We start from the raw sequence: 144179 nt of genomic DNA, 5'->3' as shown, positions 1-144179 counted from the left end.
AACCATTGAGCTTCGCTTTTTGACTCGGCTGAGTCAAAGCGCAGAGGCGCTTTTGCTGGTTGGAGTCGTAACTCCCAGCCCGACCAGAGATACAGGGACTGCCAGCTGTAACGCACACCAGGAGGTGTTTGCCGCATTACAGACTCGGAAGTCCACAGGATCGATCGAGCGGCTGCTCTCGGTTCAGTCTTCTTTGCTTGTGATTGGGGTATCGGTGACGCATCACCAGGAGGTGACTCCGCGTCCCGGTGCAGTCTGAGGAAGAGGTTGAGCGGCTGCTCCCTTCAGGTAGAGACCCCAGCTGGGTGTTTCCCTGACTCCTCGATTCTCCCCAACACTCTTCGTGCCCCTCACAGCCTACCGATTGGCATTGTCGGCCATTTCATTTCTGCCCTCTGTTGGCATACGCCGGGATCGGCGTATATGCAGAGGACGGTTAGGACCATCCGTGCTGTGGGCTGGTAACGTACTTAGCCTGGAGGATTCCAGTGACTATAACCTTTGTTTATTCCTTGTATTATTTTTGCCTTCATTAAAATAACTAAACCTTCACAAGTGGTTGCGTTCTCATTATCGTGTCTGTTAAACGATCCTGAGACGTTCAGGGCGTTACATTGGGGGAGGTGCAGAGATGTGTGTTCAGAGGCAAGTCGCTACTTTGATGTAGCCAGCCAGGGACTGGCTGGTGAAAAAGGGGCTGCTCTCTCATTTTATTTATCAGCAGTAGCGATGGCAGCAAATTTCTTTCTGGACAGGGCACTAGTGGAGTAAGGGCCGGCTCTGTGTACGAAGATATTGAGAGGGGAAAAAGAGGGATGGTGGGTGGAAACCGAACTATAGCAGGTTCTGAAGTATTAAGCAGCATTGACAATGCCAATAGGTCTGATTTACGAATTCACTGTCAAGCCAGACCTAAAAATCCATGTCCATTAATTTCTGTCTTCCTCCCTTCTGTGCTGCTGCTAGAGAAAAACACCATAGATTATCTAGTTATCTAAGACATTTAAGTAGCATTACAATGGCATGTGTGTGCACCATCTCCGCTTTGTAGCTGACCTCTGCAGCCTACATTTATTATTCCCTGTCTGGGACACGGATTATCATCTCCGGTCTGTACAGCAATACAAGGCTCACTTGACCAGCCCACCCCGTTCTCTACCAATATCCCTCTGATGTAAGTCACAGCATAGAAAAATACACACATATATGTGACTTACACAGGGATTGCACCGCTTCTGCCTCTGCTGGTCAATGAGTTTCATGAAATGTAGGGAACGCCTACAAGGCAGAAGAGATATCTTAAGTTGTGTGCAGATTTAGATTCCGTATATAAGTTTCCCGATTTATGCCCTTATATAGGTACAATTCACATTGCCCTTATTTGGACATAGAAATCCGGCCCTTATTTAGACATTGTCCGTACAAGCCAAATACAGGCATGTCCACCTACATCTGTCCATCCACGTCACAACGAATTCTTGGAAAACCAGACCCTTAAGCCTTTAGGAATTTCCCTCAGCTTGAATATTGATTTCTCCAAGAACTCCTTAAGTATGTATGAACATCTATTCCTTAGGGGTTCATTCATGACGTTCCTCTGCCTGACTTTTACGTCAATACTGGCATTCCTAGACACCTTAAAGGTATAAATATACCAGCACTTGCCCTGGCAAATTGCGGTTCCCGGAGGATTCGATCCAACCCAGATTACGTGGTTTGCCACGGCAAGTTCGGAAGGAGATCGAGTTCCAGCCTGATGCACTGACCTGACGCTGCCATCCTCCTCGCAGAGAATCCAGCTCCAGTGCTCTCTGACTTCCCTTGCGGGGGGTTAGACTATCGAGTCCAGAAAAGAGATTCCAACCTCTCTCATTCTAAGGTGTGGAGCTGACTAGAACTTAGAGAAACTTTTGGCAACTCTTGACTAAACTAAAAATATAGTTAGCTATACTTTAGAAATGGCACCTACTTCAAACCTCGTACTGCACTTAGGTTAGGTACACTGGGGTAGAACAATTTAGAAGCATCAGATGAGTATCACATTTTATCTTATGTTATTTATGTATGTATTTTGATTAATATATGTCATAGCTACAAACCATGCTATTGCAGTATTATTTTATCTTACTGCTAATCTCGTACATATTGTACTTATTATATGTATTTCATTTACTGCCTTATCTGTTTTCTTAAGGCCAGTCTCAGGAGTATTCGCTTCCATCTTGGTTGGTATTAGGAAGGAAGGAGTGCAGCAAGAAAGGTGGTTATGCAGGTGGGCCCAGATGGCCCTAAGCCGTTGCTTGCACTGCCATTGCTGAACTTGTGGGAAGCAGTAAAGGCTCCTCCGCTAAGGCGGAGGAGCGTCGCCCCACTGAGAAGGTCAAAAAAATAAAATGATAATAACTCATTGTTCTTATCATTTTATTTTTACCTACTTGCTCAGCTGGGGTGGGCGGGGCTGCTCTGCTCACAGAGCAGGGCAGGGGAGGAGTTGGTTGCCCACTCCTAGTGCACATGATGCCTTGGCTAGCCCTCTCGGGCCGGTCAAACCGTCATGCGCACCTTGTATGTTGAACATGCCCAGCCTCCCATTTTCTGGCTGAGCACAGATTCACGGCACTAAGACCAATCGCAAACCCTGCAGTGCAGCGTTGTGTTTGACTATCATGGGGCTGGGAGCCGGGTGCTTCCTGCCCTGCGGGCGAAGAGGGCAGAGAGAAGGAGGAGGCGGCCGCTGATAGGTAAGTGTATTTTCATTTTCACTTCATCTCCCCTGTCCCCCTGCAAACCACCCCCCCACCACTGGTAAATATCAGCCGACACTGACCACTCCTACAGTCCTTTCTGGCAGGGAGTACAAAGAACGGAGGCTTTTGGCAAGAAGTTCTGTTCTGTGGGCAGTCATGCATACAAATTGCTCAGTGCAACCTGCCCCTTGGACGCTATATCATATGAAACATGCGCAGCATTGCGATATAAAACCGGCCAGAACATTTTCAGCCATGTTTTAAAGAACTGCTTAATGATGGCCAGGCTGCAGCACGACAAATTATCCAATTGTGATTGGATACCAGAGATTCTGGTACAAGAGCCATTGACACTTCGGTTGCTATATGCTGTTATGATTGGCTTTGCGCTTCTGTCTTCTCATCAGATGTTCAATCCACCCTGATAGGCTGTCCATTTGATGGATCCAAGCTATTTGGCAGTAAAGCTGTGTGAGCCCTTGAGAGACTCAAGGAACGTAGAGCAAGATAGAGGCCTCTTGGTTTACACCCTCCCTAGTGAAACAACAGACAGTTTCACAAATTTAGAGGACTTGCAAGAGGTTTTAATTTTTGTCAATGACAGGCTTCACAGGCTCAGCAACAACAGCCTCAACACCCTCTCTAAAGACAGTACCATGGCTATGGCAAAGGGATATCGCATCTGAGTCTGCTTTCCATCTCCTTTTCCTTCACCTCCCTTCAACTCATGGGAAGCAGTTCTGGTTGAAACTTGTTGAGCCATGGGGTCCCTGTGGGAGGCCAGGTGTCCTTCTTTCTACAGACCTGGAAGGCCCTTGCATTAGACTAGTGGACCATTCAAATTGTGGAAAGGGGGTACACCCTGCCCTTCCAGCAAACCCCACCCCACATTCTCCCTCACCAACCCTCCAGTCATGGAAGAACACATCCGCATCTTGCAACAAGAAGTGGATGCCCTAATGCTGGAAGGAGAAGTGTTGGTGCCAGAGCAGGAACTTGGTCAGAGGTGCTACACTTGGTGCTTCCTGGTTCCCAAAAAGGACAGTGGTCTTCACCCGATCCTAGACCTCAAGGTCTCTCATTTTTATATATGCAAGGAGAAATTCAAGATGCTGTCCCTAACTCAGGTAATTTTGGCACTGGAAGCTGAAGACTGGATGATGTCCCTGGACTTACAGGACCTCTATTTCCATATTCTGAGGCTACAGTAACTCAGGAAGTACCAGAAATTTGTTCTGGGCCCTACACACTATCAGTTTGCTGTCCTGCCATTTGTTTTTACAACAGCACTTTGAGTCCTTTCAAAGAGGATGGCAGTGGTTGCTGCTCATCGCAGGAGGTAGAGGATCTCAGTATTCCCTTACCTGGTTGGCTGGCTGCAGATTGCTGAGTCACTAGAGTTGTTGTCCCTCCACCTGGAGTCTGCATCACTGCTGTTTGGTCTGGGCTTTTCTATAAACATACACAAATCCCACCTGGAACCCGCCTAAGTCCTCCTGTTAATAGGAGCAGTCTTGGATACCACATTACTTTGAGCCTTTCACCCTACTCGGAGGGTCCAGGACATTCAATATATGATTCTAATGTTTCGAGCAGGTGCAGAGATGTGTGTTCAGAGGCAAGTTGCTGCTTTGATGTAGAATGCGAGGGACTGACACGTGAAAAGGTACTGCTGCCGCATTTTATTCACCAGCAGTGAGGGTGGCACATTTCTCTCCGCCCAAGGCGCTATTGGAGCACAAGCCTACTAAATGTTTGTTCAAACACAAAATGAGTGATGATGATCCAGACATTTAGTCAGTACTGTTCATAGTGCCCCCAGCTTCTGGGCATTTTTTGTGGTACATGGAAGTCCCCAATTATCAAGCGTGGGCCATATCAGAGACATTACCAATACCACTTGAATCAATAAGAATCAATGCCACAACCATATTATGTTTATCAAAATGTATTTCTTCCTCTAAAATTAAATTTACTGCACTAACCTGCAGCATACTTGCTAAGCAAAACCCTACTGTTTCCCAACACTGGACAGTTCACCTCTGTCTACTTCTTAGCAAGGGTGTTTACAAAGAACACTTTCTAGGCTGCTTAGGGCAGCCATATACTGTATTCAATTACATATCTGTCTTCAGAACAGGCATGCAGCTATCAAAAGTAATTGAAGAATTGTGACCAACATCTTACTTTGATGAACTATTACATGCTACAATAATAGAAGACAATTTCCACTTTCTAGCACCATGTTGGCTTTCTCTGATAAACATGTTGTGACAATAAGGCTACTGCCCAGACAGCCTCATGGTTGAACAAATCACACCAATTCTAGAGAGCCAATGTCGATTCAGAAACCCCTGACAACTACAGACCAGTCACCAACTTACCGTGGTTAGGCAAAGCCATGGAGAAATGCATAGCCTCCAACTAAACAAATACATTGATCATAACTCTATTATTTTACCTTCAAAATCAGGATTTACAGCAAGGCACAGTACAGAAATGGCCTCAGTAAAAGTCTTGCTTGATATCTGCTCAAATCTTGCAGTTGGCTGCTTTTGACACAATTGTGCACGAACCTCTATAAAAGAAAAGGGACTAAAACATGTAGGGCTCATTTTGTTCAAATCTTTTCTAACTGGCCAACCCAATCTAGTATAATTAGAAGAGTGCAAATCTGAAATACAAGAACCTGCTTGCAAGGTCCAGCAAGGATCTCTACCAGTCCTTTCTAACCACTATGCGGAACTGAATGGTCAACTTAAAAAAAGTGCCCCAATACCCAGATGACACGCAATTATATTTAAAAAGATCCACTTTAAAGGGCATCACAACTCTCAAAAGAGGTTTGGATTTTAAATTCAACTGGTTATTAGACCACCCAACCATTAAAAATCTGATTTCACACTAAAAACCTGCTAATTAAACGGCTCTTTTGCTGGTACTGCTGCTGGTCTGCCTTTCTCTGCCCAGCCTGCCTATTGCTGACTGCTGCTAGGCTGCTCCTGCCTTGGGAGCAAGCCTAGTCAGACAGACAGCTTCGGCCTTAATGTCTGCCCTAGGCCCCAGGGCAGCTACCCTAGATGCTGTTTTTTTCCACCTTCCATCACCCACTTCCCGTTACTCACTTCCCGCTGCCCACCTCCACAGCACCCCTCTCAGAACCTACTTAATGGAGGCCACACCCTATTTGCGCATGGACCACGCCCAGCACCAGGAACTCTGACCCTTTGACCATCCTTCCATAGTCCACTGCCGAGGTCCACGCCCTCGGCCCCAACTGCAACAGCATCTTGCCCCAATCTACGGAAGGACCCTTCTCCTACCACTGCTGCAGATTCACCTGTACTGGAGGACCGCCAGCCCACACAGAAACTCTCACCACGCCCACCCAGAAGGCCACAAACACTCCAGACTGATCCAGTGTATCCTGATCAACACCTGGTCCCTTTGCAAACACGCCACAGAACTTTGGGACCCCATCGCCACCCTCACCACAATGTGATCTTCATGACCGAGTCCTGGCTTAACGCCTCCTTAGCTCCCGACATCACCACCTCAATGCTCTACGGCTAAAAGATGATCCATCATGACCACACCAACAAACAGCGAAGATCCATCGCCATAATCCACAAGGATCTGATGCACCGCCACCGAAGACTACACAACACCATTCACGGAACATTTGAACTTCCAACTGTGAACCAACTCCAAAACCACCAGCAAAGGCATCCTCACCTACAGACCCCCTGGGCCACGACCAGCATTCTGTAACACCATCCCTGAATTCATCGCCCTGCTAGCCATTGACTCCGAACACTACGTACTACTGGGTGACCTCAACTTCCACCTCGACGATCCCAATGACACCAACTCCACCCATCTCCTAGAAAATATGAGCAACATCGGCCTCACCCCACTGTACAGTGACCCCACACACAGCGCAGGAGACACACTCGATCCAATGTTTACATCCAGCGACAGAATCAAATACAGCCACGTCTCCGAACTCACCTGGTCGACCACTCGATCGTCCATTTCACCATCACAGGCTCACAGGACACCACCACCAAGCCACCCTGCTTCTCGCACCACAGATGGAACAAATGAACCCAGTGGACACAGGCCCTCAACTCCTCCCAGCCTGATGTCGCGTCAAACCTGGAACAGGCTGTCCAGAACTTCTCCAACTGGATCACCAAATGCACTGACATAGTCGTCCACATGAAACCAGCCAAAACCTACAGAGACACCATAAAAGCAAAATGACTAGAGAAACAATGGCTCACCACCAAAGATCCCACCAACCAAACTACTTTCAAATCAGCCCATAACAGGTACCACCAACGCATCAAGGACATCAAAAGAGACAGCTTCGCAAACTGCATTGAAACAAGGGCCAATAGCATGAAGAACTCTGCAACATAGTCAGTGAGTTCTCCAACCCATCAACCACTGAGAACACACTCCACCTCTCATAAGAACTCTGATACACCCTCTTGGAGTACTTCCACAGCAAGATAGCTACCATCTACAAAAACCTCAACCCCCAACCCACCAACAACAATTTCAACAACCTCAGCCCACCCATGGAAACCACCTCTTCGCTCACCACATGGAGGCTGATCACCGCTCAGACCACCACAGCCCTCATGTCCTAAATCCACTCCAGAGCACCCACAGACCTGTGCCCTCACCATTTCTTCAACTTCAGAACCCCAGAAATTAGCACAGAACTCATCAACATCCTCAATGCCTACATTACAACAGCATCCTTCCCCTACAGATGAAAACACCCAGAAGTAAGAACCCTCTGCTGACCCCAGCAAACTCAAAATATTGCCCCATCTCACTGCTTCCATACCCCATCAGAGTTCTTGAGAAGGTCATCAACCACCAGCTCACCAGAAACCTAGAAGAAAACAACCTGCTCAACACTTCCCAATCCGGGAAGCCACAGGACCCAAACAGCCTTAATCGCCACCACCAAAGACATCAGATTCCTCCTCGACCACATGTGGTACGCAGCCCTGATCCGCTTCGATCTCTCAACTAAATTCGACACCGTATTCCATCACACTTACATCAACAGACTCAACCACATCAGCATCCAAGGAAATGCCCTCAAATGGATCTCATCCTTCCTCACAGGTCAAAGTCAGAGAATCGGCCTGCCTCCCTTTACCTCCAAACCCTATACCATTACTTGTGGCATCCCCCAAGGTTCGTCCCTTAGCCCCACCCTGTTCAACACCTACATGACACCCCACGCAGACATCATCAGATTTCACAGGCTCAACATCGTATCCTACGCCGATGACAAACAACTTATCCTCTCTCTCACCGACGACCCTTCCACCAGAAGAACAAACTTCTGCAGCACCATGGCAAGCGTCACCAACTGGATGAGGACCAACTGCCTGAAAATCAACATGGACAAGACGGAAGTGCTGATCTTTGGGAAGAACACCTCCCCATGGGACAGCAGCTGGTGGCCCTCTGAGCTCGGACCCACCCAGAGACCATGCCCGTAATGTTGGTATAATCCTCAAGACTGAACTCATCATGAAGCCCCAAATCAACGCAGTCACCTCCTCATTCTTCCACGTCCTTCAAATGTTCTGGAAAATCTTTAAATGGATTCCCGTCAACACCAGGAAAACAGTCACCCAAGCCTGCATCACCAACCGTCTCGACTAAGGGAAACACTCTCCACCCTGGAATCACCACCCAACTCCTCAAGAGGCTCCAGACCATACTGACTGCAGCAGCTAGACTCATCCTCAACCTTTTCAAATGTACCCACTTCACCCCCCACCTCAGGAACCTCCACTGGTTCCACGTCCAAAAAAGATGCCAGTTCAAGCTCCTAACACATGCCTACCAAGCTCTACATGACCAGGTACCAGCCTACATCAACCACCGCATGCACTTCCACCAACCCTCCAGACAACTGCGCTCCACCCCCGGCCCTCATGCGCAATCCCCTCATCCGCCACAGTGGAGGCTGTACTTCTCCTACCTCACCACAAAAGCCTGAAATGACCTGCCCTTCCACCTACAAACATCTCCATCTCTGGCAGATTTTAGAAGAGAACTCAAGGCCTGGCTTTTCTAATAAGCCAGCCCATACCTCAGCACCTGGATACCCTCAGGGTTGAGGAGCAGCGCTTAAGGACTATGGATGTGCATCTTCTCCCAGTACACAGGTCAGATCACCTGGTTTCATAATCCATAGCACCCTCTCTCCCAAGTATCACATCAGCAAGCTGACACAAACAGCAAACTTTCATGTGCACCAACTAAAAAGAATTATGCACTTAGTCTAAAAACCTCGGTTCAAGATCTTGTCATACCAAGGCTGGAAGAAGGCAAACCATTGTAACTGAACTTCCAACCAACACACTTCTACCTAATAAAGCAGTTGTGCATTCCACAGCGAGACTGATTGCCGACAAAAGAAAATATGACCACATTTGCCCAGTCTTGAAGAGTCTTCACTGGACCCTAGACACTAAAATTAAATTCAGACTCTGCTGTTCTCCAAACAAAGCACTCTACCTAGGCAGGATCATTTACCTTTCAGATATTTTGAAATTTCTGGTGGTGTAAGAGAATCTTGCAGCAAGGACTCCCTCACTCTGGAATCCCCTAAATTCCAAATGACACAAGCTCAAAGACAATCCTTCCCTGTATCTGCACCCACAATTTAATGTTCTAAAGTCCCTGATATCCTTTCCTTCTGCAAATAATGCAAGACCACAAGATACCCTAACTAAGAACTTTCACGATAAGTTACTTCACCTTAGGGAACCTAGATATCACAAGACTTTGTATATAAGTTACAACTCCCTAAATTGGTGGGCTTCAAAGGTGTAGTAGGCCGCACTGGCAGATGTTTTATTAGTAATTCTCTACAAAATGCCCTATTTCTACCTCCCGCCCAGCTCAGCTGTCCCTTCAGATCTCCCAAGCTGTTTGGTAGATTTTCGAATGTAGATGTCGTAAGCTTATCATGTATGAGCAGTTAATGTTGCATGTATACTGATCTAATATGAACTGGTGGAGTAGCAGTATAGAAAAACAATGTAAACATATAAATACAATTTAGTCTGTATTAAACACATTTGTCAAGAAGGATGATTAGTTTTATGTATGTCCTACAGAAACTAAGTTCCTTCTTTTTTTTAAAAACATCTTTATATTAAGGTTTTGTTGTGGGTTTAAACAAAGCAAAATACTACAGCAGGATAAATACTTAATGATACAAATATGCAATGATGGTGGTCACATGAAGTCTAAGCAAGAGAAGCATAGATTCGCGATGGAGCAAATTTAGGAAAGCATCCCCCAGCCCAGGCCAACCAGGCTATCCCCCGCAAGACCCTTGGGCCATGTACCCAGCAAAGCGGCGAAGAAAGGGCTAGGTGCACCACCCCAGGGGGATGAGGGGCGGCTGTATGAGGGGGCACTGCCAGAAAAGGTCACCAGGAGTACCCATATACATGAAGTGAGGAGGAGCGCCCCGATGGGGGGGCAGCAGTGATAAGCTATTGTTCTCGAGTGCATGGGGGCATGAGAGGCTGAGGGGGACTCCGACTGCGGGTTGAGTAATTTAGAGGCCAAGGCCTCCCAAACTGGGGCCAGCAGGCGCCAACGAGCGCCATATGCATCCTCTCTATGCAGCACCACAAACTCAGCTTTTGGTCCACTTGGTCTAAGCGCTCACCTCTGATTTACCCCCCTTGAGACTGGAGTGGGCAACCTCTGCGGAGTCTGTAAACTTCAAGGCGCCCACTTGGTTTGCATCCGCGACCCAAGTTTTTAGTCTACAAGCGGTCTCATGTTTTCCAGTCCTGCTGCCCGAATTTTGTAAAACTGTACATCCATACAGAGTGAATATCTTTGCCGCTACGCTCTCGGGACATCCAATGCCTCAGGAGGATTCCCTGGGCCCATGCATGACTTTCCCGCATCTAAGCGTTGACCCACGCTGTCCTGTGGTACACGGCTGTGACCCAACTAGAGTGACTAACCGTCCGTAAATTTCACGGACTGCCCGTTATTTGGGCCTCTTGTCCGTTGTCCGTAAGGAATTCTTTCACAAACGCCTTTTGTCTGTAATTTCAGATATTGGAGGGAGCTGGCCCCTGCAAGTAGCCTGTAACTCTCACTGCAGCGGCCAGCTCGCGCCCCTGCAGTGATCTTAAGGGCCTGCAGCAGCCCCTCCCCGACTTGGTACAGTCTGCTATCGGCCTATTATCATTCTGTATGTTGGCCTAACTATCACATCCAGAATGATAATGGGCCTCTCTGGCAGTGACAGCATTTGCTGGGCCTCCTCCTGCCAGAGCCAAGGGCATGACAAACTGCTTTTGTTTATGGGCTCCTGTCACCTCACTAGGGGCCAAGCTCTAGGGAGGTGGAGGTTTCATTTTGGCGCATGTTGCCAAGGTGCATCCAATGTAAGCCTCTTAAACTGTGACACAAGCAGTGATAATGGTAAAAATACAATTGCCCTTTATTATTTCTTTCTTTTTCTCCAATAGTGCAAAGTTTTGTCTTTTGCCCTGTTATTATTTTCATATTTACCCTGGCCCCCCCGTGTCGTGATTTGATCCTCGCGCCTACCTCGCCTACAATCCCCAGAATCCCCGGGGTGCGAGTAGGCGGAGCCTCGAGCATTCAAGACAGGGAAACGCACGCCGGACGCTGTGCGTAATTCAATATCGGCGTTTCCATCATCCGAAGGGGAGAGGTTCCCGTTGCGGCCGCTTAGACAGAGACGGGCCGTTTGCTACTGAATTACCTCCGCGGTTTGGTAGCGGTTTTGGTAGCGGAGGCATTGGCAATTGAGCTGAACACAGCGTGGACTGCGCTGTTTCCCGAAGTAAGAGAGCCTCGGGACGAGGCGAAACCGGAACATCCCAGACCGGTAAAGTCGGCTAAGTCATTTGGTCACAGGAGTCTGGGGGTGAACGGTGACCGCATTCCTGGCGAAGCGTTAAGTCTCATTCAAAGAACAGTCTCCATTCGCTGGGCGGAGAGCCCAGTATTTGCTTTTGCGACAGCAGTGCTCCGAGTGGTGAAGCAACCACGAGAGTCCTTGGAACTACAGGGTCGGACCCGTGAGTACATTGGTCAGCAAACCCTTAACCATATCCTGTGAAAGGAAGCTCATGATAAGTAACAGGCTCTTATCTGCAGGCTTGGTCAAATAGAGAACTAGACTAAGAGGGTCTGATAGAGAAGGCTCTAAGTTTCAGGACAAGCCGTAGGCTGTTCCCTATAGTGGTTGGATAGAAGTCCAGCATTACAGAGGGGGTGCCAGCCTCAGTGACTGATGAATATGAGATACGGTGGTGAGTGTATGAATTAATAGTGCTATCTGCCAAATTGCATTCATATGAAACCAGCTTCTGAAATACAGTGATTTGAGACCTCTAGCGAGAATTGATGAGTGTAGACTACATGTTTTTTCTGTATTGTTTGTCTGTTAACATTTCTTTACAGGTTCTACTCCCCGCTGTTCCCATCCTTCCCTTCCCTCGCTTGATTGCTCCAACCTTCCGTGCCATTAGTGCAGGAGTTGGAGACGTCGAGAGGTGGACCCCTTATAGCATCGCCGGAATCCTGAGGAGAGCCTGATCTGGGACGGAACCGTCACACCCGAGCCCTCTTAGCTTTTACACATCACATCCCCTTGAGATGATTGATCAGATACGTACCTTTTGTCCCAAATTTTTATCCTGAATTCTGACCTTTTGTCCTGAATTTGTACCATTTGTCCTGAATTTTTACACTCACTGTCCTGAATTTGCACCCATACCATTTGGCCACCCTAGACCCAACAGGACCTCCCGCCTGCTGCCACAAAACATTCCAGGCAGCCACGATCACGTAGCGGCATTCTTCTGTCTTTTTAAAGAAGCCTCAGTCCCACCTGAGTCTTGTGGGATTCCTGACGCATGGGCCCCTCTGTGTACATTGCAGGGGTCCCCTCAAACTTTCATTACGCCACTGATGTATGGTGTTCTTTTCCGCATTGTCCTGTGTAAGGCTGAAATGCGTCAACCCTCTATAGCCAGGATTTTCACTATACAAGAAATTCAAAGAAAGTGCAAACTACATTATAGACCATTGATGTATCTATTACAAATTAATTGGTGTATTTGACTAGCAAGTCTGTTGTACTGAGGCATTTTTACCTGGTGACAGAACCTTTCTTTTCTTGATGATGTGCTCCATCTCTTGCGTGTATATCATCCACCTAGCAACAAATTACATTTTTTGAACTTTTGCAAATTTACATTTTCTGTAACAAGGTGTTGATTATCCAACAGCTTAGATATATGAGGTTTTTTGTCATAAAATCAAGGTTGAAACATATGTTTTGTATAATTTGTGTTGCTAGTTCCCTTCTTGGCTGCACTACGATGCTTTGCCAGTAATTGTATACTAATTATTCTAATAATAATGATTCAAACCCTCAGTTCGATTCATTCAACATTGAGATGACTAATAAATTATCTGCATCAAATCTTACATGAATCAATCCCACTAGAGCCATCCTCTTGTTTGTTTTGCTCTTGGTGAATGGTGCCAGCCACTAAGCTGAGGTGGGAAGAGCGGGAGATTTCCAGTAGGATGTAATAGCTTATGGCCAAATGAAGTAAATGGGTAGCAGCCCTGCAGTTCCAGGGTCTGAAAAAGATGCCTAAGGCGCCCACCTCCCAGGAGGAAAGGTTCTGGATGCCTGTGTGGTGCTCAAGCTGTGTGAATACTGAGCCAATAGGCGTGTGTGTGCAATCCAGACAAAGTGCTGCCTGGCTATCACATCAAGGACAAAGATCAGAAGCACCAGGAAATATCCATGCAGTCTGTTGCGGGGAGAGATATGCATGATGGAGAATATAGAATTGGATGAGCTTAAGGTGGGCATTACAGACACACATCTTAGTTACGCAAGCGCCCTCTCATGTTCCCTATCCTGGAGTAGTCTATCAAACTTCCCCTGCCATGTCTCCCTCAAGGACTGCAGTGAAGCTTGTGTATGCAAAAGAAGAGCCCTAGTAAGCCAGGTAATTTATCAAAGGCCCCCACCCATAGTGTGCAGTGTTTTCAGGAGTTGCTGGGTTTCTGGTTCAGGGCACCAGCAATGAAGTGGGTGAGTGCAATGAATCATCAAATGGCATCAAAATGCTATTTAAGTTGGCATGGTTACCCATGCGGAATGTTTATGCCCTCTTTTTCTCCGTTGGTCAACCAGGTTGAACGGTGGGATCATCTCTTGATACCATAATGTCACAGGGAGGGGCAGGCCTTACATTGAGGGTATAAAATAGAAAGTGGTGCTGAGCTTTAGTGGTTGAAGCAAAGGTAGTGGACCTTATAGAAATTATTCACCCTTTCATTAGATTGTAGGTGAGTGGTGGAAATCAGGGAGGGTAGGTGGGAGTGGGGGTGACTGGGATGAATTGATCAGAGGTATTGGATATTTAGGTCTTAGTCCCCCTTTCTCTCTACTTAGGTGTAGCCAATCCAGAGGCCTATTTAGGGATACCATAAGAACCCTGAATCCAGCAAATAAGACAAGTGATAAACTACATGTTGACCGTGTATTGACGCCAAGTGGCTATGATGCAACAGTCACCCTGTACTTAGTGCTTGAGTAAACATTAAATAGATCATGCAGACAATGATTGCATGATCTGTGTGTTTTTCAGACGGTTGTAAGACAATGGAGTCAGAAGTGTGATCTGCCTGAAATGGCTGCCATGGAAGCACTATGACAGCGCTTGGAAGATGGTCAACAACAGTTCAGTGAAGCCATCCAACAGCAACAGCAACAGACTCAGACTTTCCAACAAGCACTGCAGTTGGAAGGCACACAAAAGGTGGCAGCCCACGAAAGGCATCATAATGCTATATTTCAGCTTTCATACTTCAGTGCCCCTTCCAATGTGCAGCCCCAGGTATGCTGCGCTGTACTACAAAAGTTCTACCCAGGAGATTTTCCAGACTTCGTCATTGTGGCCTTTGACCCAGGAGCTTGAAATCTGTTATTGCAAGAGGAACGGTGGCGCAGCAAATTAACCTCCTTACAGCAAACTGCCTGCCAGACCTTCAGTCCTGATGGAGTGACCCTTTATCCTGAAGTGAAGGCCATTCTTGAATGTCTTGGCTATGATGAAGAGGCCCACCTTTAACAGTTTTGGGCATCAAAGTTATCACAAAATGAATCTCCATACAGCTGTTTTTTCAGCTGAAAGACATAGCAGACATAAGGCTTCAGACTTCTGACAGCATTGAGGTACACGTGAGAACCAAAATAGCAAAGGAACAGGTTGTAGATGCTTTACCTAGTTTAATGTAAGATTGGTTTTACCAAGTCCACAGGCCTGGGATACATGGAACCATGCGTGTAGCTACCGGTTACCAGAGGGCCAATTATTTTCTGTCAGTAGGACCTTAGGCTAGAGCCATAGATGAACCTTCGACAGTGCGACACCTGGTCTTAATATAGGACTGGCATTGGGAAGAATGATCATAGTGTGGCTCCTACCACCATTTTATGGCTGTGGGCAACAGGGACACATTGCCCAACTGTGATTGAGGGGAAAATAGCAAGCCTATGTGAATAGGGCTGGAGGAGATACACCAAACCCTCATCTCTATACATGTTGATTCATTATTGGTGGACAGTAGCTGTCTCCAGACGGTAATAAATCCAGATGCACCGCTCACTACCATTGGTGACTATGGGTTTAACTACATAACCTGCATATATTGAGAATCTAGACCCAATTGTTTGCATTATGTCACAGCAAGGACTAAATGTCACACATATGAATGAAGAAGTATGTGTTTCCCGGATTGACGAATCCCTTGATATTAGTATGAGTACCCTTTCTGCAATTGTTTCATGGATCAAACCTTGCACTGTATAATAGTCAGTGGGTATCCTCTAATGTGTTAACCTACTTATGCCTTGATTCCAAGTTAACATAACATGTGGATTAATAAAGCGTACATTCATCCAAGGGTATCTTGGCGCTGAAAAACAGATGTTTATTGTTACCCAACTCAATTGTACTAATTTTATCAACCACAGAAGGATGAAAGGCTGAGTGGACCCGCCAAGTTTTGAACCTGTGACCATGAGGTCGAACACAGGCCCCTAAAGTGGACGCATTACTCCACTAAGCAACTGGATCCAGCTTTGTGGAAAAAGGTGGGGTATTTATCACACCCAGTAAATGCCATTACTCCAGAGTATGGTATTTACAGGGTATTGTTAATACTTCCTATTCCAAGTTTTTAACTCGGAAATGAGGTATAACATGCAGAACCAGTATTTAACCTATTGAGTTTTGCACGTTTTGCCAGGTTTTTTCCCCATTAGTTTTCAGCAGGACTGAACTGCAGAAATCTAACTGGAAAACTACAAGGATGAGATAGTTAAAACTCAGCTTATATTTCAAAGTCCTGTACCTCATTTAGACCATAAGTGTTTCAGGAGGACATAAGTGCTATGGGCATCAGATATAAAGACATCACATCATGTGTACAAATTACTGTTTGCAAAAAGATCAAAATATACCTTTCAACTAGTGATCAGGGCTCTATACAGAATACCTCACAGTAAAATGTACCCTCTGCAGCATATTGATATTATCCGAACTAGGACCCATGTGGTTCTGGGCAGACTCTTAAAGGGAACCAAATCATATGTGTGAAGGTGTTAAAGTGTGGTTAATGTTGAGTATGAGGTAATGTGCAGTGAGTGAGTGTATGCTGAGAAATAAAGAAGTGTTTGACTGCAGCTCCCATGTGGTGTATTTCATTCGCATGCTCAAGGATTGAGGAAGATGCTACATCTGGTGATGAGTAGGGGATACGTGCCCCAAAGAAAACAAGGCTGCTCTCCCTGAGAGTTTGCAATGGTACCGCAAACTGCTCACGTGTGCCACGTGTGCCTCAAATTGATGAGAAGCTGTCTGCGACTGGTACATGTGGAGTCAAAGCCCTGCTCCAGCCCATCAACTGCCAAAGAAGAAAGTGAAGGCCCTGAAAATGAGTACATTCAAAATGCCCACCGAAACCGCTGGTGAAGCGGTCAACGGAAACGCTGCCCTTCGCCCCAAATACGGAGCAATTACTCAAATAAAGCAGAAAGGTAACGGCAGCGACAACCAAGTACTAGAAACAGTTATTTTAGTCACTGTCAAAGACAAGTGAATCATTCTACGATCTCGGATCGGGCTGGTGACCCAAGTTCAAGCTCAGGGGTTGTGCTTGCAGAAGTTGCAGGGGCCGCTGGGTACAGCAAAAGCTGTCTGAACAACATATGCGCTCAATGGCAGAAAAAGGGAGCGCAAAATACAATGCAGTCATTTTCCTGAAGCCTCCTCCACCCTTTAACACTTCTAAGAAGCAGAACATTGGTGCGAGGTGGGTTGTGTGGATCGAAACATTTGATGACTTCATAGATGCACTAGAAGAAGAAGAGGAAAAGAAGATCATCAAAACTAAAAAAAAAGTGCTAAAGACTGATGCAAAATCATACCAGAAGGTAAAAGAAGCATTGGAGACAAAGTTAAACCCAATGGCGAATGGTGACAATGAAAGGTATATCTTCAACCAAGAATGACAACAGGTTAGTGAAACAATGAACAAATGTGTTGAAAGACTTGAAACACTCATTAAACATTGCAAGTTCTGTGATTTCACCTACAAAGAAGCAATGCAGTTCAGAGTAATTGACAGCTGCCTTTCAGATTCCTTTAGAAGGCACATGTTGAGAGAAACCCATAGCTTTGAGAAAATGCTGATGACTGCAAAAGCAGAAAAATGAGCAGACCGACAAGCTTCTGACATGGAAGCAGGAACAGCCCACACTGAATCGTCTTTGGCTGTGAAAAGCAAGCAAAAGCCAGATGAATGTAAATCAACATCTTTGAAGAAATCAAAGCTATGCTTCTGATGTGAATTTTCATTTCCCTATCAAGGTGAATGTCCGGTCATCGGTCAGGTCTCCAAAGGCTGTGGGGAAAAGAATAATTTCATAACTGTGTGCGGAGCTAAAGAAAAATCACGTGCGTAACGATGGAAAGAAAAGATGAACACAAAAATGTTCCAGAAGCACTCTTGCCACACCCACCAAAAAAAAAGCTACTTCAGGTATGACAAATGGCAAAGTCAATCAGCGTCAAGCTCACTCTACAAAGGCTCTTCAACATCACTATAAAGCACCAGTAAAGGAGAAGCAGTGTGCACTAATTATGTCTACTAAAGGACGGCGTGCACATGTGGGGTTGGCAGCCTGTAAAGTAGATCATGATTTAAAGATAACCCACCAAACAAAGCGACAAACTTCAGTTGCACATTGTAAGCTGGTGCTTGCACCACTTACTTAAGATATAGGTTCACTATATCTATCTAAATCACTACACTTAAATACCTATCAGTCACCCCTATGGCAGGCCTTATCAATCCTAAAGGCAGGGTCCTGGGTTTTATGTGAGAGGGTGCCCCTGCGTGAACAGAGCCCCTCTGCCGCATTCGGAGACCATTCTCAGGGGTTGTCTATGATGCAGCCAGACATATATGTTTAAGTGCATTATAACCGCATGGTAAATGCTAACTTTAAAATGGCTGCTTAGAAACATGTAGTGTTTGGTGTCAAACACCTTGGAATCATACCTCCCACACCAGTAACTGGTGTGGGAGGTCTGATTCCACCCTTCCAAAGGGACATATGTGGGTCACCGGTCTACCCGGTACCAGCTTTCTTGACCTGGCCAGCACAAAATGGACGCTGCCAGCCACAGACGCGGTCTGCTCTCCTGATGCTGAGCCAAGCTTGAGCAGAGGAAGGCATGACAATAGGCATCCTGCCACAGGAAGGTGTGACCACCTCCCAGACAGGGTTTAGTGTATTGGGGCTGGGTGGGTGCACTCTGAGAGTGCCAGAAAGTCTGCACTGGGGGCACATTTGGTGTCTCTGTGCATAGGCCAGCTCAAACCAGTTCTGGGAACAATTGGCTCCTGCTCTGGCGCGAAACTGGACAAAGGACATGGGTGTAGCCACCTCTCTGTCCTGCCCCTCCCCTAGGAGGGTCCACAGAATCTTTACACCCCTTCCCATGGGTAAACAGTGGGTTACCTGATTACAGGAATTTAGATTTTACCTGGACAAGATTGTGCTAAGAAGAAACCAAGTACTTTGACTGCCTGCACGATGCTGGACGACTGAAGAATCTCCCTTTGAGTAAAAGAGTTACTCCCCTGCAAAAGCAGGCACCTAAACGCATCTGACTGGTTTGCTTCTCCCAAGCTCCTGAGGACTCTGAAGATTTCAGCAACACAAGAGGTGGGTTCCCGGAGGTCGCTGAGGTTGATCTGCCCTCTCAGTGATTCAGAGACCAGTACCCCTCGTGGGAACCGTGCAACCCGACCCCCTGTGCACCGCATACATTTGCAGTTGCATATGCTTGTTGACAATTCCTGAGCTTGTGCATTGGACTCCGTGTAGTCCTGACCACGAGCAGTATTTGCACTGCAGATTTCCGGCCTCCACTCCTCGAGCGTTCTGTGGGCTGGTACTTTTCAAATTTGCTTGAGGTCTCCTCGCGATCCCTGGTCCGTTGGCCTGTGGGTCCTGGAGAGGGTCACCATGTCTGTTCTTAGGCTTACCTGGTTGCTCCAGACGTGCACTGACACTCCAATGCTTGGAGAGTCCCCTGGACCTTGCTGGTCCACACCGTAACCTGTTTCCTCTGACCGCGTGGGTTTCATTTGCCAAGGCTTGTTTGTGCCCCAGCCAGACATCGACCCCTCAGCTCTTGACATCCTTTGTGGGACAGCTCACCCCCAGATCCTGGTCATCCTCGACGCCTCCTGGTCCCCGTGGCTGCAGAGTCAAGCAACCCTTCTTCACTCCTGAAACACTCGACATCGGTGGGCATTCGACTACTGAGCCCCTGGTCACCTGAAGTGACCCAGACTCTGTCCCCTCTGCTTTCATGTTCCTCTCACCTCGAATCCAGGCTTGGATCCCACCGGACACTCTTCGCCCTCTTCGCAGCCGTACTTCTTTGCAACTCTCCATTGAAAACGACGAAGGTTTCCGACACCACTTGACCCCTATGCACCCGGCTCCTCTGGGATAGGTAACACAGGTACTTCGGTACTCACTGGTGTGTTGGCCTTAGAACCTCCTATGTTCCAAAGGGTTTGCTCAAAGTCCTCTTAGAAGTGTTCTTAACTTGTAACATTGCAACAGCGACTTTCCATAGAGTTGTACGGAGCACACATTCGTGTTTCCACACTGCACCCGTCCTCCGTGGGCTCTCTGTATCACTCCTTTGGGTGGTTCCTTGGGGTCTCAGTGATTCTACGTGCTCTAGGCCCTGTGTCTAGTCAAGTCGTTGTTGGTATATAATTTTTTTAAATATATGGTTCGGTCTCCCCCTGGAGCCCGCTGTGTAATTGGCAATTTACGAATGTTCTATCGATTCAGTATTGTGTACTTTGTGCCCTAGTCTCGTATAGAGACTAGTAGAGAGTTTTATATTAATAAATACATATTTTTTTACAACACTGTGTGGTTCTCCTTTCATTTAATCATTTAGGAGGTGATATTCTGGTAAATCAAGCTGCTTTACATTCCTTTAAGATTAAGCCTGAAGACTGCTCTCCACAGCTACCATTAGGATAGTTTTCTAAAGGTTATCTTTGACTTCAGACATCATAAGGGTCGTGTGGACTGGTACAGGGTGTCCACTTTAAATAATGGACAGCATATACCAGGCCACCTTCTCACAATCACTATTTTGTATTTAACAAAGGGGCAGATTTAGCATATTGATGTGATACGCACTAGGACACTCGTGCTTCTGGGGCAGACTCTGAACAGAAACTACGTCATATGTGGGGAGGTGTTAGGGTGAGGTTAATGTTGAGTATGAGATAATGCGCAGTGTGTGATTGTATCCTGAGGAATAAAGAAGTATTTGACTGCAATTCCTGTGTGGTGTATTTCTTTTGCATGCTCCAAGGCTGGGAAAGACGCTACAGCGTCCTGTGTCCTTAGGCATTATTGGTGTATAATTCATATTCTGATGGCTAAGTATTCTCCTACCTCAATGCTCTATAGATTATATAACTGTATTCATATGTGGAATATGATTTCTTGAATTATTTGTAGTGCGATTATAACAAAGAAAATCAATACAGGTAACTATACAAAAAGAGTATAGAGCCCACATACAGGCACGGGGATCCTCAAATGGTGTTGGTCCCACTACCCAGAGGTTCAATCTGATACGGCATACATTTAAAAAAAAGTGAAAACCATCTATAATGTTGACGCATACTTTATACACAGAGTCTACGAAATGCAATTGGGAAAGGCCAGATGCCTCAGTATGCTTCATCTAACAGAATACTGTTGACAGAGTTCACTGTTTGAAAATCCCAGCATCCTGTTCAACCTCAGGAGGGTTCTTCTATTTCAAAATGCTGACTCTCCTTCGGATCAAAGGAGCACCTGATATTTTTCAATGACTTATGGCTGACATATGGATCAAATCATCCAACTATACCAATTGGAATCCTCAGGTCAAAAAGTTGGTAAATAGACCAAGTGGCAGCTCTTGACGTCCTGAAACCACTAGGACAGATGTTCTCCACAGTATGTAGCGAGCCTCAAGCTAAAAAGAAGTCAGGGCCTTCCTTAGGTTTGTGGGTTATTACTAGTGGTTCATTCTAGACATTCCCTGACATCTCCTAACCCTTACTGCTTTTTTAAGGAACACAGTTTCCAATATGTTTCCTTCTGCAAGGCAAGGGCTCTCTAATCATGGAAATACATATTTCCACGTGGAGAAAAAATGAAGGTGCGTTTACACATTAACTCTAAACGTACACCATTAGATTTGTTTCTGGCCGATAACCCATTATTTTGGAGTGAAGTGCAATGTAAGGAAATTAACGTTTTTTGTACATTTTCGTGTACTACATATTTGAAGTTTCTGAATCCCAAAAAGCGGGTGGCATTTTGATTTGTTCTGCATTCCGTCCATCAATTGTGTGTCTTTTGCTTTCTCGCCCTAAGTGCGCCAGGTATGCTCAGACGTGAGCCCTGGGCTCACTGTGCCACTGGAATCAAGTTATCCTGGCTGAAGAGGGGTGAAACCCCGAAACCGGTCCTAGGATGCTTGTTTCCGATCCAGGGAGGACCTGGCTTGGCAGTTCGGGCTGGACTGTTCCCATGAGCACAGGGTCAAGACTGATTTGCATATAGCCAGGTCTAACCTGGGGTGGCATGGTGAGCAAAAGAATGATGGATTTAACCCAGATCTCTTGACTGGGGGTGAATGTTTTGATTTGTTCTGCATTCCGTCCATCAATTGTGTGTCTTTTGATCACAAAATTCGTAGACATAAGCTTACAGCTGATAAAGTTACTTTTTTGTGTGAAACCGGCTGATGCAGTTTAATGAGGCCTCCATTCAACAAATGCTAGATTTCTCCAGCCATGTATACACTGTGGTCCTCAGTCTCAAAGAAATGAGTAAATATGCATCTGGAGGTTTACAACTTATAGATTTACTTATTTAAAAATTCTCAAACTGTTCCATGTTGCATCTGGAAACCTGTGCCTTTCTCAGTCAGCTTTTCGAGGTTGATCGTGGAAGCCCTTTGCAAGTCTCGTTTTTCCAGGCAAGAATATACAGGTTTAAATGCACTTTCTGACCAGGGTCCAGATGTACTCAGATTTTTTACTGTTGTAAACACTCCATTTCATAGGTTACGCCAGTAAACTTTGCTCTTTCCTGTGTACTCATCCCATTGTAACAAACTCCTAAAACGGGATACTGAATGCTACTGATTCGGTATATGGAAGAGGGGTGTTGTAGGCGTCCCTTCCTAACACAGAACCAATATATATATTTTTTTTTTTGGAAACCTTTATTACAGCGTTCAAGAGATATACAAGTATGGGCCTACAACCTTCAGGCCGGCCGCTAGTAGACAGTGAGACCATGAAACATATTCATAAACACAAGCAGCAAGCAGTAAAAAGTCCCACAGATCAAAAATATAATTTGCGGCCACATTGCCCAAACATCCCAAATGGCGGTTTCATTTTAAATGAAAAACAAGAAACAAACCCACAAGGCGGCAAAAATCTAGGCAACAGTATGTGCTCCCCTCGGGAGGGCTCTACCAACCTACAAGAATAAGAGGGGGGGAAGGGCAGGGGCAGAAACAAAGTGGTTACGGTAACACAGAATCAAGAGAATGTGCAGACTAGGGAGACAGGGCCGCCGCCAAGTCGGGCGTCAGTGGCGGGGTACAGATCCCGCCGCGGTAGGAGTTCCAGGGGCCCCACACCTTTACCCATTTCCCAGGCTTACCTCTCGCCACATACACAACCTTTTCTCGGAACATACACCAATCCATATTTTCCTTCCATACCGAAATCGTGAGTGACCTCTGGGAGCCCCACAATTGTGCAATGTCACGCTTGGCCACCATATATCCCAATGTCACCCACCACGTTTGCGTCACCGTATAATCAGTCGGCTCCCACACATTCAGCAGACACCTCCTAGCCTCGGGGAGCAGCGCAACATGCGTGACCGCTTGCAACACCTCATGCACACCACGCCAGAATCCCATCCACCGCGTATCCCATACGCATCAGGCCCGGTCCCGTAACGTAAACCCTGTGGAGTATTTTGAGCTGGACGAAACGAAGGCGGGCCGGTATGGCCACCTCTTTCGGGGAGGCCACCGCAGATACCCAATCCTCGTCGTCCAGCTCCAATCCATCAGCGACCCATGCCTCACGGAGGGCTGCCAGCAGTCCCGAGCGATCGTTGATGAGCTTTTTATAGATCAATGAGATAGTGCCATCCGGTACATGCCCATCTAGCACTCTATCTTCCAAAGGGGAGCACTCCGGGATGGACGCGACCTCCGGGAACACGGAAGACAACGCGTGGCGAACCTGTACATACCGGAAGTACTCTCTGTCATGCAACTGGTATTCCGCTTTCAGCACATCAAACGTTTTAAATCCCCCCTTCATCCAAAGATCGCCCACCCTGCTAATGCCAATCGTGTCCCACTTCTCGAAGCCTTTCGTCGTCCACAAACAACCCAGTCGTTCAGAGGCATACAGTGGTGTCGCCCGAGTCAACCGATCTTTCCACCCCATCGCCGAGTTTGCCGCATGCCACACCCGTACCGGGAACCGTGTCGGACCAGTCAAACGTGCGTCGAGCGATCTAGAGTAGAGCACACGATTGTAGTCGCCACCCGGCAACAACAATTTGTCCATTTCAAAAGCCGGATTAAGGGCGGGCCCATAAAGCCCGTGGTTTATCGCAGCCAGCTGGGAGGCCCAGTAATAACGTTTGATGTCGGGGAGGGTGACCCCCCCATCGTACTACGGGAGCGTCAGCTTCGCGAGGGCGATCCGCGGCCTCCCATCCCAAAACAGTTGGCGTTGCAGACCCTCCACCTCCCGAAAGTAACTAGCCGGAACGACATCCATCGTGTTTTGCAAGGCATATAAAAACCGTGGCAACGATATCATCTTAAACAGCGCCGCCCGGCCGAGCGGCGAGAGCGGCAAGCGCCTCCAACGCGCCACATCCGCCTTCAAACGTTGGAGGGGGGGAGTAGGTTCTGTGTGTATCGGGCCGCAGAGTCCAGGGTAATAAAAATACCCAGATACTTAAATCCCTGTTGAGCAACCTGGATAGGACAGCCCCGCGGGAGGATAGGGGCCTCCCCTGAGAGGACATATACACAGGATTTAGCCCAGTTGATGACTAGGAACACAGAACCAATATGACATGTATCAATGTTTTATGGCTGAAATCCGGTCACAAAATATTGGAAATTTACCAACAATACAAAGTAGATGGTAGTGCATTTTCAAAAAGGAAAAGGTGAACTTGGGGCCCCTTCCCCTATGTAACTGTAAAAAACTTTTACTCAAGAGTTGGTAGTGTTCCACTCTTAAACAAACTTAAAAGAAACCTTTTTTTCAATGAAAGCCCCATTCTCTGCATTTAAAAATAAAAGTTTGCTTTATTTAAAAGCAATCACAGACCTGGTTGTCTCCTGGCCCGCATCTCTGATGTAGTGATTAGCAATTTGCAATCTTTCTCATTAACACTTATGATATAAGTAAGATTGTGACCCACTACAATTCGGATATGTAAGAACGAGCCAATCAGTATATAGGCAACTTCTTAAAAATCTTTACTGGTCGCAAAAATACTGGTCTCAATTTCCGACCAGTATTTTGCGACCGGATATTTGAACATCTGGCCCTCTATCCCTTTCCCAAATCTGCCATAATTTCTGTGGTGTTTCCATCCCACCGTGGTAATTGATTTACTCCTGCTCTTGAGAAGAGTAAATCTCTAGCCATTTCCACGATGGGTTTGGGACAGAATATGGTTTGTGAATACCCACAAATGTGTAAGTTTGTGGGTGTGCACATACCTCAAGGCATTCCCTAGAAAGCCCAAAGCCACTTTCCACCAACAGCAAGTGATTGAGCTACACAGAAATCTTGATGTGAGTAAATAATTTAGGAATACAGAACCAACTTTTCTGAATAAATGGTTTTGCACTCGTAAAGGAAGTTATCAACGCATGTGAGATTGGCACATGCCAATAGATTTACGAACAAGGCCTTTTGAGTGGAAGCAGACAGTTCAACACATTATGGATGGAAGGTGTCAGTCTGTAGCCTCTCAACACAGCCCCCAGGTTAGGATGACTTTGATCTCCTTGCGTTGCAGGTTGACAAAAATATGTATGGTGGTACAACACTGTACATTTTACATGATTTATAAAGAATTCAGATTGGCGTAATAACTCATAAACTGATATAACTAATTTCCCGAAGTCCTTTTTGTGCTCTTCGAATTAAAAACAAGTAACTAACAATAAGTTGCCTCATTTAGACCTTGGGGACAGAGGTCCTGTTGGCATCAGAATTCAAAACCGCTCTTGATAGCGCCCTTCAGAAATATTAAATGGCTGCCAGATTGGTACAATTATATATCAGCCACCTTGTTAGTGCAATTTCTGCCAGTTTGCAGCACATCTGAAATGGTAAACGTTGATTATTTTTTTTTATTGAAAGCATGAAATTGCTAGAGGCTGGGTCCTGCCTCGATTTACAAACCACAAGTTCATTTGAGATACAAGTATGCGGTGGATAGAACAAAAAAGCCCAAACTTCAGTCGTACCCACTGCAGTTCTGAAAACAATGCGGTTATCAGGCAACACTTTTATTAGGGCATTTTGAAGGGTTGTGGCCTCATAAATACCTTGTACATGAGTCACATTTCCAGTCATTTTGAAGGATGAAAGCACAACATGACGTAATCGAACGTCGAGCTTCTATTGATCCAAACCGCAAGCTGATTGGAGGCTGACTCACAGCGGCGCCTTTCCCAAAACAAAGGAATATCCCAGACAGGTAACTCAGAGCATCTCCCGGAATTGGAGCGAGGATTCAGAAGTGATCAGTGTACACCGGCAAAAGAGACGTGTTACGATGTACAACGATGCACAGGCGTGTCATTCTACGACAGATTGGCCAGCATCGAATTAGCAGGAGCAACGCCTTCAGGTTTGCAGTCGGCGTGCTTGAACAAAGACTGTTATGTACCATAAATCACTAAGCAGCAGAAATAACTTGTAGGCCGCATGACCCCGTAATCATAAAGACGCATATGCAAATTAATCTAGGTTTAGGTAAATTTAGGTAGTTTGCTGGTAGTGACTGACAGCCACGTTCTTTTGGATCATTTAACTGACTGTAAGAATCATTAGCATATTCGCTGGAATATTGAAAGTTGGACAGTTATGCGAGTCCTCGAAGTCATGTGAGCAACCCTACCACAGCCTTGTTGATTGCTCGGGGGTCAGTATGCACTGTATGCACTGGATTGACAAACAAATACACTCAGATTTACACCTATGTGAGGGTGCACATTTATTCTGGAATTCACCAACATTCCCAGGAAAACAAACGGAAAGCTGTGGCAGGCGCAGGTTCGTAAGGGCCTGGTTTAGAGTTTTGAGGTCACAAACATGGCAGATATCCCGTCCTCCGAATTACAAGTGCCATAGGATATAATGAGCTTGTAATATAGGGCACACGTTTGTGACGGAGTAACCCGCCCACCAAACTCTAAATCAGGACCTATGTGTATTTCTTGGAAGGTGAGGTGGCAGTCTCAGGTGGATTTCTTCCCATTGGTCATAGTTCTTCATAATGGAAAAACCCTGCTTTTTTTTCTCTGTGGGGAAATATTTTTCCCCGTGATACTAATCCTTCTCCTACTCCGCTACCAGATGCTCTTCTGTAAAGGGATTTACGTCAGCATTTAGCGGGAGTAAAATAAATCCTTTTTAGGGTGGAAATAGGAATGAGAGATTTTTGTGCATGCTCACCAACATATACGTTTATGGGTTTCCACAAACTTCCAAGGCTAGCCACAACTTGGAACATCTAGTTTTCCCACCCAAACATACCCTTACGACCGAATTTACCTATAGGGCCCTCTGTAATTGAGAAAATAAACTGAAAAGAAAAAGATTTTATCCTTTAACAATTATTTCTGTAGTCACAAAATATAAAACACAAAAAGTACAAAAGCTGTGAGGTTAAAAATCATTCAGTGATCTACCAACAGGCACAGCACCATAGTAGAGCATCCTAGGCAATAGATTCAAGAGGCGCTGAAGGGATCTGGAAGAGCAATTGGCACGTGACTGGTGTAGATCAAACTTGTTTACCTCCTTACCCCTCAGAAATGCCCAATCCACTGCTTCCCAGCTCCTCACTTGATTTATGGCTGGAAATAAAGAGTGCAATGGGAGGGTGGTCTTCCTAGAGACATTGAGGCCAGACACATTGTCAGGGCAAAAATGTATGTGTTATAATGTCAGTAACAAGTTGTATAAATATACAGAACAGTAGCATCATTGGTTTAGGTTCCTTTTAACTACCATCACAGCGAGTGTGCATAGATAGGTGTAGTGTTGCTGCAGGCCTTTGGGCAGGGATTGTTAGCTCAGCAGCAAATGGAACATTTTAAAATGTTTTGTTGAGAAAGCACATACTATATGTACCTGGGCTGGGACTGGATGAGTGACAGTGCCTGCAGGTTGTGATTGGATGTATACTTGCACCGGTGTCCGTTGTGTCTTATGTGAGAGAAGAGGGAATGTGTTCCCGAGGATAGTGTATAGTTCTTCTTGGAGAGAGAGCAGAGTGTTTGCAGGTGAGCTGCCAGAAGGGAAGACCTACTGGACTCTAGCTCTGTACCCTGGCACTGGGGCTGGAAGAGCAAGATGTCCAAGAGGTCCATGCATGCACATGTCAGTCAAGGAGGTGGAATAGTTGCCTCTGGAAGCCAAAGATGGTACTGGCCAGTACATGGCAAGTTCAAAGGCACTCTGGTTCCTAGACCATTTTTAGGAGGGAAAACGTGTAAAGAAGAAAGTGGAGCTGGGTTTGAGATTGGAGCCCAGACCCATGACTTTAAAGATAACTACGTAGCTGGTCTGCAGCAGATCTCCTCTGTCATGGCTACCAAACCCAAATGGGGAGCCAGGGCACCTGTTGGGACATACATACTGTCCATGCTTCATCTTCAGGCACTTATCAGCTACAGGTTTCCATGCCTGGGACCTAAAACACACTCACACTTTTAGTTGACCTTAAGGGAATGTGGAAATGTTAGGCCCTCACACTGGCTCATATTACCTTACTCTTGCCTCCCTGCTTTTTGTGTGAAATCCCAGAGAAAATGAAAGGGCGCACCCTGGAGGATAGAGATGCCAAAGTGCCTGGGTGAGCAGCAGGAACATAACAAGTAAGATTATTCATTGTCTAAGAGTGACAGCAGGCCACAAGGTCTTGAAAGAGTGAGTTATATTCTCTGTTTCCCTGGATTATTGTGATATGTGTCTTACCTGTGTTCTGGCTAATTTAATGTGGATTTATTTGTCATGTAGCCAGAAAGACGGCTTAAGATCTACCGCTGTGTCATGGATCATCAATTTGTTAAAAAAAAGCCAAAGTACTCCACTCACCAAGCAGAATATGAGCCTATATTCGTAAATGGTGTACATATGCTGGGGTGCTAGGCCTGAAAACTTATTTTGAAGGCATAGTTTATGTAATGATTTCTTATATGAGATGGGACTTTGAAATCTTTACCACGTCAACATGAGTGTAAGCTTTCAGTGCATATTCCTGTCTATGCTGAAAACTAGGACATGTGCCTGCTCCTGTATAGATTAGTGCCAATACCAACATACCGCAAAGTGGCGGGTTTCCCTAAAAAGGGAAGTCAAGGCTACAATGGGTTGAAAACATGTTTTATGGCCCAATTGCTACTATATTGTAGAGTCCGTCGGCTGCTGTGTAGAAGTTTTGCTGGGATTTGTCTTTTTTTCTCTTTGCTAAATCTCTTTAATTTGCTGCCATGTAGAGTTGGGTTTGTGACCACTGGTCCTGCAGTCTACACCATACCCCTATCTTGTAGGAGGAATTAGCACTGCTCTGATGTGGAGACTTTGGAAGGACATCTGATCAATATGCAGACCACCATCCCCATATCTCTCCCCTGAGTAGTCCAAATTAAACCTTATGTTTCCTCTAGTTTGCAAGTATTGTGTTTTGGCCAAGATGTATTAATATTTGTTTTAGTAAATTGTAATTTGCAAATGGAATCAAATAGCAAATTAGAAGTTTCAAAATCAAAGCTGCACTTGTTTGAATTAGTGATTTCTTAAGATTCGCTCCAGTGAAATAGCAAAGTGCAACTAGCAATTTGATCCGAATGTTGACCTCACAAGCAGAAAGTACACTATGCACATTGCATAGCTGTAGAGTTGACAGGAGAGGAGCTGGAGAGCAGTTATCCAGCTCCATCACCTAAAATGGCAAGCTAGCAGGGTGCTGGAAACCAGGTGCTTTGGCGCTGGAAACCAGGGTTCGAGCCTCAGGTCGCATCCACATCCTGTGATTCTGGGCAAATCACTTAATCTCCCCGTGCCTGAATGTGTAATGTAAATACGGTGCTTGTGTAAAGTGCTCCAATACCTTCGGGTTGAGTTTGCGCTATATAAATATGCAACAAAAAAATAAGGAAACATACATCCACAGACAAAGAAATAGAAATTCTTTTGGAAAAATATGTTGCAAACAACTTGTTTGGAAAAGAATCACTAACGGTTTTTGAAACAACAACAAACAAGCATTGGCCACGCACACGAGAACAAGCATCGCGGCACGGGCGCTTTACTTTGAACATTAAAAGTAAAGCGCGGGTGCCGCGATTATAGCAAAAGTAAAGAAATAGATGTTTTTTTCTATTTCTTTACTTTTGCGAAAGTGAAAGTCATCACGGTTCTAATGACCCGTGAAAGACTGCTGGCGGCCAGCTGCGCGCGTGCACGCTCGCGTGAACGCAAGTGCTAGGCCAGCCAGCAGCACTTTGAAAACTCGTCTACAAAATGTCTCTCCGAGCAGCCCATGCGCGCTGACTTAGCGAGACCTAAAAAGATATGGACCCAAAGTCAGGAAAGGATTACTGGTGTTGGAATGATCAGAAACATACAGGAAATTAAATAGCAGTGGTATGACTCTTCTCGAGGATAAAAGAGAAGCACACTGGTTGGAGAAAAGAAGCTGCTGGACCTGGAACCATTGCTCAACCTCAATGATGCTGATTTTCTATGGCTATTTTGCATATAAAAAGACTTAGAAGGCAAAGATGGGTGCCTAGGAGACCCCAGATTCACGTCTCACAGGATACGTCAGGAGAAACACTCTCTACACAGGAATACTTACCTACTGAACATTCAATGTTAGAAGTCCAAACAAAGTCATCTGCTGCTATCAAGGACATTGGTAGCGTGGGAGCAAAAACCTACTCCAATATTCAGGACACCCCAAAATTCAGAAAACCCCAAATCATACCTCAGATGGTTCTCCCACTGAAAGTAATTGCATGGAAAATGCATCCTCCCCAACATCAATTAGGAGAGTTCTAGATCAGAAAAAAGTTAAAAGGGTTTTATTACAAAAATCTCAAAATCAAGCAGTACAGAATAAATGACATGAAGGCTTCAAAATGCAAGTTATACAGAGTAGTCAAAAATCAGAAAACATAAGTCCCAAATGGGTGGCAAAATCTAAAGAAATTGGACAGTAGCCCTAGAAGAACAGGAAAGGCTCCTAAAAATCTTCTAAAATGTGGCTCACCCCCAGAATCAATGGATTCTTGTAAACAATTCTTGCATAACAAATCTGTAAAACTGCAGAATCTTCGTGGTGTGATTGAAAGTATCAACTCTTTTGGCAAAACAGAATTATGAACTTCATTACCTCAACACATAAGCACTATCCCATTTTAAGAAAACATTCAGCAGTTTCAATGCTACTGCCACCCGGAGATGCTCAAACAAAATATGAATCATTTAACAATATTGCTTCGAATGAATGATCAAGACCAGTCTACACAGCAGAAATACCGTGAAAGGTCCTTGGAAGTTGAAACATATATGGAACACAAAAAGTTACTTTAAAGCAAATTCATAACAATGGAAATAAACAATTACATCAGCTGACTTGGCTCTGCAGAGCTTGTGAGGAGAGAAGATGCACAGGCGGACAGGATGGGAGGGGGGGGGGGGAATGCAGGCGAGAAGGACAGAAACGGAACCCATTTTATCCAAAATGGCATTTCAACATAAATGTGGCATAACTAAATGACATTAATAATCACACTTCTATACATCATATTAAGATTTTTTTTTCAAACGCAATCATATTAGCTCACCATAAGGGTACTGGATTCAACATAAGAATAATCATTTTTTATCTAATGCACACATTTATTACCTTTACCATGTTAGCAAGGTGTATGGAGTTTTTATATCTGTCACCAATGGCATTGATATATTGACAGGGGCCATATCATCTTTACGAGGTGCAATCCATGAGGAAAGACTCAATCAAAATAAACAATATTGTCATGTTTGTATGCGCATGCAAAGTTGCAGCAAGAATGTTAACAAACTGGTTAGTGCTGCAGGGGTTCTCAGCGGAAGAACCATTAATATCCAGCAGGAGAAGGGCCACTGCGGCATGATTGTGGCCAAAGTATATGGTCAGGGTACTTCATCGCCTGTATTTTTCCAAACTATCCAGGGGCGTTCCAGTGATCAGTGAATATCTGGTCAGAAAAGCCTGGAGTCTTCTGGCCACAGTAGTGTGTATATCAGAGCATCAACACCGAGGGAGTACTGGGAGTCACGCATCTGAAATAAAAGGAGAGGTGTCAGACTCAGCCAAAGTTAGGCCTACATTTTCCAAAACAAGAAAAAGACACTTCAAAATTATACTTCTGAGCAGAAATAGTTCCTTTATTTGGGTACGCTTGTACAGAAAAAAATGTTTGATGACGGAAAAAATATACAGTTCTCATTTAATGATAGTTCATCCTGTTTCCTGTGAATAACCATTGAAATAGTTAAATATTCTGAAAAATGAGTTTATTTTTTTACAATTAACATAACATGTACTGAACTTAAAAATAGTTTCTTGTTATTGATATGCGACATTCCCTTCTTTCTGCAGCCTTTGTGGCATCTGAACAGGATTATGGTGTGATATGTCTTCTTTGTCATTTGAATTGTCATCCTCAGGCTGTACTGGAAGTCTATTTATTTTAGTTATGTTGTGCAGCATAGCACAGGTTGCAACAGTCTTACAAGCTATGTCTGGAATACTGAAGGGCAACACCACTCTTATGCAGCCACCTGAATCTGGATTTCAGAAGTCCACAGGTGCATTCTACTACTGCTCTTGTATATATATGAGCAACGTTATACCTCCTGTCGCTAGATGGTGCTAAATTGAGGTCTGGTGTCATCAATTCAAGGGCGCATAGTGTATGCACTGTCACCTACAAGAAAAATAAAGTTACTCAAAATAATATAAATATTTTAAATTAAGTTCTTTTAAATACATTAATGCGAGGATACCTACTAAGTAGGCCTCCCCAAAGTCACTGTTTGAAAGACGGTTGTATAAGCTACAAAGCCTAAAAATGCATTAATAAATGGCTACCTCCTAGAAATTTAGCTGCAAGATTGGTAATCAAGGAGCCTGAATTGCATACTATCTGGATGCTTGAATGTTTAAGGAATGCTGGCTTTTGTGATTCATAGAAAGATATTCTGTCGTACTTGGTCGACATACTAAGACATGCACACAATCCACACAACCTATAACCTATGGGAAGACTGTAACTCTTAAGTCTGATTGGGTTTGCTGCAGTTGATGAGGAATGTTTGGAAAGCAATGTGTGTGTGCATGATAAGTAACATTGTATTTAGAAAACTGTGAAAAAAAACTAGGAAGAGACCTCTATGAAACCGCTCTTGCGGTGGGTACTACACCCTGCTAACTGCCTGACGCCAGAAGGTGAAGACATCAAAGAACTTGCACATGTGTGTATAGACTGACCAGTGCTTAATTTGTAAAAGAATTAGTGCCGGGGCCCAAAGTTTCATTCAGAAGCCCATGACTTTGTCAAACGTCGGGCACCGAATACGAAGGCTGAGTAGTCCCGGTTCCACCTCATGCCTATTTAATCCACCACCAGACACTCATTGTCTCTTTATCTCACTATTGCACTTTCTTTTTCATCCCTGCTTTCTTTCCCTGTCACTGTTTTTCAGTTTTTCTATTCCTCATGTTTCCCCTTTTGTTTTTTTTTCTCTATGGATCAAAGTTTGTTGAGGAAAAGCAAGTGCTGTTTCCAAAAATGAGTGCTTGTGGGCCCCACCTACAACCACTGGTTCAAATTAAGCACTGATAGACTCATTCCAGTGTCTGCCCTCAAACAAGAATGGATCTAACTTACCAATGAGGTCCAAAATGGTATTACTGCTCAGACAATATTTGTCTTAAATCTCCTCAGTCTGTTGCTATAAAGTAACTCTAACTCAGAAAATTCTTTCCTGTCAGCTTCTTCCTTTCTGGTGTGGTGCAAACATCCTCACCCTCCTTTCCAAAGCACACAGAGCAGCCACAGTGAAAGAAAAACGTTTTCCCCTCCTTTTATACTAGCACCTGGTTACCACCTGCTCCCACTTAATTCTAATTTGCAATTACAAAATGGTCATTTTACGACTGTTAGCATTTTCCCAAAAAGCTGATGATACTAAAAGAGTGACAAAGGCGTAAGAAGGGTGATAACCGGGAGGGTGAGAAAGGAATTGTTGATGAATACCGATGGGATGCAACAGTATCGCAGTCAGACTCACAGTATATGTCAAATTCAGCTGGGGCAACACCGGTTTCACCAGGTTACCTGGGAGTAATATAATGAAAACATGATTTATAGAGCACATTCTTACTTGTAAGGTGTCCTGGCACTGGAACTAAGAAGTTCAGAGGAATAAGGACAGAAACAGCAAGTTGGAACAAACTGAATTGCAGATTGTTGCTGAACGTCAAATGATGATCAGCAGACGAGTCCTCATGGCAATTCAGAGCAAGGCTGGCAGCCTCATTTTGAATATGGTGAAGATAAACCAGAATTAATGCAGGAGATGCAAGGAACAAAGAATTACAGTAGTCCAAGCAACAACGTATGGTCGCTTTCCCAACAATGACTAGGTATAGTCAGGTAAGTAAGGTAGAATATTGTTAAGTGTTGGATCAAAATGCAGATTTTGAGGCAAAATTACCGAAAACGACAACAAAATTTAAATGTGCACCATTACACATGTGTAGAAAAACAATACAGAGAACGAGTTCAGTTGAACCACCCAGCACCGTAAAAGTGTGCTTGGTTAGTAAGAGAATGGTAGAGGCAATAAGCATAGTGATTTTGAGATGAATTTAATAACTGATTATTTATATTTCTAAAAAAGATGTGAAAATGAAACATGAAAATTTAGCATTTCTTAACAGAGTGACTTGACAACACAGTGCAAAACTCTCATGTTAACTGTTAAAGCTTTCAAATTTATAGTAAAGATGCCTAATATGTAGATTTTAGATTTATGAAAGCAATTTTGGTTAAATGCTTTTGTTCTTCCCATGATTCATGTAAGAAAATATCCTGGAGTGTCAATTTTTCCTGCTAAACAGAAGAGTGATCATATGGGATCACTCCACAGTGGACTGACAGCATTGGCATGATGACAAATATTTACTATAAATACCATTGGATTTAGGAGGAGTGGGCTGGGCTCCCCTGTTTCTTCTTCAATTTTTGGCTGCTTGAGGACTCTTTGGTGATGCTCTTGAGATCTGTGGATGTTGCCATCATTCCATCACTTCCTTGACTCTATTCTGCCTGCTGAACTATATTGTTTTCCCTATTGCCTTATGCTAATGAACCAATCTGCTGGACTATTTGGAGCTGTCTGGTGAGAATCCAGATCTGAGCCTTTGATTAATGCTCTTTTGCCTATACTCATGGACCTCCCCCAGCGGACTTTAACTTGAATCCTGTCTCCCTACTGAGAACATTTTATTGAACCATCCTTTACTTTGGAAGCCATTCTTTGCATCCTTTGATTTGATTGACTAAATGTTCAGTTTTTTGCTGCATACATTAGTATGCACAACCGAATTGCTAAAAAGTTTACTTACTTGTATTCATTTTGAATTTCTGATACAATACTCCATATATTTTAAAGATCTGGTGTGAGTCATTTATTTGAAATTTAATATTCTTTCTTTGAAACTGTTCTTGGGAGTTGGCTACCAATTAGTGATCCTCATTGGGTAGACCAGCAGTAGGTTATGCTAGACTCCGCCCCTTACTACGACGAAGATAGGTCCATCAGAGGACCAATGCCTCTGAGGGAAAGTATAGCAAGAAGATTGTGAAAATTCAGCACTCTTATGAGCCTGGTGCTGGATGACCGTGTCCTGTAAAATGGTGCTTCCGCTGCCTGCAGAAGCAATTACAGCAAGAAATAACAGATGAAGAGAGTGTATTGACCTGATAAACCAGGGAAAAGCCCTGATCCAAATTGAACCCAAGACTGCAGAGAGAGGAAATTGGAACAGATGCTGTTGGCCAAAACACCTGCAGGAAAGCCCTGGGAGAATTGCTCCAAGAAACCACTAGAAGTCTGTCTTACCTGAATTTAATTTAAAGAATTGCTGCAAAATCAATCCGCAAAGGCCAACATAAAAGTGGGGACTCATGCTCAAAATAATTGTTCAGTGGTATTGTCAGCATGGCAAATAAATTTCAAGCCAAAGGAACGAATCTACAGAGCCAGTGGAAAAACAAAAAGATTGAAAAAAGTAGGGCTCAAAGAGGAGCACTGTGGAACACCAGGGGACAGAGATTTGCATTCAGATTGAAAAGTGTCAAGATAAATAGCTTGGGCAACGTCAGAAAGCTAAGGCTTAATCCATGCCAAGGTTGCCTGAGGGCGACTCAGCAGACAGTCATGAGAGACCACATCAAAAACAAGCAATTAATCCAGCAGAACAAGGTAAAAGAACTGCCCTAGTGTGTAAGAAGTGGAAGGTCACTCGAGATCTAGAACAATGCAGTCTTCATGCCATGAGCACCCTAATTGAACCTCATTGGGAATCTTATTGCTTTCCAAGAAGGAAGACAGTTGTTTATTAATGGCCTTCTTCAGAATCTTGATAGACAAATGAAGCAAGGAAATAGTCAGGTAATTGGTCAAAACAACAAGCATTTGCAATGCAATAGGTCTCACATTTGCGAGAGTTTAAGCTATTGGCATTGTAAATGACAATGCCTTTTATTTATGTTTTAAAATCCAAAACATAAATAAAAGGCATTGTCATTTATAATGCAATGCGAATAGCTCAAACTCGCGTAAATACGAGACCTATTGCTTTGCAGATGCTTGTTAGAGGTGGGACAGAGTCGTGAGAGGCCCATGGCTCCTCCTGTCAAGATGAAAGAGCTATTGCTACAGATTCCAGATCCAGGCTGATGCCTGGGCAGAATCGCAAGATGAGTGATCTAGAGTTAGAAGTATTTATACGAAGAGTGTGTGTCCATTACACTCCGAGGTACATCTGTATTTGTAGGGAGACATTTTTAAAAGAAAAAATAAACTATTATAGGTCTACCTTCAAAGATACATGGTATAGCCCACCTGGCTAGTCATCCACAGGCGGTCTGGTAAATACTTAGAGGAAGAGTCTGAAACCTCTCTCTATCTTTTGATTACACCATGAGCTTGTGCACTCATGACAGTGTGCATAAATAGAGCTCTACTTTAACCCAATGAAAATGGAACAGCGAAATGTGTTGGGGAAAAGTTAATAACTGCACATCTTTTAAAACTAATCACTTACTATTCAACAGGAATGATTTCTGCAAAGCTTAAATGCAGGGTGTGGTTCTCCATAGGTATGATCCATAAAGGGAGCGATAAGCAGCCCGGGCTGGGGAAGGCAAAGCCTGACCCAGTTGGGGCCCGGGACAAACACCGCCCGGGCGCAAGCCTGGGAAAAAGGGGTGAACGCGATTGGTCACCCCAGGTTGGACTTGGCCTCCCCGAATCCGTGGGACAGGCCACAAGCCGCGGAGGGTGTTAAGAAGGGGGAGAGAGGCCCCCTTGAGCATACAACCCCTCCGGCGTAAGGAGAAAGGAATCCCACCCACCCATTCCAGAGAAATCAGAAAGGCGGGCATCGCAGCCGCAGGGGTTGAGGTGAAGCGGTAAAAAACCTAGAAGGATAGAAAAAGGAGAGAATTTGCTAGAAGTAGATGGAAGGCTCACGCAGTGTCCTTGGGATGCCTCACGGCAGGGGCACTGATGGAGCCAATAGTGGCCATTATCAACAGATAGAGTAGATGGGAGGCTCCCGCAGGTCCCTTGGGATGCCTGACGGCAGGTGTACCAAAGGAGCGAGAGGTTAGAACTCAGCCGCAGGCTGGATAGATGAAGTGCTCACATGGGGACCATGGGATGCCATACGATAGGGACCCGAAGGAGCAGAGAGGGGCCAAGATGGGTTTGAAGGCAAGCGGAACGGCACTTGTAGCCCGGGCGACACCCACCAAGTCAGTAGCAAGTTGAAGCCTAGCACCGTGCAACAGTGGCCTTGGTATTTTAGCCCCTCCACAGAAAGTGATCTGTCTGAGAGGAGATGACAAACAAGAACCGACTAAATGAAGCATGATGGCAAAATCGTTAAAGGAGTCAACAGAATGTTATATATGACCATAAAGAGACTAATGTTTGAATGTTTATGTGTTAATAAACTGCAAGCGTTTTGGCACCAAGCAAGTTGTCCCTGCTGTGTGTGAAGGGTCAATGGGCACAGTTTGGGAAATAGCTAAGGAAGGGGGAGGTGACTCCCCTCTTGGGAGGGGTTTGCAGTTCGTCCAATCCACACTCCCACTGGAAAATGCTATCTGATCCCGTAACAAAAGACTATTTTCTAGACAGGAGAGAACAAAACTGCAATTAAATACAAGTGCAGTGAAGGGGATAATAATTAAATGTTTCAAAAAACGACCCTATTCCTTCTTTTAAAACAGACATGCAGTGTTGAAACCCTACTGTAGATGAAACACTCCACCTCACAACACATTACAGAGAAAGGGCATGCAACGTGTTTCGCAAAGGTAGTTTTAGAAATATGCAGAACTTACATGAATCATGCACATTATTTACGATTGTAACACCAGTCTTGCTATGTACAAAAAGCAAGCTTTTACCCTCATAAAAAGATTTACTCACACCCACGTTCGTGCAAGGGACTGCCAGCAATGTCAGAACAATTAAAAATTTGCAAACATTCGTGACAAGAATTTTCAATTCTATTAAGGTCACGGAGGCGAGGATTATGCTTCTCATTTTCTTTACTGAAAATCTCAGCAGCCAATCACAAAGTAGAAAAAAACACAATAAGAACTACAATACCCATAAACCTAGTGGGTATCACGTCACAACCACAGAGTAGTCCCCTATAAATGGAGCACAAGAGAATACCACTTCCTCTTTCTTTGTGTGAAAAGTCAAAATATAGTCACAGTCTGGAATGCGAGGAAACTGGAAAAGTCCATTCAACCAAAGGAATCCGAAGGCCAAAGGCAGCAACGAAAACATGAGGACAACTTCAAAGGAACAGCATGGCCTGGAAGACAACGAAGATCCTTCCTTAAGATGAAAAGGCAGCAGCGCTCACTTGAGATCAGAACCTGGAATAGAAATATAAAGCCATAAAATCATACTCCCAAGAAGGGATATAGCAAAATAGGGGAGGGAAAAAACATGAGCATAAATATACATTTCATTAAGAAACAGTGCAAATCAAACAGTACAGTACAGAATATGGGTGGGATAATCCTCGCCTCCGTGTCCTTAATAGAATTGAAAATTCTTGTCACAAATGTTTGCGAATTTTTAATTCTATGTCAAGACCGGAGGCTCCGATTATGCCCGTTCAAAGCTGTGCCACCACAACAGATGCAACATTAACAATAGGTTTATAATAAAACGTTTTAAATGTAGATTCAGAGGACCAATCAGCAGTCTTCATAATGTCCACTAAAGTGACTCCCATAGAAAAGGCCTTGGATGCCATAGCACCACGAGCAGAATGAGCACCAAATTTGGAAACATCAATACCAGCTTCCTTCATGAGCCAACGCACCCAGCGTGCCAGTGTAGCTGGGGTCACTGGACGAAAAGGTTTCTGGAGAGCAATCAACAATTGACCTGTCAAATCTTGACGAAAACCTGCAGTACTTACCTCATAATCTCGGATACATTGTACCACACACAGTTTGGGATTGTCAGGAAACGCAGGATATGTGACAGAAGTGGTGTTACTTTTAGTGCGTCTGGTGACCAAAAACGTAACTCCCTCAGGGGAAAAACTACGACCCGCTAGATCGAGAGCGCGAATATCAGATATGCGTTTACATGATACCAAACAAAGTAACATCGCTAGTTTGGCAGAAAGCTGTTTGCGAGACAAACTCTGATTGACAGGCCAGGAATCCAAGAAACGTAGTATAATGGAGACATCCCAGAGCTCGGAATATTTAGACACGGAGGTTTTACCAACCGGATACCTCTAAGTAATTTACACACCAAAGGATGATCACCAATCGGTTTGCTCTGAAGGGCCACGTGACCTGCCGAGATGGCTGATCGAAAATTATTAACAGTACGATAAGCAAGACCTGAAGCGGCTAAGGACGCTAAGAAGTTCACTACCAAGGAGACATCTGCTGCAGAGGGATCCACATCCCGTGAAGAGCACCAATCACACCATCATTTCCATGCTGTAGCATAACGTTTGTGTGTGTTGGGCGACCAAGCCTCATTGATAAATCTGGTAGTGTCTCCCGAAAGGCCAGGGACTTTCAAACGATCCCCGAAATTCGCCAAGCGACCAGCCGTAGTTGACCTGATGTTATCAACGGATGTGGAGATTGGAGAGGGTCTAACAATAGATTCCAACGAAGGGAAAGAAGAACCGTAACTGCACATAACATTACCGGGAACCATGCTTGTGCCCTCCAAAGAGGAGTGATCAGAATCAGTTCTGAGCGATAACATTTGGTTCTGGCTAGTACCCTGGGAATCATTACAAACGGAGGGAACGCATAACACATCACTGGAGGCCAAATTTGCAGAAAAGCATCCGTGGCAAGAGCCTCCGGATCCAGACGCCAGCTGAAAAACTCCGGAATTTGTTTGTTGAGTCAGGAGGCAAACAGATCGATCCGGCAAGGGCCCCATAACCTATCCAACAATCGAAATATTCGAGGGTGAAGCCGCCATTCGCTGAAATCGCGGAGATGTCTGGAATTCCAATCCGCAACTTGGTTGCTGCACCCTGGAAGGTACTCCGCCACTACAAAGAGACTGTTCTGAAGGCAAAAGTGCCAAAAGTCCTTGGCAATTTCTGCCAGAAGACGGGACCGAGTCCCTCCCCAGCTTGTTGACATACCGAACCGCCGACACATTGTCCATGCGGAGAAGGATGCAACAATTTGTCTGGCGGGGAGAGAGACAACGAATCGCAAAGGAGCCCGCTAATAGCTCCAGACAATTGATGTGAAGGTTCAATTCTTCCGGAGACCAACGGCCGCCCGTCGACACTTGACCGCATCGGGCTCCCCAACCCCACCGACTGGCGTCGGATTCGATCACTACCTCCGGAGTGGTGCCGAATAGGGCTTGACCGTGCCAGGATTCCATATGTTCCAGCCACCACAACATCTCCCACCTCGCCTCCTCTGAAAGAGGAATCTGATCAGAATACTTGAGGCCTTTCTGGAGATGGCGGATTTTTAGGCGTTGAAGCGCTCGGTAATGAAGAGGACCCGGAAAAATCGCTTGTATAGAAGAAGCCAACAACCCTACGACCCGGGCTACTGACCTCAAGGACACAGTCTGCTTGTTCAAAATCAACCTCAACTCTCTCTTGATCGATCTGATCTTCTGTTGGGGTAAGAGGAGTTGACAAGATAGGGAGTTGACAAGGAAACCCAGAAACTCCACCGACTGAGAAGGAATCAACATTGACTTTTGAGGGTTGATCAAGAATCCTAGATTCTGCAAGAGATCCGTGGTCCAGGCAAGATGTCTTAAAACAAGACGAGGACATTGACCCATGATGAGGATGTCGTCTAGGTAAATAATGAGGCGAACGCCCCTGACCCGAAGAAACTCGACCACAGGCCTCAGAAGCTTTGTGAAGCACCAAGGTGCTGACGAGAGGCCGAAAGGAAGGACTTTGTACTCGTACCATAGACCCTGCCATTGGAATTGGAGAAAACGACGATGAGGTCCGAAGATGGGTACTGACAGATAAGCATCTTTCAGATCTAGATGGACCATCCAGTCCCCTTCCTGAAGAAGATCGCGAAGAAGATGAATCCCCTCCATCTTGAAGTGACGATATACGACCCATCCATTGAAGTCCTTGAGATTTAAAACAAGCCTGGATCCACCCCCCTACTTCTGAACTAGGAAGACGTTGCTGACAAAGCCCTGAGGGTGACGAACCGTCTGCTCAATGGCCCCTTTTTGGAGAAGCGAATCTATCTCGCTGGAAATGAAGACCCGATCTAGATGGGAAAAAACCATCGGACGTGGGGCAAGACTCTGAGAGGGAGAATGAAGAAATTCTATTCTGTATCCCTGCACCGTGTCCAGGATCCACGCATCCTGTGAGATCTTTGCCATTTGTGGAGAAAAAACTGGAGACCACCCCCCAATAGAACCTCTGAAAAGGGAATTAAGCTCACCTGAAACGTCCTTTTTTGCTGGAATTACGGGATCCCCGGGTGGGGTAGAAATTGGCGGATGAAGTGGACTCTTGGTGCTTTCCACGGTGAGCATCATAGCCTCGCTGGGTGCCTCTTTGGAAACCTCGGCCGAACGACCGCCCCCTGTATCGTCTGGCCCTTCCAAAAACAAGGCGGAAAGCCCGCTTTAAGGTGCCTTGTGCTTTATCCAGACCGCTGAAGGTCGCGACAAACTTAGTTAACTCTTTTAAAAAGGGTTGACCAAAAAGGAGACCCTGAGCCAAAGGGCCGGACTCCGAGGAAGACAACTCAGCTAGTTTGGGATCAAGTTTTAAAAGGATAGAGCGGCGGCGCTCACTGGACATTGCACAATTTGCATTGCCTAATAAACATATAGCCCATTGGGCCCAACCAATTAAATCATCTGGGTTGATAATTTGCCCTGAGGCTTTGGCAATATAACCCAAATCCAAAATCTTAGTGAGGGGGCCGGACAAATCTAGCAACTTATCTTGGCAGGATCTCCATGCCCGATCAAGACCTCTCTTCGGATCCTTTGTATATTTTTTAAGATATGTAAGCATGGAAGGATCGACATCAGGAGTATCCGCTACCTTGTCCGCTAGGTCTGGGCGTGGACAGTCAGAACGCAAACGCGCTCTAACATCCTTGTCAAAGGTTGACGTAAGTGGGAAAGGACGTAGGTCACAACTTCATCTGAGGGGAGCCATGAAAAAGAGTTCGGATGGACAATTGTAGAAGGCTCAAAGCTCAATAAAGAGGGATGCGAGGGGGCGTCCACAAAACGCTCCTTGCGTGATTTCTTTGCTGGAGGAGGAGAAGACTCGGACTCCGACGAAGTACCAGAGGAGGTATTACCATCATCTCCGGGAGGGGAGCTAGAAGGAGTAATTTTGGACGTAGATCCATAAGAATGGTCTGAAGCCATGGTTTTAGCGAGTTTCGCAAAGTCTGAAGAGTGAGGGTTCTTGCGTTTAACCCCAGAAGAAGTGCGGGGTGATGAGGCTGGAAGCCATCCCTGCTGTAAGGCATAGTTACATAAATGGCGCTTCAAGGGTTCAATAGCCCTGACCATCGCTTTATTAACGGAGTGCTGAACTCCCACATCAAGAGCTTCGACGAGCTCATACTCCAAAGACCCAGAGGGTTCCAATTCAAAATAGTCCGCCTCATCATAGTAGAATTCGGACATTGTAATCACTAAAAGTGATAAAATAAGCACTGTCAGAGGTATCAACTAGTAAAAATAATAATGACAGTGATAAATAAGGGGAGTGGCCAAACCCCAGGCAAGCCAAACAACATGGGAATGAGGAAATTCCAATGTGAAAATATGTAAATTTTTAAAATGTGGAGGGAGGGCTTGCCAAATAATGCCACTCTATGCAGAGCCTATGCAAATTATACAGCCCAAGCCCTCTGGTGGACTTGGACGTCACTGGGGAGAAACTGGCAAGTTTGTGGGTATAAGGCTGCCCCTGCGTTCAAAATACCGGTGCTGTAAGGAGAAAGTCGCCGGTTATGTAAATATGGCCGCTGCACATGCGCGGACGGCCAAAACAAGCCAGAAGAAGGACTGCGCTCTCAATGCGCGTGCGTCCTCACTCCCCCTGCTCCCACTCCACTATTAGGCTAAACGGGCGAGAAGCGCCCGTAAGCGGGAGGCGAAAAATGCGCTCCCAAGGCAACGGAATACAAAGCGTTTGCAAGAGGCAACAAAGCGGGAAGTTTCAACACTCCGCCCGAAGCGCGAAAGAGCGCGGGATAAGCAGGCGTTACCGCCGAAGCTACAACAAGAATAGACAGTAATACAAGCAGCGCGCCCCGCAACTACAAAGCCACAATCAGTAAGCAAGCAATTTGTAAACACTCAGAAGAGAAAAAAGGTGAAAGTACTTAACTGGCTGCGGAGCAGCAAAGAAAGAGGAAGTGGTATTCTCTTGTGCTCCATTTATAGGGGACTACTCTATGGTTGTGACATGACAACCACTAGGTTTATGGGTATTGTAGTTCTTATTGTGTTTTTTCTACTTTGTGATTGGCTGCTGAGATTTTCAGTAAAGAAAAGGAGAAGCATAATCGGAGCCTCCGGTCCTGACATAGAATCATTGGCAAGGTCAGCAAGTCATGCGGGCACCTGCTGAAATATTAAGCATGGCGCCCGTGTTGCTGCTAATGCTGAAAGTTCAGCGCGCACGGCGGGGGCAATGAGGAGCAAGCTTAAATTCTGGCCATAAAAAAGAAAAGAAGAGAAGGGGCGCGCGGCCGCTAAAATAAAGCGTGACTTGACTGTTAATAAATAAATAAATAAATACATAAAAGTTAAAAGGACAAAGTTGCAATAAAAATAAAGGCGCGCAACGGCAACATGGAGCAAGCTGCCGGGCTGCCTACCAAAAAATAAATAAACAAACGGAAAGAGCGCAGCCGCTAATGTTAAAGCGTGCTGTGCTTGAACAAAATAAATAAATAACACTAAACTGGCCACTCTCAAAGACTTACCACTTTCTCTCCGGTTGAAGGCGTCTCTCTCTCCACCAATGAGAAAGTGATTCTGTACCGAGCTCCTCCCGACGCAAGAGTGACGTTCTCATTGCCAAATAAACGCCTTTCTCTTCTAGCAATGCTCCCACCCACAGTCAGTTGTCGCAAGACGGCAGCATGTACCACTGCATCAAGATAATCGGGCGGCCATGATAGAACTGCTATTTTTAAATTGTAAAAATGTATGTCTATGTCTTCAAGAACATGTTTATGTTTTTGTAAACTAACTTTTACTACTTTTATGACATGCACACTTTCTATCTAAAATTCAAATGTACATTTAATGACTAAATATACTTAAAACGGTATGGCAAAAATGTTCTTACATTAATTTTTATCCTTTATTTAAAAACCCAAAGCAATCTGGTGCGTCGCCCTTTTTATAATGTGTGTAGATAAGCTGTGTATATTTTACGCTCCATTCGTTAAAAGCCACACATTTAGCTTCCATTTCAGTTCTTTGTTGTTACTGAAACCAAATAAAAAGTTCTCATGGAAATCCCCCAATCCCCCATAAAAGGAAGCCCAAGACAAACCAAACCAAATATACTACCAAAAATGAGTCCAACTGCTGTACACATCGAAAAGTGGAAAAAGGCTGTATAAATACGATCAACAGAGTGAAAAGAACAGAGAGAAAGGCAGTACTGACACAATTGTGGCATTAAGAGGAGATGGGAGGGAGGAATGATATATTTACATGTAAGCAGCTTTGCCACCAAAGCTAAACACAGGCAAACAGACCAGGAAACAAAACAAAAAAAGTCCCCCCAAGAACACATAAAGAGCCATAGCGGAATGATACAGTACTTAGTCCTTGCTGCGTGGGAGGAACAGAAGGGAAAAAGGAGGAACAAAGAGGCAGGGTTGACCACTAGCAAGCAAGGATTTCTAAAGGACACTGAAACAAGCAAATCAAAAGCAGGAGAAGGCTTTAAGCGAACATGAGAGATTACAACAGGTCTCGAATGCTCGACCTAAAAAGGGTCAGCATTTGGTTTTATTAACAAAGGTATAACCAAGTCTGCTTGCAAGCCTTTGGGACTCACTTGGAAATCATAGATTTGCTGTATAAGGCTACAGACCCTGTAGTAGTAGACCACTCCACACCACATGAGGATGGCAGGGATCTAGAGGAGAGCTTGAAGAGGCCACAGATAATACATCTGATTTGTCCTGAGGACAGCAAATTTAAATTACAGAGAGATTGCATAGCACTCTGTTCACAAGACACAAGAGGTCTAGAAACATCCATTATATCAACCTGATGAGGTAGAAAAACTTCACAGCTAGACTTAATCACATTCTCAAAGTAATCAGATAAGATGTCACACAGCAACTGTGAGGGTTATGGAGAATAGCCGGTCTACTTTGGAACAGCCAGGGCACATACTCACTTAAAAATGTCCATAGACACATTGTGTGCATTAGAATGTTAAGTAGTATAATAATTAAATGTAGTTGCTAGAACCAGATTTATGTCCCTTAAAGGCAGTTTTCAATATTGCTTTGGTTTCGGGATCACAACCCAACTGTGTTCTAATCTTTTACACTCCTCTTTGGCTTATTTCAAATTGGAATTGTGCCAAGCAGAGTTAGGGTGGGTCCTGGAAGAGAGACTAGCCGAAAACACCAATACAGAATCTACAGGGGAGATAATCTAATTGTTCAACTCAGCCAGGTCATCCTCTATAGTAGAGCAAAGGGATGGATACCCACATTCCAGTGGAGCATTAGAAAACTGATTCTGGCAGTAGCAGCAAGTTTCTCTTCATTGGAGTGCTTGCCATCAGAGTTCACCTAGAAGGCATTCAAAGTGTAAAGAGTTCTGTGAGATGAAACTGTAATCCTGCCAGGTAGTGGTCATTAAACGCCTGTGATTATGTATAAATGTGGCACTGATGAATACAAACAAGCATTGGCATAGCCAATAGGTTTCGCCTTTGGGACCTTATAAGTGTTTAGCCATGCAACACTTGATGTTGTTGCACCAAGGATATTGTACTGGATAACTAAACACTTATAAGGTCCCAAAGGGGAGACCTATTGGCTATGCCAATGCTTGTCGCTTTTTTAAAGGACAAGCCGTGCTATCAGGCTCCGGCTGCCACTTAATCCACCGCATCCCACGTAGACGCTGCAGCCATCTTTGAGAGAGGTAAAGAGAGGTAGAGAGGTAGAGAGGTAGAGAGGTGGAGAGAGGTGGAGAGGTAGGGAGAGAGAGGTAGAGAGAGAGGTAGAGAGGTAGAGAGAGATAGAGAGGTAGAGAGAGGTAGAGAGGTAAAGAGAGGTAGAGAGAGGTATAGAGAGGTAGAGAGGTAAAGAGAGGTAGAGAGAGGTAGAGAGAGGTAGAGAGAGAGAGGTAGAGAGGTTGAGAGAGGTAGAGAGAGGTAGAGAGATAGAGAGGTAGAGAGGTAGAGAGGTAGAGAGCGGTAGAGAGGTAGAGAGAGAGAGGTAGAGGTAGAGAGAGAGGTAGAGAGGTAGAGATGTAGAGAGAGGTAGAGAGGTAGAGAGAGGTAGAGTGGTAGAGTGAGAGAGGTAGAGAGAAAGAGGTAGAGAGAAGTAGAGAGGTAGAGAGAGGTAGAGAGAGATAGAGAGAGGTAGAGAGAGGTAGAGTGAGGTAGAGAGAGAGAGGTAGAAAGAGGTAGAGAGGTAGAGAGAGGTAGAGAGAGGTAGAGAGGTAGAGAGAGGAAGAGAGGTAGAGAGAGAGAGAGGTAGAGAGGTAGAGGTAGAGTGGAAGAGACAGTGAGGTAGACAGGTAGAGAGGTAGAGGTAGCGAGAGAGAGGTAGAACGAGGTAGAGAGAGAGAGAGGTAGGGAGGTAGAGAGAGGTAGAGAGAGGTAGAGAGGTAGAGAGGTAGAAAGGTAGAGAGAGAGAGGGAGGTAGAGAGAAAGAGGTAGAGAGGTAGAGTGAGGTAGAGAGATGTAGAGGTAGAGAGAGAGGTAGAGAGGTAGAGAGATAGAGGGAGAGGTAGAGAGGTAGAACAATTCATCAAAATGCTCAGGTGCCAGGATCAGTTTTTAGGCCACAAAGCTGCAAATTCATGCTTAATACTTTATTGGGTAATTAATTAAAGCACATACGATATACTCAGTAATGCAGGCAAGCTGACCCTTTCTATGTAAACAAGGAGGCACTGCTTGCTCCTGCAGACAAAACACAGTGGGATGAGAGAAATGCAGCTGAGGGGGGAGGGGTGGGGGGAGTGCGGCCGAGAGGTTTCCCTTGCGGGATGGAGCAGGGGCACCATCTGGTTGCAAGTTAATTACAAACAGATGGTTTCAAAGCTTGCTCCCGCAAGGGAATCGCCAAATGTGCACGCGCTGCCATTGAAAGCAATGCAAAGCATGCACGTTTTTGGCCCAAAAAGTTAATCGATTCCTAAAGGTCTCCTCCTACGCAGCGCATGCGCGCTGCGTAGACGAGACCTAAAAAGGGAGGGATATAATGCTTGAATTAATCTCAGTCACTCTCACTAGTTTGTCCCTAACTTGTGTTCCCTTAAATTTGCTCTGTTCCTCCTTGTCAATTTCCTCATGGGTTCCCTCCTCATTTTCCCATTTGCCTCTTTCGTCTCTCTCTAGTTGTTGGACTGTTTGTTTTACTATGTTGGCGCAGGAATAATGCTCTTTTGAGTCCAGTGGCTCAACGTTGGTATCCTGGTCGGAATCTAATATCAACATGGCCATCACTATTGTGGAGCAGAGTGCACTGACTACATTTCTGCTATCAGATTTTCCTATACGGAGTTTCAAACTTTCTAAAATTCTGGTATCTGCACTTTAATTAGCACACCCTGTATTCTCAATCTATCCATTGGTGTCGCCAGCATTCCTATCCAGAACCAACCCCACTCTGTGCTTTCCTAACACCACCCTGCTCCCTGAAGAGCTCCTGTCCCTTCCCTGTTTTCCTCTTGCTTTCTCTAATGTAGCCTGTAAGTACTTTGCCACCTCCAGAGTGACCCATAAAAGGCCAGGAGTCACAGTGGGCCCACGTCTTCGCCCACGGCTTGACTGTTTGATCTTATGATGGAACCACTGGAGAGTACACTTTGTCATAGTTTGACAGAATGGTACTGATACAGATCAGGGTATCAGAAATATGCCCGCTACCACAGATAGAGTAATTTCACAGTTACACGCACATACATTCATCATACGCTAGGGCCCATTTCACTAACATACACTCCAATACTCTACCAGCAGCAAACCTGTGGGAAGAAAACTCCTAGAGCACCCTGCATCTATATCTAGGCGATAGGACCAGTTTAGTGGTTATCTAACATAATATAAACAATCTATAAACAATGATCAAAAATACTCAATAATTGACAAGGAAAGAAATATTCAACACCATGTTTAAAAGTTATATTGCTTTATCTAAAATTAGTCAAGGGAAACCCAGAATAAATCATTTCTCATAGTTACCTATTCTAACTAGTGTCAGAACGGGTCAGGACCAGTCTCTCAGAAAAGTCTTTCAGGATTAGGTCCTCAGCATCAGTCCTCAGCAACGCAAGTTCACGCAGCAAGGCGACGAAAGAAAGTGTGGGGAGAGCCCTCCCTAAGCTAACATTTTATAATACAAAATACAATGAAAACCCACATGAATTCAACAAGTAAAATTGTAGCACTGAGCAGAACGAGAAGGAAGGGATGTAACTTTGCAACATCTTGAAATCTCCGCTCAGGAAAAGTCATAATACGCAAACCTCGGAACAGGAACCAAAGATTAGAAACTATTAAAGTATCCATCTTGTTCATTTCCCTCGGCAAACCGGCTTTAGCACAGAGTTCTTTCTGAGGCTCTTTGTTTACCAAGGACAAATCATTTCTTTTGGAGATCCTCCAAACTTGCTGATGTCCTCCCGGAAATTTCCATATAAGGACTACGGTCAGTTGTCTGTAACCGAAATCCAGCAGAGGTCTCCCTTGTCACATCACAGATTTCGCCTGCACCAGAGCTCAGCCAGGCTTCAAATTATTCTCAGTTATTTTCATGAAGGCCTCCATAGGCCACAATAGACCATCTTTAATTAAAGAGACAAAATAAAGATTACTACATCATAATGATTAGACAGTGTTAACCCCACTAACACCCTTATGTGTATGCATTTATCTAGCTTTGCGACATATAGAGCATTAATCCAGACAGCGTTTTGTGCTCAAAATAAATAGCACACAGCAACGTTTAAACATGAAAACTTGCACGTTATTGTGAATACATAAACAGCACACGCATGCTAACCCTCGTGTAACCTTCTCTTGTGTTAGGACAAACAGGTTGATTAATAGAATGCACTTGCACAAGACAAATAATTAGTTGTTAATTATTAATAAATTAATAAAACGCATAGACATGCCAGAGCTTCAAAAAGCCCCAGAATTTTCTAACAGAAAACTCTGCTCCAGCAATCCCCCCTTTGGTGATTTTATCACCAAATAAACCCAAAAAAAAAAAAAAAACAAATTTGTGAAAATTTAGTCCCATTTTAGGAGAAATCAGAAATGTCTTTTCCCCTTACACAACATTAAACACCAGTCACTCTTTCATCATCTCTCTTAGTCTCTAAATAAACACTCTCCCTTAATTCTTCTAATTCAATCTCTTCTGGTTCTCTTTTCGAATTTTTCGAATTCTTATTTTTCTTTTCATTTTTCAATTTCTCTTTCCCTCTCCTGTTTTTACAACACACACACACTAATCTCAGTATCAGCACAGCAACAATTATACAAGACAAAGGAAACAATATTCTACCTACGATAGTACTACCTATTTTTGCAATAAAATCCTTAACAGCTATCATCTTATTAGCTAGTTTAGTCCATAAACTCCCAGTTTCAAGTGGTACTAAATCTTCATGCAAATCAGTAATATTTTTGATATAGACCTTCAGGTCTTTACTTTCATCAGGAATGTAAGTGCAACAATGTTGAACTTTCAAAATTCCACAAACTCCACCCTCCTTGGCCAAAAGAATATCAAGGGCAAGTCGATTTTGCATTGACATGGCACGTACGGCACTTAACTCCGTATTTACCAAAAGAAATCCTCCTGCGGTATTTGTCGATAAACGATCAACCACTGTGGACAATTTCCGAATTCCATAAGCATTTAAAGAAATTCCCACTGCTGGAATCAAAACCCAAAAAATATCACCCACAATTTCAGACCAAGTTTCTCTCTTAAAACGTTTTAATAGGTTAATATCTTCTACATCACTTATTTTATCTGTATGAAAAATCTTAGGAAAAACCAAACCCACATAACATGTGCCATACCAATGGTCAGGCAATTTGTAATAAGCCTTGTTCCCACACACATAGTACACTCCTGGAAAAATAGTATCTTCTCCACCTCTGAAACCTCAACCAGTTGCAACGAAGTATGTATCATGGCACTCACTAGTCCCCACAAAATATGTATTATATTGGGATTTCCTTCTGGTAATGCATAGTTTACCCTTCTGCGGTGCATCTAGAGCCAAAGTTGGACTAGCCCCATTTCTCAACTCTTTTCCCATTTCAATGTCCCAAATTGTCTCACTCACTTCATATTTCCCTGCTTTCTCATGCATGTTCACTCTCCTTTCCTCTACCATATCCAGGAAAGCTTTCTCCTCTTCTTTCAAACTGCAAGTTAAATTATTCTTAAAAATGTAATCTAATGTTAGTCCTTTTTCTTCAATAAAAATCTCACCAAAAGTGTTAGCTTCTTTAACTGGATTCAGCTCTTTGTTCATTGGCAAATGCCCAAAAATACTATCTCTATTAGACATCTTATAATCTATTTTCCCTAACAAATAAAAAACACTACTTAAAATACTACAAGAAATACCATATGTAGCTGGTAAATGATGATAAGTAACACCTTCTGAAACAGATGCAGGCAATTGCATGCAGACATAGCAATCCCTCACTTCCATTGTCTTCACATATTCATATAACAGTTTAGAAAAAACATTACTAGAAAAATTGTTAATTGACCTGTCTTTGTGTATGTAACTACTACTTCTAATTGGAACTACTTTTTGTGAATTCTTCTCTATATTAGTCATATTTTCTGTGTCCATCCCAAATTCAACCTTAAAAGTAACTAATAAAACTAAAACACCCCATAGAAGCATTAATATTCCAGTACAACAGCAGCACATCTTGCACCATCTTTTAAAGAAGGCACATCTATTTTGATTATTCTCTATGTTAGCCATTCTGCTTTAACTTCTACTACTCCACTACTGTAATTAGATCTTTTCAATTCTTCAACGTTTATTCCAAACTCTTCAGCTTCTTCCAAGATCTTTCTGTTCACTCAGTCCAAGTGAATCCTTCTTTTACTCAGTTTGGATATTCATCATTTTTCACTCCAATTTCTTCAACATCAAATTGTATCAGATCTTCAACATTCAAATCCTCAGTATCTGACTCTTCTCCAATGTCAGTCAAGAGTACTTTCAGGATTTCACCAGTATCTTCCTCAACCACTTTTCTCAAGACCACTTCCGGATTATCTTGAGTCACTGTTTCTTCTTTTCTTTCTTCAGACAGTGTCACATAAGACCATTCCGGTGATCTGTACTTTTGGTTGGGTCTTTTAACTCTTTTTATTTCTACTGGTTCTTTTGTTCTCTTTGATTCTTCTTCTTCAGCCTTTGAAGTTTGACTGGATACCTCATTCACTTGTTCAGCTTCCGATGTATTTGCTTTTATTATCCTGTATCTCAGTCTTTTCACTCTGTTGTTAGGCCAACGATCTCCTTTCACAACCCTTTTCGGCTTTTCTTTAACACTCCTTTCTCCAATCGAAGTTCTCTTTCTCAGAACTCGACCTTCTGTTTGTTCATATTCATCATCCGATTCTGTTTCGATTGCCTCTTGCTTTCGTTTCTTAGCAGTTTTCTTTTCTTCCACAGATTCTTTCACCACTGTTTGAGACTTCCCTACTTCTATCCCTCCTCGGGTCTCCGACACGCAATCTTCTTGCTGTCTACTTATCCCTTCACCTAGCTCCTCATCAATGTTCCCTACACCTCCTCGGGGGTCTTCCGCAATCTGTCCCTCTCTATCTTCTTCTGACCCTGTTCCTTCAAGAATAATCTCAAGTGGTTCTTCAATTTCCTCCTCTTCCGATTCAGGAGTAGTCTCTGTGTGTTTTCTCTTTTCTTTTCTTTTTCCTCCACTGCTACCCGAAACTTCAGGCTCTTTTACAGAATCTGATCTTCCCTCTGATACTCGCAGTGAATCTCTTGAAGCTCTCTCTGCTTCTTTTCTCACTGATTCCGTATCTTCAGGATCTTCACCATCACTGGAATCTGATTCTTCATAATACTCTTCACCAGTTCCCTCTCTCGGGCTTGGAATTCTCAGAGTATGACTTGCATGTACCCAGTGTCTTACTCCAGCACACTTTACTGCAGTCGTTGTAGTCAGAATAACTTGTCTTGGCCTTCCCCACCTTGGAATCAAGCAATTTCTTCTTCTGTGCACCTTAATCCTCACCCAGTCACCTGGACTCAGATCATGGGCTTGCTTCTTCTCAAGTGTGGTAGCTTCTTCTCCAACCTGGTGAAACACAGAATGAACTGCGTCAGCCAGGCCTTTACAGTAATCCAAAATCATGTCATCAGTTATTGTCATCAATTTATTCACAGGCACGAATGCATGGCGCATTGCACGTCCCATAATGATTTCATGCGGACTCAATCCTGTAGTCCTGTCTGGAGTAGATCTCATAGTCATTAAGACTAGAGGCAGAACATCTGGCCATTTCATGCCAGTGGCTAAGCACATTTTTCCAATTCTGTTTTTGATTGTGCCATTAATCTGCTCAACCACACCAGAAGCCTCTGGTCGGTATGCACAATGTAGCTTCTGCTGTATTTTTAATGCTTCACAAATCAAACCAATGAGTTCATTTTGAAAGTGTCTACCTCTGTCAGATTCAACTGTAACTGGAAACCCAAACCTAGGAATCAACTCCCTCAACAGTAATTTTGCCACTGTTAATCCATCATTCCTCCTTGTCGGGTAAGCTTCCACCCACCTTGAAAACAAACAGACTACCACTAGAACATACCTCAGTCTGTTCACTTGGGGCATTTCAATGAAATCAATTTGCATCCTTGTGAAAGGACCTCCTTCTCTGCCAATTGTCCCTAAACTCACCACTGTCTTTTTCCCAGTGTTAAACTGCTGACAAATTAAACACCTTTGACAGATGCTTTCCGCAATTGTCCTAAACTTTGCATTGTACCAGGTCTGTTTAAAGGACCTAATCATCGCGTCCCTCCCCAGATGTCCCTGACCATGATACATCCTTGCCATTGACGACAAAATTGAGTTTGGCATCACTGGTCTGCCATCTCTGTAGACCCAAACATGGTCTGTTTCTCTTGGAGCACATCCTGCTTTAACCCAATCTCGTTTCTCTTCTTCTCCTGCCTCATCTTGTAACTGTTTCACTTCATCCCACGTTTCTAGGACATTAGTAAACATCACAGAAGGGAAAGACATTTCCTTTTTTTCTCTTTCCCTGTTAATTGATTGGTTTAGTTTCGCACAATACTGTGCCACATCGTTAGCATATCTATTGCCAACAGTGATAAAATCCTCTCCTGAAACATGTGCAGCACATTTCACACCTGCTAACTCCTTAGGCAGCTGTATCGCCTCAAGCAATTTTCCAATCAACTCAGCATTCTTTATCGGAGTTCCACCCGATGTCAAGAAACCTCTTTGTAGCCACAGTTGGCCAAAATCATGCACCACTCCAAACCCATACTGACTATCAGTCAACACAGTTGTTCTCAAATCTTTCCCAATCTCACAAGCTCTTGTCAATGCCACTAATTCAGCAACTTGCGCTGATTTTACTCCTTTCAATGGTGATGCTTCCATAACTTCTGAAACTTTGCACACTGCATATGCTGCACAAAGCACACCATTATCATTTCTCAGGCATGATCCATCCACAAACAACACATGATCATTCTCTGGCAAGGGAACATCCTTGATATCTGGTCTTGGTTTCGTACAGTACTCAAGCACATCCAAACAATCATGATCATCTTCCATCTTTATACCCACATTCTCAATATCCGGCAAAAGTGTCGCTGGATTCACATTCGTACATCTTTCAAGAGTCCCATTTGATGCTCCCAGAATCACCTTTTCATACTTAGTCAACCGACTGTTTGACATATGCTGAGTTCTGCTTCTTGTCAAAAGAATTGCCACATTGTGAGGTACGAATACCCTTACAGGATACCCCATTATGATCCCCTCACTCTGTTCTAGGCTTCTGCATGTTGCAGCCACAGATTTTAGACAACCTGGTAAACCCACAGCTACAGGGTCAAGTGTCGATGAGAAGTACGCAATAGGCCTTCTCAATTGTCCATGTTTCTGGATTAACACTGAAAGTGCACATCCATTTCTCTCACTGCAGTACAGTTCAAATTCTTTTTCATAGTCTGGCATACCCAGAGCTGGAGCTTCACACATTTTTGTTTTGAGCTCTTCAAATGCTGCCAATTGTTCTGCATCTAGATCCAATGGATCTGTCATGTCACTTTTTGTCAATTTAATCAATGGTTTTGCTATCAGGGAAAAATTAATTATCCACTGACGACAATATCCCACCATACCCAGGAACATTCTCACTTCTCTCTGAGTTTTTGGAGCTTTCATTTCTCTGATTATTTTGATCCTGTCAGTAGTCACTTTTCTCAGACCCTTCTCAATATTATGTCCAAGATAATGCACCTCTTTCTTGCAAAATTGTAATTTGGCTGGGGATACCTTTAACCCTCCATCTGCCAGATGATTCAGTAAAGCTATGGTATCCACTTCACAAGCTTCACGTGTCTTTGATGCCACCAGTAGGTCATCAATGTATTGTACTAGCACTGAGCTTTCAGGCATGATCAGACTTTCCAACGATCTTTTCAATAACTGATTGAATATCGAAGGACTCTCCGTATACCCCTGTGGGATACGACACCATGCTAAAATACGCTGGCCAAACCTAAATGCAAAAATCGGCTGGCTGTCATGATGCAATGGAATTGAAAAGAATGCATGACACAAATCAATCACTGTATACCACTCAGCATCATGTGGAATTTGATACAGAATCACTGATGGATTTGGCACGATGGAACAACATGCCACCACAATCTGATTAACCTTTCTCAGATCCTGCACGATCCTGAACTTACCATTAGGCTTTTTCAGTCCCATTATCGGTGAATTACACGGACTACTCAGTAGTTCTCTTAGGACTCCTTACTGAATCATTTTCTCAATTATAGGAGTTATCCCTTCAATTATCTCTGGTGTCATTTTGTACTGAGGAATGTTAGGATATGCAATTCCCTCTTTCACTGCAATTTTCACTGGATCTACATTATTCATCAATCCTACATCCTCTCCTGTAAAATCCCAAACTGCTCTTTTCACTGTGTCTCTCAGCACTTGAGGCAGATCCTCCGGATTAAACACTGGAAATGTACCAATTAATTCACTTTCTCTATTTTCTAAAGTCATCCGGTAGAAAACATCATCATCTGGTGTCTCAAAAGCTATTCCATCTGGTGTACAGAAAATTGTGCAGTTCATCTTGCATAATAAGTCCCTACCTAACAGGTTCACTGGACTCGTGTCACAGACAATAAATCTGTGCATGTCTGAAAATTTCCCTATCTGTACTTTCACTGGTTCAGTAAGACGTGTTCTGATTTGTGTATTGGCTACACCAACTACTTGGATTGCTTCATCCGAGAGAGGAAGATTTCTAACATCTGTTGACCTGACAGTTGATCTTGTCGCACCTGTGTCTACTAAAAAAGTAACACCCTCTTCATTAATTTTCCCATCCACAAATGGTCCTGCCTGGTCTATTTCTAGAGTTGCACCAAGTATGCACTCTTCTTCCTCTCCTCGGCACCGTCAATAATCACCTTCAGACTCACTCCCTTCACTCTTTAACAAGTACTGCTGTACTTTGTTAGTACGTCTCGGTTTGTTTACCTGCTCATCATTGAAGAATCCTGAATCCTGACTGTACTTTTGTACCCCTCTATTCTGCGGTAAAGGTGGTTTTGGCTCTTGATTCTGCTGCTGTCTCACAACTTTCTGCTGTTGTTGCTGTTGCTGCTGGTTATTCCCTTCATTTTGCACCTGTTGATTTAAGGATTTACCCTCATTTAATGGTGGATTAGGACATTCCGACCTCCAATGTCCCAGTTGGCCACAATTGTGACACGGGAACTTTTTCTTTGCTTCCTCAAGACTTCCCCTTCCTTTACCTGCAAATCTTGGTCTATTTCCTGTATTATTTCCTGGATTATTTGCCTGTTCCACTAACTGTGCTTCCTGTCTTTCTGCAACTTTCACCTGTGCCCACATTGCTTTTTCTTTCAGCTTTCTTTGTTTTGCTTCAATTTCATCACTGAAATATTTCGCATGTCTCAGAATCTCATCTACTTTCTTACTCTGCCAATCCACTGTGTGTTCACGAATTCTCTCACCAATTTCAGGTCTAAGGCCATATACAAATCTGTATACAAAATGACTCAAATCCTTGTCACCCAGGTGTTCATCTCCACTGAATTGTTTAAAAGCCAATATCAGCCTTTCGTAAAAAGCATGAACTGATTCTTTTGCTTCCTGTTGTGTCCGATCTATTTTAACCCAGTCTGTCTCTTTTGGAGGAACTTTACTCTTCAGGTATACCATCACCTGATCGTACTTCCTCATCACTTCTGGATCTGGTGCCCCTGTTCTCGGATCTCTTGGATATTCCTCACTAGGCCAACTCACAACTATTTTACACTCAGTCCACAAGTCTGCTGGAACAATTATATCAAACAGACTATTCAGGTCAACCCACAGCACTTTTGACAATTTCACAAACCTGTCTACCTGCCTATACCACTCAACGGGCTTTTCTCTCAATCGAGGGAAATCATTCGTAAATGATAAAATATCCTGTCTGGTCCATGGAACATGTACATATCCTCCTCCAGGTATTTCTCTCATGGGAAACTGCTCCACTGGTTTCTCTTTTTCTCTCACTGGAAATGCTGAGTAAGTTGTTCTATCTTCAGATTCATCCCTTTTCTTATACCACCTATCCTTCCACTTTTCCACATCACCCCATCTACGCAATAATGCCACCATTTCTTTAATCTGTCCTGTTCTACCAGAATTATTCAAATTCTCTATGTCCTTCTCTGTGAAATCCATCCTGTACGTTTTCTGTAAAGCCTTTACTTTATCAATGTCAACTCCTTGCTCATTTGCTATCGCTCTCAGTCTATCATGTGTATTTCTTGCCCTCCATGTTATGCTCTTGCACATGAACAATAATTCACCATCATGATGACTTTTCAGGATTTCTGTCGGAACTGTTCCTGTCACAAGCTCTTCTAATTCTATACGTAATTTAACCACATCAACAACTTGTGAATCTTTATCCTTTTTCTGAAGAACCTTCATCCAGTCATTTAGGTCGTCAACTGTTATTTCCGCAGTTTTTCTCGCTGAAACTATTTTTTTCTGCGGTTCTAAAATTGGCATCCCTGAACTACTAGAATCACTAACATCCATTAATTCACTACCTGTGTCATGTCTTGTTTGTCTCAGGTCATTTCTCCCTGTTCTTTTACCTGAATCTCCTGAAGGACCAGCTGAATTATTTGCAATATATGGAACTACCAGCCCATTTTCACCTGCTCTCTGTCCGTCAAACATAGGAATTACCGGACCTATAGTAACAGGCACTGTAACAGCTTCCATATTCATCGTTAATTCTCTAATTTTCTCAGTCAGTTCTGTTGTCGTCTTTGCTAATTGTCTGGCATTTCTGGCATTTTCCTCTCTGAAAGAACTATTATTTCTTGATTCAGGTGTCATTTTTTCTTTCTCAACTGTATCTCTTATCGGAGAAACAACTGGTGTACTCTCTTCCGATTCTGATCTATATGGAGGTGGTCTCTTGTACATCATATCATTCAATACCTCATCCTCATACTCTCCATATCTTCTCCTATCTGACTCAGAAACCCTTTCTTCTGAAGGAGCCGAAGCTTCAACTGTTCTCATAGGATATAATCCATCTGACATGGTAGCATCTCGCCATCTTTTCATTCGATCCTGATGTGTCTCACGATCATGTCTCCTCCCAAACATATACCTGTAGTACCCTCCAGACCTTTGCTTTTCTCGGTCATGAACTTCCTCTTCCCATTCCACTAAAGCCTCAAACTGTGTAGGTCTCGGCTTCGGATCTAAGCATAACATTTTTTCCCGTAAATTTCTCAACACGGCCAGATTAAATGAACCATGTTCTGGGAATGCTAAAACACCATCTTCTTTAGTATACCTGACCCAATTCTGCAACCATATACAGGTATGTAATCCATATTTCGCAACCATGAAGGATGCAGGTGTTTTCGCTGGAGGTAGCAATTCACCCTCTCTTGTCTTAACCTCTTTATCCTTACTAAACCACTTTTTAACTTTTCCAAAGAAGGTTTTCTTCTTTTTCTCTTCTTGGTAATACATCTTAGCTAATACTTATTAAACTCTCTACTTTTAAGTCGAAAACTCAATTCTCGTTAACGCACCAGTCCTGGAGCGTCTACGTCACTAAGCAGCTCTTCCAATCCCTGCGCGACTCACACTAACGCACCAATCCTAGCGCAAACCCTATTCTGAGTCACTATCCAATCAGTGCGCGAACCTTCTGACGTCAGTAACCGCTGCAGTCTCTGTCTCCTGTCTCTGTCACTCGTCTACCCCTCCTTTACAAAAACTCTTCAGTAGACTTCGTGTGTCATCATTTCTACAAAATCTATTAGTTACAACATGAAAACATCTCCATTGTCTGCTTCGCTAACCACAGAATAGTAAAAGAGTGTCTATTTCTCAAGAGTTAACAACTTTACATACATCTCATAACTGTTTCCTCTAGGACATATCCAAAAGAGTCTTACAATCAATAAATGTATATGCATTCACGCACATTCATACAAGGAAAAAATATAGTACATACACACAGAATCCTGCTTCTTGAGAACAGTGCACAATCTGCCTCTGTACAGAATTATAACTCACAACAACTAAGCAGCTTACCTCTGCCCAGTTCTGCAAACAAGCTCAGAGAATACCTATTACTCCTCCCGCAATAAGCTTTAACGGCAATCCTTACGGATCCCTGGGACTTAAGACCAGAGTTTCACAGATAACCTTCACTATAATTCACACTCCTTATATACCAGAAATGTCTAAATAGTAACATACAATGTCACTGATTCCGAACCCAGACAATGTGAACGCGCAACTTCAATTGTCACACGTAATTCCTTACAATCCCGTCTTTCCCGAGAGCAGCATACCTTCCTCTGCCCTACTACGGAACTGTTTCCAGCTTCCAAGTTCCAGAAGCACTACATATAACTCAACATTACGACTCCGACATATAGTATAGTACATATACCCAAAACATCAAAATAAATCAATAATCAATAAGCTAATTTACAAGCAATCTTATCTTATCAGATCAAGACAACCATCTAAACCATCCTCTGCTACCAGAGAAATTGATACAGATCAGGGTATCAGAAATATGCCCGCTACCACAGATAGAGTAATTTCACAGTTACACGCACATACATTCATCATACGCTAGGGCCCATTTCACTAACATACACTCCAATACTCTACCAGCAGCAAACCTGTGGGAAGAAAACTCCTAGAGCACCCTGCATCTATATCTAGGCGATAGGACCAGTTTAGTGGTTATCTAACATAATATAAACAATCTATAAACAATGATCAAAAATACTCAATAATTGACAAGGAAAGAAATATTCAACACCATGTTTAAAAGTTATATTGCTTTATCTAAAATTAGTCAAGGGAAACCCAGAATAAATCATTTCTCATAGTTACCTATTCTAACTAGTGTCAGAACGGGTCAGGACCAGTCTCTCAGAAAAGTCTTTCAGGATTAGGTCCTCAGCATCAGTCCTCAGCAACGCAAGTTCACGCAGCAAGGCGACGAAAGAAAGTGTGGGGAGAGCCCTCCCTAAGCTAACATTTTATAATACAAAATACAATGAAAACCCACATGAATTCAACAAGTAAAATTGTAGCACTGAGCAGAACGAGAAGGAAGGGATGTAACTTTGCAACATCTTGAAATCTCCGCTCAGGAAAAGTCATAATACGCAAACCTCGGAACAGGAACCAAAGATTAGAAACTATTAAAGTATCCATCTTGTTCATTTCCCTCGGCAAACCGGCTTTAGCACAGAGTTCTTTCTGAGGCTCTTTGTTTACCAAGGACAAATCATTTCTTTTGGAGATCCTCCAAACTTGCTGATGTCCTCCCGGAAATTTCCATATAAGGACTACGGTCAGTTGTCTGTAACCGAAATCCAGCAGAGGTCTCCCTTGTCACATCACAGATTTCGCCTGCACCAGAGCTCAGCCAGGCTTCAAATTATTCTCAGTTATTTTCATGAAGGCCTCCATAGGCCACAATAGACCATCTTTAATTAAAGAGACAAAATAAAGATTACTACATCATAATGATTAGACAGTGTTAACCCCACTAACACCCTTATGTGTATGCATTTATCTAGCTTTGCGACATATAGAGCATTAATCCAGACAGCGTTTTGTGCTCAAAATAAATAGCACACAGCAACGTTTAAACATGAAAACTTGCACGTTATTGTGAATACATAAACAGCACACGCATGCTAACCCTCGTGTAACCTTCTCTTGTGTTAGGACAAACAGGTTGATTAATAGAATGCACTTGCACAAGACAAATAATTAGTTGTTAATTATTAATAAATTAATAAAACGCATAGACATGCCAGAGCTTCAAAAAGCCCCAGAATTTTCTAACAGAAAACTCTGCTCCAGCAGTACATAAGTGAGTGAGCTAATACACTCCTTGTGTCAACTATACAGTTTGTGTCCACCGATATGAATTATACAATTATTGGACTAAGAAATTGAGCTGAATCAATATTACGACTCTCAGAAGAGTTAGATACTTTTGTTCAGGGTTTGTGGCTTCGATTGAATTGGACTAAATGAAAAATGTTCTCCAGTGAATCAGTGGGCAAGATAATTCATTAGCTGCCATAGAGGAGAAAAGATTTCAGGTAATTGGGAATCCAGATAACTCACACAGCTAGGGATCCTATATAAGTTATTATGAAAACAGTTATAGAGGACTAAGATGTTCTGGATTTGATTGCCACCATCAGTATGGGAATGGGTAGTACCTGCAACAATGTTGATGTTGCCCAGGTGCCTCTACGTTGTGTAGGGCTCTATGCTTCTCTTTCCAAAAAGCATATTCCGTAAACTGGATGAAGTCCTGTGTAACTCATTATCCAGTCCTGCAGAAAATTGATTTATGGGGATTATTGTTTTTAATAAATGCAAGATGACAGGATGGGCGGTAGAAGAATGGAGGGTCTTTTACCAAGAAGGTTTATACTTTGATTCACAAGTGCAGCACAGTTTATTTGAAACTGATTCTGCATTGAGGGAATAACTGTCCTTAATGGAAAGTGGGAGACTGATTACAGCACTTTGCAGAGGGTCAAGGATAGACAAGACCCACTTAGACGTAAGAGCGACATGGATGGTATACAGACTAAATGGTGCCTGACTGACCAAGTAATGCCCAATTTAAACTAATTGGGCCAGATGTACTGAGGTTCCCGTTTGCATTTCCTAAAAAGTGACTCCGTAGGAATAGCTATTTAAGAATCCGAAAATTATCCTGCACCTGTGACATTACTGCGGCGCTACACATAGATCCCCTGACTCCTGAAATTGTGTGGCGTGGGCGGAGTTAGACGCCGAATCTCTAGCAGCCCCCTGTGCGGAGAACGAGTCTCCATCGGCGCTGGGCGGTTCGGGCCCTGGACGCCGGGGCCGCACTGAGGTGGGCGCTGTGGGATCCCGCGGCGAGGCTGCCGATACAGTGGAGGCGGCGTCTAGATCCTACGGCCGGGCTGATTTTCGGGGCCAGCTGGCAGGGAGTCCGCCCGGCGAGATCCGGTGCCCGGCCATTGGTACTTCCACCGGCTGGGGCCTAGTGCTGCTGGTGCCCGCGGCGTACATGACCCGCTAGGGGCTGGGATCGACGGATTGGCGGACCCTGGCCTTCCGGAGTGAGATCGGAACCAGAGCAGCTGCGGTGAAGGAGGTGCCGCTGCGGAGCGAACAGCGCTTCGTGGACTTGGAAAAATTACGTCTTGGCAGCGCTCGGCGAGTGGAGGGGCGCCTGGAGCCTCTGAACCCAGGGGGTTTGGTGCTTCTCCCCGGCTGTGCACCTATGCGTGAGCTGCCCTTAGGGAGCTGGGCTGTTATCGGGCCGTCTGTGCCTCGTTTCCGCCTGGCACATTATCGCTCTACTGGAGGTCTGTGCTGGTCGGGGACGCTGCAAGTCACGCGACACGAGGACTGCCCCTTGCATCAGCCGACTTACTGGGCCTTACGACCCCCGATGGGTTGATCGGGAGGAGGCTGCTGTTTTGTGCTGGGGGAGGTGTGCGGCCTGCTCATTTTCCCCCCTTGCCATTGAAAGCGGACTGATTTGGCTTGCGCTGTGCCACCTTCTGTGACCCGCCTTGTTGCTGTGCTGCTGAGGGATGGAGGAGCCTCATGCCGTTGCTTGTACGTCCTGTGGAGTGCCTGCGGGGGCCCTGGTGAGTGGACTCTGGATCTAGCTGTGTGGTCCTGCCCCTTCCGCTTGCAGTGCCCTGATGATGTTGCGGCTGCCCCCCCTGGCAGTACAAGCTGATCTGTGCCCCAGCTGTACGGCCGGCCCCTGAGGCTGGCCTGTTCCTGTATACACGGGGAGTATCCGGTCTGAGCTCCCTGCTGTTGATGAGTAGCTGGCTTCTAGGGGTGAGGACTGTTGTTGCTGGTGACCCCTACCATTGAGTCGCTTCCCCGGAGTGCGTTGTTCTCCCCCGCGGTGCCCCAGGGGCTGTTAATACCGACTGGCTGTGAGATGCCACCTGTGCTGTGAGGTCCCCTTGCACCCTGGTCTCTGCTGCGTAGGGCGGACCCGCTGGAGGTAGCCCTTCACTCCTCTGTTTGGTTCGGTCGGTTGGCTTTATTATTGGAGGTGGTTGGTGCCAGGTCTCTTGCGACGCACACACTGCGGGACTTGCGAAGTGTTGGCATCCTGGGATAGTGACTGGATCGCAGCTGTGGTATGCCCAGGTCCAGGATGATACCGATGGCCTGCGGCTGGTGGTGAGGGGCCTGGCGGCTGTGACCAGATCGCTGCTTCCAACGTTTTGTTTTGGTTGGTACTCCTTAGGGTGCCGAGCCCTACATGAAGATACGATGGGACGCACGGATAAATCGCAATCTATATTGTCGTTTGACCCGAGGCGGCCCAAGTCTGGCGGATCCGCGGCTGAGGGGGATGTCGGAGACCAGGTCCAGAACCCGGACGAACAACACCAGGATATTCGCGGCCTCTTGCTCTCCATGGAAAAGAACCTCCAAGGTGGGATATCCTCTTTAGGTGCCAAGATGGACGCATTGACTTACAGAATGGACCGCATGGCCGAAAGATTGGACAAACATGCAGAGCGGATGGACAGCTCGGAGCGCAGGCTGACGGAGACCGAGGAGGCACAAACCGTCCTTGATACGGAACACAAACAGCTGGGCAGGGTGGTGCAGCTCCTCCAGGACAAGACAGAAGACTTGTTGGCCCGTTCTCGATGCTGCAATCTCCGCATTACGGGCTTGCCGGAGTCGGCACCCACAGGGAGCATGGAACTCTTCATAGAAAAGCTTCTGAAGACATTATTGGGTGATTCCTCCTTTTCAAATATGTTCGTGGTTAAAAAAAAGGGCGCATCGCTCTCTTGGCCCAGGGCCAGCGCCAGGCGCCTCTCCCAGGCCAATCATAGCTAAACTCCTAAACTATAGGGACCGAGATGTCGCACTTAAACTTGCCCGCGAGAAACAACCGCTTCAATTCGAGGGGTTGACGATCTCACTGTTCCCAGACTTTACTGTAAAAGTTCAGGAGGCGAGGCGCTTGTTTGCTCCCATGAAGAGGGAGCTTCGGGAGCTGGGTGCGGATTACGCCATGCTATACCCTGCTATGCTAAGAGTGAATCGGCAGGGCCACTCTCATATATTTACCGATCCAAAGGTCCTGCAAAAAGCTTTGAAGGAATGGACGAGGGAGAAGCGAGCACCGCCGGAGCGACTGCTCTTGGATGAAGCGACGGGGGGTCCCTTGGATGAGCAGGGCTAACCTGCTCCTGGCGTCAGGAACTGTTGACATTTATTGTTGAGTATTGCTCCTTTTTCTTCATGTTTGGGGGTTCAATGCAGGGGCACGCCCGGGCCGGCATGTCTGTTGCTTTGCAAATTGCTGGGTCCTTTTACTCCCATGGCTGTGAGGTGGGAGGTCATCGCCTTTGCGACTTGGGAGAGACACAGCAGCTTTTCTCATACACTAATTTGTTTCAGTCTTCCGGTGCCATATTATTGGGGGTCATGACTGTTCTGCTTTATATTTATTGCTATGTGTTCTTTGTGGGATTGGTATTAGATACACGACATGTTTATGTCGCTCCCCCTTTAGACCCCGGGGGAGATACGCTCTTCTGCATTTAATCACAGCTGCAAGTTTTCTTTATGGCGGGGTGTGGAGCATTGATCTTATTGATCACATACCTTTTTCTTTTGAGCGGGCTACATCCCCTCCTGCATGTATTACACCTGGGATGTTTCTGGATTTTTGGATTTGGGTGGGGTTTCTTTTCATTGGGTGGGTGGGATGGTTCCGCAGCCTAGTTGGGGTTGGGCAGGCGTGGGAGGGGGGCGGGGAGGGTCTGACTCGTGCATTGCTGAGAGGCTTGCTATTTTGGAATGTTGGCATGGGCTTCACCGTTCTAGGAGGGCTGATGCTTACTTTTGGACGCTGTATGTGTGATTGGGCACGATTGGGGGGTGGGTTTATGATGGGAATGTTTATGGTTGTATTTCCTTTGCATTTATATTCACTTTGTTGTTGTGGCAAGACACAGTCTGGATTGTACTCTCCTCGTCCTTTTCTTATTGTATTACCATACATGACTGACATACCTAAGTTTCATTGCGATAGCACCCTAGACTCGCTGGTTTTGCTTACCTGGAACGTCACGGCCTTAATGACTTTCGCAAGGTTCGTAAAATATTAAGCTACTTGAATAGGCACAGCGTGGATGTGGCCCTCCTGCAGGAGACCCACCTTCACCCGGATAGCCCCATACTACGCACCAAAGGGTTGATGGGTAATATACATACTGCGTGTTTCACTTCGCACGCAAGCCAGATTGGTAGAGACGTCCTTGATGAAGTTGGACATGTATGATGTATGGTGCCATAGACACACTCAGCAGGGTGGATACACGCACTATTCTGCACCCCACAATATACACACGAGAATAGACTACTGGTTTGCTTCACAACAATTGACTCAACAGATTCGGGCGTGAACGATCCTCCCCCGCACCTACTCCGATCATTCTCCATTGCTTCTTACGCTCGCCTCCCCTAAGAAACATATCCCTCCATGTGCATGGCGCTTTCCCTCATACTCCCTTCTTGATTCTCTTTTTAAGGAGGAGATCGCAACGTCCATTGAGACCTTTTTCGAGACAAACATAGGTTCAGTGGACTCCTTTCTGACTGTTTGAGAAGCTTTTAAGGCATATATTAGGGGGGTGACCATATCCAAGCATGCAGGAGTTCTAAAGTCGATACGCACTAGATTGACTGCTTTAGAGTGGAAACTGAAGGACCTTGAATCCTCTCGTGAAAAAGTACAAAGTGAGGAATTCAACCGGGACCTGGCGCAAACTCTACGAGAATACCATAAGGAAGCTGACGTAGAGATAAAACACCTCGGGAAATATGCCACTGCCCGTAACTATGGTGAGGGGGAGAGGCCTGGTAGGGTGCTGGCACAGATTCTGCAGCAGCGGAGGGCCAGAACCAAGATTCCAGATATTAGGTTACAGTATGGTGATCCTCCGCTTACGGAGGATCAGGTAGCGGAGCAATTTCGGAAATACTATGCTGAACTCTACTCTTCCCGCGGTCACTGCTCTGATGAACGTATAGAGGATTACCTGTCGCATATTAAACTCCCTTGGTTGTCCAACTGGCACCGCGAGTTCCTGATGAGGCCAATCGAACGTGAAGAGGTGCTACTTGCCCTCTCGAAGATGAGGGCTGGTAGTGCTCCGGGAAGTGACGGTCTCACAGTAGCCTTCTATAAGGCATTTCAGGATCTCCTACTTCCCCACTTACTCACACTGTTTGAGGATATATGCACCTCAGGAAGTATGCCTCCAACTATGCGAGAGGCGATACTGGTGGCCATACTTAAACCTGGGAAGCGACCAGAGGAGTGTGCTTCGTACCGACCGTTGTCCCTCATGAACGTGGATGCTAAGATCTTCGCGAAGATACTTGCCAATCGTCTTAGCCCACTGGTCACCACCCTGGTGGCACCTGAACAGGCTGGCTTTGTTCCTAGCCGTAACTTAACCTTTAACTTTCGAACTGTCTTCGCTGCTTTACAACATACCCGCTCGGAAGTCCCAGCGGTTGCGGTATTCTTGGACATGGAGAAGGCCTTCGACTCTGTTGAGTGGCCTTTTATGCGCCATGTCCTGGGCCGTATGGGAGTGGGGCCGGTTTTCCTGCAATTACTTGCGACACTCTACTCCTCCCCCACAGCGCGCATTCGGATTGGGTCTCTAGTCACTGATCCCATACATATTTATAGAGGCACGAGGCAGGGATGCCCTCTCTCACTAATATTGTATGCCCTGACGGCAGAACCCCTGGCTTGTGCACTCCGTGAATACCACGGCCACAAGGGCACACGATTCCCAAATTATCGCCTAATTGTATCAACGTATGCGGATGACACGCTTATCTATGTTAGGGAGCCCGAGACCCACCTTTCTTCGGTGTTAAGGGAGGTGGTCCTCTTTGGTTCTCTTTCAGGCATAGGGGTCAACTGGAACAAGTCCATTATGTTCCCTCTTACTCCGGCCACAGGCCGTTTTGAGCCGGAATATCCCCTTTTATGGTCCACAGAGGCGGTACGATACCTGGGTATCCGGTTACATACTGACTCGGAGGTTGTCCTGCGGGAAAATTATGGAGTTGCCATCTCCAAGCTGGAGGATGATGTGGACAGATGGATCGCCCTTCCACTCTCTTTGATGGGCAGAGTGGCACTCATGAAAATGATAGTTCTACCGCGTTTTCTCTTCCTATTTATGAACATTCCCATGGTTTTGTCCAAAGCATTCTTTAGTTGTCTTCACTCTCTATTGGTGCGCCTGGAGGATATTGACACTACCATATGCGATGGGAGGCCTTAGTGCTCCGGACTTGGAATTGTACTATAGACCCGCCCAATCCTCACATGCATATTATTGGATACACGGACCCTCTGACATAACACACTTGTTGATCGAGACTATCGTCGCTGATCCCAGGCCTTTGCCCGCCTTGTTGTTTTCGCCTCGAGACAGGCGTACGAGCATAATGGACTCTCTTAATTCGGTCGTGCACACTTGGCACCATATATTGGCCGCTCATGCCGGTAATATTCTGTATGCCCCATTAGCTCGATTGGACTGGTGCAGCTGGCTGGCGCCATGCAGGGACAGAGGTGTCCTTCTTGCGTTGCAGTCACTCAATATACATACCATGGGGGACCTCTTTGAGGACGGTACTGCCCGTTCCTTGGGGGATGTCGCTGAGGGGGACACAGCCTGGACTCCCCTCGCGTTATTTCAATTTCATAGAGTCAGACACGCCCTTAGGGAAATATTGGGAGAGGACATGGCGGAACCCCCAGAGATCCCGATACTGACCGCCATTATCAAAGCTCAGTCATCGGCTAAATTGATTTCTAGAATTTACCACTCCACGTTAACTGCTAGAGACGGTGCATATGCGAAACCACGTCTGGCATGGCAACGGGACCTACAGATAGACCTGACCGATGATAAGTGGCGATACTACTGCTTGAGTACCAAACGAATCTCACTTAACGGGCGCCATAGACTGGTCCACTTTAAATTCCTCAACAGGGTTTATCACACCCCGGAGCGATTACACCGCTTTGGTCTACGTGACAGCCCACAGTGTGTTAGATGCGGAGAGCCTACAGCTGATTTTCTGCATGTGGCCTGGACCTGCCCGGGGATTGCCCATTACTGGGGTGATATATTCTTGGAAATTAATCGCATTACGGATATGTCTCTGTCCCCTGACCTGCTCCTAGCCCTACTGGGCTATTCACAACCACTCCCTAAGAAACACAGACGCCTTGTTGATATGGCGCTGCTCCTCGCGAAGAGATGTGTGGCAGTCTGTTGGCTTCGTGGCCCGACACCGACCCTGTCTCAGTGGACTAGAGATATGCTTTACTGTTGTACTCAAACCGAAAATTACAGTGAGTTATTGCCACCCCGCAACAGACCTAAAAACTTCTGGGCCCTATATCTTTCCCGGAAACCTCCTCTTGCTACTTCTGAGCATGGAAGTGTCGCTTCCCCGTCGGGGGCTACTTCCAACTCTTAGGACCCTACAGGACTATGCTGCCTAAGTTATGAATTGTCCGCCCTTGCCCACTCTCTCTTTCTCCATTAGATGGAGATAAAACGGATAAAGTGCTTCGGCTCGTTTAGTTGGTGGGACCAATCTTTTGTTTTCATTCCGAATCCTCTCTACCTTCCTACTGCTTGATTTATTTGATAATATATGCTTTGTATGTATGTATATGATTTGCTACAGGAGGCTGTCAATGTTTGGACTGTGTCAATGCCTTGTTATTATTGTTTGTATTATTTGCACTGGTTCCTTTTTTTTTTTTTTTTGAAAATTCAAATAAACATATTAAAAAAAAAAAAAAAAATCTACAAAATTTGAGATTCCCTAATAGCGATTCCTACACATTAGGAATCGCTATTAGGGGATCCCAAATAGGAAATGGTTTGTATTTCCTAAATTGTGGTTTCCTAATAGGAAATTGCAATTTAAGAAATGCAAAGCCAAGGGTGGCTTTGGACTTGAGCCCCCCCTAGAGACACCCCAATTTCCTAGCGAACATATAAGTGCACATATTCACTGGGAACATATGTGCGCTTCATGTCACATAAAAAAAAAAATTAATGCATTATTTTATTTTGCCCATGGAAGTCGATGGCAATTGCATTTCCTAAATGCCCAATTCGCATTTAGGAAATGCTTTGTGCATGTGCTTTAGGAATTGCATATAGGTAATCTCTAATTGCGATTCCTAAGTCACTGTTGCAATTTGAAATTTCTACAGTGTAGAAATCGTAAATTGCTACCAGCTTTGGCCCTTTGTACATATGAAAAGGCCATTTAGCATTTCTTAACATGCCGAAATAGCTATTTAGACCGTTAAGGAATGCTAAATGGCTTCGTACATTTGGGCTATAAAGTTTAATTAATTGCATGAGCCTTATGTGAAACTGACTGTTCTTACTAAAATATATCTAGCCTGGCCAACAAATTGTACCAGTTATAACCAACAGGGTTAGCTTTCACATGGCTTGGCCTTGTCATTTGGTTTATTGTGGATTACTATATTTATTAATATTAATAGCAGGAGAAGGAGGAGGACTAATAATATTCACTCATTAATAATAATAACAAAACAACTTTTATTAGGATTGTTGTTGTTGTGTTGTTATATTCTCAATGTGCAGATTAGCCAATATGGGCCGAAAGCGTTATGTAGCCTTTGCAATAATGCGCAGATAGGGGCATTTGTTTCTTATCACTGGGAGTTTTATTGTGGTGTAATGTCTGAATTTATAATGCAGGATTAGGCTTGGGAAAAAATGTGGTAACTATCCAGCTATTATGCATTGTTAGGGCTAATATGTCACCTGAGGCTGCTCGATTGGGAAAACTTAAGTCTATCTCCTTCTGATGGAACAATGTGGTTTCAGAGAGGGTTGTTCTACAGTAGATTATATTTTAGCCTTATTAATGATTTTAGAATATTATGTAAAGGCAAGAATATCAAAGATTTATGTGGCATTTGTTCATTTTAGCAATGCCGTTGACAACGTTGATCGGCATTTGCTGTGGCAAAACTGAGTCAATTGGGCATGCCGAGTTTGGAATTGAGTCCACTGATTAAGCCAATTCTTTTTTTTTTTTTTTTTTGAAAACCTTTATTGAGATATAGTAAATGGACATATCATACCGCCGTAGACACCTATTACAATGGGTTGCTCCCGCGAGCTCATCTGAACCGATCCAGTGTCTCTCACACAGCCATTTAGCCGACATCCCAGAGGACCGGCGGCATTGCAATAATAACATGACATCAAGCAGTCCAGACTGAATCATTACAGAGGAGTGAAAGACGTATTTGCCCCCAGCCTGCACAGTAGTCTAACATGCCCGCATGACCAACACACCGTTGTCCATCCTCTACCGCAAGTCTGGTCAAGCTCCTAAGATTTTGTAAACCATATCTCAACGCCCAACCCCCCACCCCACCCGCCACCATTCCACTGTCTCCTCCTTCGTTGCTTCTGCATGTACACGCTTTCGCAAGCCCAGACGCCAAAATCTGACCAGCCACTGCGCCCATCGCTTTCAGGCCATTCCAACCCTGCAACTCTCGTTCACGTCTCGCTTGCACACTGCTAAGAAGCGCAAGCCACGGTCGGAGGGCACCCCAACTCCCTTCCCACAGACCAGCATCCATCCCAGTCGGTGCACTGACATCATAGCACATCACACCACAATAGAGTCCTATTCTTGTGTCGCGCCCCCCACCGTCCCTCCGTGCGCACCTGGGGCTTCATTTTGTGTCTCCCCCTGACCGTCTTCCGCGGGGTCTCCGGCAGTCAGGTATGTTCTATACAGCGCCCAGAAGTTCTTGGGGCGACTCTTAGGGGGTAACAGTTCGCTATACGTTTCCGCCTGCGTGCTGCAATACAGCATATCTCTAACCCATCGTTTCTTAGTAGGAAGCGGCCCTCTCATCCAGCAGGCCGCCACGACGCGTCGCGCGATCAATAACGCCATGTCCGTCAGACGCCGCAGCGCCAGCGGGAGAGGCCTGGAGTAGCCCAGCAGCGCCAAAGCCGGATTAGGGGGGATCTCCTTTTCCAAAATCTGGCTCAATTCCCGAAACACCGCCGTCCAGAACCGGGCCACACCTGGGCAAAGCCAGGCCATGTGCAGGAAGTCAGCCACGGGGACATGACAGCGCTCGCACTCCGCCGTGGGGCGCAGCCCGTACCTATGCAGTCTTTCAGGGGTGTAATAGACCCGCTGTAAAAACTTAAAATGTATTAATCGGTGTCGACCATTCAAGGAAACCTTTTTAGTGCTAGAGCAGCAGTACTTCCACATCTCATCCGAAATGTCCATTTCAAGATCCGTCTGCCAGTCTCGCCGCGCTGCAGAGCACTGGTGCGCCCTTTGCTGGTCACCAAGTTTTTTGAGGGTCGAGACCAATTTGGACGGCGCCGCAGTTTTGATAACATAGGAAAGTTCCGGGATTTCAGGGGGTTCCTCCCCGCACGGCCCCAAAAGAGACAGCAACGCGCCACGGACCCTATGAAATTGAAAGCGCTGGAGTAACGTGATCCCGGGCTGAGTCGAGACGACACTCTCCAGTGTCTTGGCCACTCCGCCCTGAAACAGGTCCACCATCCTAACTATTCCCAAATCACTCAGCGCCCGCCTCACCCCTGCTTCCCGCAGAGGGGGGAGCCAAGCTGCCCACTCCACCCGCATCAACGGGGAGTATAAGAGATCGCGGCCTTGCGCTCTCATAACCGCGTGCCATGCGTGGTTTGTGGCTCTGAGCGAGTCCAACAGTCCCACCCTACGATCCACAGGCAGAAAGACCGCCGCCGGGAGAGGGAGCGGATCGGCAAACAAGCGCTCCAGCAACACATGCGGAATATCTGGTTTGGCATGTATCCACGTATGCAAATGGGATGCCTGCGCCACTCTGTAGTAACTTTCTAGGTCCGGAGCTCCGAGCCCCCCCATCTCGTATGGCAGCGTCAGCACTTTCCACTGGACCCTAGGTTGTTTACCCCCCCAGGCCAGTCGAGTCAGGGTCTGAGTCAGCTGTGCAAAGAAGGTCTTGGGGAGCACTACAGGGATGTTGTTGAAAAGGAACAGAAATCGCGGTAGGACGACCATTTTCATGATGGCAATTCTGCCCATTAGCGACAGAGGGAGCCTGTTCCACTCCTCCACCTCGTCTACAAGTTTGGAATAAGCTACCCCATAGTTTTCCCTCAGCAAGACCTCCGGGTCCCTGTGTAGCCGAATCCCCAAGTAGCGGATTGAGTCCGTTGTCCACTGCAAAGGGTATTCCATAGGGAATGGCAATGTAGCCGGAGTCAACGGGAAAGCCAGCGACTTGTTCCAGTTGACCTTGAGGCCCGACAGCGCCCCAAACCGGACCACCTCCCGCAAGATAGAAGCGAGATTCTCCTCCGGATCTCGGATGTACAGCAGCGTATCGTCCGCGTAGGTGGAAATACCAATCTTATAGGAGGGAAAGTTAATGCCCTCGAATCTGTGGTATTCTCTTATTGCGCACGCTAAAGGTTCCGCCACCAGCGCGTATAGGAGTGGGGATAGAGGGCAGCCCTGCCTGGTCCCTCTGGAGATTGCAAACGCCTCCGTGACTCGGTCTCCGAGGCGCAGCCGGGCAGTGGGCCTAAAATACAATGCTCCAAGCATCTGCAAAAAAGGCTCTCCCAGCCCAAGTTTCCTCAATACTCTCACCATGAACGGCCATTCCACTGAATCAAACGCTTTCTCCATATCCAGGAAGAGCGCTAAGGCCTTACTCTCTGGCCGCACATGCTGCATGACTCCAAGGACCGTGCGGAGATTGTACGTGAGATTCCTGGATGGAACAAAGCCTGCCTGCTCCGGCGCCACGAGCTCCGGCACCAGAAGCGCTAAGCGCGTGGCCAGCACCTTTGCATATATCTTGGCATCGACATTAATCAGGGAGAGTGGCCTATAGGAGCCGCACAGGTTAGAGGGTTTCCCGGGTTTTAAAATGGTAACTAGCAGGGCCTCTCCCATCGTGTCAGGCATACAGCCTTCAAGGCATATGTCGTCAAAAAGAGTCATAAGGTGCGGGAGGAGCTGGTCCTGGAAGGCCTTATAAAAGGCCACCGTCAGCCCGTCCGCTCCCGGGGCAGTGCCCGCCCTCATACCTCCCAGAGCCTCCAGAATCTCATCCTTTTGTATGGGCAGCGCCAGGAATTCCCTCCGCGAGTTGGACAAAAACGGCATTTTAGGTAGTCGTCTATCTCCTCTTCCATGTGAGAGGACTGAGATTTATACAGTCCAGCATAATAGGCCCTGAATTCTTCTATTACCCCCGTCTCGTCAGTGATCACATCGCCCGAGGCAGTGACGAGCTCGTCGATGACCAGGGGTCGCCTAGCGTTATGGAGTATCCCCGCAAGTAAGCATCCCGGGCGCTCGCCCTCCCCATAAGTACGAGCCGTGGCGTACTTTCCCATATGTTGCACCTCTCGGTCCGCTTCACTGTTGAACTCAGTGACCAGGTTCTGCAGCCTCGTAGCTACCTCAGGGTCCGCAGAAATCCCCTGACTCTCCTCCAACCGCGCAATCTGCGTCTCCAGAGCCCCAAGTCGCTGCCGTATGGACTTAAGCACACCAGAATGCTTAGTCATTGCAACACCGCGAATATAAGCCTTAAACGAGTCCCACACCGTTTGGAAACTCTGGACTGAGCCTGAATTTACCTCAAAGAACGATTCTATTTCATCCGCCAGTTCCCCCCGAAACACGTCATCCAACAGTGAGTAAGGCGGCAGCCGCCACGTGAACGGCGGTACTCGTCGGTGCGGAGTAGCCAGTACCAGTAGAAGGGGGGAGTGGTCCGACAAAGTGCACGGCAAGACCTCGCAGCCCCTAATGCCCGCAAGCAATGACCGCGACACTAACCAATAGTCTATTCTGGTATGCACGTCGTGGAATGCCGAGTAATGCGTGAAGCCCCCTTTACCCGGGTGCCGATGCCGCCAGATGTCTAGCATGTCCAGTCTGGTTAATTCTGCCTGCATATGTAGGGCGGCGGTCGCCGGGCGGCGTGCCGGCCCCGAGGAGCGGTCCAAATCCGGATTGAATGTAAAGTTAAAGTCACCACCCCATACCATGCCAGTGTGCACGTGTTGCCTGCATTGTGTCGCCAGTGCATCATAGAACTCAGGGGAGTCGTAATTGGGGCCGTACACATTGACTACAATTAGGTCATGGCCCTTTCCAGCGCACCGCGCTATTAAGTAACGCCCGTCCGGGTCGGAGGTCAGCGACGTCAACCGCAGGTTCGATCGTGGGTTTACCCAAGTAACCACCCCTCTGGAGTGTGATGTAAAGCCCGCCGCCGCGCTGTTGCCCACTAGCCCCTTCGCCGCTAACAGTTTACTTGTAAGAGGGAGGTGAGTCTCCTGAAGTAGTGCCAGGTCAATGTGATGCCGGTGGAGATAATTCAAAACTTTCCTGAGCTTGCGATAATCGTTCAACCCCCGAACATTCCACGTCAACGCCCTAATGGCCACTTCGCCAGTGTCACCCATCAGCTCTCCTAGTCCAGTCATCCCAGCAGAAACATACAGCAACCGCTGTAGCGCATGGGCCAGGCGGGAGTCCCCGCCCACCATTCGGCTCCAGACAACCTGAAACAGCCATACAGCAGTAAGGCAGAAGACTTGCCACTCAGCAGACAGTGCGGATCACAGTTCCCAACCACAGAACGTCCCCCTAACTCCCCAGCCCTCCTCCCACAGCCGACCACCCCCAACCTGGCCAGACAGATCCCCAGTCCCACCCCCCTCCCTACCCCACAACAAACATACAAAACCATCCCCAAACCAGCCCCCAAAGGGGCCATGTAAGCTATCAGCGCTGGGGCAGGGGCCGCCGATGAACAGCTACCCTAAAACTCTCAACAGTCCACCATATGGCCGTGCCCCCACCCCTAAGCCCCAAGTCTCAGTACAGCTCGAGCTATTATCGCCTCCCCTCCGATAGTTCTAGGGGGGACCCCAACACCCCAATCAGAGGCGAGCCACCCCACCTATCTAAGCTTGCAAGGCACACTCTAAGCGCCCCCATTAAGTCATCTAGGCCAGAGCCCATTTGTCTCGTAGTCCGGCCCGCACAGTGAGCTCCAGGCGCCACCCCAACCAGAGTCCCGCAGTTATAAAGGCCGCAGAGCTATCCCGCCCTTGACCAGACCATGAAAGCAGACCAGCCCCCGCCACTCCTCCAAGTCTAGGGCCTCGACGCCAGGGCACCCCCAACACATCAGAAAGTTCTCACCCAGCTGCAGCCTCAAAGTCCTCCGGGGTGGTCGCCGTCTCCTGCGCACCAACAATGTTCCAGCAGCCACGACACCGCCAGGGAAGCGGCAGCCCCCACGACAGGGTGACAACCCCCCGCCAGGAGGCAGAGCGTATCCAGAGGCCACTGCCAGCATCCTAGTCCTGCTCCCCCAGGCTGGAGGCCCCCGCCCGGGCGTCGACGCCGTCCTGCAACCCGCGCCGTTGCTCCTTCGACCACTCCCTCAGGGATCGCTGCAGCTCCCTCGGATCCGTGAAGAAGTGCGAGTGCCCCTGCCTGTTGATCCGGAGCCTCGCCGGGTATAACATAGCATAGTCTAGGCCCAAGTCGCGGAGTTGTTTTTTGTAGGGTGCAAACTGCCTGCGCTCCTCCTGGACCTTCGCCGTGAAGTCGGGATAGATGGAGATGTCCATCCCTTCATATTGCAGCTTCCCCTTTTCCCTTGCCACCCGCAGGGCTGTGTCTCTGTCCCTATAATTCAGTAGTTTTGCTATTATGGGTCTTGCGGGCACCCCAGGCTTGGGGCGAGGGCCCAACGAACGATGGGCTCTCTCGACAACAAACATGGGGGAGAACACGTCCTCTCCCAGCAGTGCCCGCAGCAGTTTTTCAACGAAGAGTTCCATTCGCCCGGTGTGCGTCGATTCCGCCACGCCGGTGATGCGGACGTTCAACCTCCTCGAACGGGCCTCCAAATCTTCGGACTTGTCCTGAATGACCTGCAGTAGTTTACTGAATTGCCTGCGATCCGAGTCCCATGCCGTCTGTGCCTCCTCCACCTGCGTTATTCTCTGTTCGGACGCATCCAGCCTCTCTGAATTCTTATCCACTCGTTCCGACATGCGGTCCATGCGGTATGTGAGCGCATCAAGCTTGGTGTCTATCACGGTCAGACTGCCCTGTAGCCCTTTTTCCATTGCCGCCAGCATTGCCTTGATGTCGGCGCACATAGAGCTCTCCGAGGCCGCTCCATCTGGAGGCCGCGCCGGCGGTGCTTCATCGGGCCCCTTCGGCTTACGGGGATCAAAAGACAGTTTGGGCTGGGTCTTATCGCTTTTGCCCATGGCGACGCTGAGGGTCAGCGGCCGCCGCGCGTCCGCCACTCTGGGGCAAAGTCCTGATCCAAGGGGGGCCGCGCTACAGGCAACCCCCACCACGTCTCACAAATGCCCGGGCCGCCGACCACTCCGAGTCACAATTCCACTCTCTGGTCTCTTCCCGGCCACAGTCACCAGTCAGCTCGCAGAGTCGTAGGTCAGCCTGTGCCACTCCCAGTGTCCGATCGCCACCACAGGCCCGAGCGAGAGAGGGGTGCTCCCTACCCGGGACAGCTGTTCCACGCTCCTCCACGTGCTCCGCCGCAATCCGGGACCGGGAGGGCACCCCAGGGGCAGCGACCAGTGACTGCTATCCGCGAGGGCCACACACCAAAGGGCGGCGGCAGCAGACCGCTCCCATCCACACGATAGCCCCAGTGGCCCCTCCAACTCACACAGCCAGGCCGCAGCACAGGTCAAGTGATCGAGCCCTCCGGGCCCTCACCGTCGCCCACCGGTCCGTCCACGGCACAGACATCAGCCTCCCATCAAGCAGGGGGCAGCGAAGGAGGGCGCCGCAGCGACAAGGCACAGCTCGGAGCAAGAAGGAGCGGCAATCACTCTGTAGACTCCACGGGCCCGGGTCCTCGCCTGGGGTGCAGGGGGGGAGAGCGCCAACACCCGGGCAGCCTGCAAGGGCCCACGGCTCCCGGGCACCCAGCTACGTCACCGCTGCGCTCCCCCGCCGCCCCCCGGCTCGCGGGTGCCCCTCGGCCTGCGCCGATCCTCAGGGGAGCCAGAGGGGGGGGGTGAGCCACACCAGACCGCCTGCCTCCCCCGCCGTCCGATGCAAATGTTTCTCAGGGGAGTCTCCGGGTCCAAATCACCGGGGGTAGCAAGGGCTCCATGCGGCGCGAGCAGCCGCGTCCGCCGGGGGGCCCAGGCAGCAATCCAGCCGGAGGAGGGGGGAGGGGGGGGGGGAGACACCACAACTGACTCTCCTCACCCCCCACGGGTCCGCGCTCCTCCGCCCGTGTGTCCGGTGCGCTTGGCTCCGCCGCTCCGCCGCCTCCCGGGCTCACAGTAGTCGAATCGGGCCGATCGGGTCCTCCCCCTTCAGGTCTGCCGCACGTCGCGTGACGCACGGCGGGGAGAGCCACAGGACAGCCCGGGGATCGCGGCCCAGTCCGCCTCTCCGTACAGCGCCCGCCGTTGTCGGTTCTCCGGGCCCCGCTCGCTGTCGCCGGGCATCCGAGGTGAGGCAGCTCAGTACCGGAGGGAACCCCCTCGCCAGCAAACTCTTCAGCTCCGCCGTTCAGGATACTGTAGTCGGATATTTTGGGGCTTAGAGCGGGAGCTCTGCGCATACGCGTCCGCCATAGCCGCCGGCTAGCTCCGCCCCATTAAGCCAATTCTTATAACTGGTTAGAAGTATTACTTTGGTTCTGGGTCAGAATACACTTCTGATATTGCAGTTTTAAACAGTCTAAAGCAGGGATGTATTTGATCTCCTCTGTTATTTTCTTTATATTTATCTGACTTCCCGGAATTGATTAATAAGGTCATACACATCTTCCTATATTGGGCTACTGGTCAGTTTCGGTGTTAATGTATGCTGATGATCTAATCCCGATGTCACTCACACGAGTTAGCCTCCAAAGATGCCTAGAGGTTCTTGCAGTTTAGTCAGAAACCCATAATTTACAGGTGGATAAAGAAAACTCAAAATTAGGATCATGGGGGATTCTGATCTGAAATCCCAAATTCAGGGGTTTTATAGAGGGTCCAAATTAGAAATTGTGAAGGCATATAATTACCAAAGGATGCTTACTCCAATAATCTATCATGGTCGAATTTTGTCAAGGGGCACATTTCTAAAGCCGCTACACTGGGGCATGTCTTAAGAAACATTTCAGATGTGTAGGTAGATACCTTCCCTCTTTGCTACAGCTGTGTGGCTAAAACATTCTGTCAATTGCACTATATGCAACGGAAACCCACCCAATTCTGCCCTGAAAAGTTATGCCAGCATTGAGCCAAACTTTGGAAATGGTAATTTAGATCTGGGGCAGTCATCCTCAGTTTAAATATTAATTACAGGGATTTCTGTCAAAATTTCCGTTATGCCTTCAGGCTTTTTTCCAATTCTGAAGATGTCATTCAAAAGTTCATTTGGGAAGCATTTGTACAGTACTCTGGAAAGGTCTTTACTTTTACAAAATTATTCTCTTATTCTGTTGAAAGATGCCATTTTTGTGAACAATTTGATAAAACTGTTTTCAGTAAAACTGAAAAATCTGACGAAATGTAAAAGTTATCACAGTGATTTAGCACTTTGTCAGTGGATTTCAAGAGTACAAATGAACTGTTTATATGTTATTCATGGTTAAATGCAATTTTATTTAAGAGCAATCCTAGAACCTCTGGCTCGGAATATCTATATGAAGTTTAAATTTGGCTTGCTTCAACTAATTGATAATCCATGGGTAAAATCCAGAGGAGTTCAAGGGCCACGCAGTTGTCAATTTTGTAATGCCATAATACAAGATCTAGTTCATGTGCTGTTCTTTTGTCCTGGTTTGGAGACTGCAAGACTAAAAATATATTGCTCCAATATGGAAAAACACTCTTGCAAAATATGTGAGGAGGCGTTATGTTTATGTTGAGTCCGCCATCTGTAAATAGGTCATTTTAAAATCAATAAATAGGTTGTATGTAATATTTTAGGAATGGTACAAGAATGCATATTGCACTTTTGTAAATGAGTTTCATCTACTGTATGAAGAGATGTGGGTATTCTTTATTGTGATGTTTTTTATCCCATAATATAAGTTTTATTTAGGAGTTAGATAAGAATTGGGACCATACAGTGTCACCTCTTTTAATTAGTAATACTTCGATTAGATCTGAGAGGAGGTTTATGTGTTACATGTTTTATGTTTTATGGATTCAACAGTTTGTATGTTAAATAAAAATAATTAATTGAAGCACAAATGGAGAACAGGTCAAGACACTAGGGATAAAGACATACTCATATTCACCCTAAAACGCACCCACCAGCAGATAAGTAACACCAAGCGCAGAGCCCTCGCAGACCACATTGACACCGGAACACACGCAGCAAGGAAACCTTCAGAACCATCAAAGATTTCATCTCACCTCCTGCCACCTCTATCAACATCACCCCCTCACAAGACATTTGCAACGAGATCTCGGAATTCTTCTGTAACAGAATTGCAACCATATATAGTAACCGTGACCCTCAACCAGACTCCGTCAATGTTGCAACTCAACTTCCCATCACAGCGAAGAACAAACCCTGACCTAATCATCGTTGAAGCCGCCACTGCCATGAACAGCATCCACTAAGTGACCCCCTCTGACCTGTGCCCCCACCATTCCTTCACTAAAGGACTACGTCCGATCAGCGAATTATTACACCCATCCTCAATGCCTCCATCTACTCAGCCACATTTCTGGAAACCTAGAAACACACCACCATCATGTCCCTACTCAAGAAACCATCCGCGGACCCAGCCACGCTCTCCAACTACAGACCCATCTCCCTCCTACCATATCCAGTAAAGGTCTTAGAGGAACGAATGAACTGACACTTCACAGACCTCCTCAGCAACCTCCAGGTCCTTGACACCACACAGTCTGGATTCAGTCCTAACCTTCGTACAGAAGCAGCACTCATCACTGCCACAGACAACATCCATGTGATCCTTGACAGAGGAGACAAAGCATCCCTCATTCTCCTGGACCTCTCTGCAGCATTTGACAAGGTCTCACAACCCAGCCTCATGACACACCTGCATGAGATTGGTATCAAAGGGCCCGCTCTCCACTGTAACTGCTCCTTCATAACAGATAGAACCCAAGCTTTTAGCCTGGCATCTTACTCGTCGGAAGCCCACAAATGCATCTACGATGTGCCTCAAAGTTAATCACTCAGCCCCACCCTCTTCAATACATACATGACCCATCTGGCCAGCATCATACATGCAAATTATATAAACATCCTCTCCTACTCCGATGACTCGGAAATTATACTCTCCCTCTCAGACAAAACCCCCAACACAAGAAACAAGCTCGCCACCTACATGATCGAAGTCGCTAACTGGATGGAAGCCAGCTGTTTCAAGCACAACACTAAATAAGACAGAAGTAGTGTTTTTGCCAAGAACACCTACCTATGAGATTCCAACTGGTGGCCAGCTAAACTGAGATCAACACCCAGAACACACACCAAGAACCTCAGAACCATCCCAAACTGGACATGACCACACAAATCAATGCTGTCACTGCATCGTGCCTACACCCCCCGAAGATGCTAAGGAAGAGTTTCAAATGGCTCCCAAGCAACACCAGAAAAACCATCATTCACGCTCCAGTCACCAGTAAGTTGGACCACAGGAATGCCCTCTACGGTGTGATCACCAAGCAACTCACCAGAATACTACAAACCAGCCAGAACTCAGCAGCCTGACTCATCCTCAATCTCCCACATAGAACTCAAATCACCCTACACCTAAGGGAGCTCTGCTGGCTCCCGGAAAACAAGTGTGCTCATTTCAGACTCCTCACACACACATTCAAGGCACTACATAACTTAGGCCTCACCTACCTCAGAAGTCACATCTCCTTCCACCAACCACCCAGACACCTCCACTCCACAGGACTCTTACTCACACAGATCCAAGGCATACATAGAACCAGATCTGGAAGATAGTCATTCTTTTACATTGCTCCTAAAGCATGGAGCAACCCCCCACTCCACATCAGAGCCTCCTCCATTCTTATTGAATTCTGCAAGAAGCTGAATACATTGCTCTTCAATTAACCATCCTACCTTAGGCAGGGCTGGGCACACACACCTGCTCAGTGCCAGGATACCGTCATGGGTGTTAGTTTGCTTTACAGTACACATTACGTAACATAATCCTATTGTAAAAATTCAAGCCAAATGTGTTGCACCACAATCTGTGGGCAATTAAGGGACAAACAGGTTATGATTTTAAAAAGTTTTATTTTGAGTTTTTGTAGAGCACCCCACTTCACCTCAAAGTCACTACAGGGTGCTAGGTTTGACAGCTGCAAGATCATAAACTAGCAGAGATATGGGTAGTTAGAATCCAATTGAATGATAGAAGAGCTCCTCTCCAGTATTTCTTACTTGTTACCCCTACTTTTGCATGTCTTCACTAGAACGTTCACCAGAAAAGCTCTTCTCTTAATGTGTAATTCAAGACACTGCTCAGATTAGGTCCCTGGATTTTAAAGAGTCTTCCTGCAAGTTTCTGGTGTCTGCAAAGTATCAATACCATGAGTTTCTTAGTGCCTGGGAAAATATCTTTGGACAGTGATAAATGTAACACACTAAAAATGCCAGCAGGCAGTGTATGAAAGACCTTGGATGCCTTGATTTTTTGAGGTAGGTTAAAACCCTGGTCCACTCCTATTGGACTAAAAGTTTAGAAAAGAGTGACAGAGAACCGTAGAGTGGGGAAGGGAGCTATGGTGAAGGTGCACTGTGGATTGACATGAAATGCTGTGTTTTTTAATTTTTACTTTGGTCTCAAATAACTTCTGAAGATCCTCATGGTGCTGCCACCGGGAGCATGAGGAAATATTTATGACTCATGGATTTGTCATCCCTGCTGAATGAGGCGACTCATTGACTACTTGCTGGAAGCTGCATGCATATTTCTGTCCGGTTTCAAGTCAATGTGGTTGACCCACTGTCAGGAATCTTAGGGAGAGATCCTTGAGTCAAACAGGAAAATACTTTTGTTTCATGGGTTCATGAAGCATTAAAAGGAAGCAGCACATGAAACAAAGGGAGTGGAGACTGTGGAAGGGATGGCAGTGGTGGCTATGGCACAGAGGGATTAGGCAAGACCTCAAAATGTTATTAGCCACGGGTCCTATCAGAGCAAGGCGCATAGGGAAGGCAGATGCTTCCAGGAGACCTCAGATGAGGCTGGGGAAGTTACCACTTGCTTCGCAACTGCTTAGTTGTATGGTTCCCCAACCTTAAATTTGTCAACCATTTTCTCTGTCCCTCGCCTCTGTTGTTTTGTCCCTTCCTTCCCTCTTTCTCCCACTTTCTGCAGTTACCACAGTCTCTGTGATCACCTACGCTTATTGTCTGATCTGGATTCTTTGTATATTCCTTGCGGCTGCCTGAACTAGTATCGGCAAACGTACTTGGTTTTCTTTCATCTCATTGTCCTCGATCAGCAAATGACCATCTCCTCCAGTCCTCCAGGTTCTCTGAGTAGCAAGCAGGATTCCTGGTACTCCTCTGGCTTGTTACTGTCATTCCTCTTGCAAAATCTAGTAAATCCAGCACTGGGGTGTTCTGTATGGGTGGCTGGAATTATTTGCTCATTCTTACATCTGTCGTCTAGCCCTTAATTTGGATTTTGATGTCATATTAGGAATGTATCAACTCAGGTCTGAAAGGCTTTCCTGCCTGAGATACGTTACTCACCCCAGGGAGACAAAAGTTGTTTTTCTCTCTCTCCCAATTCCTTAACCCATTTTCTCCAATAGAGAACACTGACTTACAAGTGAAATTCTAAACTTGTGGTCACACATCTCTTTTTGGGCAGAGCATCAGGAACCCAGTGCTTAATTTGAGCTGGTGGTTGCTGTTGGGGGGCACCAGCACTTATTTTTGGGGACTGGCACTTATTTTTCAACAACATATATTTACCCAGTGCAAGAGGGAAAAAAGCAAAAATCGTAAAGATGGAGGACGAAAACGTTGGCAAAACCATCACAAAGGGAGAAAGCAAAAACCTGCAAGATAAAGGGACAGGGAATGACAGGTAGTTGATTAAAGAGGCACTGCATGAACCTAAACCTCATTTCCTATCAACATGCAAGGTCCTTACTCTTTACAAGGCCCAAACTAAACTGGATTGTGATGTAATCTCATTTAGATATTGATGCAAGACATTACTAAGATACAATCCCTCCATGACAGGAATAATTTTGGATCCTCTTGGAAAGTATGGAGGTGATCCTCGGACGTTTCAATCTTTTATGGCTCAATATAGGTTATAGTTTGTGAATTGACCAACAGCGTTTCCTACAGATGTATCAATAATAGCCTTTATCCTCTATTATTTACCAAGAGAAACCTTAACCAGGACCACTCCCCTAATTAATTGCAAAACCCCAAAGATAAATAATTTACAACAGTCGTTGGATAATTGCACATTTCCGAATGAAAACAAATGGTATGGTCAGCTCACTTGGTCCTATTTGCTATGCGTCAAAGGCTTTTCATATTAGTGTTTCATATAAGTTATTTCCAGCAACTCTGCGCAGAAGCCAAATGGACATATGAGTCCACTACTTTTATAATGGCTTCCACGAGGAGCTAAAGGATTCCGTATCTCTGGAGGTTAATAGTCACACCAATTGTGATGCTTTGATTTAACCTTTCAGATTGAGGCACATAAAAGGTCCAGATGAACAGAAAAATGATGGGATCAAAGATTCACTCTCACTTAAATGATAGACAGTCCTCCAACAGAGAAGTCTGGAAAAGAACCTGTGCAGATTGGTTTTTAAGGAAGTATTTTACCAGGAAGGAAAGAAAAGGGAGAAGAAGAGAAGGTCACTGGCTGTATTGTGGCAAAGAGAATGCTTTATATGCAATTGTCATTTGTTACAGGAAAACTAGGCACTCATCCATGACTGGCAAACTCAGGGTGAGCTTACATGTCGGGATGTCAGCAGCACAAGGTAAATAGACTAGCCACTAACCTGAGGAAACAGCCAGCAGGGACGACAGCAGCGTAGAGAGGCCTCCCTATTCGCCCAGATACTGCCTCCCACCCAGGGATGGACTCTGGTATGGAGGGAAGCACCGAGGGGAACAGGGAAGAGATAACAGATCAGGAACAGCGGAGGTGTGTGTCGGGCGAAGGTTTCCGTTCCACACGGCTGGGAGTAAACTGCAGAGGAATTAGAACATAAGCATCAATACCTTGGATGGAATGCACATGACCAAGACATAACTGTATCAGGTGGGTTGGTTCCTACTACTCACAAGGCCGTCTTGTGGATTTGCTAGGCGTAGTGGGTTCCACTCTTTCCCTTGGTTGCATGCGCCAAAAATGTCAGGGATTAGAGTCAAGGGAATGGACAGGAGTTAATGCGATGGCTCCGTAATGATACAAATGTGTGCGAACTGCATGCACTTTGCTCCGTAGGGGGCTAAGGAAGGTAACAGTAATGTAAGCGTCAGAAGGGCGTGTAGTATCACGCACTCCGCGCCCCTTACCTGTCACCGTGGGTTTGTTCGGATCTGCTTCCTTATTGGAGACATGGGATGGTTCCGTAATCCGAGGCGGGTAGGAAAGCGTCCGCCCTCGGAATACTGTGGTCACGCCCCCCTGCAGCTCCAGCGGGAAGGAAAGCGTCCGCGCTGCTGCAGTGGCGTGGGTGTTGAATGTCGGGCTCTGATGCTGGTCCTAGCGGGAAGGCAAGCGTCCGCTATAGGCTGAGGTTTCAAAGGCGAGTATGGCTTTGCGGCTGATCCTAGCGGGAAGGCAAGCGTCCGCTTCCTCTGGGAATCTAAGTCCGAAGGTCGACTACAACGAAGCCTCGATGCAGTCTTCAGGTTCCGGTAGGATTGTCAAGCACTCCCCATGTCTCGAGGTGGAGCTTATATAGGGGCGGGTTGTTTTCAGGTTCCCGCGCCTTTCCCTGCCCAGCCCCGTGTTGTTATGGGAGTTGTAGTGCGTTTGGGTTGTGCACTGCTCCCGTCCTTTTCTTTTGGTTGGAAGTGCCTTATACGAGTGGTGGCGATCTCGGCCATGCCTGTCTCTGTGGAGAATCGCTACAGAACCCCCTCTCAAGGACCGCCGACTCGGCGGGCGACCAGGTTTACCAGGATTATTTCTATGGAACTGGTCTAGCAATTCAGGACAATGGAGATTCTGTATGGGTTCCCAGGTCCTGTCTTCCACCCGATACCCCTTCCATTCTACCAGATATTGTACTCTCTACTCTCACCAATCTGGAATCCAAGAGTTGGTGGACCTCAAACTCTTCTTGGCCATCGATATCTAGGGGTGGAGGTTTATCTGGCAACCTCATGGTAGGGGGGCAGGGTTGGAGCAAGGACATGTGAAACACAGGGTGTATGTGCCATGCCTCAGGTAAAGTTAATCGCATAGCAACGGGATTTATCACTTTCTCAATACAGTAGGGACCAATGTATTTAGGTTTTAATTTTCCCACTCCCTTTAAATGTAAGTTTTTTGTGGCCAACCATACCCTGTCCCCTACTTGATACTCAGGTTCTTTTGTTCTCTTCGTGTCAGCATAGCGTTTTTGTGCGGCTTGAGCTGCGATGAGATGCTGTTTGGCGTCGAGTAGAACCGCTCTCAGGTGTTCATGGTGTTCCTTTATACTGGGAAGGTTGGTGGTCACAGGCCATTCAAAGGGTAGCATGTTCGGATGGTATCCGTTAAGACAGAAGAAAGGGGAGCATCCCAACGTGGCATGGTCAGCATTGTTGTACGCGAACTCCGCCATCCACAGTAATGTTACCCAATTTGCTGTGTTTTGTATAGAAAAACACCGGAGATACTGTTCCAGAGTCTGGTTGAGGCGCTCCATTTTCCCATCTGTTTGGGGAGGGTAACTGGAAGAAAGGCGTGCTTCTATTCCCATTGTTGTGCATAAGGCCTTCCAGAAGCGGGAGGTAAATTGAGTTCCTCTGTCTGTGATGAAGACACTTGGAATACCATGAGGTCTAACTACGTGCTGTAGGATCAAAAGAGCTAGGGCTGAGGATGTAGGCAATCCTGTCAATGGTACAAAGTGGCCCATCTTAGTCAAATGGTCCACTATTACTAGTATTGTTGTGTATCCTTGGCAGGGGGGCATTTCCACAATGAAATCCATGGACACCGTATGCCATGGTCTAGGAGGTATAGGGATTGATTGAAGCAGTCCAGTGGGTTTTTCATGTCTTGCTTTTCCTTGGGCGCACACCGAACAGTTATGGACATATTCCTTGGTATCTTCCTTTAGCGATTTCCACCAGAAGGCTCGTTCTACACAGGCAATCGTTTTGCTGATTCCTAGATGTCCTCCGAGGCTGGAATCGTGTGCCCATTTCAATACTTGGAGCTGCAGTTCAGGGATGGGTACGTATACGGCATGGAAGTGGTATAGTAATCCAAGGTTCATGGTCCTATGGTTTGGGTCTTCCTCAATCCATTCTTTTTTTTTTAATTTTTTTTATTTTTTTTAAAAACCTTTATTCTTTAAAATCAGTGACACAGCTATTCAGCCGACAACCCGGAGGTACGGCAGCTTTAGAAACACAACACCTGCGAGTGTCCACATTACACAGACAGGAGAATCAAAGGTTCTATTTTAAATAAACACAAACCCAAACCTGAACATAAGCAAGGCGACAAGTACTGAAAGCACAAAAAGGGGTTCCCATCGGGGGGCGCGAGCCCCATTTCGTCCATCAGACACAGGTCTATGATAAGGGGAAAGGAGGGGAAGTCAGAGACTCAAGAAGACAAACACATACCAGCGAGGAGTACAAAGCCGGAAAGAAAGCTAAGGGGAGAGCTGCTCCTCAGGCGGGTCCGGGTCTGGGGGCAGGCATATGCCCCCTCTGTACTGGTTCCATCGCCCCCATACAGAGTGCCATTTCCGAGGGCGCCCTCGAGCACAGTACACTGTCTTCTCCCTAAACATGCTCCAATCCATGTTTTCCATCCACGCTGTCAATGTAGGAGGCCTAGGAGAGCCCCACAGGCGAGCGATGTCGCGCTTGGCTACCATGTTCCCTAGGGTCACCCACTGAGTCTGTGCCGCATCGTGGTCAGTAGGACCCCAAACATTCAGGAGACAGCACCGCGCCTCCGGCTGCATGACGATGCCCGTCACCTCCCCCATCACAGCATGGATTCGCTTCCAAAACTCCATAATCGCGCCGCATTCCCAAATAATATGTAGGAAGGTGCCCACCATACCACAGCCTCTCTTACATAAGCCCTCCTCAGAGAAACCCATATGGACCAGCCTGGGCCCTGTCACGTAGATCCTATGAAGTATTTTAAGCTGCACCAGCCGCAGGCGCGCGGGGATCGCAACCTCTTTGGGAGAAGAAACTGCATACTGCCAATCCTCATCATCTAGTTCGAGGCCGTCCCTGGTCCATTGATCGCGCAGCCCTAGAAGAAGATCCGCCCGAACATTAATTCGTTTCTTATAAATGAGCGAGATCGTACTCTCTGGCATATGGCCATCCAGGATCCGGTCCTCTAACGGAGAGGACTCGGGCATCTTCTCCCCCTCTACAAGGACTGACCGCAAGGCGTGGCTCACTTGAGCGTATCGGAAGAACTCCGTACTCCCTAGCTCATATTCCTTCTGCAGCTCCTCGAATGACTTTACCCTACCCTTAACCAAAAGGTCTCCAAACCTGGATATATCGATCAAGTCCCATTTCTCAAACCCTTTTGTATGCCAAAGCTTTCCCAGAATATCGGAGTCAAACAGAGGGGTGGCAAGGGTAAGCTTACCCTTCCAGCCCAGTGAATCCGTCGCCACCTTCCATACATGCACGGCCACCCTGGTGGGCCCGGTAAGGGTTAAGTCCGACGACTTCGAGTACAACGCTCTGTGGTAATTACCCCCACGAAGCAACCATCGGTCCATGGCGTAGCCGGGGCTCAGCGCCGGACCATATACACCATGGTTAATCGCGCTCAACTGAGTGGCCCAATAATAACGTCGAATGTCTGGAAGCGCGATACCCCCGTCATACCACGGAAGCGTCAACTTAGCAATCGCTATGCGCGGACGCCCTTCCCACAATAGCGCGCGCTGGTGGCTTTCGACCTCACGGAAATAACTGTCCGGGACCAAGTCAAGGGTATTCTGCAGGGCATAGAGGAAACGGGGAAGAGACATCATTTTAAACAGGGCGGCACGGCCAAGGGGGGAAAGCGGCACCCGCCGCCAGCCCGCCACATCCCGTCGCAGACGTGCCAAGGGAGGGAGCAAGTTCTTCTCGTATCGTAAAATGGGGTCGGTGGAAATATAGATCCCCAAATACAAAAAGCCCTGCCGGGCTATCTGGATCGAACAGTTGCGCGGGACAGGCGGGACATCCCCACACAGGACATACAAGTATGACTTCCCCCAATTGATGACAAGACCAGAGTTCCTACCGAAAGAAGTCAAGACGTCACAAACCACTATCAGAGATTTCTTAGGCGAGGCGAGGTATAGCAGAATATCGTCGGTGTAGAGTGAAATACGGTCTTCGTGGTCTGGCGACCAACGAAGCCCACGTATATCCGGGTGCCATCGTATCCACGCCGCCAACGGCTCAAGGGCAAGGGCGAACAACAACGGCGACAGGGGACAGCCCTGCCGGGTGCCTCTCCCGAGCTCGAACGGTGTCGACGCCCGCCCGTTCACCACGACGCTAGCAAGAGGCCCCTCATAAAGCAACCTCACCCAGCCTACAAATCCAGGCCCAAAGCCGAACTTGGCTAGCACAGCCCACAGGTATGCTCACTCCACCGTGTCGAAGGCCATCGTGGCATCGAGGGACGCCACAATAGCCGGCTTCCGTATCGTGCCCGTCCTAGCAATCACTCCATGAAGGCGTCTAAGATTCAGTGCAGTGTTACGGTGCGGGATAAAGCCTGACTGATCCGGGTGGATCAAGTCGCCCAGTACCCGGACCAGGCGGTTAGCAAGGATATTAGCAAGGATTTTCGGCTCGGCATTGAGAAGTGATATCGGCCGATAGGAGCCACACTTGTCCCGGGGCTTACCGTCTTTATGTATTACCACAATCGTCGCCAGCCGTTGATCGAGCGGAAGAAACCCAGTCACCCGCGCCTCCACGAACATGGCGCGCAGGTGAGGAGCCAACTTATCCGGACGAAGCTTATACAGCTCAATCGGCAAACCATTTGGGCCCGAGGCCTTACCGGAGCGCAACGCACGGATAGCACACGCCACTTCGTCTACAGTTATGTCTCCATCGAGGTCATCCCTATCGATGGCAGAAAGGCAGGGCAGAGCGATATCGCGCAGGAGGTCACACGAGTCCTCAGTCGGCCTATCCGAAACCGAGGTGTATACCGTACGAAAATAGTCCGAGAAACACTGAACTATACCGTCGGGGTCAGTGACGACCTCTCCCCCATCCATCGACAACTCCGGCACCACTCGATTAACACGCTCTTTTTTGTCCAACCACACCAGCAATTTCCCGGCCTTATCACCAACATCGTACAATCGACCCTGCTGCTCCCTATTGAGGGTCTTGGCAGCGTTCGTCACCAGATCCCTATATTCCAATTGCTTCAAGCTCAAATTATGCAGTGTGGCCGGTGCAACATCCTCTTCCAAGGCCACTTCTAAAGCCGCTATCTCGTCCTTTACTTGCGTCACCTCGGCGTCCCTCCGCCGCTTGGCGGCCACTACCAAGGAAAGGGCCTCCCCTCTCAATACAGTCTTAAAAGCTTCCCACAAGGACACCGCAGATGCAACTGAACCCTGATTATCTTGAAAATAGTGATCAACAGTCTTCAGCAACGCACTGCGCAGCTTGGGGTCACAAAAGTACCAGGGGTTAATGGGAGCCACCCTGCCCCCCACCACCCGGCCAACATCCAGATGGGCCCACACCGGCGAATGATCAGATATGCCCCGCGCCATGTGCCTAGCCTCAGACACCAATGAGGCGTGCGCAGCCAGAGTGAGCAAGTAATCAATCCGAGAGAGACTCCCGTGGGCCCCGGAATGAAAGGTATATTGTCTCTGAGTGGGGTGCCGTAGCCTCCAACAGTCTACCAGACCAAAAGTATCTATAAAGTCGGGAAGCCACTTCTGAGCACCCCCGGTGTCCCTGGGTGGGTACCTATCGAGCATTCCAGATCCAACCGCATTGAAGTCTCCTCCCACTATTAGCAGCCCTTCGGGGAGTTCCAACAAGGCCTTGCCCAGATCAGCAAACGTGGAGGCCTGCAGGGCAGGGGGGACATAAACAGAAACCAATACCAACGTTCTACCCTCCCACCTCCCCGCCACAGCCACAAATCGCCCCCTGTCGTCAGCGATGGTGGAGTCAACCTCAAATGATAGGGAAGCTCTAACAAGTATGCCCGCACCCCTGGAGCCCGAGGAGAACCCCGAATGAGCAATGAATTTATAACCCTTTCTGTTAAGTGCATAACATGTGTTCCCTATAAGGTGGGTCTCTTGCAGGAGGACCACATCTGGTGAGGTCCGTTTCAAGAATTGCAGGACTATCCCCCGTTTAATACGATCCCCTAAGTCATTAACATTCCAGCTAATTATGTTTAAGCCCCTATCCCCCATCCCCAAACACAAAGAGACCTCCACCCCCCCCCGGAGAACCATGATCGGACAATAATGACAACAGTTGCTACGCCTTGCAAGAAACCCCCCCCCCCAACAACAACCCCAACATCCCGAATCCCCCCCCCTCCCTGCACCCCTGCGTCAGCTTACAAAGCCCCCCCAACTTGCAGTGTGCCTGTCGCCCTATCTAAAACAAATCTACAAAAAGTACCCCAAGGGAGGAAAGAGCTCCTATCTTCCCCCTGCCGCCCTCCCATTACTGCAGTAGGGTGCGAGTCACTGTCCGAGGCTGAGTCAAACCAGACCGACACCGGAGGTATCACTTTTGTCCATCTCGGTCGCCTTTCGCTCCATCCACGCGGTCCCGGCCGGGCTGTCGCCGAGGGAGCGCATCCAACCAGTCCCCTGCCATGTCCGGTGATTCGAAGAAGAAAGTCCGATCCTCATACACCACACGTAGCCAGGCGGGGAAAAGCATGGCATACTTCAGGTCCATCTCCCTAAGCCGCCGCTTCACCCCCAGGAAACTCTGCCTCTGTTTCTGCACCATCTGGGTGAAGTCAGGATAAAAGCTCACAGAGGCATTCTGAAAAGGCACCGGGCCTGTCACCCTCGATGCTTGCAGGATAGCGTCTCGATCCCGAAAATTAAAGATCCGGGCGACAATCGGCCGCGGGGGGGCTCCCACCTTAGGCCGTCCGCCAGGCACTCGGTGAGCCCGCTCAACCGCAAAGAACCTGCCGAGTCCCTTAGGCGCAAGATGATTCACAACCAAGTCCTCGACGAGTAAATCCACGGAGAGCTCATCCGAAGTTTCCGGGACCCCAATAAGGCGCACATTGTTGCGCCGGGCCCGACCTTCAAAGTCTTCGAGCCGGCGGGCGGAGAGGTCATTTGCGGTTCGTAACTTACGAACCTCAGCCTGGAGTTCCGAGACATCGTCCGCGAGGCCAGTAGCCTTGAGGTCCAGGGACTTGACCCGCTCATTGGTTTTGCCCAGGTCCGCGCGAATCAAGTTGACATCCACCAAAATCATGTCCACCTTGTGCGCCAGGGTCTCGAACTGTCGCCCAATCGAAGATTGCATCCCATCTATCGCCCCCTTGATATCCTGCAATGATAACTCCGAGGCTGGGGATGAATCGGCCTTCTGTGCTTCCAGCGACTGTCCCGACCCTCTAGGCGACCCCTTCTGCTGGGCATAGCGATCCATGTTGTTGGATTGGATATAGCCTCCCCGCCTGGTAGTCTTAGACTTCGGCTTGTCTGCCTCCGATTTGGTCGACATCTCGAACGGCTGGGCGGCCAGTAGCAAAAAGACGTCCCTCAATCAGCCAGAGGAGACAGGGTCAATTAGGACTTCAGCAGCCAGTCAGGGTCGAGTGGAGCTCTTCCAGTGAACAGGGGATCGGCACGAAGCGCTCCCAACCCAGAGCAAGCCAAGGGCGAGAAAGCGAAAGTGAAAGTGCAGCGGCACCCGTCCGCCAGTTCACACCTCCCAAGGCCGTTGTTGTTCAATTAGTGGCCGGGCATCCTGCCAACGCAAGCCCCTGGCATCCTTCGGAGGTAGGCCGCAGTCTTCCGCCATGCACAACTTCGGTCCCCGGTGGGCGATCTTAGCCCGGACAACGTCAATCGCCCCAGCTATGACTCATCTGCAGGATTCCGTGCATGAAAATCAGGATTTAGGACAGGATAAGTGCAGGAGGGCGCGAGGGTCGCGGGAGCTCAAGGCTCACGCGGCCATCTTGGTCAAGCGCTAGGCTCCTCCCCCCCTTAATCCATTCTTGCTCGTCTACGTCTCTTACTGCTGATCTGATTTTGTCTACAAAGTCGGTCTTGGTTAACAGGGCTATGGACTGTTGCCGGAACACGCCTTCCGCCAATATCGAAGGAGTCTCGGGGTCGTTCATAGGTGTGTCGCTCTCTGTGTTCAGACTTCGTGAAAGGGCATCTGCCTTGCCATTTTGTGGCCCTGGCCGGTACTTTATTACAAAGTCATAATCCGCGAAAAAGAGCGTCCACCGCAACTGTCTTGGTGTGAGGGCCTTGGCGGTTTTCAAGAACAGCAGATTTCTGTGATCTGTGTAAATTTCGACTGTATGATGGGCCCCTAGTAGATAGTGCCTCCATTCCTCGCACGCCCTCTTTATCGCCAGCAACTCCTTGTCTGTGATAGAGTAATTTACCTCACTGGGGGTGAGTTTTTTCGAGAAATACGCCACAGGATGTATTTGTCCGGTTTGGGGATGTCTTTGGGATAACACCCCTCCAAGTGCGTGATGGGATGCGTCGGTTTCAACTATGAAGGGGAGTTGCGGGTCTCGGTGTCTCAGTATGGGGGCTTGTGTGAATCGAGTTTTGAGAAGTTGGAAGGCCTTTTATGCCTCCTTGTTCCAGTTAAATGGCGTATTTTTTCTCAAAAGACTGGAAATGGGATGTATTATTTTTGAGAAATCTTTAATGAACCGGCGGTAGTAATTTGCAAACCCCAAAAAGCTTTGCACTGCTTTTGCGTGTTGGGGGGTTTGCCACTGGGTAATGGCCTCGATCTTTCCCGTTTCCATTTGGAATCCCTGGGCGTTGATAACGTACCCTAAAAAGGCTACCTCTTGCACATGAAAAAAGCATTTCTCCAATTTTGCGTAGAGCTCGTGAAGACGCAGTCTATTGAGGACTTTTTTCACGTGGTTCACATGATCTTTGAGACAAGCGGAATAAATGAGTATGTCATCTATGTAGACCACACATATGGTATCCAGCAATCCCCTCAGCACTTCGTCCATAAAATATTGGAAGGCTGCCGGGGCGTTGCATAGCCCAAAGGGCATTACCTTATACTCGAAGAGTCCAAACTTCGTTCGGAAGGCTGTTTTCCACTCATCCCCACTTTTGACTCTCACTAAATGATATGCGCCTCGGAGATCTAACTTTGTGAAGTAACGAGCTCCCTTGAGCTGGTCCAGCAAAACAGGAATCAAAGGTATCGGGTATCTGTTCTTTACGGTTATGCTATTGATCGCTCTGTAGTCTATGCAGGGTCGTAGCTCGTCACAGTCCTTCTTCGGTATAAAAAAAAGTGGGGAAGATGCCGGTGAAGAGGACGGGACAATGAATCCGGAAGCCAGATTCTCCTTCAAGTAATTTTGTAGATACAGTGTCTCGGGTTCTGTAAGTGCATATACTCTGCTACAAGGGATGTGTGCTCCTGGAATTAAGTCGATACGACAATCGTATTCCCTGTGGGGAGGAAGCCGTGTAGCTTTCTGTTTATCGAAGAGAGATCGGTATTCTTCATATTCCTGTGGCAATGTGCGGTTGACAGAGATCATCTCTTGTGTGTTGGCTATAGCAAGCAGGCCAGCTTGGGTATTGGTGGAGCTGGTTCCCGAGAAAGGGTATTTACGACAGTTCGTGGCGCAGTACGCTGAATCCAGGGTTACTGTTCTATTTCCCCATCTCACTGTGGGATCATGGAGTGTCAACCATGGCATGCCAAGGATGAGGCGGAATTGAGGTGCGTCGATTAAATCGAACTGTATATACTCTTGGTGCCAGGCGTTGAAATGCATCAATAGAGGCACCGTATGTGATGTCACTGGTCCTGAAGTCAGAGCAGATCCGTCGACCGCCTTCACGAATTCTGGTCTTTTCTTCTTCTCCCATGGTACTCCGATGCTCAAGGCATACCCTTGATCCATGTAATTTCCCGTTGCACCCGAATCCAATAGTGCATCCACCTCCCGGGGTTCGTCCGAGGAGACCCACAAGTTAACGTTTACACAGAGATGCGCAACCGATGGCTGCAAGGTATTAGCTATGACGGAAGAGATCGAATTTCGTCGTTCACCCGACCCAGCGATCTCTTTCTGGCTCGGGCTCTTCAGTTTTCCGAAGGGTCTTGTATTCCCATCACGGATTGTTGTCTGGAAGAAGACGCCCGTTCGGGTAGCTGGGCTCTGGCTCTACAGTCCCGGACGAAGTGTCCTCCTTTCCCACAATACAGACACAATTTCATCTTGCGTCTTTTTTCCTTCTCTTCGGTGGTGAGGGGCCCTCGAATGCCTCCTATCTGCATGGGTTCAGGTCCATCCACCGCCTTATGCGGTTCTTCCGTGCTTGCCTTGGGTTTTGGGTACCACCCTCGAGGATCACTTTTAACCTTATCTCCTTTTCTTTCCTGCATCCGATGGTCCAACTGGACGGTGAGGTCAATCATTTCCTCACAGGTGGCAGGAAGCTGCACTACCTGTGCCAGTACGTCCTTTAGTTCCCCTATCAAACCCTGATAGAACAGAGTGGTCCGTTTCTCTGGCGGCCAATCTGTTTCCACTACCAATCTATTAAAGGAAGTTATATAGGACAATAAATCCTGCGATCCTTGTCGCAGGGTCAGCAATTCTCTGTCCAGGGATAACATGTGCGATTTGCGATCGAACAGTTTCCTCAGTGCCACACAAAAGTCAGGGAAGGAATGCAGTGTAGGATCGTTTCGTTCCATTAACGGTATTGTCCAACTGGAAGCATTGCCTCCCATGTATGACATCATGAATGCTGTTTTTGCGACATCCGTTTGGAAGACTGAGGGTTTGCATAAGAAATGGAGTCGGCATTGATTTAGGAAGGTTTCGAATTTCTTCGGGTCTCCGTGGAAACGTTCGGGAGGGGCCAGTGGAATCCCAGTGTTTTGTATTACGTGCACTGTAGGGCTCGGGCCGGAGGAGGTAGAGGAGACAGGAGGTACCACAAAAAACCCACCCTCATTTGTAGGGGTTGTCAAAGGGGGGGGGGGCCACCGCCCCTGGTGGAGGAAGGGTAGCCTCACGAATATAGGAACCTGTCCCGGGGCCCCTACGTGACAGTCCTGCTACCTCTCTCCGTAAGGTATTCATTTCTTTTCTTAGGTCCTGGTTTTCTACCCTTGAGGTATGTACTTCCTGCTGGAGTGCCGCAAGACTCTCCAGCAAAGAGGACAAGACCACATTGGTGTCCATCGTCCAGGCCGGTCCTTTTAACTTGGGCTTGACAATCTGTCGGGATGTCAGCAGCACAAGGTAAATAGACTAGCCACTAACCTGAGGAAACAGCCAGCAGGGACGACAGCAGCGTAGAGAGGCCTCCCTATTCGCCCAGATACTGCCTCCCACCCAGGGATGGACTCTGGTATGGAGGGAAGCACCGAGGGGAACAGGGAAGAGATAGCAGATCAGGAACAGCGGAGGTGTGTGTCGGGCGAAGGTTTCCGTTCCACACGGCTGGGAGTAAACTGCAGAGGAATTAGAACATAAGCATCAATACCTTGGATGGAATGCACATGACCAAGACATAACTGTATCAGGTGGGTTGGTTCCTACTACTCACAAGGCCGTCTTGTGGATTTGCTAGGCGTAGTGGGTTCCACTCTTTCCCTTGGTTGCATGCGCCAAAAATGTCAGGGATTAGAGTCAAGGGAATGGACAGGAGTTAATGCGATGGCTCCGTAATGATACAAATGTGTGCGAACTGCGTGCACTTTGCTCCGTAGGGGGCTAAGGAAGGTAACAGTAATGTAAGCGTCAGAAGGGCGTGTAGTATCACGCACTCCGCGCCCCTTACCTGTGACCGGGGGTTTGTTCGGATCTGCTTCCTTATTGGAGACATGGGATGGTTCCGTAATCCGAGGTGGGTAGGAAAGCGTCCGCCCTCGGAATACCGTGGTCACGCCCCCCTGCAGCTCCAGCGGGAAGGAAAGCGTCCGCGCTGCTGCAGTGGCGTGGGTGTTGAATGTCGGGCTCTGATGCTGGTCCTAGCGGGAAGGCAAGCGTCCGCTATAGGCTGAGGTTTCAAAGGCGAGTATGGCTTTGCGGCTGATCCTAGCGGGAAGGCAAGCGTCCGCTTCCTCTGGGAATCTAAGTCAGAAGGTCGACTACAACGAAGCCTCGATGCAGTCTTCAGGTTCCGGTAGGATTGTCAAGCACTCCCCATGTCTCGAGGTGGAGCTTATATAGGGGCGGGTTGTTTTCAGGTTCCCGCGCCTTTCCCTGCCCAGCCCCACGTTGTTATGGGAGTTGTAGTGCGTTTGGGTTGTGCACTGCTCCCGTCCTTTTCTTTTGGTCGGAAGTGCCTTATACGAGTGGTGGCGATCTCGGCCATGCCTGTCTCTGTGGAGAATCGCTACATTACATTCTTCAAGAGATTACCACCAATAGAGATAGCTTAGTTTCATGTGAAGGTGATAATCACAAGACCACAAAAACACTAACAACAAGTCCTATGATAGACTATGGAGCTTCTGAATGCTTTATTTATGAAATCTTCTGTCCGGATAAGAACAATCTACAGCAAAAAGATGCTTTCCGAAACCATCTTGGAACATGTGGACCGTTCTCTCTTGCAGTATGTACAATAGTGTATTTCCTTAATTTTTTTGGTACTATATTGTTACCAAGTCACAATCCATTGATCAATCTGAAAGAAGGATACCTTGTCATGGAGTCTGAATATTCTTCATGGCATTGCTGATATAGGCCTCCTACTCAGTCTAAATAATCTCTAACGTGTTTTGCTATTCAGCCAGGGCCAGAACTTTATTTTTAACACATATTTTATTAGTTTCAAACTGTAATTACACAGTCATGGCATATCAGAGACATAGAATGCGACCAGTGTGTATAACGTTACCAGATCATCAGCATTGCAATATGAGGAATATATTGATCACCAATTGAAGTAAATCATTCCGAGTATAGGATAAACATACTAAACAATCCAACAGTCCCTTCCCCCTCCCGAGCTAGTTGAATAGAAAAGACCCACCGCCCACCCACCATAGACTCCGTACTGCTATACCTGTACAACCACATATCCACCGGGAGACCAAACAGGGCAGCCTTGATGTAAAGTCTTGTGTCCTCACCATTTATATGCAAGTAGAGGGCCTCAATGGGCTCTGTCATTTAACCATTATATACACAAATCTAACATTGCTCATATCAGGCATGCCTCAATGGGCTCTGTCATTTAACCATTATATACACAAATCTAACATTGCTCATATCAGGCATATGCAATGATTCGGCCCAGTGAGGGTTCCGCAGCCACAAACTGTTCCACCATCATATCCCATTCCATGGCTATTGGGTTCTTACTGAGACCTCTGTTTTCTTCTCTACGTAGTGCCATAATTTTGGCCTTCCCCCAACGCACTACTTCGGTATGCCATGTTAATACTGACGGAGCCTGCGGAGATTTCCATCTCATAGTGATAGATCATTTTGCCAGAATAAGCAATAAGTTGACAAACCGGTGTTGCGTTCCCTGTGCTTGGCGTTTTTTACAAAGCCCCAACATACCAAATTCCACTCCATTGCGCCCTACTCCTGGTGTTACCTCAGCAAGGAGTTTATATACCACCTCCCAAAAGGGTGCCAGTTTTGCGCGAAACCAGATCCTATGGAGCAGCCCTGCCGGTTGGGCATGGCATCTGGGATATGATTCTATCATATCGGAGAACATTTTACTCAGTCTATGTGGGGTCAAGTAAGCTCTATGTACCAACATAAATTGAATTAACTTAAACTTAGGGTTGCGTGACACTTTCTTGGGGTATTCCAGTGTTGTCTCCCATTCCTTTTCTGTTAATTAATGACCTAGATCTGCAGACCATTTATCCCGGAGCTCCTGGAGCGGGATTGATGCATGCGTTTGGATGCTTCTATATAGACATCTAGTCAAGTGTCCCCTGTTCCCCATAAGATATGTCATGTGTACTAGCGCATGTGTTTGGGGCTCAGCACCATCCGGCACCCAGGTGCTTCTCATATATCTACATATCCTAGTGTGTAATATATAAAGCGAGTTGGGGACTCCTTGCTCTCTGACAAATGCATTATGATCCAGAAGCATATTGTCAGCAAACAGCATACCTACAGTGGTTACACCTTCCTCAGTCCATTGAGGCAATTGCCTAGACGAGATTATACCAGTCTGTGTGGGGAGCCCCATCAGAAGGATATTAGGGGTGTACGGGTTGAGCTCTTTGGCGTATTGGAGGGCTTTCTTCCAATACGTCATGGACACCTTTAGTAATGGGGGTGCGGATCGAGGAGGCCCGCGCTTGGGGAGTAGTAGTGTATGTAGTGCTCCTTTCTTGGGAAGGGACAGCATGGGTGCTGTCTGTGTCATGCCTATTTCCTGCAAGTGACGGCCGGCAGTCTAAAAGGACAGCCACCGCAGTTGACTGGCATAGCAGTATGCCTGAAAGTCCGGTACTCTCAAACCTCCGTGATTAGTAACAAGCTGTAGCTTAGCCAGCCCTACTCTCCTTCGCACCTTACCCCATATCAATTCAGTAAGTAATGTGTTAATCGTTTTGAATATGTGAGCTGGGATTATTACTGGTACAATAGTGAAAATGTATAGCAGCCTGGGTAGCATGACCATTTTAGATATGCCACGGAGATTGGCAGCTTCAACCAGGGCCAGAACAAAGTGACATACCGCCACCATACAGGTAAATTCAGGTTGTTTTTTATTTTTTTAAAAGCTGCAAATAAACTACCATTTTGTTTGCTTTATGATTGCACGATTGAAATCACAACACAAGATTGGCTGAGAAGTGTATCTTTGTTGCATTCAGCTGTCATTCCTGGGGTTTGCAATTTCTGACCAGGGTGTCCAAATGAATACAAATAAAGTAAAATATGTTTTGAAATGGTCAGCTCCTTCCAGTGTGACAGAGGTCCAAAAGGTTTTAAAATTTGCCAACTTCTATAGGCAGTTCATTGAAAACTTCCTGCATATCCTGAAATTTACCATTGAGACCAAGAGAGATCTTTCATTTGTTTGGCGCCCTAAACAAGAACACACCTTAAGGCTCCTGAAGGAGGCCACACCCGGCCTGCACTCAAATGTTCTTCCTAGAGAAAGGATGCTTCACCCTTTACAATTGGCACAATCCTTTCCATGGTACGTCCTGAAACAGAGATGTGCATCCAGTAATTTGTCATTCGAGGTCATTAATAGCTCCAGAGAAGATATACATGAATTATGACTATGAACGAACTGTTAGCAATCATGGAGGCCCTTACCCACTGGCAGCACTGCTTACAGGGTTCTAAATTCTCCATTGCAGTTTAAATAGACTACATGATTGTCAGTGTTTTGAAAACAATTAAATGTACTAACTCTAGACTTGCACAATGATCCTTATTATTTTCACAGTTAGATTACTACATCACTTACAAAGTTAGAAGCAAGCAAGGACAGATGCCTTGTGTTGGACTTGGCCCTTTTTGACTAAATTTCCAGATTGGCGTAGAAGTGGAATATGCCCCTGCAGTTGTGGGCCAGGGTCCATATTCCATCGCCCAAAGCAGCCAAGTCCATCAAGGTAGTTGATTGGCCTACCCTGGCTTTAGGCTGGGTGGGGGTTGTGTTGGACTTGGCCCTTTTTGGCTAAAGTTCCTTAAACTGTTTGCCTTCCTCTTAGACCTTCTTCTGACATAATGTTGCCGACTTAGATGCTTTGGGCACTTTGCCACTGCTGATCAGTGTCAAAGTGCAAGTGCACCCTGTATAAAGTGGTATGGTAATTGGTTGTCCATAATTGGTATGTTTGCCTTACTAGTAACGTCCCTAGTAAAGTGCACTATGTGTGCCAGGGCTGGTAATGAAATGCTACTAGTGAGCCTGCAGCACTAATTGTGCCACCCACACAAGTAACCCTAAGAAGAGATCTCAGGCCTCGTTAAGTTTGTTAACTGCCGTATTGTCCTGGCAAGTGCACCCACATTCCATGCCTTACCTTCCCTTTTTGTGCACATCAGATATATAGTAGGCCCAAGATACCCCCCTGGGCAGGGTGCAGTGTATGTGAAAGGTAGGACATGTACTGAGTTGTGTACCATGTCCTGACAGGAAAATACTGCCAAATTCATTTTTCACTGTTGCAAGGCCATCTTGCCCATAGGACAGAATGGGGAATGCTGTGTCCCATGTTTCCAGCATATCTTCCTATAGGCATAAGATGAAGGGCTGGAGTTTAGTGTGCCTGAACTTGGAATTTAATAACACATCTTTTTGTGAAGATGGTTTTTAAATTGTGTGCTTAGAAACCACATTTTTAAAAGTGGCTGGTTTCTTGTCTTAAACCATCCTGTGTGCATCTGCCTGTTTGTGTATTGACCATCTGGGTTTGGATGTGACAGGGTCTGGGAAGTGTCCTGACCCCAGGGAGGAGTAGGTGAGACAACAACAGGCTGGCCTGCGTTTGATGTAGGGGGAAGATGTGAAGAGGGCTGTATTGTTGCCACCAGAGGATGGCTCCACCTCCTGCTGAGCATTTGGGCCCCAGACCCTGACTATCAAAGGAGGAGGGTGTGGACTGGCAGGAAGATACCCAGGTCTGGTTTGGACCGAGGTCCGAGCCCCCTTGAACACAAAGACTTCAAAGGCATTTAGGGGTATAAATGTAAGAGCTGACACCCCATGAACTCAAGGCTGAAATCCAGACTGAAAAAGGATTGAACCTACTTTGTGATCAAGAGCAACCTCTGCCAAAGCAGAACAGCTGAAGAGACTGAAGAGAAGGACTGCCCTTGCTGTGTGTTCTGGGACTGGCCTGCAGTTTGATGGTTTGACTAAGGAGAGGACAAGGGACTTTTCTGTATACTGTGTCTCCCTGCTTGTGAAGACTTTGCTGTGTGCTGTGTCCTGAAGTAGCGTGTCTCCAAGGGCCCGAGGAGAGCTGGTCCCCTGTTGTGGAAACTCAGGAACATAAAAGTTTCCAACCATGTCTCAGCGACGCTGTGTGCGTGGTGCTTTCTGCACACCTGAGACTGCTGTGTAGCCCGTGATACTGTTTACGAGGTGCCCCGTGATCGCATTGCCACAGCAGCCTGAAACATCGTCCATGCTGCTGCATTGTTGTTGTTTTTTTTTAAAATAAATCTTTTTATTAACAAAATTCGACATACAGGTACAGGTCCACAAACATGATAGGTGGAATTACAGTGGAGCCAATTACTTATACGGATACAGTAGGATAATTCATTGGAAATCACGGAGAGGGGGCATCATCACAATCGAAATTACAGGGTGGAACACAAATATTACCACGGTAGACATTCCAGGGGTCCCAAATCTTGGACCATTTTCGGGGGCAACCTCGGGCCATGTACACCATCTTTTCCCTCAAAATACACTAATCAAGGTCCTTCTTCCAGTCTGTGACTTTGGGTGCATGTGAGGCCCCCCAGAGCTGAGCAATGTTCCTTTTGGCAACCATGTAGCCAAGTGTGACCCATTGTGTAGTGTGAGTGGTGAGGTCAGTAGGCTCCCAGATGTTAAGGAGGCATCTACGTGCTTCTGGCCGAATCACAACCCCCAGAGTTTCACCCATCACCTCGTGTATCTTCAGCCAGTATTCTTAGATTGGCTCACAGTGCCATATTGTGTGCATGAAATTGCCCATTTGGGTGCATCCCCGCCTGCAAGACCCATCCGTTGGCCCACCCATGTTTTACAATTGGGGACTCGTAATGTAGATTCTGTGCAGGCTCTTCAGTTGCACTAAGCGGAGACGTGCTGAGATCGCAACAGTTTTGGGGGAGGAGACTGCTACTTGCCAATCTTCGTCATCTAGTTCAATACCATCTCTGGCCCATTTTTCTCGTAGTGAGCGCAAAGGATCTTCCATATTGTTGATGAGCTTCCGATAAGTGAGGGAAATGGCTCTTCTAGTGGGGATGAGTCTGGAGGAGAGGAGTTTCGGGGCAAGACTGATTGTAGGGTGTGTCAGACTTGCAGATATCGGAAACGTTCCGAGTCTGCCATCTCGTATTGATGCTGGAGGGCGTCGAAGGGCTTCACGTCACCTGCGTCTCAGAGTTTTTTAATATGTGATATACTGATTAGTTCCCATTTGTCAAAGCCCTTTGAGTTCCCCCGGTTTCCCAACTCCTGCGAATCCCACAAGGGAGTAGCAAGAGTGAGCCTATGGCTCCAACCGAGTGATTTGGTCGCTGAATGCCAGATTCCAACTGCGTGTCCGGTGAGACCTGTAAGTGGATAACGGCCCGATTTGGAATATAGTGCTCGAGTGTAAGCACCGTTAGGGAGAAGCCATCGATCCATATTGAACCCCAGATCGTCAAGGAGGCCGTATGTACCGTGATTTATGGCTGCAAGGTGCGCAGCCCAGTAATATTTTTTAATGTCTGGCAATCCGATCCCTCCATCATACCAATGGAGCGTGAGTTTTTGTAAGGCAATACGTGGTTTCCCGTCCCATAGAAGTTCCCGCTGGAGCCCTTCTATTTCTTTGAAGTACGAGTTTGGGACAGGGTCAGCCGAGTTTTGTAATGCGTACAGGAAGCAGGGTAAGGACATCATTTTAAAAAGGGCCACCTTGCCTAACAGGGAGAGTGGGAGTGACTTCCAGTTTGCGATGTCTCGTCTGAGCCTTTGTAATGGGGGAACAAGGTTACGGGCATAAAGAAGGGAGTGATCAAGGGAGACGAATATTCTCAGGTACTTGAAGCCTTCTGTGACTACATTTGAGGGTAGCGGAGGAGGACTCCCATAGAGGACATAGAGGAGAGATTTCTGCCAATTGATACCAAACCTGGAATATCTGCCAAAAATGGCTAAGATATCGAGAACAGCGATCAGGGATTTCTTGGGGGATGTGAGATACAGAAGGACATCATTAGCGTATAAAGAAATACGGTCCTCCCAGTCCGGAGACCATCGCATTCCACTAATTATTGGGTCTCTCCGGATCCATGTTGCAAGGGGCTCCAGGGCCAGTTGAAATAATAAGGGAGAGAGGGGACATCCCTGACGAGTCCCTTGGCTGAGTGTAAAGGCCTCCGATTTTTTGTTATTTACAACTACTTGAGCCATAGGTTCACAATATAACAGACGCACCCATCGGCTAAATCCTGGCCCAAATCCCAGTTTTGTGAGTACGGCAAATAGATAAGGCCACTCAACTGTATCAAATGCCATGGTGGCATGCAGAGAGACTATAATCGCCTGTTCTCGTATGGCAGGTGCCCTACCCAGAACCCTGTGGACTCTGCGCAGATTTAAAGCAGTGTTTCTACGTGGCATAAATCCTGATTGATCCGGGTGTATTAGGTCACCTATTACTTTGATCGACCTATTAGCGAGTACTATAGCGAGGATTTTAGGTTCTGCATTCAACAGTGAAATAGGGCGGTAGGAGGCGCAGTGTGTCTTGGCTTTCCCTTCCTTATGAATTGTGGCAATGGTTGCGATTCTCTGATCCAGGGGCAGTAGCCCCTGTTTGAGGCTGTCTTCGTACATAGCTTTTAAACACGGGGCCAATTTATCTGGTCAGAGCTTGTAGAGTTCTATTGGGATGCCGTTTGGTCCAAGGGCCTTGCCCGGGTGTAGCGCTCGTATCGTGAGTGCTATTTCATCAGTGGAGAGGTCACTGTCCATGAATACTCGGTCAACATCAGAGAGCGTGGGTAGGGAAATATCTCTTAGGAGATCCGAGGAATCGTCCTCAGTGTATGGTGCCACCAAGCTGTATACAGTACGGAAGTGCTCTGCAAACTGGTTGGCTATGTCTTGGGGGTCTGTTATAGGGGACATGTCAGTGCTCCTAAGCTCTGGGACGAGCCTACTAGCGTGCTCCTTTTTGTCAAGCCAGTTGATTAATTTTCCAGCCTTGTCTCCCCAGTCGTAGATCCGACCCATTCTGTCCTGTCCCATTGTCTTGGCACGGTCAGTAACTAATACGGAGTTAAAGTCTCCGCCAAGCACTAGGTGCCTGTTGGGCAGTACTAGCAGTATAGTGCTTAGGTGTCTAAATGTTGTGGCTTGTAAGTCTGGTGGTGCGTATACAGACATAAAAGTAATGGTTTGACCCTCCCATGTACCTGTGCTCCCGACATATCTGCCTCGGTCATCAGTCCAGGTGGACGTGAGTGACAGGGGAAATTATCTTTTTTGCATGATGCCTACACCCCTTGAGTTAGAAGTAAAACCCGCGTGTGCAACCATTGAGTAACCCCGCCTATGCATAGCCTTGCATGTGTTACCCACCAAGTGAGTTTCCTGAAGCAACACGATGTCTGGCGCCAATCTCTTGACATATTGCAAAACAACACATCGCTTAATCTTATCCCCCAGCCCATTAACATTCCAATTTAAGAGTTTGATTTCTTTGTTCCACTGTACACCCATTGATAACAAAGTGGGGTGTAATATCTTGCGCAATAAGTACGGACTGTACTGTCGAGACAAACCAAAAAGTTATGAACAAGTGAAAACATCCCCTCCCAACAACCCCCCACCCTGCTTCCCTGCACTCTGGGCACAGAACTGGCCATAATTATCAAATGCAGAGTGCCTGTCGTCCAACAACTTACTAAAAGAAGATACTGGGGGGAGACCAAAGTGCCCCGTCGACCCTCCTTCCTACCATTTCAAACTACAGGTGTTCCGGGCCTAAATGAGCCGAATTACAATCTACCAATTGCTTCTAGTGCACAAGCTTAAAGGCTGACGTCCCAAGCGCCAACAGTCTGTTAGTGACAGTCAAGTTATGGGATGTACAGGCGGCTAGGAGATATTTTGAGTCTTACTGGTGGAGTATGGATGTCCGCCTCAATGACCACTTGAGCCCCCTCCATCGATGTCCTCCACCCGTCCAACCAATCAGATGCTGCCCCTGGCAGATCAAAGAAGCGAGTCTTTCCTTCAGCCTCAACTCGAAGACGAGCCGGGAAGAGCATGGCGTATTTGAGGCCCTTGTCGTGCAGTCTCCTTTTGACATCTAGGAATGAGCGTCGTCGTCTCTGCACGGCTTGAGTAAAATCAGGAAAGAAGGTGATTTCTGAGTTGTCTAGTTTGATTGGAGGGGCGACCCTGGCGGCTTGTAGGATCGCATCCCTGTCCCTATAGTTTAGCAATTGAGCCAGTATCGGGCGGGGGGGGGGGGCAGGCCTTGGGCGACCCCCGGGAACCCTGTGAGCTCTTTCAACCACAAACAGATTGGACAGGACCTTCGGTTGCAGTTGTGTCGTGATCAGGTTTTCGACGAATAGGTCAGTGGCAGGTCCTTCCGATTTCTCCGGCACACCAAGAATGCGTATATTATTGCGCCTCATGCGCCCCTCATAGTCATCCAGCTTGTCCTCTGTAAACTTACGGAACGCCTGAAGTTCCTGAATTTCAGTCTGCATGTGTGATGTATCCTCCACAAGGCTAGTCGTAGTGAGTTCCAGTTGTTTGACTTATTCCCTGCACTTGGTTAGGTCAGCCCTGATCAGCGTCATTTCTGAGGCGAGAGTGTCCATTCGTTGTTCCATGGAGGTGCGCACTCCATTAATGGCTTCCATTAAATCCTTCAGCGTGGGGTTTGGAGAGTCATGTTCTGCCCCACCCTGCTGCTTGTCCCCAGCCACCTTTCGCTCGGGCAAATCCGCTTTAGGGCAAGTGTAACGGTCCAGTCTGCTTTGCTGGGTTGATTTCGCACCCTTCGTGCCAGACATGATTAGGACCGTCTAGGCACCCCGGTCCAATAGTGCAAAGAATGGTATTTCCACTGGGTTCAGGCCTAGCTTGCTGGGGTGCAAGCGTATTTTCACGATCAGGAGCAGCCTGGGGAGTATGAGGGGCAAGCGGTGTCCGGGTGTAAGACAACAAGTTTACCACGTTTATCAGCCCCTATGTTGCTTCGCGCACTCTCTGTGGGTACCAGGGGCCCCTTCACCCCAGGGCACCCGTCGATCTCTGCAGCGTGACAAACATCAGTTAGAACTGTCTCAGGGCACGGGGCCACAAAAGCCGGTGCAGCAGTCAAGAATAGATGGCCGGCAGCAGTATTGCAAGCGAATTAGCTGGAGGGAAGGGGGGAAGAGGGAGCCCCCGGCGTCAAAAGTGCGGCAATCCAACAGCATTTGCACTTAACTTACGGTCATCAGCCTTCCTGAGTCTTCCTGCTGCATACGATGGGGTCCCAGCCAAGATCTGTTTCTCCTGCGCCACGTCCTGACCGCGCCCTCTCAATACAGCTCCGGTGCTCAGGGTCCGCGATACAGGGTAGGGCGCAGATGCATCAGGGCTACAGAGTCCAAGACTTTCGACTGGCACCAGCGATTTCAGACTCGGCGAAGTTCGGCCCCCCGAGGTGAGGGAGGGGTGTCACAGGGCAAACTCAGCCCCTGCGGTGGTCTAGACACTACGCGAAGCCCAGGCTTCCGCAACCGGGAGGGCCGCAGGCGCTGGTGTTCACAACTTCGGCCCCAGACGTCCGACCGACTCTGGGCCAAGAGCGTTGAGCACCGCTACTCTTTCAGATTATGGATCTGGCAACGGAGGGTCGGGTTAGCGTGGCTGATTGGCGGTGTAGGGAGGGAATCACGGAGACACTCTAGCAGGCGGACATGCTGGATCGCCGCGAAGCCATGCCCCCTGCATGGCTGTTTGTGGCCCGAACCGTCATCGTAGCTTAGGCTGTGAGTAAAGATCGCCGACCCGAGCCGCAACGTGCTAACGGCTGACTGGAAACTAAGAAGTGTGTCTCAGTGACGCTGTGTGTGTGGTGCTTTTGCATACCTGAGACTGCTGTGTGGTCATTGGTACTGTTTACGAGGTGCCCCGTGATCGTATTGCCCCTGCAGCGTGAAACATCGTCAACGCTGCTGTATTGCTGTTTGTGACCCGAGCCGTCATCGTACCTGAGGCTGTGAGTAAGAATCACCGCCGCTGGCCGGAGCCGCAACATGCTAAAGGATTTCTTGAACCTAAGGAAGCTACAAGGTGAAAGGGATCGTGATCGTTGTTCGTCGGAAGGGATCTGCCCAAGATCATCAACGAAGGAGAAGGCAGCGCCGTAACCTGTCTGGCTACAGCGTCGCCTAGCAACAGAGCCGCAACGTGATGGGGATCGCCCAGCAGGACGTCCGACGAGCGGAGAGAGAGAGCGAGGCAGCGCCCTCCCCCAGGTAAGGCTTGGACTCCGGTCGGGAGCCTCAAGCGTGTGGGGCCTGGGGAGGTGTGCAGGAGGAGTACAGGAGTCCTCCGAGCTCTCTCCCACTGCATCGCGTTAGACGCGATGAGTCTCCGAGCAGCCCGTACCTGCCAAGCAGTACCGGGGCCGCCCCTATAAGCTTACGACCATTGTCTCTGATGTTGGGGCCTAGGGGGGCTCGAGTTGACCGGGCAGATTGGCTAACCGCATTATTCTTGCATTACGAACTGCCTGATTTTTGCATTACGAACCGCATTATTCCTGCATTACGAACTGCCTGATTTTTGCATTACGAACCGCATTATTATTGCATTACGAACTGCCTGATTCTTGCATTACGAATCGCATTATTCTTGCATATATATCAGTATATATATATATATATATATATATATATATATATATATATATACACATCTATATATATATTTAAATATATATAGATGTACATATATACACACATATATATTTTCTATTTTCAGTAAGTATCTTTTTTGGGTTTTTATAGTTTCTTATATTTAATTAATTTGGTAATTTGTTTACTGTTTTGCAGTTGATGTTTTAATATTTTTTATTATATATAGATATGTAATAAAAAATATTAAAACATTAAATTAATTACCAAATTAATTAAATATAAGAAACTATAAAAGCCCAAAAAGATATTTACAAAAAATATTAAAATAAATAAATATATATGTAAACAAATAATATAAAATTACATAATAATAATAAAAGATATAATAAACAATATTAAGAAAAGTAATGATAAAATATATATGTACCCACTCCCCGGGAAGCAGGCTGCCCCTTTCAACCGAAAATTAGCACAGTCCTAGATAGGATCGTCTGCGGCAGCCCCCTAATGCGGTCGGAGATGTATTCACAAGCCTGAAGGAAGGAAGTCAACGACATGGTCGGCTGATCAGTCGGAGAAAGCTTTCCAAGGCGGTGAGTGTAACCGGAGATAACGCGTAGGTGGGGAGGAGAACAACATACAGCGCTAATAGTAACATTTAAAAAATATAACCTCAAAATGTCAGCGGAAAGAGTTCGCGAACGTGAAGCAGCGGCTGAGGAACTTTTTAGTAGTTCAATTAAAACTAATACAACAGCAAGTAAGCCCACCAACAGTAATATGGCGAAAGAGGGGGATGTTAAATCCCTGTTGAGAAAGCTGGAAAAATGTATGAAATCAGAAATCACCAAATGGTGGGAGCAAAACAAAGATCTTTGTCCAAATATGTGGAGGCAGGACGAGTGCCACGTGGTTTGAGGATTTTACTGGTTCCGAGTTATGAAAGCCCCAATCCCAGTATGTTGAGGGAATGGGGCTAAATTAACTTGTTGGCATCAATGAATTTGGTTAAAATCTTGGTCAAATACGCAGAAATCGGTCGGGAAGCATTGATGTTGGAAATTGAGCAAATCAATGAAAGCCTAAATAAGCTGGAACCTGATGACTTTATTTCCAAAACAAGAGCAGAAATAATAGATTGTTTGCATATACAGGAAGATAAGATCAAGGCGCGCAACGCATATAAATATGGAAGAGATACAGCTGATTACGAGCAAGGGCGTATTTTTACGTTTGCCCGTAAATATGAAACAGCAAAAAAAGTCAAATTCAACAGCAAAGTCAACAAAGCACAAGAACAAAGTGCAAGATACAATTCCAACACAGAAAGGAGCGAACTGCCAAGTACATCAGAAGTGGACTCACTGGCCAGTGAGGTCTCATCAGACGGAGGAAGTGTCAGCAGCCTAGGAGATCAGGCACATGGTAGAGTGTTAGACTTGGGAGAGGAGGTAGATTTTTTAGCGTCAGACTGACGCCAGACCCTAAGACCAAGACAACCGAAAAAGAAAGAAGAAGCAGAAAAAATGCAAGAAGAAGGGAAAGGCGTAAAAGGCAGAAACGCGAAAGCACCGAAAAAAATGTACTGGCGCAGAAAATGACCGTGGATGAAAATACCATTGTTAACCTGTCTACAATCACTCTTACGGAGGCGGAAAGGCAGCTATTAGCTCTAGGATTATTGTTCTGCCCCATTAGTGATTTTAACTACACTCGTACCAGAGTTGATATCTTTTGTTTTATCCGTAAGTTAAAATTGAAAAAGCTTTTTTCCATCAAGGAAGGGTTGAAAGGGTCTCAAGTTGCCGTGGTCAATACCAGCAGTGTCAGCGCGGAACTTCAGGCTAAAGATGTTTCTGCTCTATTGACTCTATGCAATCTGAGTGAAGAGGCTTCCAATCATGACTCAAATCATACAGATATGTTACCCACTCAGGAAAGATTGTCCATGGCTCAGATCAAACAACGTGGAGCGGGTATGAGTCCTTTCAAGCCTAAGTCACATTTTATTCCGATGATGCCAAAGGATGCCATTGACATTTTTCACGAGGTTGTTACTGAGGTAATCAAAAAATTGCACCACCAAATCAAACACAGAAGACGTCAAAAAGGCAATCAGGAATTGCAGTACTCCAAGCTTATGAAAAAACTAAGCGATAATCATGAAATAGTTATTACCAAATCGGACAAAGGAGGAAACATTGTAATCTGGCCTCAAAAAGAATATGAAGCAGAAGCACGAAGGTATCTTGACAACCAGTCCTGCTATGAAAGATCAGATATGAAAAAATACAACAGAGCCAAAAACAACTTAAAAGCAAAGTTGTTACAATGGAAGAGAGATGGATGTATATCATCAGAGGAATATAATTTCCTACATGTAGAACATCCAACATTGCTGAGGCTTTATCTAATTCCGAAAGTCCACAAAAAAACGACCCCTGCCCCTGGCAGACCGATCATCGCAGTCATTGGAAGTGTAGGGGAACATGTAACACAGTATGTGGACTACTTTTTGCAGGACTTGGTAAAACAATTACCTACATTCATTAAGGATACAGGGGATCTGTTGGATAAATTGACAAATACACAGTGGGCAGAGGATTTGTTGTTTATTACTTTAGACATCGAATCCCTGTACACTAGTATAGACCATGAAATGGGGCTTAATGCCTTAAAACATTTCCTGGATACAAGACCTCTAGATTGTTATTTTCATAACAAGATGCTTTTAGATTTAACATCATGGTGTCTTTTTAACAACTACTTTACGTTTGGTAATGATGTTTAACTGCAAAAGAGGCGTGTGGCGATGGGGGCCTGTTTCTCCCCCAGCTATGCGTGTTTGCATGTTGGCTGGTGGGAGGAGCAGGTCCTGGGGCGCACATTCCACTCTTATTACAGCAACCATGTACAACAATGGTTGCGTTACATTGATGACGTTTTTATTATATGGAGAGGTGATGAAAAGAGTGCCACTGATTTCATCTATAGAATTAACAACAACACTGCCAATTTGAAATTTACTTCGCAGATCAGTAAGCAACAGGTGGAATTTTTAGATTTTAAAATATACATAAAAAATGGAAGTATAGCAACAACTCTCCATAGGAAGGCCACAGCTGGCAACACGACACTCCACGCCAGCAGTGCACACCCCAAACATACAATAAAAAGTATTCCGTTTGGGGAGCTAATACGCCTACAGCGGATCTGCAGTACAGATGAGGATTTCACTATATGTAAGCAGGAGGCCCTAGAGAGATTTAGAGCAAGGGGATATAGTGAGTCCATTCTAACTGAGATGGCGAATAAAATCAGCATGAAATCTAGAGATGCACTTTTGCCCAAAGCAAACAACACTGAAAATCCTGAAACCACTACAAGTGGGCCAAGATTAATAACTGCCTTCAATAAACAGGAGAGGAAAATCAGGTCCATTATTAGGCGCAATTGGCCCATCGTTATGACTGATGGAGTTTTGGCTCCCATTCTTCCTTCTCAACCCACGATCACATATTGGAAGGGCCCTTCCATGACAACTCAAATTGTGAAGACCTATCCCGAACTAGCAGCAGCCAAAAAGTGGTTACAGCCAAAGCAAGGTTTCACTAAGTGTTCTTCTTGCAGAGCATGCAGGTTCGGGGTAAACACTACCTCCTATTTGACTCCTTTTAGTCCAGATCAAGTTGTGATTAGAGGTAGTTTTAATTGCAAAACTGAGTTCTCAGTTTATGTCTGACGTGCAACTTTGGCCTTAGATATGTGGGGAGCACCAAGCTACAGGTGCATGTCAGAATACTGCAGCACTTACGGGCCATTGTAAACAATGATTCTACATACCCCGTGGCCCGACATTTTAAACAGGTGCACAACAATGATCTCAGTTGTTTGCAATATTTTGTCGTGGCAGCTATTCCCAAACCCCGCAGAGGAGGTGATAGGGAAAAGATGTTGAGAAAACTAGAATCCAAAATGATTTTAGAACTGGACAGCAAAATACCCAATGGCCTCAACAATACGGAGGACCTGTACCACTTTCTGTAAAGTTTCATATTTAGTTTTGGACCTATTTAAAAATTAGTACTGTTGTATATGATTTTTTGAACTGTGATTGATTTTTATGCTGCAGGTTTTTATGGTTTTTAACCCCTTTTCTATTAGCTTTGCTAGCAGGGTTATAACCAAGTTACTGAGTGGTTTTAGATTGATGTATTCTTAATGAGAAATTATTTGTCATTAGCACCAGCACTTTATAAGGGTCTATTTGGATCTTATAGCACTTTATTGAAAATTTTGGCACTTTTTTTGCAATTTTGCACCTTTAAAATTCAGAGTCTTATGGCTTTTGCCTAGCATTTATGCAGGGAGTTTTACAATAAAATCGGATTCCAAAATATATAGGCATGATTAAGCACAATTAGTGGTATACAAAAAAATATTGCGAATTTTGCACAGTTGAATGTTTTATAAATATAATAGTTTCATGCTTTTATTCATATATTTATATATGTAACATGAATCAATTGAGTAGTCTATCATGTATTACCAACATGTACATAGATAAGAGTATTTGTGGGTATAATCATATGAATTTGGTTTTGTTTCTAGGCTTAGGTTTTTATGAAGTCCAATTATTTAATTATAATGATATCATATGACCTTTTAAATTGTAGTGCAACTTTCAATGTATGCATTTATGATGCAATATGAATATCTGTGCCTTGAATGAGGAATCAGAGTGGGATCTGACTCGAAATGTTTAGAAAACAGACTCGTTTGTGCAGACACACAATGGTGCCAATATGTTTTCTATGTTGTTTATCACATGGTGTTATCACTAAAACACAGCAATGTATTTAAATATGGCGAACGGCATTTCTTGTTTGACTTGTGAGCAAGGGCACAAGGTGCCCGAAATGTGTCAGTTTCGAGATTTTTAATAAACTAACATCTTGCCTCACATCGTTGGGTCCGTGTCTCTGTTTGCCGGATGGACGGAAGTGCAGAGTCCAAGGGATTTATATATATAGTTTCTCATTACTTAATGAGGCACCACGATGGACCACGGTAACCACCATGCAGTTCACCCAACAATCACAAGCAGAAGTAACACACCTGCATTAAGGAGGAGGAGTCGAGAGACTGCTTTAGAGGGAGTGGTCTCCGAGTCAAACCCAAGACATTCCTTTCAACTCGTGAGATCGGCACTGATTTTTTTTTTTTTTTTTTGAAAACCTTTATTGTGCACATTTATGCCATCTTACAACGCACATTCCCCGTCCATATGGCAAAGCAGTCAAATAAAGTGTACATTTCCAGAGATAAGAACACAGCCATTTAGCCGACAACCCGGAGGTCCGGCGGCATTATTCAGGATGACATGCGCGCGGAAGGGGGGGTGTGTGCGTTGTGAAGGGAGCAGGCGCGGAATGTTACGTATGTGCTTTTTAGTTTTAGAGGTGTCTCAGGTGCAGGCTATCAACGGTAGAGGATGGCGCTGTGATCTAGCCCACTCCACAGCTATGCCGGCTGCCACCCAGGCCCCAAGTCAGTGACCCAGCGGACGTCACCATGTCCCCAGAATGTAGAGGCCTCCGGGTGGACAAACGCCAGCAACGCGCTCAGAGTGCGGGCCGCAGCGCGGCAAGGATAACCCAGTATAGCTCACAGCTACACATATGGCAGCGCATAGAGTTGGCGAGCCTGGTATGCAGCATCATAGTCCTTATCTATCCCGTGTATGTATAGCAAGAGTATGTGCTAGGGTTAAGGTCATAAACTCAAACAGGGCTGAGGGGGAGTGAAGAGGGAGGGGGGGTGGAGATCGGTCTGCGGCAGAGCAGGAGGGTCATTGGCTGTCAGGTTGGGCTCGGCAGGACCGCGCGATGTGCGTGGGGGGTCGCAAGTCAGGAGAGGGGAACAGAAGAGACAGAGGGCCTTCAGGGCAACATATCTCAGGGATTCAGGTTATCCCCCTATCCCGGCAAGCCCCCTGGAATGTCCCAAGGAGAGTGTCCCAGAGGTGTGTGATGGGGAACTTCCGGAGCCCTGCCGTTTCCTCGCGAAGGAGCACCGCGCTCTCCGCTTGCGCCCAATTAACAAAGGAGGCTCTCCAGTGGCGTACTTGCGGGGAAACTGCTGCTTTCCAGTGCTTGGTAATCATGCGTTTGGCCGTGATAAGACCCATGTCCCAAAAGCGTGCCTGCACCTTATTGTCTTTTGTGCGCCTGTAGAGTCCTAGAATGCAAGTTTCCCATGTGTGCGGGAGCCGCCCATCTGCACCGTGCGCGAGCAGTGACAGCACCGTGCCCCAGTAGGCCTGTATCTCCGGGCAGTGCCATAGCATGTGTAAAAGGTCCGCTCCCGGCAAGGAGCAGCGCGGGCAGGTTGCGTCTGTCCTCGCGAAATATCTGTTAATTTTATCAGGGGTGAGGTATGCGCGCTGCAGAATGTAGTGCTGTATAAGCTTAAAGCGGGGGTTGCGTGGGATGTTTGTTGGGCCGGCCAGTATCATCACCCATTCCTTGTCCGTCCAGTCTCTTCCCCTGTCCGCCGCCCAGCGCTCCCTCAATGCTATTGTGGATGGCTGCGAGAGCGTCTGTAGCGCCTGCGCCAGCCAGTGTACGATGTGCGCGCCATGGCCCATAACGTGTAGGTATTGCATAAAGGTGTGTGTCGGAGGCTCATCTGTCATGTCACCCCAGGAAGCCGTGAGTGTGCGCAGAATGGAAGCATGTAGGAGGAACTGCCCCGCCGGGAGGGTCGAGTCTTCAGACAGGTTGGCGAACGAGAGCAGTGCGCCATCAGCATATAGATCGCTCAGCGTGTCCACCCCCGCTTGGTCCCAGCCAGCTAAGCGAGTCTCCGTGAGCTGCCCCGTCGGGCTGGGCATGCCCAAAAGTGGTATGCTAGGGGCATAAGGTTTCGTAGCGCGCGTGAGGCGAAGGCTCCTCAGAAAGCATCTGCGCGCCACTGCCAGGTGGATCTGGGAGGGGCAGGGTGCGCGGGTTAGCGGATGGAACAGCGCATTAACGCGCGTTTGTGTCCATGTAGCCATATGTGTGGCCGTGTCTTCGAGGTGTTTGCCGCTCAGCCATCCCGCCACCCATTGCATCTGCGCTGCGAGATAGTACAGCTCCAGATTAGGAACCGCCAGACCCCCCGAGTCTGGGGGCATATATAATTTAGTCAGCGCCACTCGTGGCCGTCCCTTGTTCCAGATGAGCGAACGGAGCAGTGCCTCTAGGTCTCGAAAGAGCCTGACGGGCACATACAGAGGCATGTTCGCGAAGTAGTAGAGGAGGCGAGGTAGCACAATCATTTTGGTTAGCGCCACACGGCTGGGCACATTTAGGGGTAGGGTATTCCAAAAGCTAATTTGCGCTCGGATAGAAGCGATCGCTCGGCAAATGTTCCCTTCCAAGACATCCGCCGGTGTGCGGTAGATCTGGATCCCGAGGTATCGGAAAGTGGTGGGATGCCACTGTAGTCTGTCTCCCCCCAGCCGGATGTCACATTCCTGTACATCAGGGTTAAAGGGGTACGCCCCGACTTGGCCCAGTTAACCCTGAGGCCCGATATCTCTTCAAAAGTGCGGAAATCGCCAGCGAGGGAGGCAGGGATGGCGGTTATGTCCCTGACGTACAGTAGCAAATCGTCTGCATACAGTGACACAGCGTGTATTCCATCCGCCAGCGGGATTCCCCACTCCAGCCCGTGTGCTCTGAGGGTCGTGGCCAATGGCTCCATGGCCAGTGAGAACAGCAGTGGCGACAACGGGCAGCCCTGGCGGGTGCCCCTGCAGACCCGGATGGTGTCCGAGATGAGGCGACCCGTGCGAACCCGGACCGTCGGTCTGCCGTAGAGCAGGCCAATCATAGTCTGGTATCCCCCCCCCAGTCGATATTTCTCTGTAACCGCCCGCAGGTACGGCCACTCCACAGAATCGAAAGCCTTCTCTAGATCCAATATGAGGCATCCTGCTCGCGGCCACTGCCGTGTAGCGTACTCCTGCACCCGGAAGAAGCGGCGTATGTTAAAGGAAGTGTGGCGCGTGGGGACGAAGCCGTTCTGGTCACGGTGTACTAAGGTGGGCACATGGGGGGCCAGTCGTCTAGCCAAGGTAGAAGCCAAGATTTTATAATCTGTGTTCAGGAGTGCCAATGGGCGATAAGAGCCCACCCGTGTGCCATCTTTGCCCGGTTTGAGAATAGAGACCAGCGTGGCTTCATTTAATGTGGGGGGCAGGGCTGCAGTCTCCGCTGCTGCGGTGTACATCTTCAGCAGCTCCGGAATGAGAATATCCGAACCGGCCTTGTACATCTCGGCCGGCAGTCCATCCGGACCCGGCGTTTTACCATTTGACAGGCTAAAGATGGCTTCCCGGAGCTCATCAGGTTCCAGGGGGGCACCTAGTTCGTCCTGCTGCGCAATAGTCAGGTGCGGCATTGGCAGGGGGGAGAGGTAGGCAGCAATAGCCATAGGAGGAGCCGCCAAGCGGGAGCGATACAGCCCTGCATAATGAGTCGTGAAGGCTTCGTGAATACCGGTTTGCGTGTACACTATGTCCCCCCCTTCCGTCTGTACAGCCGCCACTGGCGTCGAGCGGGTCTCCTGGGAGATGAGCCACGCTAAAAGTTTGCCAGGTCTGTCGCCCAGGTGATGCGTCCTCGCCGAGTGCGCGGCATAGTTTATGTTCCGGAGCCGCTCTAGGAGACGTGTGTGCTCTGCGCGGGCCTCATGTAGCGGACCCCCGTCGCCAGCCACAGCCCCCTCCTCCCGTGGCAGTAAGTCCAACTCCAATCTGGTCAGGTCCCTCTCCAATTGGAGCCTTATGTGTCCCTGTGCGCGTAGGCAATGTCCCCTGAGTACCACCTTAAAGGCGTCCCATTCCGTCTGTGGAGTTGACGCCGTGCCAGCGTTGTCCTCGAAGTACTGCGCAATGCATGTGAGCAGGTTATCTCGGAAAGCCGCGTCTAGTAGCAGCGCAGGCTGCAAGCGCCAAGTGGGGACAGGAGGGTGCGGGTGCGCCCAGGCCAACGACATGAAGTGTGGGTTGTGGTCCGAGTGCGTGCGGCCCATGTATTGTGTGTCCGTCACGTGGGGTAGGAGGGCAGCGGAAGCCATGAACCTGTCCAGGCGGACGTGCAAGTCGTGAGCGCCGGAGTAATAAGAGTACGTCCGCGCCCCCGGGTTGCGTTGCCGCCAGACATCATGTAGGTCCCACTGCGCAGCCCACTCCAGCAACGCTTTTGTGGCTCCCCGCGTAGAGGCATTAGCGGGGGGTGGGAAGGAGCGGTCCAGCGCTGTATCTAGTGTGCAATTGTAATCGCCCCCTATTATCCACGAGGTTGCGTGCCATGGTGCCATGACCTGTGAGATTCGCGCCAGAAAGCCGCCCTGATCTACATTGGGGGAATAGAGGGACACTAGCGTGAGAGGCTGGCCATCTAATCTGCCCTGCGCAGCCGCATATCTGCCCTCCCCATCTACCGCCACCTCCGTAGTTACCCAGGGGGTCCCAGGGCGGATCCATATCAGTGTGCCACGCGCATAGGAGGAGTACTCCGTAGCGTAAAGCTGCCCCCGCCATCGTCGGCGCAGTGCTTGCACCTCGGCACCGTTCAAATGGGTCTCTTGGAGTAGTGCTATGTTGATGCGATGGCGCTTTAGGTAAGAGTAGATTTGATAGCGTCTGGTTGGCGTGTGCATTCCCCTGACGTTCCAGGTGCATATGTGTATATCAGTCATGTCAGCTACTCGTGCCTGCGTGCCATCCCTCCTCCCAAGGTGCGGTCCCCCGGTAAGAGACCCCCCAGCTCCTGCAGCCCGTCCCAGCCGTGCAACTGTCATAGGTGTCATATTCGCAGTACCATGATCTCCAACAGGGTATTGGGGTAGGGAACAGGGGGAATACAAAAAGCCTTAACATGGCAACAAAGTCCAAATACCAAAAGGTCGGCCACACAACAGGTCGCCGTCCAAACACTCAAGTGAGCTCGCGAACTATACAGTCTAAGGGGGTGCTTGTGGTTGCGTTCAAACAGGAAACAAAAACAATGCAGTTACGGGCGTGCCCAGTGCCCCTCCCGGGTGCTGCACGCAAGCCCCCACTGGCCAGCGGACGCCCAGCGCCTCCCATGTCATGCCGCGGCAGCTATACGTTCAGGTATCAGTCTGGGATGTAAAAGAGTGTCAGGGGGGGGTGTGAGCCCCCTCCTCCTAGGCAGGTCAAGTTGCTGCGGGCCGGCAGCGGGTCGCGGCAGAGTGCTCCCCCGCGTCCGCAGCGGAGGTGCATGAGCCGCAGACAAACAAGTAGGTAAAGTACTTACAGTGGCCAGCGCCGCATTTCGGTTCCCCAGGGCAGCGGCAGTGTGAGCGTTGTCAGGTCCAGGACAGCCCCAGGGCCAAGCGGGGCAGTCAGGCAGGAGCCCTGGCGGGTTCTCATTATGTAGGGGGCAGCAGTCAGGGCCAGCCGCCATCAACCAAAGAGATCCACAGTCTGGGGTGTGACCTCCGGGGGTCCCCCAGAGCTCTGCGTATCCGGCAACCCATATATTGCCTCGTCATCTGTAGAAGACGCTACTGGGCTGGCGCCCGGGTGGAGCGACGGCGCCGGGGAGTTGCTGATTTCCGCCACTCTGCGTAAAGCATCTTGTTGTTCTTGTTGGACCAGATCCGCCGGCGGGGAGTGGCGCACTGCCTCCCCGTGCAGCGGTGGCGTGGATGATCGTCGGCGGCGTCGCCTCCCCGGGCCCCTGGACTGTGCCATCGCGTTGGTTCCCGGCGCCCTTCGCGGCGCGTCAGGCATACCTCCATCCAGCCAGGCCGCGACCTCCTCAGGGTTCATAAAGAAGTGCGTCTTGTCACGCAGCACGACTCGTAGTTTAGCCGGGAAAAGTAGCGAGTACTTTAGGTTTGCTTCACGCAGCCTCCGCTTGACAGCCAGGAAGGAGCGTCTCTGTCCTTGAACTTTTGCAGTGTAGTCCGGGAAGAACATCACCGCAGCGTTCTCGATGGTGACCTCCCCGAGGTTCCTGGCTTCGCGTAGGATCGCGTCCCGATCTCGGTAGTTGAGTACTCGAAGGAGGAATGACCTGGGGTTAGAGCCCGGAGGGAGCGGTCGCATGGGCACTCGGTGGGCTCTCTCCACCACAAAGTGGGGGGAAAGTGTGCCAGCTGGAAGAAGGTCTCGTAACCAGTCCTCGACCTTACGTGCAGGATCCGCTCCCTCCCATTTCTCTGGGATGCCCACGAGGCGAATGTTGTTTCTTCGTGCCCTTCCTTCCGCATCCTCAGCCCTGCCTTCCAAGAGGTCCATTCTGGTTAGGAGGTCATGTACCTTTTTGTCTGTTTGTGCCACCAATGGTTCAACCGCTGCCACTCCATCTTCCAGTGTGAGATCGGCACTGATGACGGCCAATGAGGCCAGAAACGCGTCTGCCTGAATGGGACACGCAATGCAAGGACTGCGTTGTGAATTTTGTGAATTCTCTGCATTAAAATCTTTGTTTGTGCCCGGAGCTGTGTCCCACTTGCTTAACTTCAAAGGTGAGCGCTTGGTTTGATGTATAGTCGGGTACGCTGAAACCGACGGGGACACGCCCTCTCGGTCTGGAGCTCCGCGATTATCAGCAACAGTTTGGTTCCAGTACGATGAGTACATACGCGGCGCCCCCCCGAGCGAAGTCATCGCCATCTGGTGTTTATTTGCAGCGAGGGGAGAGAGGAGGCAGCACGGGCTGCCTGACAAGGGCACGAACAAAGTAAAATTCAGAGCGTTGGAACAACTTACCTGTGAGCTGTAAGGTGGAACATAGTCTAACGCCAGCAAATTGGGGCATCACCTGATGTATGGAGTTTCTCATTACTTAATGAGGCACCACGATGGACCACGGTAACCACCATGCAGTTCACCCAACAATCACAAGCAGAAGTAACACACCTGCATTAAGGAGGAGGAGTCGAGAGACTGCTTTAGAGGGAGTGGTCTCCGAGTCAAACCCAAGACATTCCTTTCAACTCGTGAGATCGGCACTGATGACGGCCAATGAGGCCAGAAACGCGTCTGCCTGAATGGGACACGCAATGCAAGGACTGCGTTGTGAATTTTGTGAATTCTCTGCATTAAAATCTTTGTTTGTGCCCGGAGCTGTGTCCCGCTTGCTTAACTTCAAAGGTGAGCGCTTGGTTTGATATATATATATATATATATATATATATATATATATATATATATATATATATATATATATATATATATATATATTCACTTAAAAAACCATAGGTTTCACACATGTTATAGTTTGGTGGACATTTCACTCGTAAAAAACCAATGAAATTCCACCATTATAGTTAGTTCAGATAACTATAACTCACGCGCCGCAATCCAGTGCTCATGACGTCACATATTTCATCACTCATAACATGGTCAGTGGCATCACTCATGACATTACTGATGACATCATCCTTGTGATAGAGTGGCGGTCGCGCGAGTTATAGTTATCTGAACTAACTATAACGGTGGAATTTCATTGGTTTTTTACGAGTGAAATGTCCACCTAACTATAACATGTGTGAAACCTATGGTTTTTTAAGTGAATTTGCGAGGTTTTTTAAATGCTAATTCCTAACTATAACGTGCCTGAAACCTATGGTTTTTTAAGTGAATTTGTACGGTTTTTTAAATGCTAATTTTTTTAAAATTTTTATTTATTTTCTTATGGTTTTTCACCGTGCGCGCACCCCGTGATTTTTTTTACAAAAAAATTAAATGTTTTTTCACCCTTCGGGGTCCTTTAGGGACCCCCTGACAAAGGCTAGGGGGTCAGGAACTCTCTACCCTGCCCCCTTTTCACGTTCGCCACCTCTCTTTTTCACTCTCGCACCCACAACAAACAAAATGGCGGCCGACACTTCCTGATTTCGACCGATTCGAACGTTGACTGACATGTAGCCACCAATCAGAATTACGCTTGCGCACGTTAGGGTGCGCGCACCGTGCGCGGCTATAGATATGTATGTGCTTTTAAATGCAATTTTCTCAGGAACTACTGAACAGATTGACTCCATATATGCAAAAGGCACTTCCCTGACCTGAGGACTACCTCTCTGCCAACTTCAAGTAATTATGTTCAGCCGTTCGGGCTGTACCTTCGACTAAAGGTCCTATGGGAAAATACATGGGGAAAACGCGTTATGGGACCCCCCTTTTTTCTTGGCCCCCGCTTGACGAATCCCCCCGAGACTTTCAGGGTAGGAGCTGAGCGGAGCGGCCCATTAGTTTTGAAAATTTCGCGAGGATTCGTCAATCGGCGCCAAAGTTATTCAAAATAGAATTTTGAGATTTCTTATGGAAACACGGTGCTAACTATAACTACCTACTGGCGACCGCCAGTAGATAATATATATATATATATATATATATATATATATATATATATATATATATATATATATATACATTAAATGGAAATAAATGATGTTCCTTTCTTCCTCATCCTGTTTCCTCTTTGCCAGTGATCAAGGGCTCTTGGAAGCCCGAAACGCGTATGGCTGCAGAAGGGGGGTGGCAGCCTCGCATTACACTGCTGCCTGCGGCGTCGAGTGCAGCAACCCTGGTGTATGTGGCATCCTCTAATGGGCAATCCTGCGTTTTTGAACATATATATATATATATTCACTGAAAAAACCATAGGTTTCAGGGGTGTTATAGTTAGCTGGACTTTTCACTTGTACAAAACCATTGAAATTCCCCCGTTATAGTTAGTTCAGCTAACTATAACTCGGGCGCCGGCAATGCACTGCTGATGACGTCACATATTACATCACTCATGACATGGTCAGTGACATCACTCATGACATCACTGATGACATCTCAAATGACATCACTGATGACATCACTGATGACATCATCCAGTGAATGTGTGTTTTTCTGAAAATTAAATATGTTTTATATATGTATATCTCAAGGTCGATGGAAGAATAAATGGGTATATAAGTGTCTAAATGGATGATTTGTTTTTGAAAAATTGATTGTGTAACTGACTGATTAAGTATATCATAGTGAATACATGGCTTAGTGAGTAATGTTTAAATATGTAAATATCTGTATCAGTCTCTCACTTTGTGTATAAGTGGCTGCATGGGTTGGTGAGTAGCTACATGGGTGTCTATATAGGTTATTAGTTGGTTTTTTGAGTATCAGTCTGAGTGTCTGCATGGTTCGGTGGGGGGTATTACGTAGTGCATAGGTGCATGAATGAGTGACTCACTGTTTGTATGTGTTGAACACAGCATGTGTGCAGGACTGTATGGGTGGATGAGTGTGTGTATGGGTGTGTTAGTGAGTGAATGACTGTCTCAATAGTGTCTTTATGAGTAACTACATATGTTTTAAACTAGTATATGTGACTATTGGTGTATATATGTGAGTATATGTGAGAGTGAGAGATTGAAAGAGTTCCTGTATGAATAAGTATGTGTTTCTATAAGTGATTGTTTAAAAGACTAAGTATGTGTAAGTTTCCGTAGAAGTAAGTATGGTGGTGTGTGTATAACTGTATATGCAAGTAAATGTATGTTTGATTCTTTATTAGCATGAGTGACTATGTGTGTGAGTAACTCTATGGATGAGTGGCATTGTGTAACAGGATGTATAGGTGTATGAGTACATATGATGAGTGAGTACATGTATGAGTGACTGTATAGGACTGTTGGTGAATGAGTGGATGTGTATGTGGATCTTAGAATTACTGAAGAGGTTGTTGTAACTGGTATTGGTATGTCCATTGTTTTGAAAATTTTAGTCTCTATTTTTGAATGTGTGTATCAAAGGTTATATTAGGGTGAGAGGAGGTCTGCCACTCTATCACAAGGATGATGTCATCAGTGATGTCATCAGTGATGTCATTTGAGATGTCATCAGTGATGTCATGAGTGATGTCACTGACCATGTCATGAGTGATGTAATATGTGACGTCATCAGCAGTGCATTGCCGGCGCCCGAGTTATAGTTAGCTGAACTAACTATAACGGGGGAATTTCAATGGTTTTGTACAAGTGAAAAGTCCAGCTAACTATAACACCCCTGAAACCTATGGTTTTTTCAGTGAATTTCTGAGGTTTTTTAAATGCTAATTCCTAACTATAACGTGCCTGAAACCTATGGTTTTTTCTGTGAATTTCAAAGGTTTTTTAAATGCTAATTTCTAACTATGCCTACAGAGATAGGACATGTGAAGAAAGAAGAAAAAATGCACAGAAAGAAACAAAAGAAGTGCAGAAAGAAGCAACAGAAGTCCTCAAATACGAAGATAAGTGCAGGAAGAAGGATAACGTGCAGAAAGAACAAAAAGAAGAGCAGAAAGAAGCCTTGTTGCAAAATCATCCTGTACCCTCAACTTTTTCAGACGGATACTGGTGGTAACTGAGCCTGACTAACCAGTCCTAGAGCCAGTGCTATGTTAAAAGACACTTAGAATACAGTGAAAACACCTACATACACTAGGGAACATTATGCGTTGGGGTCCCCCTGTGATTAGCATGACCTCCTCTGTAAGCCCCTAGTATATAAGAGGGCATGGGGATTAAAACTACCTCTTAAAACAGGCCACAGGGCGTTTTTGCACACGTTAACTCAGGCCCCGTCCCCTCCCTTCACCACTGTGTAAACACGCCCTGTGTCCATTTTTAGTTGGGAGATTAAGTTCATTTGAATCCTGAGGGTCCCTGGGGTCCAACTAGCCCACTAGGTACCTCCAGTAAGTGCCACAGAGCTGCGTTGCAGAGAGGTGTAAAAAGTGGCACGGCCTGGACCACCTCTCTGCAATGCAGCTCAGTGGCGCTTACTGGAAGCACTTGGTGGGCTAGTTAGCCCCCAGGGGCCCTCAGTATTGAAGGGAAATTATATCCCCAATTTAAAACGTGCCATAGTGCGTGTTTGCACACGTCACCTCAGGCCCCGTCCCCTCCCTTCACCACTGTGTAAACGCGCCCTGTGGCTGTTCTAAGTTGAGAGATTAAGTCCCCTTGAATCCTAAGGGTCCCTAGGGTCAAACTAGACCACTAGGTACCTCCAGTAAGCGCCACAGAGCTGCGTTGCAGAGAGGTGTAAAAAGGGGCTTGGCCTCAGAACACCTGGCTGCAGCGCAGCTCCCTGGCGCATACTGGAGATACCTGTTGGGGGCGCGTTTGCAGAGTGCTGCACGGAGGGTGCATGGCCTCCTGCACGATGCCAGTCTTTTATTTATTTTAGTTTTTTAAGAAGGGGGGCTGTTTGGTTCCCCTTCTTATTCTAATTTATTGGCCCTGATGACCCCATCCCCCAGGGCCAGTCTCCTAATTATATTTTTTTGACCCCAATCCCCAGGGCCGGCCACTGTTTTTTATTATTTTTAAAAAATATATATTTATAGACACACCTAGGACATGCTGGACAAACCGTACGTACCTATCACCATGACGATTTGCGTGATATTCATTAAAAGGCGACTATGCATGCAATGAATCCACGTGGAATGTATTTACACCACTAGTGAAGCTCTGACATGTCTGATGCCCTACCGTGCCTAATCCCGGTAGACACCCTTGTCGTTTATTTATACAAACTTGGGTAGCTATTGACGGGCACATTTAATACACATGCACACCAAGCCATTCAAAGGGGATTCGACAAAAATTCGACCAAAACTATGCAAGAAACCCCCCTCACGGTTAATAAAACACACATCCACTGCCGGATGTGTAATACTTTTTATTTTACTCTCTGGAAAGGGGACGAACATCACTTGAGAGTCACAGCGCGCTCCTGACAGAGCCCAATGCTGTGTTACACCCACCATTGCCTGCCGTGTGCCACACACCTCTGTGTTGTATTCCACTAGCTAGTGCATATGCTATGACACTCTCTAGCCCATGTGCACTGTAACACCACCCCGTGAATATGTCATGCCACACTTGTCTTCGCACGGGTTATATTGCCCCATCTAACGTGCCTTTCTCGATGCCTATGTTATAACGCACAGTGCTATGCCATACATATTACAATCTGGGATCCATATCTTTGTCACAGTGCATATGCAACCTTACACTCCCCAGCACATATTTTATATTACAACTTTAGAGACTAGTTAGGTTACACAACACTGCCCTGTGCATATTACACTCCAAGGCGCATATCGCATAGCACGCGCTAGTGCCTGTGCTATCTCGCGCTCTCCAATGAATCTGTCATTGCGCACAATGTATTGCATATTATATTTCACGCCCGGTTCATCTTATATCACACTTTTTGGTGCATAGTTTATACCATACACTATATCTAGTTTTCATTTTCAATCGTGCTCTCAGGACTATGTTCTATATAACACTGTGTTCACCTACCCTTTTCACGGGCATTACATTTTGCGATAGGGGGTGGAGGGTCAGGGGGTGTTTCTGCCAAGTAAGCCCGGAGTCACAGTCACAAACGTCGTCTTCTTCCTGAATAAAAGTGAGATTATGCTGCATACTTGTTCATATTTTAAGTAGTTCGCACAGACACAATGTTTTAAAAACAATAAAGTTCCTAATACCCGCCTTCTCTGAACAGTTAGCTTGCTGCCCCATCCCCTTCCTCCCTATCCTCTGTTGTGTGAATCCATGGACTAGCCTCCTCCCTCCTGCCATGCATGGTCTGATGTGCTGCCACTGCCCTCAGTATGATGCACCAGTCCACTCCTCCTGCCCTCCATTGCCCAATTCTATGCCCCATCATTGACCTCCTGCTTAAACTCTGTGCTTAGCTTGCTGCCCCTATTCTCCTTCCCCCTGCCCTCCGATGTCTTTGTGCATGCCCCTGCTCCATCCTTTTTGCCCACCATGTCCCATGGACCTGCCACTCCTATCTACTCTGAGTGTTCTGTTGAGCTGCCACTCCCCTCCCACCTGCCTAGCATTGTCAGATGACTGTAACCTGTCCCTGTCACCTCCACCCTGCCTGTCCACATGCCATGCCCCTATCCTCTTCCTCCTGTCCTACATGGTCCATTGTACTGCCACACCCTTCTGCCCTCCCTGGTCTGTTGTGCTGCAGCTGCTCCTCCTGCCTGCCCCGTGTGGTCTGTTGTGAGGTCCCTTCCCCTGAACTTTCTTGTCTGTGCACAGGTCCTGACCCTCCCTTCTATCCTCCATCGTCCTTTGTGCATGCCCCTCCACCCTCCTTCTTGCTGATCATAGCCATTGTGCTGCCACTAACCCTCCCACTTGCCATGCATGGTCTTCTGTGCTGCCATGGCCCCTCCCACCTTCCCTGTGTGGTCAGTTAGCTGCCCCTGACCCCCTCCCACCTTCCCTCCATGGTCTGTGTATATGCCATCACAGTCTCACTGTTGCTCTTCATGGTGTGTCTTGCTTCTAGTGCCCATCCTGCCTGACCTCCATGGCTATCTTGCTGCTCCTGCCCTGCCCCCTTGCCCCCAGCCCTACTCCCTCCCTCCTGGCTTGTCTGTTCCATTGTAATGCCCCTGATCCGTCCCTCCTGCCCTTTATGGTCTGTTATGCTGCAGCTTTCTCTCCTGTCTGTCCATTATGGTCAGCTAGCTACCATTGCCTCTTGCCCCTCTGTTCTCTGTTGTCCATGTGCATGGTCCTGTCCCCTCCCTCTTGCTTTCTATGGATTGTTGTGCTGCACTCCCGTGTGGTGTATTGTGCTGCTGCAAACCCTGATGCCTACCCTGCAGGGTCAGTTTGGTGCACCTCTCCATGTCCCTCCTGTCCTCTGTTATCCAAGTCCATGTCCCTATCCCATTTCCTTCCATGATCCAATGTACCATACTTGCGAACATTTTGAACTTGGTAAGAGGGAGATTTTGAAAAAAAACTGGGGTATTGTTTTTCCCCTTTGAGTTACATTGAAAAAGAGGATATTGTAGACAGGAGACAGATCAAATAAAGCCCATTTGAGCTTAAAAACATTGGACGTTTCCTGGCTGAATCGGGTCTGTTGGCATGTATGGTTGTACTACCATTGCCTCTTCCTTCTGCCCACAATGGTCTATTACATTGCCACAGGCTTGAAGGAGGGTAGATTTTGTATCACAGGGGGCCCCTGGCCCGTTCTGTCCACACCTGAAGTATGAGACCCTTGTCCTTGCCCTGCCAGCTGCATTTGTAGGCCGTATTAAATTGACCAGCGGGTCCTGTGTTGCTATATAATTATCCTGAGACATCCTTACCACTCAGCCAGTATAAAACCCCTGTGTAGGCCCTTCTGTTCAATATGTAGGCCTCTTTGTTAAATTGACCATAGCTCTGCAATTTTAGTGTATAGCAGTCTGAAGGCAGGTCTGCGAGGCCTTCTGCTCCAAACCAGTAGCCCCCACCCTACCCGAGTGCTCCGTGCTCGGTATCAAAGTTCAACATCCCCCTGAAGCTGTCGACATACAGTAGGCTGCATCCTGGACTGGTACTTGCTTCCTGGGCAGGTTTCCCGCTTTTAAGGAAGTGGCAACCGCAGAGCGTCAAGTTAGGAGAACTGAGGAGATTTTATACATGAATATATTGAATTCCCGTACAATACCCATTATTTTCTGCTTGCTCTATGGAACTTACGATAAGCGATTGGCCTGAGAGACTGACCTTTTCACCCAGTCCATTGTCAGCATTAAGTGGGTAAATGACGAAATGTCTGGTAAAATCTGCAGACGAAGCTTTTGGGTAGCATACGTAGGTAGATGTAGCGTGCAAAGGAGCCCACAAAATGATATAAAAAGGGAGCACCCACAGATATCGACGGACTACCTCGCCGTCTGTATGTAGGTTAACAGGCAGTGCAGGTTTTCCCCAAGAGCTGGGAGCTCTTGTCTTCCTTTGCTTAAAATGTCTTGCTCTGCTTTGCTTGAAGTATCTTATTCTATTTTACCTATATGAAATGTCATGTTATGTTTAACCATTGTTCTCTTTACTTTTGCATTTAAAAGATTTTGTATTGTAATTGCAGGAATGCTTGCTCTAAGAGTAAACGTGAGTGTTCCTAGGTAACATTTTCCTTGGTGTAACTTGTTTCTCATGATGCATTTATAGATGTGTTTTCTCTCTCTCTCTCTGTCAGTACATTAATTGAGATACAGAGAATATCATGACAGCTGTATGATTATCTGGATTCTGTATTTTGTACTTTATGTCTCTATTCTGCGGTTTCTTTGAAGTTGCATCTTCTCATTAAACTGCCATTGTATTCTGCCTCCAATTCCATGTCTCATATGTCTGTTTTCTTCATTTTTGGAGCAAGCGTTCCTAGGCACCCCGGCTCAAATTAAGGTGCCCCTTTTGTCCCTGACTCACTCTCCTGCTCAGTTCTGTGGTGGCTCCCGGGGATCTGGGGACCGCCCCTAGCTTCCTTGACCCGTAATAGATCTTGCCTCCAACAGCCTCTCTTGCAAGTCCTGTATTGTTGGTTTGTTGCCCCTGCCCCCCTTTCCACTGCCCTCCATAGTCTGTTGTGCTTCCACGGCCCTTCCTGCCTGCTCAGTGTGGTTAAATTGTTGCCTTTGCACCCTCCTACCTGCCTTCAATTTTCAGAGTCCGTGCCCCTGTCCTCTGCCTCTCAACAGTATCCTAATGAACAACTAGATTGCTAACATTCTATATTTATTACAAAAGTGTGGAACGCCTGACATCATCTTGATGTAATCAAAACTGTAATACCTAGAGCATTTCCTTTAGAAATTACATATATGAGAGGGTCTTATTGGCATCAAAATTATGGTTAGTGCTCTAAAAGGGTAAAATAAGGACATATTTTCTGAGTTTTCAAATAGCGACAAAGCACTTTTAAATTATTTGTTATCTTTATGTTTTTTTATCCAGTTGACCACTTGATTAAATGTTGCACTTAGGGGAGATGATGTGGTGTTACTTCCAGAACTGCAGACTTTGCAACTGGGGAACCAGGTTGAAGTTTCTGCTTCAGCTCGACATTCTGTGATTCTGGTCAAATCACTTAGTCTCCCCATGTCTACAACCAAAATGAATGTGTTCTTGTGTGATGTAACCAATGCTCAAGTAAAGCACTCCAATACCTGACAAGTCTGCACTATATAACACTGCAAAAACACAAAATAATAAGTGTTTTGCACACTTCTGTCATTGGGCTATATTTGGGCTACATCTGGGTGATTTTGGGCTACATTTGGGCTCTTTTGTCTCCGGTGGCCATCTTGGGAGATTTATTTGTTATGAAGTTTCCTAATTTCCTCATGTACTGCAGTCTCCTCAGTAGGAAATGCTTTCAGTTTTTTACTTTGATTCCATCATGAAGGTATTCAGATATGTCACACATTTGCCATAAATTCTGAATGTTAGCACTCTAGTTGCTCATTAGATCATTGTAGTAAAACTACTGCACCATGGAAGTCTGCTCCTGGTATTAAAAGTGCATGTTTCAGTCTGCATGTCAGAATTTTTTTAATGAAATAGAAGAGGATTTGAGAAGTCACTCAAAATGTGCCCTCATTTTCTTTCTTCAGCATTAATCATAATTTCTATGGCAAAATGAACCTCCTCATTGTGTTCCTTTTTAAATTAAATGTTTTAAGTGTTACCAGTTTATTCCAATCAAGATGGCTTCAGGTGTGCCATACTTTTGTCATAATGAAGACAGTAAGCGCTCTAGTTGTTTTTAAGAACATTCTGGGACATTCTGTCATTGGGCTATACTTGGGCTACATCTGGGTGATATTTGGGCTACATTTGGGCTCTTTTGTCTCTGGTGGCCATCTTGGGAGACTTATTTGTTATGAAGTTTCCTAATTTCCTCATTTACTGCAGTCTCCTCAGTAGGAAATACTTTCAGTTTTATACTTTGATTCCATCAAGAAGGCATTCAGATGTGTCACACATTTGCCATAAATTCAGAATGTTAGCACTCTTTTTGCTCATTAGATCACTGTAGTAAAGCTACTGCTCACCAGGGAAAACTGCTGCTGGTATTGAAAGTGCATGTTTCAGTCTGCATGTCAGAATTTTTTAATGAAATAGAAGAGGATTTGAGAAGTCACTCAAAATGTGCCCTAATTTTTCTTTCTGCAGCACTAATCATACTTTTTATTGAAAAATGAACCCCCTCATTGTGTTCCTTTTTAAATTAAATGTTTTAAGAGTTACCACTTTAATCCAAGCAAGATGGCTTCAGGTGTGCCATACGTTTATCATAAGTAGGACTGTTAGCGCTCTAGTAGTTCTTTGGAACACTCTGGGAAGCTGCAGTAGAACACAAAGGAATCAACTGACAGTCTCTGCCCTTGTTGGATGTACATGTTTTACTGAGAATGTCAGACTTCATTCTCACATGACTGAGAAAGATAATGTGAATTTACAGAAAATAAGCTCTCAGTTTAGCCTATAGATCACCTTCCAAACCTCTGTGGTAAAAGCATGAGAAAATATTTTTCTCTCAATCATGATATCCCAGCAGAAGGCTTTTTCACATGGTGAAATCACCTTAGAACATACCACAATTCCTAAAATGAGTATGGTACCATCAACAAATGATTTATAATGTAACTAAAGTCTTAAAACCTTCTATTAACTGCAATGCTTTTTAATGAGGTGCTATCATGTATATTGGTCCCAAGATGGCTGCCAACACTTCTTGGATGAAGTGCTGACAGCCAATCAGATCTCAGGATGAGATGTGTGGTTAGGCTCCGCCCACATATATATATGCTTTTAAATGCTATTTTCTCAGGATCTACTGAACAGATTTACACCAAACCTACAAAAGGCACTTCCTTGACCTGAGGACTACCTCTCTGCCAAATTTCAAGTAATTCTGTTCAGCCGTTCGGGCTGTAGCTGTGTCTAAAGGTCCTATGGAAAAATGCATGGGGAAAACGCGTTTTGGGACCCCCCTTTTATCTCAGCCCCCGCTTGACGAATCCCCCCGAGACTTTCAGGGTAGGAGCGGAGCGTAGCGCCCCACCTATTTTGAACAATTCGCGAGGATTCGTCAACCGGCGCCAAAGTTATTCAAAATAGAATGTTGCGGATTTCCTATGGAAACGTGGTCCTAACTATAACTATCTACTGGCGACCGCCAGTAGATAATATATATAGCAGTCGCCATTATGTAGATATAGTTAAGACCTAATTACCATACGAAAAGCATTTTTTGTTTTGCTAATAACTTTGGCACTGTTTGATCTATCTCCGCAAAATTTTCAAAACTAGTTTGCCACTCACTTCAGCTGCTGTTGAATATATATTACCTCCTGGCGATAGCCAGTAGCTAATGAGAGTTAGGACCAAAGTTTCCATAGGAAAAGCATTTTTTGTTTTGCCGATAACTTTAGCGCCGCTTGATGAAACTTGAAGAAATTTTACCAAAACGTCCTCTTTTTGGTTCAGCTGCTGTGTTGAAAGTTTTCAGGTAATCCGTGAAGCGTGGGCCAAGACAAAGGGAGGCTCCAAGACACGTTTTCCCTATGTTATGTTTATGGGGATTTTTCATTTTTTGAACACGACTACAGCACGGACCTCTGAACAAATTGTACCAAATTTGGAAGAAAATTAGGTGTTGGTCCAGAAAGCGTGCTTTTTAGGTCGAGCATTCGAGATCTCTTGTATATACTTTAGTATATACTTATTATATACTTATATGTGTATGTACCTTGTGGGCTCTGGAGATCAGCCCCAGGACTTGTCAGCTTCCGCTTATGAGCTTTTTTTTCTGTTCAACTGCCTCTATTTAACTGTCTTGATAGAAAACAACCAGCAGAGGTCAGTAAAATACCAGAATCACATTAGCATTCGCTAGATTCCAGTCCATAGAAATTGAGAGATATTAAAGTAAAAAAAATATAGATATCTGGGAACGCAAGTCCTTGCAGTGGACTTGCGGTTCCTACTGAAATTGATTGGCTGCCAACACTTCAACCAAGAAGTGTTGGCAGCCATCTTGGCACTCGACTTAAAACTGAGTCCCTCAAAAAAAGTACATAATTGAGAAAATGGGGCAGGGTATGAATGTAATGTTCCCACAAATTAGAGGGTGGATCAGCGGCAAAATAAAAGAAAAAGAGATGCGATGGCTCCTACTCATCTGTTTTTATGAAGCCCCCGGTTGGGCCAAATCCCAAGGACAGTGTTTATTAATTATGTGGCAGCCTTGCAACCCAGTGACCGCCACCTGGTGGAAGGACTAGATATAGATGGAAGATATTGCTAAATAGATTTAGTTAGGCCTATGGTCGGAAAAAAGGGACGGCTTCAAGCATAATTCCACTAGATTAAAAGTTACGCTGAATTCTTTATAGATTCAAGTGTTTGCTGTTTGCCTTGGCATCTTACATGGCTATTCCTCCTCTGCCTTTGGGGTCTGCAAAGCTGAGGCCCTCCTAGTTGTGTGATCATATGGCTTGACCCACATAAAGTGGATATTTGGTGTGACAAAAGCCCAATGCTTTCCTCTTTGGTCCATTTTTCAGAAAACGCAATCAATGGTTCAAGTCATTCAAGCTCACGGGCGGACCCCTTTGGCAAGCCAAATATTTGTTACTGAATCTGCATTTTCCCCTGGGGGGGTCCCATCACATTACCCCCAGACCCCCACCTCCTGGGGAAATCAAAACGTTGTGCATATTTTAGGGTGTCTGCCCGTCTAGCATAGGTGCCAGCCTTCTTGGGTGACAAATATTTTTGAATGTACTGTCTGTAAGTCATTGTAGTAAAATGTTATTACATACAGCATAAGGCAGGCTCCCACAAAATGTGCAAAAGGATTCAGAGTTTAAGATAAAAAAGTGCTTTTAAAATATGTACTGTTAGTAAATCGAAATCAGACTGGAATGAAGCACTCCAGGCTGAGTTGGTAACAACGTTATATTACTTTGATAAAAGAATAAATATTTGTTATCTTGTCAAGCTGTAAATGACTCCATCAGCTAACGCTAACGCTGGCTCGCAAGCAGTCTTTATAGTTCCTGACTAACCTGATGCTCACGTTTACATTTCATCCAGGAAGCAGGGTCTCCTGGAAAGAAGGCGTGTTTCTTCTCTAGCTGTCTGTTCCTCCACTCACATGCAGGTTACCCGCTCCTTCCCTTTCACCCAAAGACACCTCAAAAAGTATGGGAGCACCTTTTTCTAAGTAAAAAACTTTTGGGAACGATGTTCACAATAGATCTCGTCCACTTTGACCTCTGAGTGTTCCCTCTAACGCACACCAGTGGCCCCCATCTTCTGTCTTGTTCAATCTTTACTTTAGCTCTACCCCTGCACCCACTTCCTCCCCTTCTGCTTTATTTTTAACCCTTGCTCACATCTTAACTGCACATCCACCTATCTTTCTCCACAAGGCTTACTCTCTCTCTTAAACTGGCTCTTCTGACCACCTTTTTCATCCCTCTGCCCCACTGTCCCTCTTACAAATTGCAAACGTTATGCAAACAAATATGTTTTTGTCTGTGCGGAAATGTCCTAAAGAGGCCATCAACACTTAGGTGCCGATCTCGATCCGGTAAAAAATGTCCCCGTACGACTCGTATCGGGTCTTTTTACCGTACGAATCGTACAAGTGCCGTACGAATTGGCAATCACGATTCGCATGGTAAAAAGTCCATACGAACCGCACTGGGAATATTTCCCCACACGTCCTCGGGTCGGAAAATGTGTCCGACACATCCTCGTACGATTCACCGTACAAACGTGAAAGGTGAACTCCGACCGGGGAATCACGATCCATCCCGGGCGTCCGAATGTACAACCGTATGGTGAAAAGACCGTCCGCACCGAACTCCCATAACAACCATGGAGACGTCCAAACAGGTGCCCGGTACGTGCCGTACCCCCCCCAGCCCCCGTAGGTACGCGCCGACCCCCCCCAGCCCCCATAGGTACGCGCCGACCCCCCCCCAGCCCCCGTAGGTACGCGCCGACCCCCCCCCAGCCCCCGTAGGTACGCGCCGACCCCCCCCCCAGCCCCCGTAGGTACGCGCCGACCCCCCCTGTGTGTACACCCGTGTACGGTGCGTACCCCCCCGTGTACGTTCGAGTCGTACCCCCACCCGTGTATGTACGGTGCGTACCCCCCCGTGTACGTTCGAGTCGTACCCCCACCCGTGTATGTACGGTGCGTACCCCCCCGTGTACGTTCGAGTCGAACCCCCCCGTGTACGCTCGAGTCGAACCCCCCCGTGTACGCTCGAGTCGAACCCCCCCGTGTACGCTCGAGTCGAACCCCCCCGTGTACGCTCGAGTCGAACCCCCCGTGTACGTTCGAGTCGTACCCCCACCCGTGTATGTACGGTGCGTACCCCCAGCGCGTAGCACCGTACACGGGTGTACACACAGGGGGGGTCGGCGCGTACCTACGGGGGCTGGGGGGGGGTCGGCGCGTACCTACGGGGGCTGGGGGGGGGGCCGGCGCGTATCGCTGGGGGTACGCATCGTACATACACGGGTGGGGGTACGACTCGAACGTACACGGGGGGGTCCGACTCGAGCGTACACGGGGGGGTTCGACTCGAGCGTACACGGGGGGGTACGCACCGTACATACACGGGTGGGGGTACGACTCGAACGTACACGGGGGGGTCCGACTCGAGCGTACACGGGGGGTTCGACTCGAGCGTACACGGGGGGTACGCACCGTACACGGGTGTACACACAGGGGGGGTCGGCACGTACCTACGGGGGCTGGGGGGGGGTCGGCGCGTACCGGGCCACCTACTCTGGTCGATTCGCGCCGTACTTCGCTTTTGCGGCACTTTTTGGGTGCCGTGAAAATATTGCCGTCCGGACTGCTGTCGGTTCGAATCGTAATTCCTGGTTCGTGAAACGCTGCCTGAAAGCGTCCCGACGTCACGTCGCAGCATTCCCGGATCACATTCGTATGTATATTTTCGTCGGTCGTGTTTTTTACGATTCGTACGGAAATGGTGTTTCCGTGCGAATCGTAATTCCATGTTTGTAAAGTTTTACAACCGGGTACGAGTCGGACGGGGAATTCGCTCCGACCGACGGTTCGTACGCGGTTTTTAACGGATCGTAATCGGCACCTTAATGTCCCTTTCGTAATTGTTAATCACCCCTTTCTTGCAGACTGGTGAGTTTTCATCTTACTGATGAGTTCCAGGTGGGCCCCTGTGTGTGCTCACAGAGTAAATAATTAGGAAGATGACAATACAGGCTTTGATCAAACGTCTGGCGGGCCTTTCCAAAAAGGTGTTGCATGGAAAATGTTGCAACATCAAAGTGACATGCAATTCATTAAGCAAAAGACTAATTTGACCATTATAAATAGTGTGCTTTACTACTTCTCGACTTGGGAAGGATGAAAGACTGAGCTGGGATTGCAGGTCACAGACCAATGTTTCTGGCTTGTACATGAATATACCTAGCATGCACTGTGCCTATGTAAGCATAGCGATCACAATTTAGTATACAGGACACTGGGGCGGAGACTTGTTGAGCCCTGCGTTCAGGGTACCTAGTAACCCTCTCACTGTGCTTATAATGATGTATCCTGATATGCTACAAACCCTTAAGAACAGTGGGCGCCAATCAGTGAACCAGTGACATCAGGCTTAGGCTAAAATGGAGAGGGTGAAGAAATAGGGCTTACTCAAACGCTGAGAGAAATTGGAACAGCAAAATATATTGGAAAAAGAAATACTGGAAAGAAGCTGGCACATTCAGAAAACCATAAATAACAATTGAAAAGGGTCATATTGTATTTTTATAACATTTATAGTGCTTACTACCCGTGATGAGACACTGAAGCACTTTATGGTGTGTACTCCGGTACCCACAGTAAGTGTTTAATCCAATGGTTATTCGTTATTGTTGGTTATTGGGATTATTCTTGTTGTCTCGAGGAAATCATCCTGGACATTTACTCCAGGTTAAATTAATAGGAGTTGGGTGCGATGCTTAGTGCTGGCTGAGGGATTTCTTGCACCGGATTAGTGGGATGAATAAATAGGCGACAGGAGATTAGGTATTGTTGGGGTGCAGGGATATTGTTTCAATAATGAGAGGTGCTTTATGGACTGAGGTGATGGCAATTTTCAGAAATATAAAATTAAAACAGAAATATGACTTGGAGTAGGGTACACTAGGAGCGAGGAGGCCCGCAGAAGATGGAAGGAAAGGAGAGGCACAGTCGAAGAAAAGAAACAAAAGCGAACAATCAAAGGTCTGTGGATGCACTCGTCATGCCCAGTTTCTGCCTTCCTGCTGGTACCCAGTCGCCCAGACTAGTCCATCCCATATCATCTGTCCTAGGCTGGTGCTCCCCTCCCCCCCCCTTTGCTCGTAAGCTGGTACACTCTTCTTTCCCAGCCTATGTTCTGCATGCATATAGCCTTTCTTTTTCTAATTTTCCTGTAAGCAGTGCAGGCACTATGAGGTGAAAAGAGTGCACCTGTATCGATTGGTGACTTGTTGTATACTTCCACCTTGTTGAGGATCCCTCACAACAAGGATCCCAGGACATGCTATGCCCATTGTGTCGCCACTAGTGATGTCTAGTCTTCTGGCATCAAAGAGCAGGTGGCCACAAAGCTCAGAGGTTGGTCGTGAAGCCCAGACGTGGTTGCAGAGGTGACACAAGGTCCCCTTAAACTAGGGCATAAATCTAACCCCAGGGTAATGAAATTTACTTGTTATTATAAACAATTTCATGCGGCCTCCCGGATTGATTTTTTTCTTACTTCATGCTCTTTGAAAATACTAGATACCACGATAGGGGTTAACCCATTTTCAGATCATTCCCTTATTTCGCTAAAGCTGGAAATTGAAGGGGGGAATAAGACGGATTCCAGGTGGCAGATGGATCGTCTATTCCTGCAATATCCTAATTGGGCTACCCAAACTAAAAAGTGGATATTGGAGTTTTTTAGCATAAATGAAGAGACAGCAGATATTTTTTCAGTTTGGGGTGGGTTTAAGGCAGCTATGCTGGGGCAGATAATTGCCCATTCAGCTGCTCTGTCGAAAAAAGGCAGATAAAGATTAACCAACTCCACCAGGCTGTAAATGATGCCATGAGTTTAAAAGACACTCAGCCGCAGGGGATTCGAGATGCTGCTATTCAGCTAGAAAAAGTAAAATTAGCCCTTAAAGAATTTTTTTTAATTGAAGAAATTAATAGTTCTAGAACTTTTCAGCAGAAAGTTTATGAGAGCCAAATGGTGGGAAAAATGTTGGCAGAGCAGACAAAATCAAAGCAGGAAAACGCCTTAATCTCTGAAATTATTGACCCTAAGACTCAAAACATCAGCAGAGAGAAGGGCGATATAGCTCAAGTCTTTTTGGAACATTATGCCCAGTTTTACTCTACAAATTATGTGGTAGGCTTAGATCTTATCTGTAAATACTTTGATGAAGTTACTGTTCCAATTGTATCTGACCCAATGGTAGAGCAACTTGAACGTGAAATTGTGGTGGTAGAAATTGCAGACACAATTAAATCGATAGAAGGGGCGAAGGCCTGTGGAATGGATGGGTTCCCAATTGAATTTTATAAAAATTTTGTGAACGAGCGGACTCCCTTTTTGGCAAAACTATTTAATGTTGTTAGAATGGGTGGTAATGTTCCTCCGAGTTTTAAGGAGTCCATCATTGTTAGTTTTGTAAAATAGGGAAAGAATCATAAGGATGTTAACTCCTACAGGCCGATTAGCTTGCTCAATTCTGATTTTAAAATTCTTATGAAAATATGGGCCCAACGTTTTACTCCAATTGCTCAGTCACTAATACACCCGGACCAGGCTGGTTTTGTGGCAGGGGACAAAGGCCTCAAATACTGGATTTCTAATTCAGGCTCTTGATTATGTCACTAGCAATAAAATTCCAACTTTAGTTGCAATGGTCAGTGCCGAGAAGGCATTTGACCTGGTCAACTGGGAGGCTCTTTTTTTTTGGAATGCAAAGATTTGGCTTCCCGGTCCAGGTGATTAATATGTTGAAAAAAATTTACCAAGGTGCCCAAGCTCGAGTGGTGATTAATGCTAACACGGTAGGGGAAATTGATATAAATCGAGGCACCAGGCTAGGTTGTCCATTGTCCCCTATTTTGTTTACTTTTTTTATTGAGCCGCTCGCACTAAGAATTCGTGGTAATCCAGAAATTAAACCACCAATAGAAGGAATGGCGAAAATAAAATTAAATCTTGATCTAGTCTTGTTCAAATTTAGCAAATATGAAATGATAGGCGGATATAAAATAATCAAAATAAAACCGAGGTTCTTGCTTTGAATGTGGACCATAATTTTCTACCATCTAATCTAAAATCTCAAGCTCTAAAAGTAGAACCTATTAGATATTTAGGTATTTATGTTTCCAGTCAATTTGAGCAACTATTTAATCTAAATTATTTAGCACTGCGAGATAAAATTAAGGGCTTGCTGGAGAGATGGATGTTTTTACCATTGACCTTGACTGGTCGTGTAGCACTTATTAAAATGTCGATTCTTCCTTTATTGGTTTTTCTTTTTATTAACGTACCGCTAAAAATCAATTCCCATTTTTTTAAAGATATTAAGTCCATGATCAGAGAATTTGTATGGAATCGAAAAGCACCTAGGGTCAGGCTACCTATATTGCATTTAGAAATAACCCAAGGGGGGCTAGCGCTACCAGATATTCGTACTTATTATTTGGCGGCGGTCCTTAATCTTTCAGCACGATTATTAGATCCTAAGGGTTGGTCGGATAGGCTTTTTTATGATAGAATGTTTCAGGAGTCGGGTTCACAAGTTTCTATTTTTTTAAGAACAGCTAAACTACCCAAAAAGACCCGTTATAAGACTATTCGGGATTTTTCTGATAATCCAGTCCTTCTTTAAACAAGCTGGGTTTGGTGGATTTTATTATCTCAATCTGGAAGAATCTAAGGCTCTAGGGCTCCAAATCCATTCAACTAAATGTAAAAGATGGAAGTACTGTGGTCTAGGTGAATTGGGTTCTTTTTTTGCCGCAGGGAAATTCATTACTTGGCAGGAGGTCTTAGAGAGATCCGATAATCGTTTAGCAACCGTTTTTTTGGAATATCTCCAGATATTGAACTTTATAAATAAATACAATATGTCAACATGTGGGACGTTATCTGCTCTGACCAACGCCGTATATAAAACTAAATTAAAAGGTGTGGGAAACTGGTATACTTTACTAAGAAAGGGCAAAGAGTCTCCTCTGGTCGAAGAAATTCTCAGTAAAATAACTTGTGAAACTAATTGCTCCTTCACGAGACAGGAGTGGGAACAAATCGCTAAGTTAGGAAGTAAGGCTCTTAGAGCAGCCAATTTTAAAAGGATATCTTTTTTATCTCGCTGGCTGGCTTACTACACTCCGAAGGTTCTTAATAGACGCTTTTCGGAAGTGGATAATAAATGTCAGCTTCAAAATGGGGGAGATTGGCTTCATATATTTTATACATGCCCGAAGCTTGAAGTTTTTTGGCGTGAGATTTTTGCAGCAATTAGCTTAATAATTAGAAAGGAGCTTGAACCTGAAACTGAGGTGGCTCTTTTTGGCTTGTTGAGAAAAAGAACGGACTTGTCTAACGCCGAAGAGTCTTACGTGGCGATTTGTTCGTTAGTAGCCCGCTCCTTAATTCTCCAAAATTGGAGATCTGAGGATATACCATCATACTCGAAATGAGTAAATAAAATGCAAAAGATAAAAAGGTATGAAGAGGTCTATGCCAAAAGAGTCAGGCAATAAAAAGGTTTACTAATACCTGGAAATTTTGGGATAGTGATCTATCTATGTGTTGTAAATTGAAACAACGATGTGATTAAGCATTTACTAAAGACATTAATTCCCTTCTCTAGATCATGTTTTCTCCGTTATGTTGACCGAAGTTCGGACTCCATTTTGTATTGTTATGCTTCCACGTGTTCCCCACGAGAAGAGTCCAACCTCTGTGTTAGTTGCTCTTGTAATCTGCCTAGTAACAGTCTATAAATAGCTCCTTTGTCCATCTGGCACATGCCCAGACTTGACCACATCTGTTATCAGTTAGCCTTGCTTGACCATGTTTTCGCGGGCTCAAGGAGTGTGTTAGCTCCGCCCACATATTGATTCAGTATCGAAAATGACCATAAATGGTAATGTTCTTCGGCCTCATGTTGTATCCACCCACTTATGAGCCCCTCTATTGTGTATAAAAGGGGACCATGTACGTAAGTTCTTTGTGCTACTCTATGCAATACTGAAGAGTGTTGTGTGGATTGTAGGACCACCCTTAAGGGTTAATAAATGCTGTCTTTGTACTTTGCAGTTTCCGTGCCAACTTCCTTATAGATTCCATTACAGGAGAGCGAACCCTTGTGTCCTGCGGGCCTAGCTGGGGCCTGTATTCATCAATTGGCGCCCGTCACGTGGGGCTCATCGGCGACTCGGATGCTCAAAGGACTGGTCGCGACGAAGGTGAGGAATTTGGCCGGGGACGTGATCACTGCCAGCGGCGTCTTAGCCCTGGCATCCCGAGGTTTTTCTTCCTTCCCTTCCGAGCTGACCGTCTGGGTGGCGCCGGTCCTCGACTGAGACCTCTTCTGTCGGTCCTGCCGTGAAAGCCGTTTGGGCGATTGTGGAGCTTGGCAGTTGGAATCTGGACTCTTGATTGGTAAGAACCGGTGTACGGTACTTGCTCCGAGTTTTTGAAGCCCGGTCCGGCTATTTGAGTTTGATTTGTGATGACTAGTCATATTTTGTATTTGTCTTTGTGAAAATATATGCGTTGCAACACATATAGGCAGGTAATGTGGAGAGATTTCTCCGGAGCTGTGTAACTTTGAACGGCGCAACGATTAAGTGCCATTTTCTCTATAATATTGCATATTTTGCATTATTCCTGAGCATGCCTGCTTTTAGCGCACTCCGTAAGTGGTGTTGCTGTTTTGGAAACCGGTTGAACCTCGAGGAATCTGCTCCAGCTCCCCCAGAGGGGACTCCTAATAGGGATATGTATGTGAAGCATGGTCTTTCTTCCATAATGTACAGCACAGTATGGAGGAAATATACTAAAAAAGATCCTGAGTTACGATGGCCTTTGTATGGATCGTTTGATATACGTAAGATTGAGTATGTGGAACAGTGTATGTGTAAGCGGCGTGCTCGTCAGGATATGTTTGAGTGTGTGCGGTTGTGGGTGAAGGAGGTGCGTGAGCGAGAGAAGCGTGAGAAAGCGCTGTTCGATAAAGAACAACGGAAGAATGATCATGTGCGAGCACAGGAAGCGAGGCGTCGGGAGGACAAAGAACAAACGGAGAGACAAGAGAAAGAACGTAGGCTGCAAGTCTCGGGTCAATATGCTGTTCGGCAGCCACTTTATCCTGTCCTTAATAATCTTGATGATGATTTTTATTTACTAGATCGCTCTCCGCCCCCTTATGTTGGCGCATCCGCTCCGAGGCCACAAGATTCTGTCCCGGGTCCGGGTAAGGTAGATACGCGGTCCATGTTATCGGCTGAGCATATGGCTGAGCTTCGGCAAATTTCCTTCCGTGCACTTAAGGGCAAGGTGACCATGGATGAATTGTTCCATATGTGGGGGTCGTGGCAGGATAGAGAGAGATTGTATTTTTTGAGTCATTTCGCTGAGGAAGTGATTGCTGCTTTTCGGAAATATTCTAGTGTCTTTGAGCCTGAAGAAGTGACATCGGATGCTAAAGCATTGCATGATGGTGTTTTTTCTCCCTCTAAGGCTCCTGATACGGCTCGGCGGCTATTCGCCTTGCGGGACGCGGTGCTGGCCCATAAAGAAAAAGCGCGCCAACGAGCAGGGGAGGAGACGCAGTCGGATTCGTGTACCGCAGAAGGCCACTCATCCACCTCTCAATCAGATAAGAGCGATCTAGTGCATGCTAAGCCAATGCGCGAGGCGGCGCCTTTGTATGTTCCTCCTAAAGGAGCGGGGACTAGCTCGGACATTACCTCCGCCGATGCTAAGGGATATTTTGTGTATAATTGGGTTTATACTCCGTGGCATAGAGCTGATGTTATGGCATTAAAGAATGCGCTGCCTGACCCCCGCAAGAATCCAGCGGCCTTCTACGAAGAAGTCGAGGGGGCCTTGAATTCTTGCGTTATGACTTTAGCAGATATAGACCTGTTCTTTGGCCTTATTCTACCACCGGATATGTGGCGATCTGTCCGAAAGGTAGATGATATAGTTGCCTTTAAGGCCCGGTGGTCTGACCTTGAGGATGAGGATAGGGAGCGGAAGCCCGCGCAGAAACCGCCCCAGAGTATTTTAGATCTCCCTGCTGCTATTGTGGCTAAGTTGAAGACAATTATTCCCCCTAAAAAGATTGACTGGAATATGTTAGCTGCATGTAAACAGAAAGTTGACGAGTCAGTTGCGGACTTCTTTACGCGCTTTGAGGAGACGTTTCATGATTTTAGTGGCCAGTCGCTTACTGACGATACGGGCCGCCACCTTTTCGCGGATAAATATGTGGCTAATCTGCTGCCGGCAGTTGCGGCCCGTTTAAAAGCGAGTGAAAGTTCTTGGTCTTCCGCTACACCGACGGCCCTCCTGACTATCGCCCAGTATTATGAGCGTCAGGAGCAAGAAGCAAAGGGCCAGGAGGAAAAGAAATCGAAAGATTTGAAAACAAAGGTGATGTTGGCACAAGTCTATGGCCCGCCCCGACGGGGTAGTAATAGAGGTAGGGGAGGATCTTATGGCCCTCCCTCGGGCCGATCTGATTTGAATAGGAACCAATGTGCGTATTGTAAGCAATCGGGTCATTGGGCTAGGGACTGCCCGGTGTTGCATGCATCGCGTCAGGGGCATACCCACGGCGGCCCGCGAGGTAGAGGGGGTTTCTCGAACTTTCGAGGGAATTCTAACGAACCGGCTCGTTTTGACTCTGCTGGGCAGCACCGAGACAGATCAAATGTTTTCGACCGCCAGCATCAGTATCAAGTGTCGGGGATTGACCGGTCGGGGTACCATGACTCTCAGCATGCATAGGGATGCGTTGGATGGGGGTTAGAATCAGTTGAGGTGCCGGTCGATCAGAAGGGTCCTTATGTATCGGCTGAGGTTTTGGGCTCTACTGATCAGTTCCTAGTGGATACAGGAGCGACACGTAGTGCACTGTCTAAGCAATTGGTTCCGGGGGCTCCCCCATCCGGCTTAATGGTCACATCGGTAGGGTTTGACGGTACACTCTCCCGAAGCCCTCTTTCGCAGCCCCTCATGTTTAAGGTTGATTCTTTTTCTGCACCCTG

This window comes from Triturus cristatus, chromosome 2_1, assembly GCF_964204655.1.
Source record: "Triturus cristatus chromosome 2_1, aTriCri1.1, whole genome shotgun sequence".
NCBI lineage: Eukaryota > Metazoa > Chordata > Amphibia > Caudata > Salamandridae > Triturus > Triturus cristatus.
The sequence above is the reverse complement of the archived record's forward strand: the minus strand, read 5'-3'. Positions refer to the sequence as shown.